This window comes from Lytechinus variegatus, chromosome 11 (assembly GCF_018143015.1).
Source record: "Lytechinus variegatus isolate NC3 chromosome 11, Lvar_3.0, whole genome shotgun sequence".
Classification (NCBI taxonomy): Eukaryota; Metazoa; Echinodermata; class Echinoidea; order Temnopleuroida; family Toxopneustidae; genus Lytechinus; species Lytechinus variegatus.
The window spans coordinates 1,914,710-2,037,950 of NC_054750.1; the positions used below are offsets into that span (position 1 = coordinate 1,914,710).

The window sequence follows — 123,241 nt, forward strand, 5'->3', positions numbered from 1 at the left end:
GTAGCATATTTGTTTTCATTAAAGGCTTTCATTCACAAGCTAAGCTGATTCCAAAACGATTCTACTTACGACACGCTGGCAGTCAAGTATGACTAATGCAACGTTTTTCTAAGGAATTCGCCCTCATAATTACGTGTTAATATTAAGTATTAATTCCACAAATAAATTCTACGTCTTGTATGAGTGATCTTATGTTACTTTTTACATTCTTTGTAATAATATAAATTGTGTGATTGGATGATATTCGTAGAGACAATGAGAAAATGTAAGCTTATTTTTATTACAAGCATTTTCTTTCATAATTTTTTGCACAGCAAACAAAAAGCCATTCCAAGTTCGCCTTGCCGATGGTTCAAACGAAGCTGAAGGCAGAGTAGAGGTACTGCATGACGGATCCTGGGGGACCATATGTGATGATGATTGGGATTTTAGAGACGGTAGGGTGGTGTGTAGGATGCTTGGGTTTGATGGAGCCTTGGAGGCACCGAGATCTGCAAGGTTTGGTCAAGGATCTGGTCACGTTCTGCTGAAGTATGTCCACTGTGAAGGAACCGAAGACAACCTAGCAGACTGTGGACGTACAAGGATTGGACGTTACTCATGCAGCCATTCGAGGGATGCAGGAGCCGTATGTTACTCAGGGGGTAGGTTTTGTCGCAATGTTGTTCAACTCTTTCCACGTTTCATTTCTCAATATCTATCTTAATTATTATCCCGTGGATAATAATCCTAATCGATGTATTGGCTCAATTGGTAGAGTGTCCGTCTTACAACCGAGAGTTCGGGAGTTCAAACCCCGGCCCCGTCAGACAAAAATACGTAAATCTGCAGATGGGAGTTGCTGCTACCTTGTTAGGAGTTCAACATTTAAGGGATAGAGCCCCGTCGATCTTGCGCTGCACACGGCTCCCGGGTCAACGATCAATTGGGCAAAATAAACATTCGGAATAATTTTCTTCTCAAATTTCTATTTCGAGCAATGAAATATGGATTTTCTTTTTTCCTATTCCCTTTCTGAAATATTTACCACTATGGACCTATAGATACACATTAGCGTTTGTGTTTGGTATGTGCGTTTGATTGGATCTCCACTTCAATGCTCTATATTTTGTAGCATAATTTCCTTCATTCCTTTTATTCAGTTAAGTTATATTCATTTTATCCACCTTGCCGGTAAGATATCTATTTTGATTATAGCTTTTCATTCACAAGCTAATCTGATTCCAAAACCATACATGTACTTACGATATACCTGTACCAGCAGTCAAGTATGATTAATGCTAGGGGTGGGCAAATAAAACCTTTTTTGGGAAATTCAATTTCAAACGAGTGGATTCTGTTGCCATTTTGGCTGCTGAACACAAATCTAATAAGTATTTTTGTTTTAGAATACGTCTGATATTGGTTCCGAGCGATTTTTCAAAATGGCCGCCGAATTCCTCAAAAATCAGTGTTTTCACTTGTAAATCCTTAAATATCTGTACAAAAAAGGGTTGCAACATATCTTACTATATGTTTTCATGGTCACTGAGCACAAAAATACATGAATCAGACAAGTTGGGTCATTCAAAATGACGTTTTGGGGTGAAAATCAGCATTTTTTGGTCATTTTTGGGTAAAAATTGTCCTCAAATCACATTTTTTGTACATAAATCCTTAATTATTCATTCATCTGTAACTTGTTGCATGTCTAGCTCTATGTTTTCATGGTCACTAAGCACAAAAATGCATGAATCAGATAAGTTGGGTCATTCAAAATGATGTTTTTAGGTGAAAACAGCCTATTTGGGCCATTTTTGGTATGAATTGCCCTCAAATCACAATTTTTTGACATAAAACAGTAACTATTCATTTATCTGTAGTTTGTTACATATCTAAATATATGTTTTCATGGCCACTGAAGCCAACAATCAATAAATTAAATCTGTTCCAACATTTGTAAAGTTTTTTGGGGGGTGAAAACAGCTTTTTTTATCATGTGGTGATAAATGATCACAAATCACTCTTTGCATTCATAAAAAAACAATATTCATGCATCTGTACCTATACTATAGTATGAATTGATATTTTTGTTTATGCTATTTATTTGAAAAATAGATGATTCATATATGATGATATAATTTCATTGTCTTTCTAGAGAAAAATCCCAAAAATTGTCAGGCAAGGGGGGGTATACATGTATGTCGCTTTGAAATATTTTTGGTGTACGATGTAACGTAATAGAACAAGTAGTCGAACTACATGTATGGCTCCTATATTGCATGTTTTCATGATCAGCACTAGTTAAAGAAAATGAAATTTAAAGCAGGAGGCTATATGAATTACTTGTTAGTTATCAATGTTTTCCTTTGAGGATTTATATATTTCTGTTTTAGATTTGGGGTAATGCTTGGCTTGGTGAAATTTTTGCCAGATATCACCTTGACTTTAGTCAGAATTATAGATGTACTTATTGCATCTGTTACCGATATGCAGTATTGGGTGCAGTGATTTACAAGACCATCTCAACACAAGTAAAACTGGAACATAATTTTTGACTAATACGATTGCCTACAAGTACTCTGTGTCAAAGTTTGGGAAAACAAAAATATTTTGACAAATGAAAATTGTTTACACGAAACTGTAGAGTCTGAGCACAGAGTGTACTAATGTGTGTACATGTACGTGTATAATGAATTAATATATGAACTTTTTCATTCAGCAGCAGAGCATCCATTTTTTGGTACTCTTAGTGCATTTCTTATCAAAACTTTCAATTTCTCCACAGAACATTTTTCCATCTTGTGTGTCATCTGATCCTTTCACACACCTATTTGACGAATTTCTGGAGTTACTGTGAGACAAAGATAGCCAACTTAATTCTGAAGCCATTTTCACTGAGATTTGCTAACATATCTAAGTTGTTAAGAGTCAGTGGGCCATTATAGTCTTTACATCTTTCTAAGATTGTTAGAGTTTTACAAGCTTTCTTCTTCTTTAACTCCTCATTCTTATGCAGTGCAAATTTCTGTGCAGATACAACAGTTGCATTAAAGTGTGCTTCGAGCTTCTATACTGTGTTCACCTCTTCAGAACAGCGAGCCCACTTCCACCTTTCTTTCCTTTCTTCTATACTCTTACTTTCAAATTCAGGGTGTACCAGAAGACCACCAGATGCCAGCAGATTTTTTTTTTTTCTGGACAGAGTCTGGACAGAAGAACTTCCATCAGTAACTTTGAATCTGTGCACTAGCTTTGAAAATTCAGTTTCACATTCTAAGTTGGTAAAAGGAGCTTAAATCATGCCATCAACATCCGATAAAGTAATCGGTCCTGGACATCTGGCTCTTCACTGTACTAATAACTTCTTCAATCACATCAGCATCTATAGCCTATCTCTTCCCGATCCTGTTTCTTTTCTCTTTGTCCACCATAATTTTGTCTTACCCGTTTAGGTTTTCCTCAAGGAATCACCTGGCACGTTCTATCCCCAGCATTTTGCTCACCCATCTTGTTGATGCCCAGCAGTTCTTTCATCAGGAAGATGTTAAGATAACCTGTCATTGTGTAAATTTCTCAACAGCATGTGAACCACTCATTCTGAATGAATGTAGCCACTGCAAGAACAAGTTTGTAGTTGTTGGTGTCCACATCTGCATTGAAGAAAGCTTGGATGAATTCTCGTCATGATAGGTACTCCTTAGCAAGTTCTGCAATTCTACCGAATTTATTGGCTACAAATCCTTTGAATCCTTGGCACTGAATATTGTTATTTTCCATCCAAGAGGGACACTTATTGCTGATTATGGCTAGGAGACAATAACTTGGAGATTGCGATTAACCCTAGTATGGATTGAAAATCCTGGAGATACAAATATCCCCTCAACTGCTGATACCTCCAGTAACTGGTGGATGCAAATCTTCTGTTCTGTTATGTTTCTGCACATCTATTGCATGATCTATATGCAAAATTATATGAGCGCAGCATTTTAGGATTTTAGTAAGGTCTACTCCAAGAGCCTGAAGAAGGACTTCTGTCAGCAGCTCGATCTGTCATCCAGAAGTCTATTTCTGATTTCAATTCATCAGCTGTGGAGTTGGCAAGAATGGCTATTAAGCACTTGAGCCTGAACCCATAAGCTTTGATTAGCCCCATCTTGACCACTATGCATCAAATTTCCCACATAACCTGTGGTCAGGGATGTCCTTTTACCTGAATGTCCAGTTATGGTGATGTGGTCTGCTTTCATGTTATTCATGTCAACTGTATGCCTACATTTGTATGTATTTTCAACATTGATTCATTAAAGCAGCTGGTCTGCAGATTATTAAATCTTTGATTTTGTTTTGTTTTGTTCATAACTACATGTATGATAATGATTTTTACTAAACATATGAAATTCACTATTTGCATTTATTTTTGCTTACAATGTTGACCTTACCATTTATCACCATGCCTGTACCTCAATAAGTATGCATATATTTCAACTCAGTACCCTAAAAAATAAAGAGACACGTCGCACACCCCTTTTATGATGTTTAATGTACAAATCTGGCCAAAAGGCCATTTCCCGCCATTTTTAAAAAAATGGCGGGAAAACAACTTAATCTCACCCAGCTTATGCATCTAATGTCCTATATGTATGTGCAGATATTTGAACTCACCACCCTCAAACACATAAGACATATCACACAGCCCATTTTATGCTACTCAATGTAAAAACATGGAAAAATGCCATTTTCCCGCCATTTTTCAAGATATGGAGGGAAAATGGCAATTTTTTACCATGGCTATACATCCAATGATTTACATATTGAGAATATTGAACTCAGCACCCTCAAAAACAAAGAGAGAGACAAATACACACCCGTTATATGCCGTTATATATAAAAATAGGGCAAAAAGGGCAATTTTCCAGCCATTTTTCAAAAAAATGGCTGGAACCAATATCAAACCTCATTGGAGGTCAAAATGGTTGGCGGATTTGTGTTCAGCAGCAAAAATGGCAATAGAATTCACCCGTTTGAAAATTTTTTTGGTCATTTGCCCACCCCTATTAATGCACCGCTTTTCTCAGGAATTCGCCCTCATAATTACGCGTTAGTATTAAGTATTAATTGCATAAATATTTCTACATGTACGTCTTCTATGGGTGATCTTATGTCCTTTTTGACATGTGCTTTGGAGTAATATAAATTGTGTGATTTGATTATATGCTTAGAAACAATCGAAAAATGTGGGCTTATTCTTAATACATGCAGTTTCATATTTTCTCGCGCAGCAAACCCAAACCCATTCGAAGTTCGCCTTGCCGGTGGTTCAAACGGAGATGAAGGCAGAGTAGAGATCATGCATGACGGATCCTGGGGAACCATATGTGATCATGACTGGGATTTTAGAGACGCCAGGGTGGTTTGTTCGATGCTTGGGTTTGATGGAGCCTTGAAGGCACCGATATCTGCAAGGTTTGGCCAAGGTTCCGGTCGCGTTCTTCTAACGTTTGACAACTGTGAAGGAACTGAAGACAACCTAGCCGACTGTGTTCATGCAGGGATTGGACATTACTCATGCAGCCATTCGAGGGATGCAGGAGCCGTTTGTTACTCAGGAGGTAGGTTTTGTCGCACTCTTCATACCGAACTGAGAAATTCAATTGTACTCGCAAATTACGTAAATTTTAAACGAGCATTCCTTAAAAATAAAATTAATGTTTGGATTTGAACATCTCAGAATCTCAATGATTTTCACTTCCGGTTGCTTTTATCTGTTCACCCAATTCTACACTATAATTTATTGCAACAGACCCATTCAGCATTCGCCTAATAAACGGCACCAACGATTCGGAAAGCAGAGTGAAGGTACTTTTCAAAGGAGGAATGGGAACTATATGTGATGACAAATGGGATATACGAGATGCAAGAGTCGTTTGCAACATGCTTGGATTTGATGGTGCTTTAGCCGCACCAGGTAGAGCTACCTTTGGGGCTGGAAACGGCGAAATCCTGCTTGATGACGTTGATTGCAAAGGGATGGAGGATACCCTTGCTGGCTGTTTCCATCGAGGACTTGGAGTCAACAACTGCAACCATGGTAGTGATGCTGGTGTTGTTTGCTTTACAAGAGGTAGTTATTTTCAATCAATCACAATTCCCTTGAAGCATCAATCAAGTTTTATAATGGTTGCTTCGATGAGTTGTGTACTTTTTCGAACTTCCAGTAAGCTTGCTAACATATTTTGATTATTCAAAAGTACTTTTTCGGAGACAGGCATTGGAGTTGAAACGAATCCTTTTCTCTATATAAGAATTCGAATGTGTACGAGCAGAAACAGTTTTCACATCCTGAGCAGTGACCCACATTATAGGCGAAAAGCTAAACTCTGGCAAACAAACATTATTCTTCGACAAACAGAAAAGGCTCTTAATAATCTCGAGACGTAAAAACGTCTTATTAAAAAAGACAATTACATGCTTCAAAGAATTTAGAGAATGATTCTACACTTTGTTGTGGGCATTAGCAATAATAACCAGAAATTACTGATACGTCCTAAGATTAAAAGCATTAACCCTAAAAAGACTGAGGGGGGGCTGATTCAGCCCCCCCTCGACATTTTTCGCGATAAATCCGCCGCGCAAAATTTTTGACCGTGTCGCTCACTGACTTTTTACTTTCAAGTCTCGCGCAACTTTTGAGACCAAAATTGTGACCCCCGGGTACGCGGTTCGGAAATTACGCAACATTTCGTAAGTGCATGCACACCCAAAATTACTCAAAAACGTGAATTTGTGTACAAATCCAATGCAAATAGTGTTTTTAACCAAAATTCATAAATGTATCATTATTTTTCCTTTTACTGCTTAAAATCAATTAATTTTATCTTTTTTATGGTCCAAATAAAGTCCCTGACAATTTCCATTGAAAAAACAATAAACAAAAAGTCGAAAAACAAAGAAAATAAAATACAACCAATTTAATACCAATCTCCAAATTGGTCTGACAACCAGCATGACCAGATGCTTCGGATTACGGCTTTGTACTTACTTTATTTTTATTTTTTAGTTCGACCTGCAGATGGAGCCGGTGAACATGAAGGAAGGGTAGAGATTTTCCATGAATGGTCTTGGGGAACTGTTTGCGATGATTTATGGGATCTGGACTGTTGTGTGTAATTTACATCATAAAATCATTTGATAGGATATGAATTGGATATTAATCGGTTGAGAGTCCGTTTAAACAGAATCGATTATTTACCTTAATCTCAATCCCTGGCCAAAAAGCATATATCGTGGATCTTTACATACGCATGGTTGTGCGAGGGTGGGTGTGCGAATGTTTGAACAAAATATGTAAGGAGTCAGCATTTTCTAATTTTCATCTTCATTATCTCATATATATCTTCATAGGTTTTACTACGTACTCAGACACAACTACCTCTGATGAAATGTATTCCACAAACACACCGTGGTTAAAGACGTCCACGCCTATTGGAAACGACACTACAGATCTACCCGGAAGTCAGAGCACCGTTAACAGCACACCTAGCCATCTGTTATACACAGTCATGACAGTGACTTATAAAGGTCAAAATTTCACAATTAAATCAAGTCCAGCTCCCATACTTAGCTTTCACATGATAATAGTCGTCGGAATTTGCACGCTATTCATAACCATATTAGTGATCTTATCAATCGTGCTCTGTATTTATAGATTAAAAAAGAGAATGGCAGCTAGGAATTCAGACAATATTTATATGGATTTTGCAGATCTGTCGTCATTGAACGCCCTATCTACCAGTACGCCTTATCAAGACTTACACGCCCCACCCCGGTTACCCGATAGACAAAAGTCTGGTGTGATTCGTCACGAGTATGAATCACAGATAATCATGGATCTCCCTGGTAATGCCGAAGACTTTAATAAACTTCAATATATCGGGAAAGGGGATATTCATGAATACACCGACATGAAAACCATTCACCAAACATACCAACGAAACGAAGACAAGGACATGGACGGGTATTGCATACCAGACACAGAAATGCCTTCGACTGATGAAAAAGCGATTGAAGATTGTGGCAAAACTGAAATGCTAAAAATGTCTGATGACAATGTTGGAATCGAATTTTCGCCCAAAGGAAAAAATGAAAACATGACACATGATTATATGGATATGAAAACGGTTTACCAAAAACCGAAATCCGGAGAGGGTCTTGATCTCGATGGCTACCTCCTCCCAGACGCAACAAATTCACCGAATCATGGCAATACTGTAGAATATGAAACAACACTTTTAAATTAAATAACTTAAACATTAATTTCCTCTGTAATAATGAAAAAAAATCCATTCACACAAAACCTAACACGACTGTAAACGCAAGTACATGGACATGACGTTTGTTTTCAAAGACGCTGTTATAGAAGACAAGATAGGTCCGAATAATATCTTCTTTAAGGTGTCAAGAATTCGAGTTTTTTTTCCGAATGAAGCGACATTTTCACGGATACAATTTGACGCCGCCTCGAGATCATTTTACCCCCTGGTACACATGGTCTGAAGCCTGCAATATTATTGTGTGTCTACATTCAAGCCGGCTTCACATCGCCTATGACACGAGTCATCTGACTTTTCACTTAAACATTTTTATTATTCTTAATTCGGTTCGTTTGCTGTTACTGTTATTATCTATTTCTAGTTAAAGGTCAAGTCCACCTGAAAAGAATGTTGAATTGGATCAATAGAGAAAAATCAGACAAGCACAATGCTGAAAATTTCATCAAAATCGGATGTAAAATAAGAAAGTTATGACATTTCAAAGTTTCGCTTATTTTTAAGAAAATAGTTATATGAACGAGCCAGTTACATCCAAATGAGAGAGTCGATGATGTCACTCACTCACTATTTCTTTTGTTTTTTATTGTTTGAATTATATAATATTTTAATTTTTACGAATTTGACGATTAGGACCTCCTTGCCTGAAGCACAAAATGTCAAAATAATGGAATTCCACGTGTTCAGGGAGGAATGAAACTTCATTTCACATGACAATGACGAGAAAATATTTCATATAATAAAATACAAAAGAAATAGTGAGTGAGTGATGTCATCAGTTCCTCATTTGCATACCGACCGAGATGTGCATATAACTGTTTTGTGAAATGAAGCGACACTTTAAAATGCCATAACTTTCTTATTTTACATCCGATTTTGATGGAATTTTCAGTGTTATGCTTGTTGAATTTTTCTCCTTTTATTCAAATCAAGTTTCTGTTGGGGTGGACTTGTCCTTTAAGTGGTCATGCCGGCCTGAGTCCACTTGGGGTGTCGAGCCGGTGTCAGTCCGGCTGCTACTAAAAAGGGGTTTTACACAGAAATCGAGCTGCCTCCGAGGCCGGTTTCAGTTCACTTTCGGCCTCTGTGTATCACCACACAAACTTTACAAAATTCTTCGTTACTTCGAAACCGCATTTCAGGATGACGCGAATTTTGTTTCAAAAGTTGGGAGATATGGAAGAATTGAAAGAAAAGACATTTAAAACTATTTAATGATCTGAAAGGGACAGAGGTATATATTCTGAAAGTACTTCTGCAAGCATTGCATTGTCTTCAAATATTTGCAATACATGGTGACAAGTTAACTTATATTTTGATAATGGTAGCCTAAATAAAACCAAAAATTATTTGATATAATCGGCAAGTTTTCTCGGAAGGTGTTTAACTATTTAATGATCTGAAAGGGACAGAGGTATATTTGCGTCTGGGATTGTTTGACAGTGATAATGATGACACTTTAAAATTTATTGAGTGCAGTTGAAATAAAAATCTAGACACACGGAAACGTTCTTTATTTAATTTCATATATTTTATAGGTATCGTTGCGTAATATGTACTCATTTCAAATTTATCGCGAAAATGTCATCGGGACTAAATAATCCCTGCGATACAAAGTGTTCATCCTCATTCTCTTAATGAATTTATTATAGCAGAACCTAACTAATGTAATAACTTGTGCACTAAATTGTTATTGTAATATAGTCTGATGAAACCATGAGTTATAAAATGAATAATAAATCACCCTGGTCCAAAAACAAAATTTCTTCCTATAATATGAAACTGAGAGCGACGTCGAATTCCCATTATAACGATTCCTTGAATTTAAAAGACTTCGCACGTGTATACGTAGGCATGTATGCATATGTCCGTAATATTTGGAAGTTATTCAACCCTATTCTTGTCTCTGGCTCTCTTTTTACACACACCACCCCCCCCCCCACACACACACACACACACACACATATATATATATATATACATATACATGCATACATATATATTCTGAAAGTACTTCTGCAAGCATTGCATTGTCTTCAAATATTTGCAATACATGGTGACAAGTTAACTTATATTTTGATAATGGTAGCCTAAATAAAACCAAAAATTATTTGATATAATCGGCAAGTTTTCTCGGAAGGTGTTTAACTATTTAATGATCTGAAAGGGACAGAGGTATATTTGCGTCTGGGATTGTTTGACAGTGATAATGATGACACTTTAATTTTATTGAGTGCAGTTGAAATAAAAATCTAGACACACGGAAACGTTCTTTATTTAATTTCATATGGTTTATACGTATCAGATTCATCATGTACCTCTCCTCGCGGGTTTGAATTCCATTGAATGTGCCTGATCTGCATGTAATCCAAGTTAAGACAAAGTAAATGATATGTATCAATGCAATGCGAACGTAAGAAGTATAAAAGTTACCACAATGTGGATTGTTACATCAATGTCAAAATTATTTACGGAATGTTATTATTATATTGAATGTCTCAGAAAGATCATCACTTAGTCTTAGGAAGAAAATAAAAGAGAGGAGGGTAATACGAGAATTTGGAATAAATAACGCTTTGGTGGTAACTCATAGGAATTGGATGAAAATAAATGACACTAAGGGGCATAGGCGGCGGAGCAGAGGATTATCTTTTGTGTTTGGGGGGACGCAACAATAGCCGTCCCCCCGAAACACAAAAGATAATCTTCTGCTCCGCCTCCAATGCTAAGGGGGCGCTGCAGGAAAATATTTGCGATAAATTACAAATATTCTGTTGCAACTTTACAACTGATAGATCAATGTTAGCTGCAGCAAATCAGATTAAACTTTTTTGTTTCAAGGAGCAAATTAGCAATTAATCACTAATTTGCAATTAACTGCAGAACATGTGATTGATTTAGGGACCAAAAATTGACTTGCAATTGATCGCAAGTTTCTTGCAACACCCCGTTAGTGTTTTCCAGTCAACCAATATCAATAAAGAATCAGGGTGAGTGGTGTGTGTACGGGCATGTGTGCACGCGTGTGTATGCAGAAAACTAGCATGTGAGTGTGTATGCATTAAGCCAGTTTGGCCCCTTTGAGAAGGAAATACCTTTCCAAAAGCCCAACGCAGAGGGAGACTCACAAGACCCCCCAACCCAGCACAATCTTCCCCAGTTGGAGTGTCTCGCTGACATGTACAGGCCGCACAGAAACGTTGTTAGCGCTAACAGAGCACTAACAGCGCCGTTAGCGAGGTTTCGGCCGCACAGAAGCATAATGTTTCAACGTTACATGTATCTATGTTAAACATGTCGATGGTCATGATGATCTTTGGAACAGTGGTCATATTCATTTGCCACTTTGGGGACTATTAAAGACAAATAAGCATGATTTCATATTTTACAAATTATTGAGAATGGACGAGATGAAAGTTGAATTACTCGCTTCCTTACTTTACATTATTTTAGACATTGATTTAGATAACTTTAAAAAAAAATTATGCAATATTGTTTAATAATTTTGTCATTCAATTCCATTTTCAATGAATGTGGCTTTTATTACTACACTTACTATCTGTCTACGTCCCGTTTCCCTACACCTCCTCCATAGACTGAATTCTTTCTTTCACTCTGCACGACGAACCTACATCCAACTTTAATTCTTAAATTTGCCGTCAATAGCGCATTTTGCAAGGAAGTTATGTTGAAATAGTTATAATTCAGTAATTAACATCGCGGTACAATTTCATTACAAAATAAGAATCAACGTAGTGAAATCCGTTTAATGTGAATAAAGTATTGACCCTATAGGAAAAAGGTCCCATCAATCCATACATACATCACTCCGCACAAATGATATTATTTTGCCTAACTCATGGCTCAAAGTCTCTAACAAAACTTGCGTCTTACCATGCTTACGGCGGCTTTCCGCTGTGCGGTCATTCTGTTAATGGTTTCAGTGGCTGATTTGTTAGTTACTTGTTAGCGTTAACAACACTACCACTACACTCTATATGCCAAGGATTTAAAGTAAACTCTGATCGGCCGTGAATACTGACTAGCAGAATTGGAATTTATATTGAATCTGTAGGTTTAAATTTTAAATTTCAAAAGATTTAAATTCAAATCCACAAGGTTTGAATCTTAATCTAATATTCGGCTGGTCACTATTCACAGCCGAACTGGATTCATTTTAAATCCTTGACACCTAGCGTGTAACAGCGTTTCTGTGCGACCGCTACAGGGCTTTGTCGGTGTGTGTTGTGCGAGAGAGCATCGACGTGGGTTTTGTGTGTTGTTGAGGGTGCATTCGTGGTGCGCTTTGTTCAGTGAGAGTGTCAGACTCGTAATGGGTCAATGTGAAGGCGTGCGGATGTGACTGAGGGTATCTATGTGTAGATGACTGAATATGAGTGGTGGAGAGAGTGAGAGTGTGTGTGCATATGGGGATATCAGTATAGTGGTGAGTATAAGAAATGTATGTTTCTACAAGTCGCAATGGCATGATGGTAAATGCGTGGGTGAATGTGTGTGAGTGGGGAATGGGTATGAGTGTGAGAGTGTGTGTGTAAACAGGTGGAATAATGGTCGAGTCTTGAGTGAAAGATGTACGTGTTTCTGTGTGTGGCACTGACATGTGGCACTGATAAATATAAGGATATAAGGATGTGTGGGTTAACGTATGAGGGTGCCTATCTGTAGACACAGGATTGTGTGTGAGGGTGAGAATATGTGCGTGTATGTACATGTATGTGAGGGTATAGAGGGCGTAGCCCTTATAAAAAAAATTTAATGGTATACCATTGACTACCATTCATCATACACCATTGATATACCATTGGAATACCATTCGCACAGCACCCACCATACACCAATGGTATACCATTCAAGCCTCAATGGTATACCATTCAAACTAATTTAAATAATTGGGACGTTACTATTACCATATTCATGAGCACCATTTACCATTCATATACCATTGATCAAACACCATTCACCATTGATCTACCATATGGCCACTATAGACAGGTTTACCATTGACCACCATTCACCATTCAGCCACCATTCACTGGCCTACCATTTACCATTCAGCCACCATTCACTGGACACCATTGGCCTACCAATTGCCTTACACCATTCACCATACACCATTCGCCTACCATTGACCATACACCATACACCATTCATGTACCATTCACCATCCGCGTACCATTCATCGTACACCATTCACTGTACACCATTCGCGTATCATTCACCGTACACCATTCGCGTATCATTCAACGTACACCATTCGTGAACCATTCATCGCTCACCATTCAACTACCATTTGTCGTACACCGTTCACCATTGATTGACCATTCACTTTACACCATTCTACCATACACTGTACACCATTGACCTACCATTTACAGTACACCATTGGCCTACCATACACCATTGAACTACTATTCACCGTTCACCGTAGGCTTACCATACACCATACACCATTGGCTTACCATACACTGTACACCATTGACCTACCATTTACCATACAATACTGTCATACCATACACTCTATACTATTAGTCAACCATTCAAATAACACCATTGGTCATACACTATAGTCCACAAGTGTACATTCAATGGTAGACCAATGGTAGACAGTAGAACAAAGATGTGCAATGTATAGTAAGCCATAAAGTACAGTGAATGGTAGACCAATGGTGAACAGCATATCTCTGGGGTTAATGGTAGGCTTAATAATGGAATAAGTATACACATGAAAAAATGAAAGCAGTTATTTCAAGAACGTCATTAAAATGTTTTTACTATAAGAAGTTTAAGTACAGCATAAATGGCACAGAGTATTCACAAGTATAGACTTTATAATTAAAGCACATAAGTTATTAATATATATGACTTAGCTACTCGTTGATATCTCTGTCAATCTTGTTATGAAAAAAATAAACATGTATCAAGACAGATCGAGTTTGATTGAAAAACACAACAAATGAAGACTAACATTTCCAAGAATAAACCTGTTCTCTCTTATTGCTTTTTACATGGATTGAGTACTTGGCAAAACCACTGTTCTGCATACAAACCTGATACTTGATGTTAAATCTGTTGTGTGTAATTGCTTTCAACAAGATTAATAAACATTTTTTACTAATAAGTTCAAGTAAAAAAGAGTATTGACAGGTATGGCATGCATGCATAAAAGCACCATATTATGAATACATGTGACTATGCGACACTACAAGAGATCAATGATTGCACTTCACATAGATATTATGTTAATCTTCCTATAAACAAATTTACATGTAAGACAGAATTTGGACAACAAACTAATGAACACCAAATTTCGAAGATTAAACTCAAAATGTGCGATAGCCTTCACATGGCCAAATGAATAAAGGGTACCACACCTAGAAGAAATGAAATATCCCCAAAAGGGGGCAAAATAGTACCCCCAATTGTTCTCTTTTTTTCTTTTCACCTAAAAAGATATATCAATGGCGTGTTTCTACAAAGAATTGTTAAAAAGTATTACCCGCCTAAGTATCCAGAATCCTGGATAAGTTTCCTGTAGAAACAGACGCGATGCGGTTAATTGATAAATTGCATCGCGCAAAATACGGTTTCTCATAACCATCTTTGAGAGGTGGTTATTGCCATGTTAATCCGTTTAACTTTTCTGTAAAACATGGGGCAAAATAGCATGCATGTCTGGCTTAAGTGCTTGAACCCAGAAGTGCGATCTCACAGTATACATATATTCTGGCCTGTTTAATCTCGCTAGCTGATCGCGAAACACGTATACCTGCTACAATGAGTGAGATCTACCATGAATTTTGAAAATTTTCCTAACGAGACATACCGAAATGCAATGTTGATGTTATAGGTTGAATTTTCCGATTTCTGCCGTATTTGCGATGCGAAATGCAAGTTAATCAGATTATTCGGTCTGTAGAAACAGGTTGGTTTAAGAGCGATAAGAATATTCGAGTCCGGAAAAGATAAACTGTTTTTAATGATTTACTGTAGAAACACGCCAAAAGTTTATCATAAATACAATAAAGATACATTAAGAAATAAATAATATATCACACATAGAAAGAAAATATAATAAAAATAGGGAAAGAAAATTATTCAATTTGGAACACTAAAAAACAGAAAAAATAGAGACCTCTTTTTGCAAAATATATAGAAAATAATATATACAAGATACCCACTTATTTCTTTTCTGTCTATTTTTGCTGTGCTGAATCAGATGAATAACTCAACTATGTGTGAGAAATAATATGATTATTGTCTTACACAGAATCAGTAGTCAATTGTAATTTTTTACAACCTAGCTTGGACAAAATTTGAATTCATATAATACAAAAAATATATAAATTGTGATTTTGTATATTCATGAGGACTTGAAGAGAACAGTTTTACCAAAAAATAACAACTTTAATTCGTCATAACTTCGTTAATCCTCAACAAATTTTGATGAAATTTTCAGTGCTTTTTGTTTGTCTGATGTACACTTTGAATTATATCACATAACTTTCAGTCTCGAGTACCTCTAACCCTTCAATCAAATGGGTTGGACGACCGGTTACATTTTACACATAAAATAGTTATAAGGAGAATGAAGGGGACCATAGAAAGAAAGCATAGAAAAGAGATTTTGGTAGGGAGAGAATGAAGCATCATGCTGAAAATTTCGTTAGCATCTAATAATAACAAAGTTATTGAATTTGAAATTTTAACAATATTTTGGTAAAAAATTAACCTAATGTACACATCGTCAGGAATATTTGCTAGGCTTATTGTATGAAATGAAATCATAATTATTTCATATTTTCATACATGTGTGTATGATATGTCCCAAGTATCATATCATTATTTCCAGCAATGCATATCTTCACATTAAAGGTCAAGTCCACCACAGAAAAGGTTGTTTTGAATCAACAGAGAAAAATCAGGCAAGCATCATGCAAAATATTTCATCAAAATCGGATGCAAAATAAGAAAGTTATGACATTTTGAAATTTCGCTTATATTTCACAAAATAGTTATATGCACAATTTACCCACATGCATATGAGAGAATCGATGATGTCCCTCACTTTTTGTTTTGTTTTTCATTGTTTGAATTCTACAATATTTCAATTTTTACAGATTTGACAATAAGGACCAACTGGGCTGAACCAAATAATGTTAAGCAATTGTAACTCCACATGTTCAGTGAGAAATAAAACTTTATTTAATAGGTCAATGGGGAGAAAATTATATTTCATATTTAAAAAAACAAAAGAAAAGTGAATGAGTGATGTCATCAGTTCCCACATTTGCATACCGACCAGGATGTGCATATAACTATTATAAAGTGAAATTGAGTGAAACTTAAAAATGTCATACCTTTCTTATTTTTCATCCGATTTTTATGTCTGATTTTTCTCATTTTAATCAAATCAAATTTTTGTTAGGGTGGACATGTCTTTGAAATAAATTTTCACTCCATTTTTTATAGTTCTCGGAGGACAAAGTGTAAATAAGCATGACTTCTTGTAATAAAATACAAAAGAACAAGTGGGGATATGACATCAGCTTGGGTACGTCGTGGTCGTGTGGTTCTGACTCTCACCTTACAAACAGAGGGTCATGAATTTGAGTCCTAGCCATGGTGTGTTTTCCTTCAGCCCGAAATTTATCCACACTGTGCTGCACTAGACCCAGGTGAAGTGAATGGGTACCCGGCAGGATTAATTCCTTGAAGCTGTAATAAGAAATATTGGATGAAAACAATGCAAAGGACAGTATATTAGCTAAGGGTTCAAAACATCAATGCTTGTCGTGTGTGTGAGCTTTCTTTAGAAGTTCATAAATTTTTTTAAATATCGAGAAATTTGCAGTATACACTACCATTCAATTGAATGGTACCAATTAACAAATATCAACAAAACATTTTGTAAAATATGATAAATAAATTTATGTTTAACCATAGATGGGAAGAAAATAACCTATTATCTAATGGGAGGCCCAATGATGACAAATACCACAACAAATGAATACCTGAGGACAAAGTGTCCACCCCTCCCCCTCAGCCAACATACTGATTTTTTTTTTCAGCTATGCCACTGCAGGAATACAATCTGTTTTATATCATGAAACTTTGCCATTTTTTCTACTGAAGAAAATTCCTATAACATACCTTTCATAAACTCCATTTTTTTCTTGTACACGGCACGTTTTCTGTGTTCAACACCCGTCGTGTCATTCCCATATAAGGCTGGACCATCTACCTTATCATCCAGTGTATCCGTCGTCCAAACTTTGAAAATGAAATGCAGATACAAACAAAAATAGAATACTAATATAGTAAAAAAAAAGAGAATGATCTTAGAACTTTAATTTTAGAGATATTTTTCATGGATCTCTGATTACCAGCCCAGAATTCAGGAAAACAATAAGGAAATGTGATATTGTCCAGCTTAGTTCAAACAAGGCTGTATTATAACTGTGCATGCTTTATACTAGTAATAGCTTTGTCATCTGAAATCAAATTTCCAGAGCAGCAATTTTCAAAAGGAGGGTAATCGATGACATAAATTCAATTTCCCTGGTATTGACAATCGCAGAAGCGGATCCAAGTGGGCACATTTGACCTGGGGTCCGTTGTATATTTAGAGTTGCAATAAATCGCAAATCTGAATATCATACGCAACTTGATTCTCAACCAATCAACAGCACGCATTTGGGACTTGCAATTGATTTTTTGACCTGCGTTTAAACGCAACTCTTTCTGCAATGGACCCCTGTGCCCCCACCTTGAGAGCAAGATAAAAATGTGGCAAATATTTATATTGAAAATATTGTCTCATACAAGAGTGAAGATCTCTTTTTTGGTTTGCTTGTTATTTAAAATTTCCTTGGGAAAATCTGCCCCACTACCCCCTTTGAGAAATCATGGATCCGTTCATGGACAATCATATGCCAGTGGATGAATTCCAGACATTGTTTTAGGCAAGTTTTGATCAGTAAATAAAAACAGATAAACTGTGATCACAGGACAAACTTAAAAAAAGGATGAAATTTACTTTAAAAATTGATATGCCTAGCCCCATGAAAAGATCTAATAATACCCTCCTGCATTAATGCTTCACAAGTTTCACACCAGCCAACTTCGAGCAAAACTCCCTACCAGAAATTGTCTTATTTGTCTACACACATTTTGAGGTCAATACACAATATGCCCACCACTTTTCAAAATATTGCGGATCGCTTGGATTTGCCGTCATGTTGATATGGACCGAAGTTATGCGACCAAAAGATTCGCATGCGGCATGCTGGCTGTTTGTTCGTCACATGTTAGCATGATTTGTTTGCTAACTTCAGTCCCAATAAACAGTACAGCGAATCCAAGCAATCCGCGAAGTGATTTCTACGGATTAGATCAACGTGTCGAGATCGAAGACTAAATACAGCCGTTCCCAATATTTTGAAAAGCGGTGGTATTAACATCGAAATGTGACTGAATGACCTGTCATGACATTTGGGAACAAATTTTGGTGATGAGGTATGCTGGTAATCGGCCGGTGCAAAACTGCATTAGCGCCACTTTTCTCTGCATAATTATTGCAGCCTCTGTAGAAAAATTGAATAGGAATCATTTGTCACTCTGTCCAGTGACTCCAGTCACAGTTCCACACACAAAGTGCACATTTCACCATATGTGCCATGAGTCATGTGAGTGGTGTGTACAGTGTAACTTTATACTATAGGGGCTGCGTAGTCTTTATCATTTTTCAAACTTTAGGACCCCTACCATGTTTCACCTCCATTTTATCTCATTTACCAACATCTATCAACAACAACAAATTATAGGCCTAATTCCAAAACAATATTTGTTGGCAAGTTTTCAATTTCAGTGAATTAACGTTGTGCAGTGTTTCACAATTAACGCTTTGACAGTCTTGACATTAGCATTAACAAATCATTCATTCATGAATTCAACGTATTCAGAGATGTTTTTGTAAAACATTGACAATAAACATCAGGCAATACGAGCGAATTACTAATCTATTCAATGCTCGCCGAGCTAAACTCAGCCAACACAAAGCATAAGCACTCCCTATCGTCATAGCCACGTCCCGGCCAGTAGAGCAGCGGCCAGCGCCAACGGGGCAATGGCGGTGGCAGTGCAGTGGTCGTGGCAGTACACCGAGTCGACCGACATCTAACATTTTGAGACAATTTGAGAAATAAATCAAAGAAAATTGTTATAGAACTTACTGTTTAGCCTTCTACAAATGATTTTGAAGTCGCTGTCCGAATCTGACCCGTGTTCCTTTAGTTTTTGATGAATTATCGACGGACTTATCAACAGCAAAACGGCGGTCCCGGTAGATGCAGTTTTCTTTTTCAAATCTTGCAATTGGCGGTTAGACGTGCGCGCGCGCGCGCGTGCGTGCGATAGAGCTAGCTAGCAAGCGGCCAAGCGGCCCTGCTTGCCAACGTATACGGGGGGGGGTGAATTAAAACCAAATCAGGGGTGTCTTCTTTTTCCTCTCAATTGGTTCTGAGTGCCACTGTTTTCCTTGGATCTTTGAATCTATGAAAAAAGTTTTCGATCCCTTCACTTTTTTTCCTGTTCTCTCTCTTATGTTCTTTTTTATTTTCGTTGTCTTTTTTTCTTTTCTGTTAATCTTTCTTTTCTTCATTGCCCCTTTTTCTTTTCTTGTTTTTTCCCCTTAATATATATTTTTTTACTCACTCTTCCCTTTTAATTTGCTTTTGTAATGATTGAAATTGAGATTTCATTCAGTAGATTTCTTTTCTGTTACATTGTACTATATGGCGGCAGGGAATTTTGATAGGGGTGCAGGGAGCAAGACCACACCCACAAAAAAAAGTGAGTCACCTTGACTCACTTTGGCGAGTCACCAGTTTGTCCGTATAGCGAAACACTTTTACGAATATGTGAGTCACCATGACTCATTAAAGATGAGTCTGATCATAGAAGACTCATTTTTAATGCATCATAGTGACTCATCTTTGCCTTGCAGACTCATTTGTAATGAGTCATGGTGACTCACATAATCTAAAGACTCACTTCAAATGAGTCACCTGACTCATTTAAAGTGAGTCATTAAGACGCAGACTCATTTTTAATGAGTCGTGGTGACTCATATAATCGCAAGACTCACTTTAAATGAGTCACATTGACTCGTTTGAAGTGAGTCAGTAAGACTCAGACTCGTTTGGAATGAGTCACGGTGACTCATGTGATCCTTCTAGTGTGTCGTTATACGGACAAACCAGTGACTCATCAATGATGAGTCAGGGTGACTCACCTAGGCAATAAGTGAGTCACATGACTCAGATGGTTTTACTTAAATGAGTCATTACTTCTGTTCGTAGATCAAGCCTCTTGACTCACTTCATGTATGAAGAAGTGAGTCAAGGCGACTTAACTGAAAATGAGTCAAATACATATGTGATAATTAAACCAAAAGAAAAGGGTGTAAAATGATGCCAACATACAATATATTGTATGTTGTCATCATAGGGGCTTTTCCAAAAATGATTAATAACATTTTCCAAGTAAACATGATCATCAGCAAAATTGAATGGATCAGGAAGTCTCATTGCATGCTTTAGATGTGCCGATTATGATGGACCTACAACCAACAGATCAATAGCCTAATGCTAACTTAACAGACACATCACAATCAGTTAAAGCAAAAGAACTAGAATGTATAAATGCATTGTACATGCCATCTGATTTATTTCCTCTCAACAATAAATCTCCGGAGTCACCATCAATATTACCAAAACAAAAGTGACCATTATGCATCCGTGATGTAACCACAACAGACAGAAATGTGTTTCATGGGATAAATGTTTAAGAGTTTACTTGAAAAATAATTATGGTTGCTGTGCATTTCTTTCTATAATAAAATCTATTCTCAAGCATAGAATCCAGTCACCAAACATGTAAATAAGTGCACTGCTACCTCTCATCAAATAAAAAATAAAACTATCAAGAGAGAGTGATAGATTTTATAACTGATTGGCAACATGGTTTAACCGACTAAACAAAGATAAAGCTGTCACAAAACGTCAATTTTTCAAACTTAAGCATACGTACAAACACAATTTAAATTTAAGAATCCCCATGCATGACACGGGAATTCCCCAAATGTCAATTTTTGCTGTAGGAAAACCCACAAAAATATTTTACTACTAATAGTACAAAAGACAATTTCAAAATGTGCAATTTGGATTCTCAATTAATTTTTAAAGCACTTCGCAGAATCCCCCATTCTTAATACCATTTCTCTCACTGTGAAGCCCTGGTATTTTCCGCAAAATCTGCCTCCTATAGCAGCTGTATCTTCAAGCAGATACTGACCTTTTCTATTTAAATATATTTGTGCAATTTTTTTTAAAGGCAATGATAATTGTGGTGATTGGGCTATTAAGCAATACCTTTGACATGCTTGGAAGTGTGCAGATTGGCTTAAAATTAATGGCAGTGCTTTGTCAAATTTATAAAATTAGTTTCAAATCAGTTGCATGTGCTTACCATCTCAATAAATGTAAACATTGAGAATTGTTTCCATCATGTACTGATGTTGGAAGCCATAATCTTGAAAAGTGCCTTTGTATAATTCTTGGAATTAAATACTAAGTTGCTTGAAACTTACAAACTAACTAAAATTCCGTAGAGAACCTTTAAAATGTTGTAATTCTTCAAATTTGTGGTGTTAAACTTATTTACATGTACAGTAACAAAATGTGTACAAAAATCAAAAAGTAGAATATTAATAGCTTAGTCTTCAATTCCCCCCCCCAAAAAAAAAAAAAATTGTTGACCATCTGATCTGTAAAAATTTTGGGTCCAAATATCTTTTCTTTTTTGTGTGTGCAAAATCCTATTTTATCTGTGACAAAAATTTCATTAAGCATTTATACGTAATTCTTGGGATATGAAAAGATTTCCAATTCAAGGGCCACTGAAATTGTACTGAAGCAAAGCGAAATAATGCACATACTTGATGTCTAAATTCACGGTCAACCTGTCGTATCTATTTCAATCTATTTTGCACATAAAAGACAGATACAACACCTAAGGTGATTGCACGTAGAGAAAGTGTGATCAGCTGAGTTGCAGTAGCATCACCCAAGTAATTAATTTCTATTAAACTGAAGAACTACTGGCATCAGCATTTCGGACAGCATTTAAGTCATACAGGCTTCTTACGACCTTGGATGAGGGTTGAGATGTGGAATCTATGTTCATCAGAATCTTCTGAATGAATGTGAGGGTGTTACCCATCTTGGGGGGTGTATGATCAGTTGAATACATAATGGGCCGACATAAGCAGAGAGACTGCTGACATGAGGTAGGTGGTTTTCTCGCAGATGACTTCATTCTCTGCTGTAATATAGGATGATTGCAGAATTTCCGTGAATTTTTCATGATCACTGCTCAGAGTCAGACCTGCACTGTCGGGCTTACTTTTGTAGATGATTTTGGCGATTGGTCCGTTTTTTATCCTAAAAAAGGGAAACATAAGTGAGAAATGCTGATTAGTTTATTTCTGGTAATGTACACAAGGCAAATTGGTTGATCCTAGTGAAAATGATAATTTCAAGGTTATGCTAATACATATACTGCTAACTGTACTGTAGTCCAAGATGTACTAGTATGATATTAAATGAAACACCATAGTATTTACTTTGATACTTTACAAATTGTAGCCTAAAGAACCGCAAGACTTACAAAATTGTAACTGTAATAAAGAATTTCTTAGCCATGGTTGAGTAAGTGTTCACTATGAATTATCATCCAAGCTCTATCAAATTACATGGATGGAAATGAATAATAAATTGGACTCAGAGTTGAGAAATGTACTACTTTCTTGGAAACACCAAAACATCAAGTTGAACAGTTTGTATAGCCATCAAATCATTTAGATACAAGTGGAACGCCTCTGGCAGTCTCGCCTGCATTACTCAGTTCAATATAGCAGCAGTGCTGACTTTGATGGTCAAAGTTCATTAAAGGACAAGTCCACCCCAACAAAAACACTGACATGGCAACACACCTGGCTCATGACATACTCCATTGAAAGTGCTTTTGTTGTTTTTTGGAAGCCCCCAGTTATGGCCGCCACAAGTTACAGTGAGGTGAAGTCGAATTCACCTATACTTTTCTTAAGCCACTTTAAAAATTTCTAAGTGCCTTTTAAATCTGAAGTACTATTATTGCAACTTTCAATTAGAATAATATTAGCAATGAATTAATATTTTTTTTTTTTGGGGGGGGGTGAAAATTAAGATATAGGACCTACTCTTCACTTTAAACCCCTATGAATTAAACCCTGGTGTGATATTGGTTTATAGGCTTCAGGAGGATGTTCTCAATTTATGAATCAACTCTGGAGATAATTTGAGATTCAATAAATCAATTATCACGAAAATTATACTGATGTGTAATCTTCTTTACATTGATGCTAAACAAAAGTTAGCAATCAAAATACTTAATCAAATGGGCAAAATCTAATCCCTTATTCTCATAAGTAGAATTCTATGGTAGGCAATGTTCTTTTCTTAATCTTTCGAAGGTTAGGATCTCACTGTGATAGTGAGTAATACATCATTTCAAAACTTATTAGAATTTCCTGTGTTAAAAGAGAGATTAAATCCAATATCTATTTCTTCTGACTTTTTAAGAGTTTTGTGGTGCCAGGTCTCATATTGCCTGTCAGTTGAGCTATCTAAATGGACATGCCTGCGACAGCTTCACTCACTCAAAATTCTGCTGATATTTGTATAAACCTTAAATGAATTTTAAGCATCAAACTTACCTGGCTATGCTGACAAAGCAATGCCTTCTCTCCAAAAATAGTAGGAATCAACAGAAGTGCTCCACATGATTTGATCACTGCAAAGAAAAAAAAATGAAGACTAAACTCAAGCAATGTAACTCGAACTCCAGAATATCAGTATTTTTGTGGTTGTCCATTCAGAAATATTAAAAATATACAGTATACAATATACATTTTGACCAACTGGCCTGGGTCATCCTTCTTTAACCATTTGAATTGCACATCAGGTAAAAAATAGAAGAGTACACTTTGGAGCCATGTAATTATTGTCTTTCTCTCTCTTGAAATTAAAATGGGGTATATGGATTTGGGGCTGGTAAAACTTGGGGGGGGGGGGGCAAGTACAGTAACTCTAACCATTTTCAAAGTTTTCCTCCCAAGAATAAAATTATTGCAAACCCACTCCTTATCAAACATCTCAATAACATACTTTTCCTGGTGTCTTCATTTTCTGCTGCTGCAGCCAAGATCAGGTTTTTGAGCTCCAAACCTTGCTTGGGAGTCTTGCATATCTCTAGTAATGGATCAGCATATTCAAATGTCCTGCTTCCAACTTCTGCTTAGTTGGGTCCTCTGACAGTCTCTCAAACTCTTTCAACATCAAATGAAAAGAATAAAGAGGGAATTTAAACAGGGCAGTCTTATGTTTCTCTGCGTGAAAAAAAGAAAAAGAATAGGTGTGTAAAAAATGGCTCAATCAAGAATAATTTTGAAGACTATGTGCAAATCTCTACACTCTTGATAAAATGACCCAACTGACTCCAGTCTTTCTTTGTCTCCACGAGTTGGAATCACTTTCATTCTATATATACAATAATCAATGTATTGAATTCATATGGAAATTTATTGGTGAACAATTACATACAGTTCTTGAAATGGGCCTATCACTTAACCCATTCACAAAGATAAGTTTTTGCATATGAGATGCTCAGTGAAATTGTCCCTTACTTGTCAGCAAGAACAAAAATTCTATTAATTAAGAACGAAGAGTAAATATTTTGCTCTTGTAAATTTTAGTACTTTGCAAATTTTGATCTCCTTTAACTATCATAATTTTAAGCCTGTACACGCTACTTACTGCATTGAGTGTGAAATGGTAGGACCTTTAGATTCTTCTCGATCAACAGACATGATATGATTGAGATCAGATAAAGATTAAAATTTCAAACTTTCTAAATATTATGTTTTCACACAATTTCTTGATTATTTCAAAGATGGATACTAATAAACTAGGTTAAAATACAGAATGTGATTGCATGATCCTAGAAATGTGAACATACCCATTTCTATAAAACTTATAGCTCCAATTCTAGTTAACCCTAACTAGGCCGGGGTTTTTTTTTTGGCTGTTCTGTGGCCGGGGGGGGGCGGGGTTGATTCAACCCCCGGCCTGTTTAGGGTTAAGCATGGACTTGCTTATTGCAAGAATAGACCCTTGTTACACGTAAATCTAATGATAGATTCTTGAAGTTTCTTGATCTGTATTAACGCTGATTTGAACTTACCTCATCTTCATGGAAAAGGTAAGGGTACATATCCTTCAAGTAGGATTCAGTCCAGTTGCTGTTGATGATACCCTTGCGCCTATGGGCATAAGTTAGTAGATTGTCTATCATCAAGCTGTCCTGTCTTGTTTTTCTGGATTCATTCTGAAGCATCTTGATGTGAGCATTGATCGTTTCTTCATCCTCACTTTCTGGGGATGCAGGAAGGTACTTTCTTTATGCCATACATGTGTTTGCCTGCAGCTTTGTCTGGTTTGGGTGTAGTCCCCTTTCTTTGCTTCCATTTGTCCTAATGGATTATCACGTTCATGACATTTCCTGCAATTCCTGAATCTGTTGCGTAGTGACTTCTTCCAGTAGCCCTGTAAAAAAATAATAAAATTATAAAAAACAAATAAAATGAGCAAAAAAGAAAAAAAATGAATTGGAAATATTCTTAATGTTATTTTGATGGGATATTAAATGTGACATATGCTTCAGATAGTGACTGCATTTCCAAGTTAATACAAACAAACACCACATCCATTCAAGATGGGGGCTCACATCTCAACATTATCTAATAAAAATATTCATCTTAATTATTGTTGGAAAGGGGCACTTATCAAATTAAAAACAACTCAGTAGACCAGGAATAGGTCCTACAGTACACCTCTACATTTTTCTGTGAGAAGGAAATGCATGTAGTCCAGACTCACCCAAGGGTTCATTACATGCCTGCCTGTGGGGAATCTAGGACTATATGGAATGCCAATGCTGTACACAGCACACAATTTAAAAAAATCATTAAAATATCACTTTTGTGACCATAATACTAATTTCTGTACAGTTGCAATTCATTTTTCATTAGTAGCTTGGGGGTAATTTTCGTATTCACCAGAGCACTTGAAAACTTAAATTTTGGGCATATTTTTGTGTACGCCCTCTATTAGTGGAAAAATAAAGGCAAGACAATTGTAGTTTTTCAATCTCTATTTTTAATTAAGAAAAATTAATTTAAAGAATCAAATTTAATTAAGAGACAAGTTACATGTATGTGATAAATAGCTGTAATGGAACCTAACATTGTCAAAAAATTAATCATTAGTCCCAAAGAAAAGGAGAAAATAGGCCAAACATTGCCAACCTTATTTCACCACACAGGGGGCAGTAACACTAACAGAGAACAAGGTTATATCATAACCTTGTTCATAGAATGAGTGGTCTAGATTTGATCTACCTGACAAAAAAAAACATAGGGATCGATATGTGAGAGTCATTTTGAACTCAGATTATATCGATAGGCAAGTGACAAATAATAGTAAGTGCCAGACCTATCATCCAATAAGAGCAAGAATTGAAAAATACAGGAACTTGTTCTTCTCAGTACCGGTACCATCATCAATCATATGGAACCACCTGATTTACATTGAATAAACTCGCCATCGACAAACTCATTCAAGAATGCCATCGAAAAGACCTTCTAATCATCCCTTCGCCCTCCCTCAAGCTCACCCGATCTCAGGCTCATCCGATGCGTTCATGCCCAGGAGGGCCCTGCATCGTACACATCCAGATCCAGATTATAGGCCTAACTGTTAGATGTGGTAATCTGTTTCGTAGGATGTAGGGTCAGGTGTCCGGACATTTTATATTTTTGAAGCCTTCTTTTTTGTCTTTTGATTAGCTTACCCTAAAAATATGAATTCAATAGTTGTAATCATCTTCTATTTTGTAATTCTCTATAATATTTCCTACATTTTGTACTAAAAATTGATGAAACTTCGCCTGTAAATTTCTTTGACTTGCTAAAGTCCTGACACCCAACCTGTCCGAACACACAACAATACATATCTACACTCAATTAAACAGACGCGCAGCGGAGCTACACTACAGCCCTACAAGTACAGCCATATAGCACACACACATACACGCATCCGTCTGGTGCACGAAATCCCGCACGTAATCCTCTCAAAGTTCCACAAATCATCACCTAAATTGAGAATCAATTATTCTTGTCCACCAAATTTCCTCTCATTCTCTTCAGCAAATTAATTTCTCAGCGGCCTACAGGTGAAATGAACAAAATTATTCTAAAAACTGCAGGATTAAAACGATTTTACTCACAGTATTCTCTTGATCCAATTCAGCAATGGCGACGTCAAACGGGAATGTTCGCGCGATGGTTGACGTCATAGCGTGCAAGTAGCGCATGCGCGCACGGCTTTATTCTTGACTCATTTTTTTTTTGTAAATGAGTCAATCGCCGATCTTGACTCATTTTTTACAACTATGTGAGTCAGTCGGAGCATTCTGCAAGTGAGTCATTTCGTTATTGACTCACTTGTTAATTACAGATGAGTCAACTAAGACTCATTTAATTTTGTTAGTGAGTCAAGTTTCGCCTGACTCACAAATATTATACATAAATGAGTCACATGACTCACTTTTATCTGTGGGTGCATGTGGATAAATCATTTCAATCAAGTAATGACCGGCCTATAGAATATCTCTCCTCTTTATAAACGCTGTCCACAAGTGGGAAAGAATAATTAGGGCCTAAAAAAATAGAATTAGAATTTTGAAAATATCATTTGTAAAAAAAAAAGAGAGAAATAATTCATGATTGGAAGCAGCTATAATAGCGTACAAATGGGTTCAGAGGGGGCTTTTGACGTTGCAGACAGACCAAATCTGGGTTTGCGGATGGGAATTTGATAGAGATTGGGGGACCAAGACAACCAACAATGAATTCATTTTGAGCAAAATATGGGGCATTGCAAGAAACTTGCAATCGAAGCAATCGAACGCAAATCAATTTCAGACTCCAAAATCATGAGAGTCATACTTTTCATTGCAAACTTGCAACTGATCCATAAAAAAATCCAAATTGTTGTGTTCTAGATAAACTTAATGTTTATCATCACCTGTAAATTTGCATCTGATCGAATTTTGGGATTGATTGCATATATCTTTTTGGAACAATATATAGTTCTTTTTATAAAAAGCTGCCATAAACAAGCAAAATGATTATAAAAATAGAATAAAAATCAAAACCCTTATCAAAAAAGATTTCATTGACCGATTGATTTTATTTTTGCACCCATTGCATCAGATTTAAATTTAGAAGGTAATATGTACAATTGTAAAATATAACAAATTTATAATATTGTATTATAACCACTGGATCAATACTTTTTAAACACATATAGACCTTTTACTTAATAAGGAAAAAGACAATTTAAAAGAATGCAAGAGACCATGTTTACAATCATGAGCAATTACACTTGATTTGGGGAAGCTACTCGCATAAAAGTCACAGCTCAAATATTTAATTAACTCTAAATACCTTTTAATCTTTGATATATTTTCTTCTTTAATCTTCGGAATTATGTTAATGGGTAATGCAATTTGGCATACCATTCACCATTAACACAAATGGCATTCATTAGGCAAACACCACTAAGCCACTATGGCTTTACAATTATCCAACATGATTATATATACCACTAGGCACATACTACTAAGACACCATATTGGGTATATGGTATACCATTGATACCAATCATACCATTATAGAGGCACATACTACTGAGACACCATTGAATACCACTGAGACACCATTGTATACCACTGAGACACCATTGGGTATATGGTATACCATTCATCATACCAGTCATACTATTATAGAGACACATACTACTGAGACACCATTGAATACCACTGAGACACCATTGTATACCACTGAGACACCATTGGTGTATGGTATACCATTCATGATACTAGTCATACCATTAGAGGCATATACTACTGAGACACAATTGAATACCACTGAGACACCATTGTATACCACTGAGACACCATATTGGGTATATGGTATACCATTGATACCAATCATACCATTATAGAGGCACATACTACTGAGACACCATTGAATACCACTGAGACACCATTGGGTATATGGTATACCATTCATCATACCAGTCATACTATTATAGAGACACATACTACTGAGACACCATTGAATACCACTGAGACACCATTGTATACCACTGAGACACCATTGGTGTATGGTATACCATTGATCATACCAATCATACCATTACAGGCACATACTACTGAGACACCATTGAATACCACTCAGACACCATTGTATACCACTGAGACACCATTGTATACCACTGAGACACCATTGGATGTATGGTATACTATTCATCATACCAATCATACCATTACAAGCACATACCACTGAGACACCATTGAATACCACTGAGACACCATTGGGGTAATGGTATACCATTCATCATACCAATCATATCATTAGTCACATACCACTGAGACACCATTGGGTATATGGTATACCATTTACCATTAAATAAACTACCAATTACCATTAAGAACTTACCATTGAAACACCACTTAAATACCATTCGCGTACCATTTACCATTCAGATCACCATTCAACTACCATTCGGCACCATTCAAATACCATTGGCGATTTTTATAAGGGAGGATATGGGGTTTGTGGGAGAACAGATGAGGGTGTATATGCATGGAAGAGGGAATTTGTGCGTGAAAATGAAAAAAAAAGTGTGTCATGTATGTAGGCCTATCTGGCTGATATGCCGGCTGTAGCCGAGTGATCTAGGGCTCCTGATTAGACACATGAAAGTCCAGGGTTCGATCCCCGAGCACGGCACTTATACCAAAGAGGAAGGAATTAAGCAGCAGTGTTATTTCTCCTACATGCAGAGAAATGTAAATGCTACATTTTCTTGGCAACTATGTGTTCACTTGTTTTAGTGTCTTTGTGTGTGTGTGTGTGTGTGCAAGAGAAAGCAAGAGAGAGAGAGAAAAGAAATCGGGTAGTGAGAAACAGAGCAGTGTATGTTTGGCTTCAGGTTTGTATGCATGTACTTAGATGCAGAAATAGAAAATTGAGAGAAAGTTGAACAAAAACTTTACAAAAAGATTGACAAGAGCCAATATCTTTTGACATTTTTATCCCTAAATGACCTTTCCCCCAATCATCTTTATAAACGCCCACATGTGGTATTAATCAAGGATCTTATGTTCCAAGTCTGAGCACGATTGGTGCAGAATGAAGAAGTGATAGCGAGTTGAGCAAAAGCCTTTTTGTAAAAAGGCTTAACGAAAACATTTTTTTGTAACAGACTAACGTGCGAACAGGACAGGTGGCTACTTTATCTTCGCCGAACTTCATTCAGCGAGAGAAAGACACGTGAGTATAAAGGAAGTAAATCTTTCGCTCAATTTCATCGTGTTGGCGGTATCCATATTTCATTTTTTTTTTAAAAATGGGGACAAGGGATTCCTAAAAAAATATCTTTGCATAACATAGCGAATTATTTGGAAAGTAAATACATATAAGCTTCACCGTTAGAATATTTATCCTTAAAAAAACAGAATTCCAGCAGCAAAGTCTGGAGAACAGCTGTAAACTTATAGACAACTATATTGTGTAGAATTACAGATAAACTGGTATTATAGGGTACGTTATAAGACACATTTATTGTAATATTATCTTCCCCTTTTTTGAAATAACTCGCTTCTTCAAAACCGCAGAAAATTTCCTGGACAGCGTTTGAGAGAATAATTATGTATTTTGGGCGTAATATTTTTCCGCGGTAATCAATCAATAACCTTCAACCCATCTGTAATAATATCTCATCAATCGGGTAATTGAATGTAAGATCGCTGATGAGCTGAAGGAAGGGTGAAGGTCTTGTACGATGGCTCATGGGTTACCGTTTGTGGTTTTTACCATTGGAATCTACTCGAATTCTGCAGAATGCTCAGCTTCAATGGGCCCTGGATGCGCTTCGATCTACTTTTATAGCTATGGTCAGCATGATATCTGATGATATTCTCACTGTCAACTGCCTTGGAACAGAGGAGAGCCTGGTACATTGTCCTGATATTTGGGTTCAATCTTCTTGTAGACATGAATGGGATGCAAATGCCATATGTTTTTCAGGAGGTATGACAATCTAATCTAAAGGTCAAAGATTGTGTACGTTGCATACTACATATATCACCATGATCACAATGGAGAAAAACACAGTTGCGATTCAGAAATCTTTAAATCATCTACAAGTTGTAACGTTATAAATAATATAAATATGTAACAAATTTTATTTATTTCATGGACTATAATTCATTGGAAAAAAATCACAGGCCTTCACCAGAAATTCCTTGTAGGCCTATTAAAAAATATACATCATTATTTTGTTTCGATCTTCTATCACGGTACTGAGCTAATTGCAAGCCTGAGCAAAATATGCAGAGTGCCAGAAATAAAAGACTTTGTTTTTTATATTGAAAAAAGTGCATTATCGAAAATGTCAATGATATGATGGTTTAGCAGTGTTTATAACTGAAAGGGCTACCCTATAAAAACAAAACGACAAATACCGATGCTGAAGGGAGAGTAGAGGTCTTGTATGATGGATCCTGGGGTACTATCTGTGATGATGGCTGGGATCTACGAGACGCCAGGGTGGTTTGTAGGATGCTGGGGTTTGATGGAGCCTTGGAGGCCCCGGGATCTGCACGATTCGGTCGGGGCTCTGGTCGCATTCTTCTAACCTTGGTCGGATGTGATGGAACAGAAGACAACCTAGCAGACTGTTCTCATCGAGGGATTGAAGATTGGTATTATTGCGGTCATGAAAGAGATGCAGGTGTCGTTTGCTACTCAGGAGGTAATTTCCCACAAAAATCAGAACAAAGTCTGATATCTAAGAAAAAGTACCTATAAATATTATTTCCGGTGTTTATTTGAACGATTCGAGTTGGTTTTCATGCATTGTTATAATTTGAGGGATCCATAGTAGGGCTAAGCTTACTTAGCAAATATAGTGAATGGGAGTGAGGACGATCTCTCTTTCATGCCTAAAATTAGTTCAAAGCGCACAACCGTGCCTCAAAAAGGCTATAAATTTTATTTATTCAACGTTCCGGCAAATTTATAGAAAAAAAACTCAGGCAAAAGTCTTTATATTGCCTATCCATGAAATACATTATATCCATGCACTACAATCGGAAAAAAGACGAAAATGGTTTTCCATAGCTTTACAAACATAATAATTCCAATACCATGATCACAATCGGGAATTCTTATGCATACTAGGGTATTTTATATCGACATGTTTTCTGTTACATTTTTGGTAGGTAATACAGTGTGTGTCGTTTTAAAAAAATGGTGTGAAATAAAAAAAATGAGATTTGTTTTGATTTTTATTTACTGAAGGGCACCCGAATCCATTTCAAGTCCGTCTGATTGATGGAGCAAACGATGCTGAAGGCAGAGTAGAGGTATTACATGACGGATCCTGGGGTACTATCTGTGATAACAACTGGGATCTGAGAGACGCCAGGGTGGTTTGCAGGATGCTTGGGCTTGATGGAGCCTTGGAGGCACCGGGATCTGCTAGGTTTGGCCAAGGATCTGGTCGCGTTCTTCTAACGTTTGTCAACTGTGAAGGAACTGAAGACAATCTAGCAGACTGTGCTCATCCAGGGACTGGACGTTACTCTTACTCATGTAGCCAAGCAGAGGATGCAGGAGCCATTTGTTATTCAGGAGGTGGGTTATATAGTGATAGATTTGTTAGCGATTTAAGCTTCTGAGTACATCTTTGATTCACCCATGTAGCAATTTGAGGGATGCAGGAGCTGTAGGTTCGTCAACAAGTACGATGTTCACCCCATCTCTCTCTCTCTCTCTCTCTCTCTCTCTCTCTTGCGATGTCTCTTTAAATGTCTATCCCTCAGCGCTTTAGTGCCAACAAACACGTTTCGGGCGGGTTGGCAGTCAACCTGCCCGAAACGTCGAGTCTCTGTACTGATTCTACTCATCATCTCTACTCGCCGACTCAAGCCAGCATCTTCTCATCCATCCTTCTACTCAAGCTGTTTCAACTCATCAATCTCTTCTGGTTTACAATCCTTTTCAGGACTACATTCAAGAAAGATTACTCTACTCTCAAAATTCTACTTTCTTACCTATCCAATTCTTTTTTCTTCTTCTATCCACTATTTCTATATTACTCCACATGGTGTACCGTAAACCACACCAGCGAGATTCAAGTGGATTCTAGCCCCTCTTAAAGAAACACCGATTTTAGATATGTTACACTGGAATCAAGGGAGCCGGAAGCGGGGGGTGGGCAAAATATCGTTTTGCCCCCCCCCCCCCCTATGTGCCCCCTTAAAGTAGAAAAATTATATTATTTAAGGACAAAAGTAAACGATGAAGGCACTTTTCTGCCTAAGAATTGTCATTTCCATTGTCAAAAAAATCGCCCCTGACGAGGCAATTACACATTATAGTAAGCCTTGCGTCTTTTGACGAATATGTCCCTCTGTGAAACATACCTTTGATAAGCCCCTTTTCCATCTTATTACAGTGTGATAACGTTTAACCTTTTAAAGACTAAAACCTAATGACAGTGGTTCACCAATGGTGTGTCGGCTTGAGATGCATTGTTACCATAGCAACTGTCGGATAAAACAGGACTTTGCGGATAAAACGTCCGACAAGTCATTTTATGAAATGCTCCCCGGACCCGATATCACCAACGCGAGTGAAGGCTAGTTACTCGAGCAACATATGGAATATGAAAATAGCTGTAAAACCGAAAAGTTTAAAGAGTTATAGAGGCTGGAGTAGTTGCTTATTGGATAAATGAGAAGATGCTAGCTTGAGTCGGCGAATGGAGTGCAGAGCAGGAGTACTCATCTATCAACTAATCAAGCCTCAAGTCTTCAACCTTTTCTGGTTTACGGTCTTTATCAGGACTACGCTCATTTGAACAAAAAATTACTCGACTATCAACTGTCCACTTCCTTCTATCAGTTTCGCTTCTTCCTCTATCCACTTTTTCGAAAACTCCACATGGTGTACCGTCAACCACATCCGCTATTGGAATGTAATTGTTTTTCTTCTAAATAATGTTACATAATGTACATTATGAACTGCCGTAGTTTGTTAATTCATGGTTATTTACAAATTAATATTTCCTGGAATTTGATATTCATCATTTTCTAGTTATGGTCACATTTCCCCCAGAAAATATGTAAAGAAAAAAGAAGATTTTGAAGGGGTCATCCAAAAGTGCTTCCCAGCCAAACAAAACATGCCAAAGGGAAACACATAAATCGAGTAATGTTTTTAATTTTCAGAAAAGTTTAAAATTAATAATTAAGCAGGTCATAATTCTTTTTCCTCCAGTTACAAAATATGAAACGTTTTGCCTATGCATGGACAATCAGGGACCGACTATCTCCAATGCTGAGGTCAGAAATGATTTGCATAAAATGGGGATTTAAGTGCTTATCGACGTCTGCCACGTCAGAACAGTATGACATTTTGAATTTGAAAAGACATTCATTAGAATGTATGTTGTTTCTGTTGTTACGCTTCTTATGCTTAATACACTCCTTGAAACTTTTGATAATTGTGCTCTCTCGCGTCGTCCGTGTACGTAACTGTACATAAATAAATATTTATGAAAGGATAATGCATGAAAAATGTAATTTCTGGTATTTTTAGTCAATATAAGCGTATTACGTAATTTAATTGATCAGACACAAAAACCACATTTTGCGCGTAGATTTTATAGGTTCTCATAAACTCTGAGTATAGTCTTTCGTAGTGAATTCTATGTTTAATTCTCAAGAAATTTATTTTTGAATTCTCTTAGAAACGCAACTTTTCTACTCCATTTTTACACAAAGTCCTTACGGTGGGTCCAACCCCCTCTCCCGCTTCGGTATCTCACGCTGTCAAATATATTGTACCCCCTTCGGGATTTTGCCCCCCCCAAAAAAAAAAAAAAAAAAAAAACAAATAAAAGTGTTCCGGCGCGCCTGACTGAAATTTATATATTTTAGCATGTATTTTTTACATGTATTGATTCAGTTTTCTGAACTTTCCTGATATTATAGACAATAAAAATACTATAAAGGCCTAGAGTATTTGATCATTTGAATTGCACTATTTTCAAAAAAAAGTTTATCAGTTTCTACCGTTGTACTGACAATGTGGCTGGTCCAACTGCCTACCAAACAAGTACATGTATAACAAAACGTGTAATCAAAAGCAAAATAAAGTGAATAGAATACGAAGACTTTTTTCTCACGCTTTTAGTTTTCATGTTAAGTCCAAGAAAAATATAAAAGTTCTACGATGAGAAAAAAAATGAAAACAAATAATACAATCACCGATGACAACTAAATAGCAATAATAGTTAATAATTAATAGTTTTACATGTATGACGGCAGGAAAGGTACATAAACTTATGAAAATAGCCAATCATTTCTCTGTACAGAAACAGTGACATATACAAATTGGAATATTGTGGGTTTTTCTCTGTTTTAAAGTGACTCTCATTAACACATAAAACAGGACCTTCTGAGGTGAAAGTGGTAAATTACACGTTCGTGAAGGGGGGGGGGGCATTTTTCTTTCGTAAAAAGAGCACTTTTCAGCGCTTCAAAAAGTGGGGGCACTGTGCCCCCGGCCCCCAGGATCACAGCCCCTGATTTTCCTGGAATTTCCAAGGACTTTGTCACCATTATCACGAAATGCTTTTTCATAAACTTTGTATGATATTAGGGGGAAGGCTTTCGAGTAGTTCAGGAGCTACCACACATACATGCCTCAATTTGTATAACTTAGAATGGTTGCTTAAACTGGCGCATATCACATTATGTCATAACATCCCTATGCGCTTCCAAAGAACTTGGATATTATTACGCTGGCTTTAGCCCCGCAGTCCTTTACAGCGCGGTGGCATTTCAAGGAATGAATTCCTGCCAGGTACCCATTCATCTCACCTGGGTAGAGTGCAGCAGAATGTGGATGAATTTCTTGCTGAAGGGGATAACGCCATGGCTGGGATTCGAACCCACGACACTCTGTTTCAAAGTCAGAAGATTAATCCACTGGGCCACTACGCTCCACTTCCTATTACATATGGAGTACCTCAGGGTAGCATATTTGGCCCTCTTTTTCTCATCACTTACTTTCAGCGAAGTTAAAAGTGGAGGGGGGCATAAGGAAAAGGGGCAATTTTTCTTTCGAAAAGTGCATTATCTTAAAATAAAAAAAGACAATTATACAGTAGCGAACTGGGCACAAAATTTTAAGGGGGCTAGATATGTCGCATCACGTAAAATTTATGAGAAGTTGCGAACGAGAGAGCAAACTTTTTTGACACTTTTATAATGAAAATCTAATTTTGTGATACATTTGGATTGCTGTTAGAATTTTTGTCCTTCAAAAGCAGTAACATATATAAATGGGAATATTGTTTTCTTGTTTCAAACGGGGCACTTAAACACATAAACTAGTCCTTCTCAGGTGAAAGGAGCATAGAGCACTTGTGTGAGGGGCACTTAGGTAAAGAAGGTCACTAATACAAGAAAGGGCACCTATAAGAAGGCAAAGGGGCACTTGATTACGGCATGAAACGGGCCCTTCTTAGGTGAAAGGGGCACAGAACACGTTCGTAAGTGGCAGTTGTATTGGTTAAAAGGGGCAATGATTCGAGAAAAGCGATTACTTACTAGAAGGCAAGGGGGTACTTTACCTTTCCAGGTAAAAGGGGCACTTAACACGTTCGTGAGGGGGCATTTTTTGTAGAAATTGACACTGATATACGAGAAATGGCAATTGGAAACACCTAAAACGGGTCCTCCTCATGTGAACATGGTGAAAGGGGCACATTATACGTTCGCGAGGGGGCATTTTTCTTCCATAAAAAGGGCACTTGTAAGGGCTTAAAAAGTGGGAGGGGGGCACTGTGCTCCCAGGGCTGCCATGTTCCTTTTTCACTTTCATTTTTATTTGCACAACCCTCCCCTCCCCCCCCCTTCATTTGCCTCCCTTTTCTCCTTACTACATGCATAATATCATAATTACTATTATTTTTATACTTTTTAAACTTATTATCAATATTGTTGTAGTTATTGTTGTAATTATTATTCAAATAACTTTTTATCAATATTATAGTTTTACAATTGATTTTTCGCTTTATTTTGATATTTTGTAGAAAACTTCTTGCTTGTCTTCTGTACGGCTCTATTATTGTACAGTATATAGTTTTGTTAATCAGGTATTGAAATTTAGTTATAGGGGCTTCCCTTTCTTAAAAGCTTTTTTTTTGCCTTGGCAAGTTTTGTTCCATATACTTTTTATAGCCAAAACAAATGCACCTCACTTTTGTTCCTGTTTAATTTAGTAGACGATGCAATGCATACTCATCACGAAATTTCTGCCATCTTTTTTCAGCCTTCTGTTGTCCTGCCATTTTACAACTGCATAAAACACTAGAAAACAAATTAAAAATTAAATTTATGATGAAAAGGAAAAAAATAAAAATTATTGAACATAAAAATTATTCTAAGTTCATTGACCCTAAATGACATTTGACCTTGATCATGTGACCTGAAAGGCACACAAGATGCTCAGTGATACTTGGTTACCCTTATGTCCAAGTTTCATGAACTAGGTCCACAATACTTCCTAAGTTATGACAATAAAAAAATATTGAACATATTATAAGTTCATTGACCCTACATGACCTTTGACCTTGATCATGTGACCTGAAACGCACGCAGGATGATCAGTGATACTTGGTTACCTTTATGTCCAAGTTTCATGAACTAGGTCTATGTACCTCCTAAGTTATGAATATGACATTTCAAAAACTATATTTGGCTTGGTTAATGAGATTTCAGGCAAGACAAAAAGGGAAGAATAACTCTTCAATTAAATAAAAAGGTGTTGAACGATCTAAAAAAAAATTGTGTACATAAAATCAACTGATGGGGGTCGGACTGCGAGCGCAGGTACAGACCCCACTTTTGAACCATTCATTCATTTCATCTTTCTGAAACAAACTTCAAACTAAAGACAAAGTAGAACTACAGTCTAAATAGATCAAATGAAAGAGAACCTCGCTCCAATCCAAATATCATTATAAAATCTTTTGTACCCGCTATGAGAGGGATATATTTTCATGTTGAAATACGTTTTCGCATTTCAGACTGTTCGCTAGATCGCCAATGCCATGCCATGATGGTAGACTTGGCCACTTCACCATAAATCACGAATCACGACGCCACAGTTGCGGCCAACACAAGGCCTATCGAGCCGCTCGCACTGGCGATGGCCACGCGTGCTTTCAATGACTGCGCGTGATTTAACTTAGTGACAGAGCCAAAACGAAAAACACATTTCAAAGACTCAACATACGAAAAAAATATACGTGTAAGGGTCCAAACATAAATCATCACACAAATAAAAAGAAAGTAACAATGACGAACCTTTTGGGGATTTCCAGCTGTAATCACGGTTTACAATCAAGTCTTAGCTGCACTTGGATGTAGGCGCTAGACTGGTACCATTTCTTAATGAACTACATCAACGTCATGATTGTGTCATTTATGAAAGAAATGATACCAGTCTCCGAGCCGTATATACACGGACAAATACATGTAAGCCATCGGGGCTGCGCTGGCGGGAAATCCATCAATACCTGCACATTCAGGGGATACTGTTGTGCGAGAGAAACGCATCGCGGTGGCGAGAAATATCTCTCAGCCCGCCAACTCGCTGGATCCTCGCGATAAATACGCCAAATAACCGCGATTTCGGGTGGATTTGGCTTATGCCGAAATCTCTCCTTCAAAAATTGAAAAAAAACGGGACATTCCGATTTAGGGGGGTCTAAAATTTCGAAAAATCGTATTTTTCCGATTTAATCGGGACAGTTGACAGGTATGTTGTTGGTGGACCTACTGATGCCGAAGGGAGAGTAGAGGTTTTGTATGATGGATCCTGGGTACTATCTGTGATGAATACTGGGATCTTAGAGACGCCAGGGTGGTTTGTAGGCTGCTGGGGGTTTGATGGAGCCTTGGAGGCACCGAGCACTGCAAGGTTTGGTCAGGGATCTGGCCGAATCCTTTTAACCAGGGTCGAATGTTATGGGACAGAAAACAACCTAGCAGACTGTTTTCATCTAGGAATCGGAAATTGGAGTTACTGCGGCCATGAAAGGGATGCAGGTGCCGTTTGTTACTCAGGAGGTATGTTACCACAAACAACTCAGAACGAAATCTGATATCTCCTCAATAAGTTAATTATTTCTATTGCGTTTTTTATTATTATCTAGGTGATTATATTTTCTAAATGGAAGGGTGCTCTGTTACGGTACTGCAAAAAATAAACAATTAAACAAATTAGATTTAGATTTCCTCTTTTCTTATTACAGGAAATATAACAATCAAAAACTAATAAAACATAAATAAATATATATTGGTCTTACATGTACATCTCTTGAAGTACTAGAGGTAAAATTCCAAAGTGATGAGACTATATCCCAGTAATAATCCAAATATCCAGTAATAATCCAAAGTAAAATCCAGATAAAATCCCAGTTGGCTGGCAAAAAATTCCTTAAAGTTCACAATGATGGCGATGATAAAACACTGTCACTGTAACGAGTTGAAATGTCCGTGAAGATGATGTTGATGACGATATAACAGTAAATTTCAGCAATCCATGGGTTGAAAATCGTTCATTAAACAGGTTGATGACCTCGATGAGAACTGAGAATTTCCTCTCTCAAAATAACTGCAAACAGTTCATTGATGGCGTGCAAATAATTCCATAGAAGATAAATGTTATATTCCAGTTGGAACTGAACTTTGCTCTGACATAAAGTTTTGCGAGAAATTCTGAGTTCTGATCTGATATGATGTCCTTGCTTATATACCAATTATTCACTATAATTCTAGAGGACTCTAGTATTGACCATTCCGGAAGCTTCTGATGTTGTCTTTAAAAAGAACATTCTCCTTCTTTCAGGAGCAGTCCAATTCCAGAAGACTCTTGAATGACCTAAGTGAAATAAACAATGTCAACAAAATAGCTAAGCCTATTGTTCTTTTCCACTGCCAAGGAAGCTCTATTATCTGCCTTAAAAAAAAAAAATTCCTGAGCCTATTGTGTAGCCTTCTGTATCGTGTATCTTTGCAAATTGCAGAAATAACAAAATTTACTTTATCTCATTAAATATAGTGCCTAATAAAGCTTTACTGCCAGGACATTCTGGAATATTCTTAAAGAGAAGATAACTTATGAATGTAATTACTGTTACAATTCTCCTTGTATATAACAGCTCTGAAGTTCATTTTCAGTAACTCTAGTAAATAGGAGTGAATTAGGCGATCTATGCATGTACCTATTATAGACATATGAAGTTCACAACGATTTCCCTTGAAAAGGATCTGATTTTGTTTCAACATGCGAGGTTTCAGGTCGAATGAAACTACAAAATTATAGAACCAATGCACTAGGGTTTATACATGAACTATATAAGCAAATGGCGCCTCACAGGCGGCATCACGCAAGTTTGAGCTCTCAATTACGAGGAGAATATTACTTTAGTTAAAGGACAATTTTCATCTCTAATAGTATCAACCATCTTGTTGCACTATATAGCAACTCCTGAAGACGTTTTGGAGCACTTTTGGTATGTTTCCATCCAGTTTCAATGTGATTTATACTTTGCACATATTCTGTAAACCTGCCTACATTGACGCTATACAGTAGCCATTACATCGGGGGCATTGACCATTGCGGGCTGTTTACTCAACCTTGACATCCAGTCTCACAAATGGTAATGAAGCAGCCCGGTGAAGCAGACAATTGATTGATTGGAATTTCTCCACCTGAATAGCATGCCTGATGGTGCAATCCACCCATTATGCCCATACTCGCCTTCTTCTTGGGTAGCTTGCTGTTAATACAGCAGCTACATGAAGTCAAGCACACTTGCACAGCCAGTGTTACATTGCACAACTACAAGGCTCATATTCCTTCTCCGAATGGAAAGAACTTTTATCATCTCAAGTATTTACATCCAGTGTTACATTGCACAACTACAAGGCTCATATTCCTTCTCCGAATGGAAAGAACTTTTATCATCTCAAGTATTTACGGACCAGTATACATTACTACAGCAACTGTGAATCAACATTTAACATTGAACTCCTCAAATGCGGTGATATACACCCTAACCCTGGGTCGACAAACCAAAACCAAAGTCAACCCAACAATCATCCTTTATTCAAATATTTAATTCAAGATTTATATAACATACGTCAGAGAAATAGCTACAAGACTGTTCCGCCAACGACATGGAAAGTGATAAAAGACCTAGGGATCACACCAAAACCACTACGCAAGCGAGGAAAGCGAGCTGGTTCTAGGAAGCATCGTAAATCTTGTCCCAGACCACACCAGGGGCAAGGCATTCCTGTACTTATCCGACCACGCCTTTTACCTTCAAAACGCAAACCTCGCCCAGCATGTTTTACTATAACTACAATTACACCGACGCAACACGACAACTCTACTCATCATCAGAGCCGCCGTGGCTATGACGTCCCAACCCTACTACTACTCAAAGCCAGATCACTGAGGAATAAGATCGACGAATTGTCAGCAATCATCCAGGAATATAAGGTGGACATAGCAACGATTAAGGAAACATGGTTTAGCCCAGAAGAACCCCTTGACATGCTCTCAATACCGGAGTTTTGCTTATATTCAAAACCTAGGGAAGATCGATTAGGGGGAGGAGTCGCGGTCTACGCGAAACATCTTCAAGCGAGGATAATCGATGTACCTACACCTAAAGGAGTTAAAGCTTTATGGATCTACATGAGACCCCGAAGACTTCCAAGGGAAACTAGCGGACTGATACTCTGCGTGATTTACTTCCTTCCAAGAAACCCCAACAAGCAGCAGTATGTTGATCACATTCTCTCCACCCTGGACAGTCTTTTGCTTCGTTATCCAGAATCTGGGATCTCAGTAGTAGGTGATTTCAATGATTTAGATATTAATTTCTTACTTGAAAATGACAAATTTAAACAAATTGTTACTCAACCAACCCGAGAGGGCAATATTCTTGATATGATTGTAACTACTATAGACCAATTGTACCAAGAAACCAAAATATTAGCCCCTATTGGCATGGGCGATCATAATTGTATCCTTTGGATACCCAAAGAAGTCTCATCGTATTAATCGAGTTTAAAAAAAGAATTGTTCGCCCGATTCCTGACAGTGGCAAAAGAGCTTTTGGTACTTGGTTAACTAAGTTTACTTGGGAAGAAATGTATAGAGAAGATGATGCATCTTTGAAGCGTCAAATGTTATTGGATACAATGATGACTCACTTAGATATTCACATTCCGACAAAAGAGATTCGAATGCATTGTAGAGATAAGCCTTGGATCAATACGGAAGTCAAAGATGTTATACATCAAAGACAGCAAGCTTTCAGTAACAACTCCCAAAGTCTGTGGCGTTACTTAAGAAACAAAGTCATACGCTTAATAAGACAAAGGAAAGTTGCATATTATAATACCAGAGTTAGAAATTTGAAAACTAGTAATCCAGCAGCATGGTACAAACAGATTCGGATTCTAACAAATACTCACAAAAAAACATAGCCCAATCCATATTCCGAATATAGACCCAAATGATTATAATCATGATAAAAACGTTGCTAATTATATTAACCAGCATTTCTTAAACGTGGCAAGTGATCTACAAAGTTTAAATAGAAATGAATTACCTGTTTACTTACCATCCCAGAAAACCTGCCCTATTGTACAACCTTACGAAGTATATAAACAATTGAAAAATTTGAACCAACAAAAATCTGGTATTAGTGATGACTTACCAGTCAGAATCATTCGTGAGTTTGCCTTGGAATTGTGTTCGCCACTAACTGAACAATTCCTTTTACCAGTCTGTTGTACCATGTCAGTGGAAACGCTCCGAGATTATACCCATTCCTAAATGTTTACCCCCGTAACAGTGCAGAACTTAAGACCAATAGCATTGACTAGCTATTTTGAAAAAATAGCAGAATCGTTCATATGTAAATGGTTAATACAAGATATATCCGATCATATTGATGTTAACCAATTTGGAAACCGAAAAGGCCTATCAACAAATCATTACCTAGTTCGATTGCTTCACCAATTGTATGAAAATGCTGAAAAATCCCAATCTATATCAACTCTCATATTTACAGACTTCTCAAAAGCTTTCGACAGAATTGATCACAATATCCTTGCAAAAAAATTACTTAACCTCGAAGTTAGACCATGTCTTATTTCTTGGATTTTGGACTTCCTCGAAAATCGACGAGTCAAATGCCTTGGTCAGTTTTCAGATTGGTCAGCATCACATGCAGGTGTAGCTCAAGGTACAAAACTTGGGCCTATTCTTTCTAATAATGATAAATGATGCATGTATAAAATCTCAAGTTCCATATTTTAAATATGTTGATGACCTCACACTAGTTGAAAGTCGCAAACAATTTCAACCATCCAAATTACCAAACGTGCTCTCTGAATTCGACCAGTGGTCCGTTAGCAATAATATGACACTTAATCCATCTAAATGTCAGTGCATGCATATAATTTTCTCTAGAAATATTGTTGATCAAAATCGTATTTTTATTGGAAACGAATGCTTGAGAACAGTGCAAAAAGCTAAAATACTAGTTATAATTGTTCAGTCTGACTTGAAATGGGAAAGTCATATATCAGACCTTTTATGTCGTAGTAATAAAAAACTCTATATGCTTCGTTGTCTCAAAACGTATAAATTACCACTTTGCGATTTAATAACAGTATATAAGGGTTATATTAGACCAATTTTGGATTATGGAGTACCAGTTTTTAACGGAAACCTAACACAAAACCAAGTTTCCTGTTTAGAACGTATTCAGTCAAGAGCATGCAAAATCATGCTCGGTGAAAAATACACTAATTATACCGATGCTTTAGAAGTGTGTTCTTTACAATCTTTATCTGAAAGACGAAAACAATTGCGTATGAACTTTGCTGTATCCCTTGCCAACAGCCCACTTTGTAACCATTGGCTACCTATGAACAACGATGTTGATTACTCATTGAGGAAAAGACTTAGATATCGTCAGTTTCATTGTAAAACCAAACGTTTCCTAAGCAGCCCATTACCTTACTTTATAAATTTATTAAACACTAACTTGAAATAATTTTGTGTTGTTCCTTGATATAGCTAGTCACCCGGTTGATATACATAGGTTTACAAACATCTACTGTGCAAGTTGTGTTTTGCTAATATATCGCACCTAATACTAATTTGTTATTATTATTAGCTCACAAGCTTCAGATGAAAATTTTACAATTTTTAGAACTTTTTAAACTCAAACACAATTGAATAGGTTTACAGGTTTTTATTAGTCATGATTTTAATGCATGTATTTCACATTGTAACAACTAAAGGGAAACAATGTTTGTTTTTTATGCCAATATTTTACTCATTTTTATTAAGATTTCTGATGTGGTGGAAGATATGTTATTTTACAGACTGCATCATTCTTCAAATTTTAAGTAAGCGTACTCAGGATTGAGCAGGACGGTTTCTTGGGACGGGCGACCACTCACCCCCCCCCCTTGGTTCTTCCTTTTTTATCTGTATGCTTAATGAGTGCAAGGTGCGAGGGGTGACTGCTGGGTTGGTGGGTGCAGTTGTTTGACCTAACGTGCTTATGGTTGTTGGATGAATGAGGAGTGTGGTATGAATGTGATTTTTTTTGTTTTTGTTTTGTAAAAGATTGTTTGTCGGCCCTATTAATGTATAGGTCCAGTGAGGTTAGCTGACCCTAAGTTCCGCCTGAGCGATGGATTTGAATAACCAATTCCATTGCCCAGGTTGAATGGTGTTGTTGAGGGATTGGCATTCCCTGGCTGGAGCTGTGCATTGAACTTGACTGCTCGCTCGTCCCCAGAGACCCACCTGTCTTTAGTTCTTTTGTTACTTGCTTAAATCTATGTTTTTATTGTTTGAATTTGAGTGGCGATGTTTGTCAATAAGCATTCTTCCACCACCACAACCTTTCAGTCTTCTATTTGTTCTTTTGTTAAGTTGCATTATATTTTCTTAATCATTTCAAGTTTTGATGTTTTTAAATCAGCTATTTATACATGTATATACCTGTAAATTGTACACAATTCAGCCTTTTGACTGCAACGTGCAATGATTTTGAATAAAACCTTTTCAATTCAATTCAACTATCATATACCAACTATATCCCCCCCCCCAAAAAAAAATAATAATAATAATAATAAATAAAATAAAATAAAGACAAAATAAAAGAATGAATAAATGAAAGGAAAAAAAACAAATAAATTGATACATAAACAATGAATGAACTAAATATCCCTTTGTTAATCAATTACTTAGAGCATCCAAACCCATTCAAAGTTCGTCTGGTCGGTGGATCTAACGATGCTGAAGGGAGAGTAGAGGTACTACATGACGGATCCTGGGGTACTATCTGCGATGATGAATGGGATCTACGAGACGCCAGGGTGGTTTGTAGGATGCTGGAGTTTGGTGGAGCCTTGGGTGCACCGGGATCTGCTAGGTTTGGGCAAGGATCTGGCATGATTCTCCTTGATGAACTCAGTTGCATTGGCACAGAGGACAACATAGCAGAATGTCCGCATCAAGGGATCGGAGACCATGACTGTACGCACGATGAAGATGCTGGCGCCATTTGTTACACAGGAGGTAGTTGAGAAACTAAATGCATAATCATTACTGGGTTTTTTTTTATTATAACTGCATCTTGTTGAAAAGTTCCCAAATGGTAATATCATTGTTGGTCTACAGTTGGTATTTGGGAAATTGACTATTTTATCTAATTTTAAGTATTTTGCATGTACATGAAGGATTTTCGAGAAAAGATTACGTACGTTCCATAGAACGCATGCGTAGTGGTTGGGAACACTCCCTATTATCAATGTCTTTGTACCAAACTTTGAATGATTCAAAACTGTTTTTTGTCAATTTTATTCTTAGTTATTATAGTTGGCTTCCTTGGCGACCTTTGTGATTAGCTGCAGTAGAAATGCTAAAGTCATTTGTGTACGCTTTGATGGTAAGATTTAAATGCAAGAAGCATATACATGTACTCAAATCTTCACAAATCGGGCTTTATTGCTGATTTATTGATATCTTTACATTCCTGATACTCAATTCTTTTTCATTTAAACATCATCATGTATGCCTAAATAATAATATGTTTTAATCGTTTTCATAATCTATAAATTTGTACCAAGTGAATTGTGTTGTTAAACTAATTACCGGGTTTGAGAAATTATAGTGAAAGTATTTTCATCCGAGTTTGGTTTGGCAATAAGTATTTTAGTAACATTGCCGGACCAACCGAGGATAAATATTTCTACTACACTTTCGAAACAAACGCCCGGTATATTTTGTTTTATATCCCTTCCATAATTATCAAAGTTTGAACGAAAACTATTGGTTATCTTGTCGTAATTTGCCCATCTCCATGATCTGGAAAAAAATCTAGATCAGCTTAGCTCTAATTTAAGCAAAATGGGCTTATCATTCTAAGGTAGCCGGTTCCTTAACAGACTCCGCGCGGCTACAGTCGCGACGTCGCGCCGGTTCCCAAGCATCACTCATTGTGGATTGGTGTTGAGCTCCGCGACGGCTGTACTAGTGAGATCGATCTTCTAATAATTCCCATACCGGTTGTGAAGGTTGTGAACAAACCTTGCTTAACTAAAATAAAGCAGCCCGAATCATCCAATGATCGAATAATGGTCATCATTAATTTTATTTTCAGCATACAAATTCATTATAAACAATTGACATTTATCTATCGGAGAGTTTGTGATTCAGCTGGCATAGCATGATTAACTGTTGATTGCGATGCTATAGCTGCATCACCGGACCCCTGATAAAGCGTCTGCGCCGTTGCATCACTAGACTTGGTGATGGTGATTGTGTGGTTCTCAGTCGGACGCAAAATAGTAAATATATATATATATATATATTTTACTCTGACGTCATTTTTCTTGCGATATCATGATTAGTCACGTGAAGTGAAAGGCTCTCGACCAATCTAATAGTAAGCCATATAATATATTTGTAATACTTTTAGTCATTGGTGTTTTTGTCATTACGGTGTGACTTAAAGAAATTATATTTGATTGAATTTTTAATTTACTTAAGAGTACCCGAATCCATTACAAGTTCGCCTGACTGGCGGGTCTACCAATGTTGAAGGCAGAGTAGAAGTCATGCATGATGGATCCTGGGGTACTGTTTGTGGTATCAACTGGGATCTCAGAGACGCCAGGGTTGTTTGTAGGATGATGGGGTATGATGGTGCCTTGGAAGCTCCGAGATCTGCTCAGTTCGGTCAGGGATCTGGTGGCGTTCTGCTTATTTATGTCAACTGTGAAGGAACTGAAGACAGCTTGGCAGACTGTGCTCACGCAGGGATTGGTCGTCATTACTCATGTAGCCATTCGAGGGATGCAGGAGCTGTTTGTTACTCAGGAAGTACGTTGTCCCCCCCCCACACACACACACACTAACACACTCACGCACCAATCTCCATCCATCCTTGGAAACAGTGATAACAGACCGTTCTTATAAAGTGTAGGAGGGGCGAACCAATGTAAATTGACAATTTTCTTACAATCTTTTTTAATGTTTAATGTTCCGGCGCCACTTTTTAAAGATTCATTCCTGCTTAATATTGTTCTATGGCTTTTAACCAATCCAAAGGAAAACAGAGATTTTAGACATTCATCGACATAAGTGAAGTATCCACCGAACAATCAGATAAACAATAAATCAATAAACAGAATAAGAACACTAAAACACGATAACTTTATCTCCTTTTCTAGGCGTTTGTTTTAATGTAACAGCATTATACTCTTCATTCAATTTCAAAATGCATGCATAAGTGTATAGCTCATTTGAAGCAGTGTATATCTTTCAAATGCCATCTGTAAATACTCGCGACCTATAATATTATAACTACAATATTATTAATATGAATCACCTGCCATGAACTTGCACTTAAATAGTTTTTAGAACAATATTAGTAATAGATGATGAGAAGAAAGGTATTCGGGTAAATTTTGAATGATGATGCAGGGGCGGATTCAACTGCAATATTACTATAAAGACTATAATTAAAACATAAATTAATCATCTTTTTTTTTAATAGAAAAACAAATCTGATACAAGTCCTCAGTTGTGCACGGTGCCGAACCTCGTACATTATTGTGTCTATCCTCTCCTCTATTTTCTCTTTCTCTCCTGTCCTTATCCGCCTTCCTATACCACTTATTTATTTACGGCATCAATCACATTTTTTGCGCATTATATTCTTTCCAGGTCATTTCATATATTTTTTCTCTTTTTATACACAATCATCATAACTTGATAACTTCGTATTTATTTTGTGAGTATTATTTATCATTTATTTTTTTCTCTCATTTGATTACATATATCTGTATTTGTACTTTGTTATTGGTTGTGTTATCTATTTTTTGAGGGGCCCACATTGTACAAGCATTGCTTTTTAGTGGGTCCCTCCATTTCCATCTTAATTTAATTTCTATTGAAAAATAGTATACTTACTTAAAACCTCCAATGTGTTGCCCAAATTGTGTGTTTTTTCACAACATGTGTATTATTATTTTTCTTTCTTTGCAACGGATACAAATACTTATGTTTATATATGGTATACAACTTGTTTTTGTTTGATGGAAGTGAAATAAATAAAATTGAAATTGAAATTGAACTTTCGCCGATGGGGGGATTACCCCTTTTTTTCCCCGATCCGCCGCTCGAAGTTTACTTTATTGTTTCTTTGAAGAAAGTAGTCCTAACTGTCGCTTCGAAGCTTTATTCTCACAAAACATAAATAAATAGTAATCTCATGTAAGCTTTAATTGAAGAGTACGAGCGCGATCTAATTCTTTAAGGGAAAATTCATGTATTTTCTCCTGAAAATTGAATATCCTGTGCAATGATTGTGATCGTGAAGTACATGTAACTAAATAATTACTGCAAGTGCGAATGGCGAGCTGAAATCTTTAATATACGTTCTGGCCTGATGGAAAACAGACCTTGAGGATTGTTGGTAGTTACCTATGAAAACTAAATATATATTTCAACAATCAAATAATGCAGCGCGAAGCGAAACTGAAAATTGTTGACATTTTGACCTAAAAAAACGACATTCTGAGCACTTTTTGTAATTATAAACAGGATAGGCATTTAACTAAACAAAAAAGAGAGGGCGATTCAAAAGAATAATGATCTTCCATGCACATTTCACTCTGAAAACATACATGAAAGTGGGTTTGACTTTAAGGTAACTTGAAGTGATGTTTATAATTAATCATTTTGTCATTGAAATTAATCACTGAATAGAGAGAGGGAGAGAATAGGTGTGTGTGTGCCACGCTCCGGAGGTCCGAGGTCCTTTACCAGGAGGTGGGATGTCTTTAAAAACCTAATTCGTCAACGACAGGACCAACCTCTATTTAAACTACATTATGAAATTTCTTAATGATTCCAATATCATAATGGTAAAAATTAAATATTCAATAAATATTCTTAGAACGACTTACAATATACATCAGTGAGAGGGATGTATGTATGAAGATAAAAGATCTTTTAGCCCATATGGACACTGAGGAACATTATCAAGAATTGTCAAAATATTGTATTCAGAAGAGTGGGCAGCTAAGGTGTATATCATCTTTTAAAGGAAATGTAACATTAACAATAGATTCCAGCCATTAGGAGATCAGTGCAAAGAAGATGGCAGAAAATGGCTTGGCTCTGACAGAACTGAAAAAAAAACACCAGAAAAGACATTCAAAGTGCACGACGCTATCTGAATAATTACATAGAATAAGTAGTTTGAGAATCGGTAGTAAAACTCGCAGTAAAATCTGCTGCAACCTAAGTCTGGTGATAAATTAGGCACATGATGAAGATCTCATGTTCACCTCATCAGAATTGAAACAATAACAAACACAAATATATTCTTGCAGGTCTGTGGCTGAAGCAGATGCAGGCTAAACGAAGAAGTCTCCTTCTTGCTACTGACTCAACATGCCCAAATGAGAGTGAAATGCAACTTGATAAAAGTGAAGACGATGTTGATAGCAAATTCCATATTATGTGTCATTGCTCCAAGAACTTATTTAACTCTTTATCTTTCTTGATTATTGATTGCATATACCGTGTGTCTCAAAAAAACGTAACACTTCATATGTAATTTTATGAAGAAATGTCGATATGTATGGAAAGCTAAAGGACCAACCTTTCATATGAAATGAAAAAATTGAAAAAAAATAATGCTTCGATGAACAGGGTTCACTTAAGTTAGAGGTATGAAAATGGGCCTGCGCAGGATTTTTCCTTCCAATTTCGGACAGGTATATAGCATACAAAACAAAGTTGATACGAGATATTCATGATCGATGGATTAAGAGTTAAAAGGATGTTTTGAATACCAGTCCTTTCTCTCTGTCATTTATCAATCCCCAAACACCACCCATGCCACACACACACACCAACTACCACTCCCATCTTAATGTATCATTGATCTGGTAGATGTGAACAGGATGAAGGAAGAATTGGAAAATGTTTAATTGAAATATTCAAAATTATAATCGACATGCAACCCACTCTCCTCCCCCACAACCTTTTCCCATCCCATCACCTACCCTTTGCCTTTTCTTTATCTGTTTTCTTCCGTCATCAATCACATTTTATTCAGGTTTTATGAATGACCCAAACATGTAATAGCTATCACCCATGAGATTGATGTCCTTCGTCAGGACAGAGCCACAGTCAGGAGAGCTGTTCTGGACATGCTGAAACGGGCAAGATCGTGTATCGAGAGAGAAGGTGGACATGTCGATCATTAATGTGAAACACTTTTATCTTTACCGGTACCCTTACTCAATCGGTACTTTGAAAGCCGTGATATTTAGTCAAGAAGAAAAGATAGCCATGTGGACTATGAACTGATTACTTTTGTCAGATCTTTCATTTTAAGATGAACAAAGCAGTTGTAAATAAGAAAAAAATAAAAGAAACATGAACATCTTAAAAAAAAGATTTAACTTGTTTTTGTCATGTCTGCCCTAATGTGTGTGTGTGGGGGTGGGTGTGCGCGCGCGCATGTATGTGTGTGTACGTGTGTGTGTGTGTGTGTGTGTGTGTGTGTGTGTGTGTCTGTGTGCGTGTGATAATTGGTTTGAGCAATTGCTTGATGGAATTAATGTTTCAGTGATTTATCGATTGATTTCATTGATCAAAATGAGTGACTGGTTAATAATTTGATTATTAATGGAAAAAAATGATCCACCAAACTTTCAGAAGAAAAGTGATAAAAATGCAAGGAGTAGGTGAGATGATATGAAGAAGGTTGTATGTGTGTGTGTGTGGGAGGGGGAGGACAGTGGGTTGCATAATGTTAATTATGATTTGGAATATTTCAATTTAGCCAATTCCCATTCATCCTTAATCCCGTTCACATCTACCAGATCAATGATACAATAAGATGGGAGTGGAAGTGTGTGTGCGTGTGTGTGTGGGGGGGGGTGGGCGGTGGTGTTTCGGGATTGATAAATAACAGAGAAAAGGGAATGGTATTCAAAATATCCTGTTGATCCATCGATCATGAATATCTCATATCGACCTTATTTTGTACCTGTCCAAAATTGGAAGGAAAAATATTGACATTTTTTCATAAAATAATATATGCTCAATTTGGCAACCATTTCAAAAGTTTTTTTTTAAACACACAGTATTGCAATTAAATAAGGAATAAGATTAAAGTTCAACTTTTTTCAGGAGTTCCTTTTGTTTGGAAAAAGTTTAATATGGTCATTTACACCCTAAAACCAGCTCCTGTGTCTCTCAGTCATGTGAGTTCCTGATGGACCTGGGAAGCGTGCTTCAGGAACCACTAAAATCCATAAGCAGCACTCCACGTATTCTGACAGATGCGTAAAAAAATTTAAACAAATGTAACCAAAATGCTTTTATGCATTGAAATGGATTATGCTTTTGATCTCCATTTTGTAGTGAAAATTTTTTTTCTTTGTTTTGTTTTGTTTATTTGTCTTTTTTCAAATTTACATCACCACCCCAAGTCAAAATAGCGTTCCTAAGGCCCTGTACCTCCTCTAATTGTTCATCTACTTGTTTATTGGCTTGTTTATTCGCCATTATTCATGCGTTTATTTAATTACTCATATGTTCATGCATTCTTATAATTTTATATCATTATTTATTCATATTATCATTTTTATTATTGTTTTAATTATTGATATTATTATTATTTTATTATTATTATTATTATCATTGTTGTTCTTATTATTGTCATTATCACTATTATGGTTATAAGCATTATTGCTATAACTACTCTTTCTTTGGGAGTGTAGTCCCTTCACCCTCTCGCTATCAATAATGATTTTAGTGTAATTCCTCGCAAGACACTGGAAAGAAATATAAAGATTGACATAAATTGTATTTCGATCATTACTCCTATGACTTCATGGTGTCATAATTTAGTTGCATTGAGACGTGTGCCCCTAGAATTTATAGGGCCTATTATTTCTGCAAAGTAAATAATGCTGAGCACACAGCCGGAAAGCTGATACCAAAGACATGACCCAATGCCACACAATATTCTAACGCATTGCAAATATAATTTTCCATAAAATTAGTATAAAATTTATTCATTGACTGTTGCTTATTCTCATTTCTGAACTATTTTTCGGCCTTGTTCGGCCTCGTTTTGGCCCCCGATTCGTCGGAAGTAATCGTAGGAAACGGCCAAAGTCCAAGGCCAAGGACGGCTAATATAATGGGCATCGAGGCCAACCTTGACCTTGAGGACGGCCTCGAGCAACACAACATTGCACCAATGGATTGCCACTGGATTAATTATCATACAACATATTTATAACAATTTATTCTTCTTCGAGTGGTGCAAGACAATCTGTGATTTGTGTTTATCATCCAACTGCATGGGACTCTCCATTTATCGCTGAAATTATATTTTCCAGCATTTCTTGAGGACATTTGCTTGGTTAATAAGTTGCTTTGCAACTTCTTTTGTGGTTTCACTGCAAGTAATTATCCCACATTTTGCCATCAGGTACAGGGTCCCCCTTTTCATTTTTTTTCTTGAAAGGAGTACTTTTTATGCAGCTGCTGACAAAAGAGCAAAAGATCCCCACGAATTTGAAATTTGAAAAAAATTAATCAAGTTTTGGTACACATTTATAAAAAAAAAAAAAAGCTGAAAAGAACTGGGCCATTTTTGTTGTACAGCTATGAATATTGTCTTTTTTTTTCATTTCCAAATGGCTTAATCCCTTTACAAAAATAGAAGCTTCCCAGCCTTTGTTTAGATTTCTACAACGGGGACATGTGAAACCTTACACCCGATAATTTTCATTTAAATGAAAAAAAAATTATTTGAATTGACCATTTAAACTATTCAAGGTCTTGCAGGTAACACAAAAGGACCAATTTTAGGGGGTGAGGTAACCATAAATGGACTAATCAGAAAATTTTAACATCATTTTCGTAGTACATGCCCTCTATGTACTTAAGCCTCTGAATATGAAAGAAATCCGCCGACCCCATCTTCCAACTTTGTTAAAATCTGCCTGATTCTCTCATACAGTAGCTGTTAAATTTCGATTCAGATTTCCAGGATTTTCGTGATTTCGATTCCCCCCCAAAAAAATACATGGAGAGCATATCTTTAATATGTTATGATACTTTGAATACCTTTTTTGCAAGATCCCTTGCATGTGAAACACATATGATACAATGTACAATAAAATAGGAAAAAAATTAAGAAAAAAAAGTACGATTATTTTTCTCATGGATTTGGTTTTACTTAAATAGAACCAAGTATATTTTAATGAGTTTATAGCCATACTGCACACTGGCAATATGCCTATGGGTGGTGTATTTGTGGTGTTGGAGTGGACCAAGAGCTAGCTAACCCTTGAATTTAAAATAATAATTTTTTTTGCTGATGTCCAGATTAAAGGAACCATATCCATGTATAATACGCTCTTTTAAGGGATATACGTTGTGTTATTTGATATAATGAGAGACAACCAGGAAATTAAGGCTGTTCTCGTTTAATTACAACCAGTATCTTCCGTGTTTTCCCACAGCATATCCAGACCCATTACAAGCTCGCCTTGTCGATGGGACTAACGATGCTGAAGGCAGAGTAGAGGTTATGCATAACGGATCCTGGGGTTCTATCTGTGATGTCTGGTGGGACCTCAGAGACGCCAGGGTGGTTTGTAGAAAGCTTGGGTTTGATGGAGCTTTAGAGGCACCAAGATCTGCGAGGTTTGGTCAAGGTTCCGGTCACGTTCTGCTGGATTATGTCAACTGTGAAGGAACAGAAGACAACCTAGCAGACTGTGCTCATCCAGGGATTGAACGTTACTCATGTAGCCATTCAAGAGATGCAGGAGTCATTTGCTTTTCTGGAGGTAAGTTACTTGTATTGGTCGATTTAACGATTTAATCTTCTGAATACATTTTTCATTCAATTAATTTGCAATAGGCTCACATAAAATGTTTCCTAAGAAAGATTACAATGTTCTTCAACTTTTTCTTCGTTTCAAATGTTATCTTAAACGTACCTCCTTTGGTAAAATAAAGCTGTAAGGTTTTCATTATGTTCATATAATTTCGATATGAATTATTACCCGCGTGTTATCTTAGCCGCTGTATTGGCTCAGTTGGTAAGGCGTCTGTCTTACAACCGAAAGTTCGGGAGTTCAAAACCAGGCCCAGTCAGACAAAAATACGTTAAAAAAATGTTGTTGGAAGTTGTTGCTACCCTGTTAGAAGTTCAATATTTATAATAGTGCTGCGTGCGTTATTTTCTATAGCCAGCACCCCCGGAATTATGGTATATGTGGCAATATGAATAAATGAAAGCAAAATAAAACACATTTTGGAGTGAAACTCTTTTTTGTTTTCCTTGTCATATTTGTATGGACACAAATTCAAAATTACCGTCATATTTTGGTAAAACTGTTTTGTTTGTCAGATTTACATCCGCATCCTCGGTTTAAACAAATGGAGGGCCTCTGGCAGTCTCACCTGCATCACGCGATTCAATATAGCAGCAGTGCTAACTTTTAAAATTACTATAAAAAGAAATTATTCACACAAAACACCATACATATAATGATACAATACTACGTTCATTAACAATAAATTATCTTTGACCTTAATCATACGACCTAAGACTTGTCAGTGATACATGATTACCTCTATATCCACATTTCATGAACGATATCTACAAGCTTTGAAAGTTATGACAGCAATTTAATAATTACCTCCAAAATCGCCAAGGTTCAATGACCTAAAATAACTATTGACTTTGGTCATGTCACCTGAAACTCAGACAGGATATTCAGTAATACTTGATTAACCTGTCCAAGTTTCATGAACTAGGTCTATATACTTTCTAAGTTATGATGTCATTTCAACAACTTAATCTTTGGTGAAGATTTGGTGTTGAAGCCGCCACCATCACCGTCGGAAAAGCGGCGCCTATAGTCTCACTCTGCTAGGCAGTTGAGACAAAAACGTTCCCAGGGATCTGATTCTTTTGTAACTTATTTTGCTGACATTTATCTCCTAGTGCGCCTGTCTATTCCTTTACATCTTATCAACCTAACAATTCATTAAGCACAACAGAACCATTCCAAGTTCGCCTTACAAATGGAACAGGCTCGGAAGGCAGAGTTGAAGTTTCGTATAAGACATCGTGGGGAACTGTATGTGATGATAATTGGGATCTCCGAGATGCAAGAGTCGTTTGTAACATACTTGGATTTGATGGAGCTTTAGCCGCACCTGGTAGTGCTACCTTTGGGGCTGGAAGTGGGGAAATATTGTTTGATGACGTTGACTGCAAAGGCACGGAGGATACCCTTGCTGACTGCTTCCATCGAGGACTTGGGGTCAACAAGTGCAACCACGGCAGAGATGCTGGTGCTGTCTGCTTTAGAGGAGGTATGATTATACAAAATACTATTCAGAAAAATTCAGGACATGGATTGTTGACAAAATGGTGACATCCGCAGTACATACTACATACATGTACATGTAGCAAGTCATGTATGTTACTCCAAAGCAAAATATTGAAATCAGTGTGCTTACACCGAGAAAGGGGGGGCATACTCATGATTCTATGTTCTTCAGACGTTGATTAACTCCTGCTATCAAAGTCCAGAACTGATAACATATACATTTATTTTTCTTACACTTGCAGCGCCATTTCTAGTTCAGCTGGTAAATGGTTCTAACGACTTTGAAGGACGAGTAGAGGTCATGTATGAAGGTTCCTGGGGAACCATCTGTGATAATGGGTGGGATCTGAGAGATGCCAGAGTCGTGTGTAAAATGCTAAAGTTTGATGGAGCGTTAGCCGCACCAGGCTCTGCAACATTTGGCCGAGGCTCAGGAGACATACTTCTTGATGATGTTTCCTGTGAGAGTACACATGACAACCTGGCAGACTGTTATCATCGAGGAATTGGTGTTTCAAATTGTCAACACGAAGGAGATTCTGGAGTTATTTGTTTCAAAGGAGGTACAAGAGTCCTTTAGATTCTACCATCATATTCATATTCCATATCAAGAGTTGTCATCCAGAAATTTCATTAGGATTTCGTTGTATCCATTCCTATGAGTCAAGTTTATAAAATTGTACGCTATTAACCATGTGCTTGAAAATTAGAAGACCCACAAAAAATAAAATCGTAAGTAAAAATATCCTTCCCATGAGTTGACAACGCCAGTGGAAGGTCGAAAGGGATGCTCGATATAGTTCACATGAAATATTTTTATTTAATGGCTCCTTCTGGAAAAAATAATCCGCTTGTGTCAATACACAATGCCTAATTTGAGTGTTTCCCACTCAAATTTTACAGATCCATTCACAGTTCGTCTTAGGAATGGATCAAACGCGTCGGAGGGGAGGGTAGAGATTATGTATGACGGATCCTGGGGAACCATTTGTGGCAGTAGCTGGGACCTCATCGACGCCAGAGTTGTATGCAGAATGCTAGGCTTTGATGGAGCTTTGGCAGCACCCGTTTCTGGAGAGTTTGGCCGAAGTGAAGGCGACATTTTCCTTTCTGATGTCCAGTGTGACGGGACAGAAAACAGCCTAGCAGATTGCAATCACGCAGGAATAGGGGTCAACAATTGCGACTACGCCATTGATTCGGGTGCTATCTGTTTCTCAGGAGGTATATTTCTCTCAACCATGTACATTTTACTGAAAACCTAATAGTCAGGGGCCTTAGCAAAATTTTGGGGACAGGATTTACAAAAGCGCCATTTTTTGCATGTGGGTCCCTGGTATCAAAAGCATTAATTCTAGATAGGGTGCCCCGAAATCGGTGAAGGGCACCCTATTTTAAAATGCTAATTTATGCAAATTTTATGCAAAAAACTCATAATTCACCATATCTCACTAAAAATAATTTTCAAATGCTCAATTTGTGTGTATTTGTGTCTTCTTTTGCTAAACATTCAACTGCAGGTCGATTTTTATGAAATTGGTGAGTATGAATCAATTTTTAAAGTTAATTTATGCAAATTATATGCAAATCGAATGTAAAAACACATGTATTATCATATATCGACATATAGAATTGTCACTGTGTGACTGGTACCAAAAGCATTAATTCTTGATAGGATGCCTCGATATCAATGACTGGAATCCTTTTTCATAGGGCTAATTTATGCAAAATTATGCAAAATCACACTATTCACCGTGAATTACTGTATATGTATAGTACAGACCGAAACTTTTCTATAGAAGCCTATTTCTTTTTCTTTTTTACGGGGGGGGGGGTATTTGGGATTTATTTTGACGGGGCATCAAATCTAGATTAATTTCTGTACAATTCCTGAATAAGAATCAACTGTCAATGTTAATTAATGCAAATTCTTGCAAAATTTATGCAAATATGTGTATAACTCATCAACTATCCTATTTTTAAGTTTTAACCCTATCTAGGCCGGGGTATTTTGGGAGTTCCTACGGCCGGGGGGGCCTCCCAGCCCCCCCCCCCCTAAGATCTCGGCCGTCGACCGCGCGATCGCGCCGAAAATTGGCACGCGGGTTGTCTGGGACATAATCTACAAGATTGTATAGTAATTTATTTCATGCGAATCGCTATTAAGTGATTATGCTAATTTATGCGTAATTAGTATGCGAAATCATACTTTTTCCTCTAACTCCCTAAATTAAGCTCCAAATGTACTAATTTTGGTATAGAAATTCTTTGTGGTGTCCTTAGCAAGAATACATGAAAAAAGATTGTGATATCAAATCATTTTCTTATGTATTATATTGTTTTTTGCAATTTCTTATGTATTTCTATGTTTTTTGACCTTTTGTTTTTCATTGTTTTTTCAATGAAATTTGTTGGGGACTCTTCTGTGATCATAAAAATCATAACATGAATAAATTTAGACTAGCAGAACTAAAAATAATCATACATTTATGAAGTTTGGTTGAAAACACAATTTGCATTGACTTTGTACACGAAATCATGTTTTTGAGCAATTTTCGGTCTGACATGCACTTACAAAATGTTGCGTAATTTCGAAACACATACCCGGGTGGCGCAAAATTGGTCTCAAAAGTTGCGCAAGACTTGAAAGTAAAAACTCAGCGAGCGGCGCGGTCAGAAAATTTCGCTCTGTATCTTTATCATTCTGTAACATTATCACGGTACGTGACGGTGACGGTACGTGTCCTGGAACATGTCTGGATATAATGTTTTCTTAGGAAATCTTGGAAAATCTAGTGTTTGTTAAGAGAGTATGTGCCCTTGGGAAGGCTAGTGGAATGACACCTCAACATCATGAAAGACTCAAGGAGGAGATTTTGAACTCTCATTTGGCTAATAAACACTGTGAGTATACGGGACATACCTACGCATATATACTACGTACTACTATATACTTCGTAGGCCCATAGGCCTGTACGCCGCATCAGACCGGCATTGAACCTTTCAACGCTGCTATTCCGAATCACCGAAGCGGACCGCGTTAACCCAGGTACTTGCAATACACGCTAATAAGCAAGATGAATCCTGATGATGACGAAACTAATGATGGCCCGTTTCAGACTCCACCTGACACACAATCTGAATTACTGTCTCAAGATGGAGACCGAAATACTCAGTATTACTGCAAAAAGTGTAAATCACCAGGTGATACTAAAACTATGACCAGATGCAGTACCAAAAGTGCAAAGCTTATTTCCACTTTGCTTGCACGGGGATGCCCGCTCACATGCTTACCTATATTAGGCGTGTGAATGGGGCCAAATATATCTGTGATGAATGTGAAATTGCTGATGCAGATATTATCCGCGAATTATGTGAGCAAAATGAACCTAATCGGAACAATGAGAAACATGAACAGGATGTAAACGATATCAATCAACTAAAAGGAGCCATAGAAAATATGGAAAAGGAAGTAATCAAATGTATTAGAGATATCAAACTCCAAACACAAAATGAAGGTAGATGTACCTGTGCTGATGAAAATGAACTAAAAACGACGATGGACAAACAGCGGGATGAAATAATCTCTCTGAAAGAATGTATTAAGCAACTAAAATCAGAGATTAATATTCGTGTGAACGAATATGAGCTATTGCTCAAAGAACAAAGACTAGTCGTCAAAAGCAAAGAACAAGAACTGAATATGCATAAAAGATACAATGAAAATGAGGAAAAGAAATCAAACAAGCTCCAAAGTGAGTTGGATCAAACAGTTGAGCAACTCAAGATGGCGAAGAAAGAAATCGACAAAGTAAATGAAGAAAAGATCAATATCAAACGACAATGGCAAGCCAGTGAAAGTGATGGTGAATGGAGGGAACAAAAAAGATACACTCATACTAGAGGAAGGAAAGAAGGAAGAGATGATAGAAAATGGAGTGAATATAGAGGAAATTATCCCAGAGGAGAGGGACAATGGAGAGAACGTAAGAGATTCATTTGTGATAGACGAGAAGAAGGAAGAAGCCCTACAGGAGGAGGATTAGAACATAAAAGATACAGCCTATACAGCGATGTTGCTGCCCCATATCGTGACGCTGACCGACCGAGGAATGGTCAACCTCGACATGCTCGAGAGATATCACCACAGAGGAATGCACGAGAAGGAAATGAGCGAACGACTGAGGGGATGAACGCAATACATGAGGAAAGAAACGATCACGAGTGTGATATGAGTAGAGATAAACATAACATGTATGATGGAAGCAGAGGCCAAATGAATGACAAAACCGAAAAGAAAATGAGAAAAGTTGTTATAGTTGGAAATTCACAGATAAGTGGGATTGATCCTGATAAGTTTTCCCAAAATGTTAAGTTACATAAAGTAATTAAATACACAATGGATGATGTTGAGTCTTGGTTGAAATCTAGTGAGGCAAAGCAATCTCTAAGCGATGCAGAAACCGTGATAATCCACGAATTAACGAATGACGTTAAACGGTCTAGTGCACTAGATTGTGCTTGTAAAATGAACAATCTCATTGGTCTGATCAAAGTGTCCTTCAAATCAATTAAGATAGTTATATCTCTCGGCACGCCCCGAGATGATAACCAATTGTATCAGCAGCGTGTGGACATGGCCAATAGTATGATGATGGCTGATGCATTATATGACAGAAGAGTTAAAATTGTTCATCACAGAAACCTGCTCTACCGTGGAACAATTAACACTAATCTGTATAGTGATGATCGTTATCACCTTAGCAAGAATGGAACTAGAGTTTTAGCAGGAAATCTCCGATGGGCAATTGAAAGGAGCTCTTCACGAAATAAACGATAGACTTCTTGTTTAAGGTCTATCTGAGGACCGAGAAACGTGAATACACCTTATGACTGAAAGAAAAAATATTCAAATTTGTTATTGGAATGTAAATGGGATACATAAGAGATGGGACGGGGTTAAATCTTCCTCAAAATTGGAAGAAGAGGATTTTGTCAACGTTTTTAATTCATATGATATTGTTTGTCTGGCAGAAATAAAAATAGGGCCGAAGGAAAATATGTCTTTACAAGGATATGTCAATAAAGTAATATGCAGGAAGAAACATAAAAATGCTAAAGCTGACTCAGGGGGCTTGGCCCTGTACATCAAAGAATCTATTAAGCACCAGGTTGCAATTATCAATAATACCTCAAGCGAATTTTGTTGGATAAAGATAGGTAATAGTATCCACGACTCATTTGAGGAGCAGTATATCTGTTTTGTTTACTTAAGCCCAGAAAACTCCACCTTTTCGTCAAAAGTAGATTTAATCGATGCAATCATGAAAGATATCGCAACTTATAAGAACCGAGGTAAATGTATGATAATGGGTGATCTAAATGCTCATACTAATACCTTACCTGACAGCATTGAATACGATTCAGAACGTGATGGTAGGGTATTACCAGTGCCTTTCACGCTCGATTGTTCAGAGGCCTATGCAAGGGTAAATCAAGACACAAGGCCCGTGAACAAAAGAGGCAAAGATGTGATTGAACTTTGTAAAGCATGTGATCTAAGAATAGTAAATGGACGTAAACTTGGAGATTTGACTGGGAAATTTACTTGCTATGAGGCGAATGCCAGAATTCCCAGTGTATTAGATTATGCTCTTGTTGAAAATGGTGCTTTGGATGATATATCATACTTCTATGTTGATGATCTCAATATATTTTCTGATCATTGCCCAATTGTCTTATCTTTAATGTCATCCACACTTGAACTTCAAAGACCGTGTGAAATAGAAAAACAAGCTTTGAACCCCCATCCTAAAGCTTATATATGGGAATCGCATGTATGTGATGCAGCCTTTGCTAAAACGCTACAAACACCTGAGATATTGACCATAATAAAAGAAATAAAGGAAAAGGTATATTGTACAAATGACATTGATATTGAAAACGCAGTCAATGATGTAACAAACTGTATCTTAACTATCGCAGATAAAGCGAAAATAAGAGTCAAAATACCTCGGGTAAAAAACATAAAGAAAAAGAACAAAAAGAAAATATTTAAAGCTGGTGAATGCCTTGCTCTTCGGCGTCGCGTAAAACTATTGTGTAGACAAGTGTGTAAAAATCCATTTGATAGAGGCCTCAGGCAGCAATATTACACCATGAAAAGGCTAAAAGAAATTGTACGTAATAAGAGAAATCATATAATTGACAAACTAGACAATCTCCAAAGTGAGAACCCTAAACTTTATTGGGACCTGATTAACGACCTAGAAAAACTGCACTCTGATAGAAAAAGTCCAGTTAATAACATACAACCAAAGCGATGGTTCGAGTATTTTAAAGAACTCATGAATCACAAACCCCTACTTTCGAAAGATCAAAATGAAATTAAGAATCATGTAAATAACCCAAAACTGCATGACACGTTTTCATCTCTTGATTTTAAGATCACTCCCAATGAAGTGTTAGAGTGTATTCAAACTTTGAAGAGAAAGAAAGCCCCAGGAAATGATGCTATTTTGAACGAAATGTTGAAAGCTGGAAAATTTGTGTTGTCACCAGTTTTGTCAAAGGTATTTAATTTAATCCTTATCAGTGGTCATTTTCCCGATAATTGGTCAGGAAGCCTCTTAAAGCCTCTTTACAAAAGTGGCTCAGTTTGCGATCCCTCAAATTATCGAGGAATATCCCTCTCAAGTTGTCTTGGAAAAGTTTTCTGCTCAGTTCTAAACCGTCGCTTGGTATCATTTCTAGAAGAATATAAATTCAATACAGCCAATCAAATTGCTTTTAGATCAGGTTATAGAACGTCAGACCACATGTTCGTTCTAAAAACTATTCTTGATAAATATATAAGATGTAAAATAGATGATAACTATAATAAATTATATGTATGCTTTGTAGACTTAAGAAAGGCTTTTGACAACGTTTGGAGAGATGGCCTCTGGTACAAACTACTAGAACATGGTATTGGTGGCAATTCCTTAAGAGTCATCCGTGACATGTATTCAAAATGTAAAGTATCGATCAAATTAGACGAAGGTGTTACCCCATATTTTTATACTAATGTTGGAGTAAAACAGGGTTGCGTAATTAGTCCAACTTTATTTAATTTATTTCTTAATGACATAACTAATATATTTGATACATCAGTAAGCCATCCAGTAACACTTTTTGATAAAGAACTAAATTGTATAATGTATGCTGATGATCTCGTTATTGTGTCGAAATCCCCTAAAGGTATGCAACACTGTTTAGATAAATTCACCACATACTGTAAATCCTGGATGCTAAACATAAATGTATCTAAGACTAAGATTATGGTGTGCTCAAAATCAGGGAGATCAAACGAACAGGTTTCATTTGAAATTAATGGAGAAACACTATGCACTGTTAAGGAAATGAAATATCTTGGTATTGTTTTCGCAAATAATGGATCACTTAAAGTGGCCGCAAGGGATTTAGCTGATAAAGCGAGAAGAGCATTGTTCAAATTGTACAAATCTTTTGGTTCCTATACTCCTAGCACTAAAACCTTGTTGCATCTTTTCGATGCAACGATACAGCCGATATTACTTTATGGATCTGAAATATGGGGTACAAATGTTATAGACATGGAAAAAAATCTACAATTAATTGATGGGAAAACAGGGCTATATTTTAAACATGAATCTGAAAAGGTGCACATTCAATTTTGTAAATATATTCTTGGGGTAAACCGCAAATGCAGTAACTTAGCAGCGACAGCTGAAATTGGTAGATATCCAAAAGTCATCCAAATTGCAATAAATATACTTAAATATTGGATTCGAATACGTAATATGGACGAAGATAGTTTGGTTTACAAAGCTTTTGTAGAAAATGTAAGTCTATTGAATAACGGAAACAACCGCTGGCTTAAGACAATTCAGGATATTTTTAACATATTAGATATTTGTCGGAAAAATGACACCCCCATACTCGATCCAGAAAATATACCAATTTCCCAAAAAGAATTTATTACAATATGCAAAACATCCTTGGAACGGAGATTTGATGAACAGTTTAAATTAGATTTATTTAACGACAGGGACAGTAGGGAAGGAAATAAACTAAGAACTTTTAGGCAATTCAAACTCAATATAAGGCAAGAAAATTATTTATGTTCAATACACAATGTCAATTTGAGAAAAAATATAACCAAGCTCCGACTGAGCGCTCATAATCTACCAATAGAAACAGGGAGGTACAAAAGACCTGAGAAGATACCATCTAACCTGAGATTTTGTGAGGATTGTAATTTGAATTTGGTGGGGATGAGTTTCACATTATAATGAAATGTAACAAATATAATGATTTGCGCAAAGATTTTTTTGAAAAGATAAGTACCCTTAATATTAGGTTTTCTGAAATGGAGTACCAGGAAAAATTTATTTACATTATGAAATTGGAAACTGATGCATTAATTAAATTATTTTGTTCTTTTGTCCAAAACATAATTAATATTAGGGGGGAATTCTGAGTACTAAAAATATCAACCGGCAAACACTTTGAATTTATACAATCGCAATATTCTTACACAATAAGTTTACATGTGATGATGCCATTCTTCTCACTCTTCCTCTCTCCCGTCCTCTCTATTTTCGAACTTCTTTCCTCTTTATTTCCCTCTCCTCTCCCACTTTCCTTGTGTTTTCCTTGTCCTCTCTTGGACATCAGCTTTTTTTTTCTTTTTTACTCATTGTTAAAATGAGTACCCGAATAATGCCTATGTTTATAGTGTATATTTTTATATATAAGTTGCTTTGTTATATTTTGTTTTGATTTTGTTTTTGTTTGACAAAAAATACTATTTTGTCTTTGTTTATCTGTTTATGTATATATTTTCTTGTTTTGAACAAAATGTTGGCAATTGCCGGTGACGTTCTGTAATAAATTCAATTCAATTCATATCAATTCATCCAAAATGTGGCTCGAAAAAATGTTTCTTGGCCACATTCTGGAGTATTTTGGAGGATATTCGGCTGGTTTTAAAATTTTCAAGACAAGCAGAATCTCTCTAAGAATGTTTCCGTTGGGAGGGAGAACAGAATAGTCCCGGATCCTTCCGAATCGATTCCGGGAGCTCCCCGAATCCGAAATGAATAAGTACCGAATCCAGGCCATTTTGGGCAGAATTGATCTGAATTTGTTCGGGAGAATTTGGTTTTGTGTAACCCTTTGCTTAAAGCTAAGGTTAGAACGGAACCGAATCAGCTGCGAATCCATCCATATACGCGTACATGTATTCTGGTGGTTTCAGGAATATTCTGTTTTGCCTTCGTAAATGCAAGAAAATTCGGGAACATTCGCTGAAAAATTCAGCTCATTTTGAAATGTTCAAAATCAGCCGAATACCCTCCAGAATATTCCCGAATGTGACCACAGGAAATTCCATTCGGGCCACATCCGGGATGTATTTTAATGGAATTCGGTTGGATTTTGGGGTATTTTGTGAACATGGTGAAGATTAAGACCTATTCGTATCAGTAGAAGAGTAATTAAATGTCCGACTCTTGCCCCCCCCCCCTCCCATATCGTACGAATACAAAGAATAATATAGACGAGTGAGACGAATTGGCCAGAAATTAGAAAAATGGCATCCAAAAAGCTGCCGAATCGGTAAATTATAGATCTTTTCGAAAGAATCTGGCACATTTTCGGGAAATTCTGTGGCTGTACTCTGCAAATTCCTGCATAATCGTTCGATTCGGGTCGTTATTCAGGTCGTCATTTGGCGATAATCGGAGGATTCGGGCTAAATTCGACTCGATTCTGGCCGCTCTGGCTCGATTTTTGCCACTGTTCTGGTTGGCATACGGCTTTATGCTTTATGTAATATATGATTAGTCAATGGAATACAGCTTCATACATAAATATTTGCTAATTTACATAAATTAGCATATTTTGCATGAAGACGGGATTTTCAATAGCACGTTTGATAGGGAAAATTAAATCTATGGATCTGACAGAGATTTTCTTTAAGTTTGGTTTCTTTTTATTCCTTTTACTAATTTTTATTATTCATGCATAAATTAACTGCTAATTTACATAAATTAACACATTTTTGCATAAAGACATGATTTTCAATATCATGTTTGACAAGGAAATTTAAAGCTATTGACCTAAAAGAGACTTTCTTAAATTTTGGTATCTTTTTATTTACTTTTATTAATTAATTCCTATTGGCATATGGCTTCATGCATAAATTACTGCTAATCCTTACTATAATTTGGCTAATCTTGTGTCCTTCCGTTTGTTTGAAGCAGCTTTTCTCCGTGGTTTTCCACTCAATCGAGCTGGAATTTTTTCTAAACATGGTTAAATTGTTCACAGATTGTCATGAGGGGGGTTGTTTGTGGTATTTTGGTCGCATTATTTAAATTTTTTTTTAATTCGTAACTTTTTGGCATTCCTTTTCGCAGCCCTGAGTATAGCTTCGAAGTATTCCCAGTCCCTTTTACCTCTCTCGGGTCAGCGAAATACAAAGCACGGTATACGGTACGTACTTACACTCATGCGCTGGCTGCATGTATATATGCATGTGTAGCGCTGCTGAAACGTAAACAACATACCGTAATCGGCCGATGTCCTCAGTGGTTACCGTACAAAATGTGGGCAGTTGTCACAAAGAGGTTATCCCTATTCTGACTTGGCTTTTTGGAAACAAGTGTTGACTGGGGGGTTGCTGGGGTGAGGGTCTACATCTAATGTTTCTGCCCAGTTTCATTAACACATCCTTTGTATTTAATCCTATATTTTAACAGATTGGGCTACCTGCTACTCAACGCTCCAAAACTGTGCCAGTGCTCTGTTGTACACAGTTGAACAGTGCATGGTTAGTATTTTGACGTAAAATGTAATATTTATATTGAATGATTGATGCCGCAGTAAATCTAAATTCCAACATATGATGAAGTTGTTTGGTTGAGTCAGATAATCAACTCAGTGCTAAGTTCCAAAACCCAAAATTAAAATTGTCTTAAATAGATTTGCTATTAACCCTTTTATTTAAAGGCAAATTTGATCAGATTTTCTTCTGCAAATTGGCAACACTGGCATTTTTTTTGCTACACATATTTTGTTTGACATGTATTCTACAAAACTCTGTTGTACATATGTAGATGTTTATTAAAAATGTAGATATGAATAATACAGTGTAAAATGGTTTATCGCTTCAACAGCCAATACCGTGTATAACAGACATACGGGACCTTATGCATTATGCCATCTCAAATATTATGATCTTTTCATCTGTATACTGTTGTAGCATATCTTGCCTTTAATTAACATGATATTTTTATGAAAAAAGACATAATCTAACATACACGTATCAATATTGTTATTTATTTGAATGAAATTATAATCAGTGAAGATGCCCATATAACTTTTAAAAGACACAATAATTCCATACTACATTTACAGTGTACTTTCTAAGATTTTTATCAATTATTTCAATGCATAACTATTTGATCCACCAGTAAAAAAAGATATCTAAAACCTCTAAAAAAAATTAAAATGCCCATGTAAGCCATACAAATCTTATCTTTTTATCACAATTAACATCTAAAACCTTTTCTCTCTCTCTCTATCTCGCTCTTTTGTATTCTTTAATTTCTCTATCTCTCTCTTCATCTCTCTCTCTCTGATTTTCCCAATGTCTCTCTCATTTTCCCCACTATCTCTCTCTCTCATTCATTTTCCCCGTGTGGGTCTCTTTCATTTTCCCCTCTGTCTCTCTGTCATTCATTTTCCCCTCTGTCTCTCATTTTTCCCATTCTCTGTCTCTCATTTTCCTCACTGTCTGTCTGACTCATTTTTCCCACCACTGTTTCTGTCTCACTCATTTTATCACCCCCCCCCCCCCCCTTTCTCTCACGCTCAATTCTTTTCGACATCCTGCCATACTTATATATGATTGAGCAACCTTTAATTTAAAAATTACAAACAACTGCAGTCTAATGTGCATTGTAAGGTACATGTGCAATGTACTTACATATTCATTTCCGACCCAATACATGTAATCATAACATTTCTATATCACAATAATTGCCTCTTGACTGCTTACTGAATACACCGTGTTCTAATACATTTTTCCATTTTATAGTTAGATTTGGATTTCACTCTGTAATGATTATTGAAGTTCTTCCTCCAGTTCAACCCAAGATGCTTAACTTAATTGAACCTCCTATCTATATTGAAAGAGAAGTCTGCTATAAATCAGTTGTCTAAATATATTTCATCAATAAACTGCTCGGCTTTCAGTGTAAATAGGCAGTCTAGCTGTACATACAAGAATGTCACCCCCTCCCCTCCCCCACACACTTTGATAAAGAAAAATGACTCCTACCCCCTGTGCTGCCACGGGTAATTGCTGCTAGCTTACATAAATTAGCATATTTTTGCATGAAGATGCAATTTTCAACACCATGTCCTGTGGGAAAAATTAAAGCTATTGACCTGATAGAGACTTTCCTAAAGTTTGGTATCTTTTTTAAAAAACTTTTATTAATTAATTCCTAATGGCATATGGCTTCATGCATAAATTACTGCTAATTTGCATAAATTAGCATATTTTTGCATGAAGATGCAATTTTCAACACCATGTTCTGTGGGAAAAATGAAGCTATTGACCTAATAGTGACATAGGGAAAGTTTGGTGCTTTTGTAAACTCTGTCCCCAAAACTTCAAATTTAAGGCCTAAGGCCCCTGACTATAATATGGAGGTAGTTTTTATTTTACGAAAATGAGACTACGCGGGTATAATCAGTCTCTCTGTCCTACACGGTCATGACGAGTTGGTATCAACTACATAATACACCAACTACAAATATAAACTAAACATGAAGTGGACAAGGTAATGATCAGGGCTAGATGAATCGTAGGTTCATGCACCATTGTTATATATACTTTGAATGGGAGTAAATACACAGGGAAAGTGAATACTCTAATGTAAAATTACTCTGATAAGACTATTTCTCTTCCCACATTTTATTGAATACGTTATTATTTGGTTTTTCTACATCACGTTTATAGTGCGTCTAGTTGGAGGAACTAATAACGCTGAAGGCAGAGTGGAAATTTTACATGATGGCTCCTGGGGAACTGTGTGTGATGATTCTTGGGATCTCAAGGACGCGGAGGTCGTTTGCAGAATGTTAGGATTTGTTGGGGCTTTGAAAGCTCCAGTTGGTGCTCATTTTGGTAAAGGATCTGGGGACATCTTTCTCGATGAAGTGCAGTGCAATGGAACTGAAATCGATCTTGAACATTGTGATCATGACGGTATTGGTGTCCACAACTGTGCCCACAACGAAGATGCAAGCGTTGAATGTATCCAACCAGGTAATTGTTGTGAATTATATTTAGTACATGCAATCCTGTAGAGATCTTTTTTTTTTTAGTTTTCAAACGTTAACTTTTTGGATACAGAAATGTTGTTTCTTACATGTGTGTTTTCATGACATAAGCGATGAGTAGAGTTAATTTTTAAAAAAATTGAAAGGCATTTTTTAAATCATTTGACCATTTTTTTTTCGCTATTACAGATACCGCAAATAAAATTGCAATCGTTTACGGGTTATGTATCACATTTCCGAGCTTCTTCGTAGTGATAACTCTTACATATTGTTTACGGACGGTCAGGACCAAAAGGGCAGGTCGCTATTTAGAAAATGAAATTTACTTGGATCTTCAAGACATAGGAATAAATAAGGGAACAATGGCACCATCTACTTATCAGGATCTCAATGCACCACCAAACCTTCCAGAGCGACCTCTAACGACGTTTCGTCAAAGTACAACGCGATCGTCTGGCCAGCGGTTTCATAACCACGATGAGCGGATTCTGACAGAAAAGGACAGAGAGCATGGCAGCCACGATTATACAGAAATGGGAACCACTAACAAGACTGTTTCCGCGGACAAGGACGAACATAGCTATGCTTACAACATTCATTTAGAAAACAGTGCTAAAGATAACGGACCACAAGACCACATAACGTCAATGACCAGCACAAGAAGGCAAGAAGACGCACGTGAGCGGATAAGTCATGGGCAGTCAAACGGTCAAAATAAAGCACAGGGGTATAAGGTCATGAACACTGTGTACAAAAAGATTGATGTAGGAAAAGATGAGGATATTGACGGATATCTTCTTCCAAGTAAAACTAACGAAACGGCGAAATCTCCGATTCGAGCTGAGCACGCAAAAGCAACCATGCCCGCAGATAACGACAAGATATCGGTATCATCACGAACAGATTACTCCGAAGATGAAAACGCACGGCTGCAAAAAGAAGTACAAAATACAGAACTTAGTGCACATGAATTTTTAGATGTGACCACATTTGGCCAAGGAATATCGAAGGAAAATAAAATAGACAGTGACGGCTATCTTCTGCCGGTCGCTTCTGGTGTCAGTCATGAAATGAACGACTAAAAATTTTATTCCAATTTAATTTATGAAGTTTATAAATTTATAGAGGTCCTCTAACTCCTTTTCTTCGTGGTTAGGAAAATAGAAATAGGAAAGAGAGTAGGGAAATGTGAATTTCTTAAACATCAGTTTCTACTTAATGCTTTCAAAACAAAAGCTTCTTTTATGCCAGATATTAACTTATGAATGAGTAAAAACAATTTTAAATTGATAGAGTGAATTGACGTCCAGATGAGAACACAAATGAATGGCATAAGATTCAACTTTATTGTTAAGTTGATGAAAATAAAAACGATGTATTTGTTATTATTTCAAAACATCCACATAGACTTCAAAAAGTCAGATATGATTATAAATCATGGAAATTTCGATTACATTATTATTTTGATTCCTAATGCTAAAAAAGGTTCGTTGATCAACAAGACTAAAAAATGAATTATTCCTAAGGAATAAGGAGCATAATGGCAAGTTGTCATGCATAAGGGTAACACGAAGTCTTATCACCTTTTTTTTGCAAAAATAATAATTTCAATGAATATCCATTAAATACAGTGTTTTTTATGGCGGGATCAAAAGCTGTTGAAAAAAAAATTATTCACAACAAAGTTGGACTTCTGTCATATTCATTGACATTCGTAAAATAATGGATGCAAAAAAAAAATTATGCAAAGTAGTCAAAGTATTAACTGGTTGTTTTGGACCTAATTAAATTTTAATTACTTTGGGTGGTGTCCCTATGTTTACAATGCAACGTTCACTTTGATTACAAGACTCCTAACACCCTATTCCAACGTTAAAGGCCAAGTCCACCCAAGAAAACTGTTGATTGGAAATGATAGAAAAACTCAAACAAGCTTAACGCTGGAAAATTTCATCAAACGCGGATGTAAAATAAGAAAGCTATGACATTTTTAAGTTTCGCTTCTTTTTCAAAAAACAGTAATAAAAAAATATGCACAACTAAGTGATCTGCAAATGAGAGACTCGATGATGTTCCTCACTCACTATTCCTTTTGTTTTTTGTCGGTAGAGAGCGGTGTTGGCTCAGTCGGTAACGCGTCTGCCCGTCGAACCAAAGGTCGTGGGTTCGAGTCCACCCCGGGCGGATGACTGAAGCCAGTGCGTTGTGTGTAAACGTCTCTCCCATGTTTCATAGATGCAGGCTTTGTTACGATGGAAAATACTCCGTCCCTCGGATAGGAAGTTAAATGGAGGCCCCGTGTAGAGGAGAGTCACCACCTTTGCACGTTTAGAACCCACTGCACTATTCGTATAAGAGTAGGGGGTAACCCCGGTGCAGTGGTCCACCTGCATGCCCCCCCCCCCCCCCCAATCAGTTATATCGGGAGGAGAGACCTGCGGGTCATAGTGACTCAGTTTGCTTTTCGCCTCCCAGGTACAGGTGACGCCAAACAAATAGTAATAATAATAATTATTGTTTAAATTAACCAATATTCATTTTTTACAGATATGACAAGGACCAACTTTACTAAATCAGAAACTGTTAAAATAATGGTCGTTTAATATGTCAAGGGAGGAATACAATTTGTTTCACATAACAATGAGAAAATAAGAATTTTTCATAGAAATTTCTCAAAATAAAATACAAAAGAAATAGTGAGTGGGTTACGTCATTAGTCTGCTCATTTGCATACCGACCAGAATGTGTTTTGCAAAATTAACTAAATTAATATTTTCATTATTACGCTTCAAAAGCAGCTTGTTGGATCTTTTTCTTTTTATTCAAATCAACTTTTTATTGATGTGACCTTGTCATTTAAATGTCAAGCACTCATCAGAAAAAAATGTTGATTTTAATCTATAAAGAAAAATCAAACAAGTATAATGCTGAAACTTTCATCAAACTCGGATGTAAGATAAGAAAGTTGTGACATTTTAAAGTTTCACTTTTCACAAAAAAGGTTTATGCACAACAGAGTGATACGCAAGTGAGAAAGTCGATAAAGTCCCTCACTATTTATTTTATTTTTTTATTGTTTGAATAAGACAGTATTCCAATTTTAACAGATTTTACAGTTATGAACAACTTGACTGAGACAGAAATGTTAAAACAATGGTAATTCACATGTTCAGGGAGAAATAAACCTAGTTTCACATGACAATGAGAAGTAAAATAAATTTCACACAAGAAAAAAGTAAATCCCACGTTAAACATCTATAATTTTCAAACCACAGGGAGTTTTTAATATATTTTTTTGCATTCTGAGCGTGTAGGTAATTTTATAAGCTACCCTTTCAGTGAATGTTACGGATGTATTTTATGTAATTCTTCAGTGAGCAACGCAAGAAGGCAAAATTGTCACTTTTTAAAAGTCACAAGCCAAATATCATGACTATCATGACGATTTCCATATTCTCATCACGAAAAATCGTCAGAAGGCTTCTAAAAACTGCTTTCTAAAAGACGATACAACTTTTTTTATAAATTTCAAGGTTGAATAAACACAAGTAATAATTTGCTATAATTTTTTACACGTATATGTTGATAAAATGATCGAATATGATGACATTTACTTTTGGGAAGAGTATCTTCAACAATTCCGAACTTTTTAACACTTTCACGGTTGAGCGAGCACACTTGAAAACTTAGGAATGGATACTCTTTATATCACATAATGCATTATTTTCCTCACGATTTCTAAGGATCTGTTGAATTTGCAATGAGTGGTGGAACCAGAATTTGAAAATGGGGAGGAGACTAAGAAATTGGGGAGGCGGACCAAGAAATTGGGGAGGGGAACCACTAACATTTTCCAATTTTAACATGTTTTTTTTTTAGTTATAGCAGATACTACCATAAACCCTAAGATGAAATACGAAAGAAATAATGAATGGATGATGTAATCAATCTCCCATTTGCATACCGACCAGTATATACATATAACTATTTTGAGCCATTTTTAATAGATGACAAGGATACGACCGCGAACATTTATTGAAATTTAGCATCTCCATCTCACATGATTGACAGTATTTTCTTTGATTGAATTTAATGTCTTATATTTTCAACTTTCAAATTTTTACGTTTACAATCATCATACAGTTGACATATCATTTCTTAGTAACATACTATTAAATTTGAAGTACATATAAAGATGAACAATTATTTCACAATAAACAATTAACAAAGCAAAATATAAATTGAAAGGGGGTGCCAGAGCCTGTACAACGTAGGTCAGTTGTGAGAGTATTTCAACACATATCTGATTAATTGTAAAGTAATAACATATGGCGCTGGAACTATGATAAAATAATATTTTTGTCTACAGGATATACATACATAATGGTTTCTCTGACAATAAATCGAACGAGTTCTAATTACAAGAAATAGATTTTTTAATGTATTCTGTCTTTGGGAAGGGAACTGCATGATACTACTTACTTTTAAAACTTTCTTAGTGTTTTTTTTTTATCTAGGTAGTAATTTACTTGACTTGGAGAAAAGTAAATTACACATAGTGTGCTTACAGGAGAAGAAAACTTAAACATTTACAAAAGTCAGAAATTTGTGTGTTTGGTACGTCGTGTGAGTGGAGTGCATCCGAGGGTTTGGGGGTGAAGACAAAGAGAATGAACTTGTGAGGATGTACATTTGTCCAGTTTGGTACCGATGAGAGGCAAGCTACCTTTTTTTCCAGAGTCCAACATAGAAGGAAATCACAAGACTCCTAAGCCCAGCACCTATCCCCCACCCCCTCGTGAGTATTAATCATGCCGGTCAATGTGAGGGTATGTGTGTGTGGACCAATGAAGGCGTGAGTGGGAGTGGCTATGTGTGGACACAGTTGCAAGTGTACTATGCTCTGTGTTAAGTGAGTGTGAGGGCGTGTAGTAAAGGTGTGAGGGTATCCGTGAGTGCATGATTATGTGAGGGAGTGAGAATGAGCGTGTGTGTGTGCATATGGCGCCGTATAGTGAGTATGTAGAACATGTGTGTGTTTCTATGAGTGGCAATATAATAATAGTAAATGTTAGGGTGTATTTGTGGATGCGGGGGTAGGCCTATGTGTGAGTGAGGACTCTGGGAGTTAGGGTGTTTAAATAGTTCGGGATATTGGCCGAGTGGTGTTTCTGTGTGTACAACTATGTTGGTAAACATGAAGAGTGTGTGGATGAATATATGTGTCTACACGTGAAGGACTGTGGGTCCTGTTGAGAATGTGCGCTTACAAGTGAAGGTTAGGGTGCAGTTGTTAGTACAAGATGCGTGTTTCTGTGAATTGGGACCTTTCGCAATCCTCACGGACGCTAGTATTAGGGTCCCCTAACACAAAAGTTAACGCTTAATCATACACTTGAGTTTTAAGATTGATTGTGAATTAAAGTCAATAGAATCAAACGTAGAAAACTGCTCTACGATCAATGCTAAGCTTTGTATTACAGGGGGGTTACAGGCTCTACAAATCTGCTTTTCGTGTGCAAAATCCCTTTCCGCGACACCCGCACCATACATGCATGTATATTACGACTGATGGCTGGAGATATTCGAAATGCAGGACCTAAAATAGATTATTACATGGATAAGAAAGTGGTTTTTCAAACAAATCGAGAACATATTGAGTGAGGAAAAACTTACTGAATGAAGGCTTAGATATTGATCATTAAAGTCCATCGAATCGATATTACATTTAAAGTAGATTATTGGTGGATCACTGGCATTTGATTTTATGGATCAGATCAACCTCTCCAGCCGAACATTTCGCATGCGTTGATATGTACACATCATATGCGATACCTTTGAACTCGTTTCCTTTTGTTTCTTTTGTTTCTTTGTTTCTTTTGTTTACTCCTTATACACAAACGATATGCCTCTCGCACACGATGTGAGGGGCATTATGTTTTACATTCCCCAGAAATGGGGATTAGATTCAAATTCCGGGGGGACCACTTCCATTGATGAGTGGATACCAGGCACGACCATGGGGTTTCGAAAAGTACCCTAAACAGGGAAGAAATTCTTTTCCAGATTATGAAAATGCATCTCTTAGGAAGTATTTGGCTTGTGAAACCCTACAAGCATTGGATATATATCCCTTTTTCAGCATTTTAAACATCGTTTTGACACCCTTATAACGTTACATAGGCCTATATACGTAACGTACCTGCCCACTCTGTCCCCTTTTACGGGTGGTCGCTCCTGGTATCCACTAATCAATGGAAGTGGGCCCCCCGGGCGGCCTCTCGAGCTCTAGGAGGACTCAAATGTGGCTTTGGAAAGTCGTCCTCAATCGGATAAATCGCTGTTACCACAGTAGCAACCATAATTTTGCACACGAAATGCATATTGAATGTTTCCGTCGCAGATGCAAAACGAAAAACAATCTCATGTCACACAATTTGCATTGCAGGACTGAGTTTTACGACCATGATGACGGGCCCAAAAAGTCCCTTCCAAAGTCAACTACCGTTGTAAATAAGCGTCCGCGTCCTCAAACGAAAGGTCGGGATTGTCATAATAACACGTCCGCGAGGATGTGTGGGTTAACGAGTGAGGGTGCCTCTGTGTGGATAAAGGAATGTGCGTACGCGTGAGAGTGGGCAAGTGCATGCTTGGGGGAGAGTGCATTGGAGAATGTAAGAACTGCGGGTTTGTGAGATAGCAAATGAGGGTGTATATTTGTGAATGAGGGACTTTTTGTGTTTAAATATGAAACAAGATTGTCGATAGCCCTGTGAAAATTTTTTGTTCCCCGACCACGGAACTTATGCCCGTAAGCAGGGAATGAAAAAAGTGCTCTTTAATTCTACATTAATTTGAATTGAAGCGGTTCACGCATTCTTGGCAATTATTTGGGCACTACTTTAAAAAGTTTAGTGTGCGTGCCCGCGTGGGTACGTGTGTGCAAGAAATAGAGAGGGGTGGAGGAGAGAGGAAACGAGAGCGGGGGTATTTTCAGGATTTTGGGCCTATAAAATTTGTATCAAATCAACCCATTAGACATTGCCCAAATTTTGATCATTGTACATCCCCACGGATTTTTCAATTTATCATGCACTCCCTGTTGTAATTTGGAGTGTATGCTTGACATCGCACTTTTTTGGTAAAGTCTATTCATGAAAGCTGTCCAAACTTCTCGCACATTTAAAAAAAAGGAGCTAGAAATGTCATTGAAGGTGATTAAAACCCCACCCTATGCCTTTTCAATGGCGACACACTTTTCCAACACACTTTTAAGATTAATCTTGCATGTCTTTACCCAAGATGACTGTTTGCTCCAAAATTCAAAAGAAATAACCCAAATAGCATGTTGTTACCATGGCAACACGCATTTGAAAACGGGTATTGCATTTTTTTTCTACCAATGTTGGTGCCAACTTTCATCAAGTTTTTGATCCACAATGAGTATTTGGGGGGGCCATAATATGCGGTTACCATGGCAACACAATTTCTAACAAAATTGAAAAATGTGTCTTGCACTCCTTAACTCCAGAGCTATTTGTGAGCCAAGATTCATGTAAATTGGTTGAAAACTGATGTTATTTGAACCGCAAGGTTTTTAGCTAATTTTGCCACATATGTTGCCACCATGGAAACAAGATTTCCGACACAGGCAGAAAATATGTCTTGCACATTTTTACCTGAAGACCAATGTGTCAGCTAAATTTCATGGGAATTGGTTGAAAACTGATGGAGCTCAAACCGCGAGATTCTTACCTATTTTTCGCCATATAATATGTTATAACAATGGCGACATGATTTCTGATAAATTTAAAAAACTTGTCTCGCACATGTTTACCCCCAAACCAATGTGTGTTCCAAATATGAGGATTGGTTGACAGTTGAGGAAGTAGTTCGAAGCGGAAGATTTGCAACGTACCGACCAACCGTACGCTGATTATTATTTACCCCCTTTTTTGGTGGGGGTATAATCACCAGGGTATTAAAATCCAATTAGAAAAAAACAAAAGATTTAACCTCCCAAATTGACGGCAAGATCGTTGATTAAAATTATATTGACGAAAATTTATGTATCGCCATCTGAAGACTGTATGGCGAGTGCGTGTTGTGCAAAAAATTCTGAAAAAATATAACACTATTTCGCGCACAATATTTATGTAGAGATTTAAACAGAAATCAAAGCTAAAATGGTGAAATATTTATATCAGATGGACAGCGACGTGACAGAATCGGTAAGTACACACTTTACTGATATTTCTTATGAAACCTGCTTGAAAATTTGTGATTTCCTGTTTGTTGTTGAGAAGTTCGAATTTTTCTTGCAATAAGTTCATCAAGCATTTCATGAAAAAAAATTCTCTTATTTTTCCCCTGATGAAATCGCAAATCTCATAATTATTTCTTCTCGTTTTTTTTTTAGTTTATCACTTGTTTTCTATGATGTTGGATTTAAATATTTGAAGTATAAAACACACAAAAAAAATCTTGAACTTTTGAACTATGGGTCAATCAATATTCCCTGACTTCCCCCTGATTTGAAGCATTGTCTATGAAAATTCCCTGAATGGAATAAAGAGGATGTGCTAGTACACCTATTATATTCTACATTGATAAGAATAAAGGTATGTATGACAACAAATTTGTAAAGGGATATCAAAGACTTTTATACCGACAGAAATATAGGCGCGCCTCGTCAATGGCTCCAACAATGCTGAATGAAGATAGGTCATATATCATATACGGTAGATCATAGATGGTCGTTTGTAGTGGTGTCTTGTTTAGTCTCAATGATGCTAGGATAGTATGCAGAATGCTCGGTTACGACGGGGCCTTGGAGGCGGGAAGATTAGCAAGGTCTAGTCATGGATCTGGTAGTATTCTCTTTGTCGACTGTTCTGGATCAGAAGAAAGCCTCGTAGGCTGTTACGATGTATCTGATGCAACAACTTATTGTGAACACAAATGGGACGCAGGTGCCATCTGCTACTCAGGAGGTAAAACAGTGATCTTACAATGGGCAAACCTTTGTACTTGTACGAGACATACAATGAAATTCGAAAAAAATTACAATGATTTATTTTTCCATAGCTATACCTACATACATATAATAATTCCCATTACCATGATCACGATCGAGAAATCATACACATGAGAAGGGCAATATCAATAAATTTATGTCAACATTGATTACATAATATTTTGTAAAGTGTGCGGTATGTCCATTTGCATTTCATGACTCCGGTGGTGTTCATGTTATTTTAGGCTCGCATAGCTTATCTTACAATGTAGCTAAAGGTCAATAAGTACAAAGCTATTATAGTATAATTAATTTATAATTATTTTGACTAGATAAGTAAAAACGATATCTGACACCGACCAAAAGTAACTCATAAATATCTATATTCTGTTGATTTTTAGTGTAATGTTCCGGTATTTATTTGTACATTTCAATTTCGGTTTAGTTCGCCGCTTATAACTCGCTTTTTTCTGCAACTAGAATGACTAGGGGAAATATGTGTGTAGGCGATCTATAAATATACATATATGCATAAAGATGCACACATACATAAATTATCTCAAAGCTTAAAGGCTGACCTTTAAACAGACTATGGATTTGTCTTTAAAAATTCAGGTTTCGATTCTAATGTATAATTACGCAAAATCTAATGGAGAATATCCTTAAGTGCACATCTATAAAAAAATCTTATAAAACTACATCCAGAATCAAATAGTTAAATTGAATAAATAAATATATATATAAACAGAAGACAACCTGGTAGACTGCTCATGCAGGGATTGGACGATACCCATGTATACATTCAAAATTATGCAGGAGTCATGTGTTGCTGAGGAGGTACGTTGCCCCAACACACACTCACCCACTCTCTATCCATCTTTTGAAACATTTTTATCAGAATTTCATTATTAATAAAGCTTTCTTGTAGGATTGGCGAACCACTGGGTGTTAATAATGGTTTACCCTATTCTTTTTAACCGAACGTTCCGACGCCATTGCGTTAAGATTTTTAATCTTATTGTATCATCAAAAAAATCGTACCAATAAATGCAAGGGGCTTCTGACCCCTTTAAATGTAAATACAGATTTTCAGTAAAAAAAATCGGTATTTTTAAGATTTTACCTAGTACTAAATCTTGAATTTCGAGGCTCATCCTACTTGATCATTTTGAATGATATACCCTTTTTCTAGAAGCATTCATCAGTAAACACCCTTGTTCTGAGATTATGTAAAATTGCGAAAAGTTCACGCGCCTGCTAAACATATTGGGCACAAGGAACAAAGATGAAACATAACGCTATAATGCGAAGACCTTTCCCTTTCTTACAGCTTCTTGTTTTTAAACCAAGATCCTTATACTTTTCACTCACTAACAAGATAATGCATGTTATGCTCCTTTCAAGCAATGTATATTTTTAATGGCACACTGTATATATGCGATGTGAATATAATGTATATTTGGTCATGTATATGGAATTGATAAGAACCACCTACTACAGTAGCGGACCGTGACCCGGAGGAGACAAATCATTGGGGGGACACTGCATTGTCTGTGAACAATGCTGTGCCCCCCCATGCTTTGTCTCCTCCGGGTCACGGTCCGCCACTGCCCTACTATCAACCTGCACTTTATTTCTTTATAGAACAATGAAACATACCCAGGTATATTTTGAACGCTGATGATCTGTACTTTTGAAATATATAATTTTCTATGAATTAGTAGCATCATCACAGAAAATCAAGATATTTCGTGTGACTTTTTACATGCAACCGACTTTATCTTTACGTACAGCAAATCCAAACACATTCCAAGTTCGTCTTGTTGGTGGATCTAATCATGCTGAAGGCAGAGTAGAGGTCATGCATAACGGATCCTGGGGAACTATCTGTGATGACTGGTGGGATCTACGAGATGTTACGGTGGTTTGCAAGATGCTGGGGTTTGATGGAGCTTTGGAAGCACCGAGGTCTGCAAGGTTTGGTCAAGGATCTGGTCATATTTTGCTTAACTATGTGAACTGTGAAGGAACTGAAGACAACCTAGCAGACTGTGCTCATCCAGGGATCGGACGGTACTCTTGTAGCCATTTAAGGGATGCAGGAGCCATTTGTCTCCCACGAGGTACGATGTTCATCCCCCCCCCTTATCTGTTTCTAGCCCCTCCAAATGGAGAATATCGACTTTAAATACTTAAACATCGAATTCATACGTTAGAATATTGGTTCAGCGTTTCGGGACTTTCATGATATCAATGGCAATTTTAAAAAATAAATATACTTTGAAGGCATATATATCTTAATCTTATGAGCGTTAGAATATTACCTTGTTTGAAAAATGTTTTGGAAATTTTTGGTTAGTTCAATTAACTGTAAAACCCATAGGACACTATGTGCAATGAAAAAGTAAATGAAGAGAATTAATTCATTAAAATACGATACCTTCTTTCTCATGGTTTTGTTTTACTAGAACCAAATATATTGTAAAGAACTTATGGCCACATTGTACACATAGGAAGCAATGTGCAATGAAAAGTAAATGAAGAGAATTAATTCAGTAAAATACGATAACTTCTTTCTCATGGTTTAATGTTACGAGAAATAATTATACTGTAATGAACTTATGGCCACACTGTACACAGGCAATATGGCTATGAACATGATGAATGGTATGTATTTGGAGTTGGAGTAAACCACGTGCCAGCGTACCTTTACTAAATAAAAAAAATAAAAACAATTAATATAAATTGTTTGGTGATGTCTAGATCAAAGGAATCGTATCCAAGTATTATGTTCTTTAAATTGTGAAATTTGATATTCTTAGAGACAATCAGGATTTTTTTTTGTTCTTTTCTTTGCTGTTTCGCACAAAAATACCAGACCCATTCCAAGTTCGCCTTTCTGGTGGATTAAACGATGCTGAAGGGATAGTAGAGGTACTACATGACGGATCCTGGGGAACTATCTGCGATTATGAATGGGATCTACGAGACGCCAGGGTGGTTTGTAGGATGCTTGGGTTTGATGGAGCCTTGGAAGCCCTGAGATCTGCAAGGTTCGGCCAGGGTTCTGGTCCTATTCATCTCCTTTTTGTCGAGTGTGATGGAACAGAAGACAACCTAGCCGACTGTTCTCAAGTTGGGATTGGTCGTTTCTCATGTAGCCAGTCAAGGAATGCGGGAGCCATTTGTTTTTCTAGAGGTGGGTTAGTGATCGATTTTGTATACAACTTGGGTTTCTGGGTATAATTTACCCCGTTAAAATGATTTGTTTGCGATATACACAGACAAAATATTTTTCCTAAAAACTGCAAAGTTGCACAAGCCTTTCTAGGTTTCAATTTTTATATAAAATTAACCTAATTGAAAAGTGAAGCTGTATTATTTCAATATGTTTACTTACGTTTTATCTTAATCAGATTCTTTTCTCAAATATTTTGCCTCTATGGGCCAACTCATATGGGTTTTTGTTCGGTGTGTGCGTTTGAGTGATATTTATCTCTACTTCAATGTGTTTTTACCGCTTAGTTTCTTTATCCTTTGCATTCCATTAAGTTATAAGCTTTTCCTCCGCCTTACCACGAGTATATCTATTTTGAACACAATAATATGCACCAAGAGACGAGCTAAGCTATTGATAGGTTTTTGATAAGTAATTTCTGATTAATGTGGTCCTTGCAGTTTTACATCGAATGTATTTATTGTATGATATTTTGTCATTTCCTATTTTTTCTCATTTTCGCCAACCATTCATAATATTTTTTTTCCTACTTTTCAGTTTCTAATGGTAGTTCTGAATTCGAGACTAACCTATCAAATAAAGTTCATGGCGATCATTTCCTGTGGCTCGTAATATGCATTCTTGTCCTGAGTTCCATGGGTTTAGCAGCCTTTCTATCTTGCCTATATCAAAGGCGGACGAAACTTAGAGCGAGGAGTTCTGATACTATTACATACATGGATTTGATGCATTCTAGAACCGTGGGCCATCAGGACTTGAACTCAACCTATCAAGATTTGAGTTCTCCGCCGAACTTACCACAACATTCGTCGGCCGATGTGTCAGTATTTTGTAAATCACAGATAGCCTCAACAGAAGGTGAAGATACGACCAACGTCAGCCATGAATACACGGATCTAAATACCATTTTGGAAAAACAAACAATTTCTAAAGATTCAGAGAGAAAAGTTTATATGGAGACAAGGAAAAAATCAGGAGAAGCGTATTATGAAAATCGAATAAGTGTAGAAAGAAAAACAGATAATAGTACACAGGATGCGGTTAAACAATATATGGACATGAGGCCAATCGCAGATACTCCAGACACAGGGTTTGACGATTATCTTCTAGCAACCCCTGCAAGCATGTCTAAGTCATGTGTGCACTTATCAGAAGGAACACATATCTCTGATGTGGCAAGGAATGGCAACGGCACTGTTCAGTATAAAGGTAATAAGTACATGGACATGAATATTGTGTATCAAACGCCAGCATCTGGTTCAGACTTAGATGTTGATGGTTACCTTCTCCACGATATAACGTCAGCGAGCACTGATCATGATATTGATAAACATCTTCTTCGAAGCCTTACATCTGCCCAAAATAAAGTGATTTTGAATAACAACGCAGTATCAACAGGTTTTGCAACAGCAGAAGTGAAGTAGATGTTAAAGAAGTATCGCAATCCAGCGGACAAAATCATATAAATGGGGATCATGATTACATGGATCTCTGACAATCTGACTTACGGGAAATGAACGTTCTTCAGATGAAGCTCCCAACTACCTGGCTTCTACTTACTCCATGCAAATATCAACAAAAAAACGAAGCCCTATACTGATATACTTTTCAGGAGGGAATTATTAATAAATGCATGGACGATTGATATCCACACAGTTGCACATACCACCCCTCACGCCATATTAACTGTGAACTCAAAGAAACTAACGGACAAGGGGAATCTACCTGTAAAGACGTAAGACATAACTTTTTACAAAGAGGAACATGAATGGTTGAGCTAAACGAATACATAACCATCGGAGCTATATCCGTACGATGACAAAGACTGATCATTGATAAGTGATGGTACATGTAAATTTATTGCACTTGCGACTGTAAAAACACAATATTGATTTCAAGATTTACGACGAATATAAAATCGCATTAAATCTACATTAAATCTATATTAAATATTTTGAAACTAAGACGAGGGTCACGATTAGAGCAACACAGTCGGCACGAATTCATTTTGAATACAGCTTCGTCGATTTCTACTCCGAAATCCACTCGAAGAATTGATTCTAAAAGTGTTACCATTCGAAAGTCATCAGCATACCGTTTATAACTGCTGACACCTCCCATATTGGCAAAAATATCAATTGACGTAATGTCGACGACCTGTTGTATTTAATTGTGTGATTTATATTTTCCTGACTAGTAACATTACTAGTTTACAATGCATTTTTCAGGCGTTCTTATACATTTACTCATGATATTTAGGAGAGATATAAATAACCAACTTTTTGGTCGAAACAAGCTTACCTCACCTATACTATGAAGCTGAAATGGCAAAGAACATTATAATTTGATGAAAACGAAGGAAAGCTTTAGAATTTATTTGTACCAAATAATGGCATAATACAATGCCGGTATAACTGTTTTGTCGGAAGTAAACAAAATCATGTCATAGACACATTTGCATTTCTTGCATTCTCACATATAACTTAAAGCATATCGTGCACCATTATGTAGAACACAACTGATGTATATAATAATGGTTAAAAAATACTATTTGGACTAAAAACAGTTGTACGTTACCAGTAGACAAAAATATATATATTATTTGGCCAAATGAGTAAATATGTTTAATAGACATTCTTTATATTGTGAGAATTAAAGCAAAAAAAGTAATGATAATATCTCCGTAGCTGTTAATAACGATCTCAGCGCTACACATGATTTGCCAATAGGCTCTCTCTAAATCTTGATAAAACAAATTGTATGTTATTTAGTAACTCTCTTACAAGTTTACCTGACAATATTTTATTGAATGATGTCCAGATCAGTATGGTAAAATCAACTAAGTTCTTGGGACTTTTTATTGATGACAAAATGACCTGGAAAATTCATACAAACCACATTTGCTCAATTTTATCTAGAAATACTGGTATAATGTATAAACTTAAATCAATGTTTCCACTCAATATTATGCAAATGTTATATTCCACTTTATTACTTCCGTATTTAAACTATAGTATTCTTGCCTGGGGAAATTCTAGTAAGCCTCAACTTGATAAAATTTTGGTTATTCAAAAGAGAGCAATTCGTATAATCTCCAATGCCAATATACGGGCTGATACAGGTCCTCTCTTTTTAGAAAAGGGTGTTTTAAGAGTTTCTGATATTTTCTTTCTGCAGTTGGGTTCTTTTATGTTTCAACTGAATAATAATGACTTGCCTCCGGCACTTAATTATATGTTCATAAAAAACAACCAGTTGCATGACTATCCAACACGCCAAGCATTTTCATTTCATCTTCCAAAAACCAGAACAAAATTTGCCCACAATACTATTATTTATTCAGGTCCCAAATATTGGAATTCACTCAATATCGATATAAAAAGATCTGTTAGCTTAACTGCATTTAAAAGAAAATTGAAAACGTCTCTTTTGAGAAAAGATTACTCCTCGTAGAACCCAACTGTAAGCTTTAAATACACAATATATATTTATCAATTTGTACTCAATTGCGTATTACTTTTAAAACGGTCAGAAAGTGGATTGAGCACCTGGTAGCCAGGGAAACTCTTTAAAACCACATACCTCTTCTAAGTTTTGCTTCGGTCCTTTGATACTTTTTCTCTCCTAGCAACTATCAAGTTTTTTTTTCTTTTCCTCGTCTGCCAGGTGCTCTATCCCCTCACTATGTCCGTATGTTTACCATTGTAATGAATTACACGTATTCATATTTACAGCTGCAGATACCCTTACAAAGGACCCGTCTACTATTTCACTGGCATACGATCAATTCTGTCAAAATATTTTACGTCATGCTTAAACGACGCAATCATGAACAGCAATATAATAGACGGGTCTTCTTTCCTTCTTTCTTTCTTGTCTTGTTTTGTCCTCCTTGTCTTGTCTAGTAACCTGTGTGCCCCTGTTCTTTGTAACGTTCTCTGTTTTCGTCCTTGTCCAGTTTCTGTAACTTTCTCCGAGCTCAGCTCTATTTTTTCTATAATTATTTGTAGCTATCAATGATTACACATAAATTATTTGTTAAGGGCCTATCCACAACAAGCTTTTGCTTTACTTTAGGTCCATCCACTTAGAATCTGCTTTTATATTGTAATTATGCATACTATTTCGGAATGAGTTGTGTGTTTTTCTTTGTATTTTTATTGATTTGTGGAAAATAAATGAAATGAAATGAAATGAAAGTTACCTATATACTCTAGCTAAAAGATATTTACATCATCTTATATTAAGCCTTTTTTATTTATTATTGCCCCCACAGGGTGGATAATGACGTTATTAGGTGCAATTATGAGTTTATAATGCATTTCCAGCTGTTCTTATACATTTAGTCCTACTTAATATGAGAAATATAAATAACTGTCCTCTTGGTATAACGATTTTTCATTCTATACTATGAAACTGAAATGGCAATAAACATTGTTGTCGAAGTCATCCGTTATGAAAGTATAATACAAAGGCTTTTCAATCTTAATTTGAAGACGATAGAGGCAAGCTTTGAAATTTATTTTTGACAAAAATTGACATAATACAATGTTGGTAAAAACCGATGTATTGTCTGAAGGAAACGAAACCAGATTGGACACTTTCGCACTTTTTGACTCTGTTAAAAAAAATGAAAACATATTATGCACCATTATGCAGAACACGATTGATGTATATTATCGTTGTAAAAATACTCTTTGGACTAAAATGTAGCGACCGAACTAATTTCTTTAAATTAACAGTTTGATTTGTCACTTTTTGATCATAATACGACCGTTTCGGGTGTGGTGAAATTACGTGACAAACCGCGATACTACATTACTTTTTGGTCACGTGGGTCTGGTATGATTCCACCGAGAAAAATAGTCCTTCCTTTTTTTTCTGTCATAATCTTATATTGTTATACTGTCGTCGAAAACATATCAAACAATTCAAATATACACTCATTATTAAGTTTTGTATTCACAAGTATAGTATATTTCGATGTAGTACAATATGACGTCATAAATTATAATGCGGAGCTATATCAGGCAAGTCTTTGTAGCTGGGTAGCAACCTTATCCCGAGAAAATTAAACGAAGTCGTCAAGACTCCTCGTAGTTTTTGAAAGCGGGAAGGCATACCGTTTCATATTCGGATGTGTGTTTGTAATTAATTTTTCATCAGGTATTTTAAATAAATTAATCAGATATTTCACTTTGCTTGCAATTATAGCATAGGTCTTTTTTTATTGAAAATATCTTGTCTTTAGGGTAAATGTTTAATAGTTGGCTAGAGCAGTGTTAAAAATACACCGCTTTTCCTTTTTAAGGTATTATCTTTTTGCATCTAAATTATAACTTTGACATGTTGATTATATATATTGCAAAAACAAACTGCTTAGTATTTCAAGCGGCTCAATTTATTTTAAATGATAGTATTTAATCATATTGCATTTATTGAATGTTATGTCGTATTTACTAAACGATCGAAAGAACGTGTATAAACGTAGTCTTTTCTTATATTTGTATACCATTTAGTTTATAAATGTACAGCTAGTCTGCAGTGTATCTCATTTCTTTTCGATAATTGATTATTTTTTCTCTTTTTTTGGAAGTAATAAATTCTAATATTGTGTGATACATGGTACATGTACATGATTATAATCTATTTTTTTTACCATAGCCGCTGAGGCCGTTCTTTTCTGGCTGCTGGCCATAGGCACAGCCGAGCAGGTGATGCACATGTAACTTTTTCCTTGGAAATTAATAAACTAGGGGGAGTTATTGTAGTGATTTATTACCTGAAAATATTATAGTCCTAGTCAAATACAATTTCATATAGATTTTTATGACATTATGAAAGTGCATTTCTTGCACAGAATTCTGAGTATTAATAATGATGGAAATTGATATTGATTTGTATTATCTTATAATCACAATGTTTTCTTTGATCTTCTGTAAGATGCAGGGGTTTCGGTTTCTGTTTATTGTCAAGAATAAACGGTATATGCACAACTTTGTTACCGCCTGATCTGCGCCCTCTGTTGTTCTTTTCTTTCCCCCTTGGTGTGAATAAATGAGTGTGGTATAACTGGCTCTCCACCCAAAAAAAATAAAATATATCGATTGTAGGCGATATGTATATATATATATATGTGTGTATATATATATATATGTATGTATACATGAATATATATTGTGTATGTATGGGTGTCTGTATGCATATGCTAGACAATCATTTCTCTTAAGCAGTATTTGAAGGAAAAATTAGATAGTATTTGGCAATATGAATAAATATGTTTGATACCCTGTCTTTACCATGTAAGAATTAATAGAAAAGAATTAATAAAAATGCATACATAACTTTTACATGTATATGCCATATTCTCCCTATGATGTAACTAAAAAAACATTTACGTTTCCTTCGATTAAAACTTTTCTTAATTATTACCTTCATATGTTAGGTGATAATGCAATTATGAGTTTACAGCACATTTTTTAGGTGTTCTTGTACATTAAGTAATATACTGGTTTATAGGAGACACATAAATAACTGTCCTCTTGGTATAAACGATTTTTTAAATTATATACTATGAAAGTGAAATGGCAATAAACATTGTTGTCGAGGTCATCCGTTATGAAAGTATATTACAAAGACTTTCAATTTTAATTTGATGACGATGAATGGTAAACTTTCGAATTCATTTTTAACAAAAATTGACAAAATACAATGTTGGTAAAAACCGATGTATTGTCTGAAGGAAACGAAACCAAGTTGGACAGTTTCGCGCTTTTTACTGTGGTAAATAAATGAAAATATATTATGCACCATAACTCAGAACACAATTGATGTATATTATAGTGGTAAAACGTTGCTATTTGGGCTTAAAAAAAAACAAGTGCACACCTTATAATGCATATAGCATTTCCATTTATTTGAAAATAGGATATAAAAGAGCATTGTTGATTAAAAGCCACGGTACCTCCACTTTTTTTAAGGATGTTTTATTATATTCTCTCAAATCAAAATACACAATCACATTCTATAAACAATTTGTACAAACTATTTGAAACATAATTATAAATTATGTTTCAAATTATGTTTCCACTAAAATAACATAATCGATGGTATGGTACGTTACCAGAAGAGGATATATATACGTAACAATATTTACCTATCCATGCTAGAAAACCATTTTTGCTAAACAGTATTTGAACAAAACATAGATAGTATTTGGAAATATTAGTATATATGTTGTTAGCCTTTCTTCACTTGGTGAAAATTAAATGAAAATAATGATAATGAAAAATGCATTCATAGCTCTTAATACGCCATATTCTCAAGGTTTCAAATAGCATTTTTCTATGACACTAATCTGTCATATTCCTCTCGCAAAAAGATATTTATACCATCTTGAATTAAATGTTTTGCAACGATAAAATTACAGTTTAATTTAGCGAGAGCACAGAACTTGCGGTTTTTCTCTATGAATTCTGTCATCAGGGGCCTGAGAGCAACTTTTGAAGAGAGGGGTGCTGGTTTGAGGAAAAATGACAAAAAAAAGGATTTCGTTTAAAAACGATTTTTTTTTTTTTTTTTTGGTCATACAAAAAATCGAAGGAAGAAACAGAAAATGGTTTTCGTTTCAACTTTATTTTCTTCCTTCCCAGAACTAAAGTTATTTTTTAACGCAACCACCAGTCAAGACATTACCAACATGTCAACAAAATAACGGGAGTAATTCCTGGGTCCAATCTTACAAAGAGTTAAGACTGATCCGATCAACCTCAACTATGGGAAGCCAGCAACGCTTACATTTAAAATGCATGTTTATTCAATAAGTTTTCGAGATGATGAAGCATACTCATACATTCATTGTCGTCTTGATAATTCAGTGTGTTCCTCTTTGTTTACAAAGAACATTGTGCAAATTTGTTTGTGGAAAGATTATGGCAACGTTGGCTTTCCATACTAGTTGAGGTTGATTGGGGAGGGGTGCTTCAACCCCAGTATCCCCGCTTCCTGGGGCCATGTCTCGGATCCGAGTCGGATCTGCTTCATATTGAGCCAGGTGCAGTAAATGGGCGAGTCAGGGGGCCTCAGCCCCCCCCCTCCCAATATATATATATATATATATATATATATATATATATATATATATATATATATACAGTATATATATACATATATATATGTGATAAAATAAAATTATGATTAAAAAATAAGAATAAAAGATAAATAATTAACTAAAAGAAATGAGTGAAAATATTTTTTTTTTAAATTACAACTGATATTACAAAAAAAAAGCTCAATAAGGTGGGTGATAGTAAACACATATTACAGTGACTAAATTGTATGAGCAAATTATGCATTATTCCATGATAGGAAACATAATTGAAAGAGATTGATGACGAGAGAGACGAATTTGGAATAAGAAGATTGAAGTAGACGTGGTAGACAGAGAGCAAGAGAGGGGGAGAGAATGGTAAGAGTGACAGTGAAAAGAGCCCCAAAAGACCTTTAATGAACATCAACATTTATTAACATGATATATACTACGTAAATCACCTTCCTATATGAGAAAAAAATATTATATATATTGCAGTGGCCTTTCATGATCAGACTTTTGTACCTCGGTTGGCGATTATAATGAATACATTTGCCGGCATAAGGAAATCCCGTAATGCATAATTGCATCAATGGTGCCTGTATTTTGAAACAAATCTTGACTAAATGATTTAAGAAAGTAAAGATCTACCTGGTACGGGTATCTTGCCAAGCCTCTTGAAAAACGTTGTCCCAACGCAGCTGGCTGTATCACATTTATGAAACGATCTTGGATATAATACACCATGAAGACAGTCTACATACAGAAGGAGTGGCAGTACCGAGAGAGCTTTAGTGTGTTTTAAGGATGGCAATCTCGTGATGACCGTTTGTAAAGCTTGATGTCACTGGACATGTCTTATCCTTTTTACACCTTATGTCCAATATAATTTGATCCCATCACTTTAAGAAGTACGTGGTGCTATTTCTCTGTTTATAGAGTGTATTGAGCTGACAGGCGTCTTATCTCATTTGACAAGTATAGCACTGAAAAGGCGTTGAAGCGGTGTCAACTCACACCATAGTGGTATATACGGTGTCCTGCAAGGATGAGTAACTTCCAAAGTTATGTTGGCATTCAACAAATACATCCAACATGTTGACTGACCAAAAATAACCTTTGACCTTGACCCTGTGACATGAAACCCAGGCAGGATGTTTAGTAATACTTCGTCACCCTTATGTTCAAGTTTCATGAATTAGGTTTATATACTTTCTAAGAAATGACTACATTTAAAAAAAATAACTTTAGGTTAAAATTTCGATTCCCGCCAGAATGGAATTTCAGTTCAATGATTCTAAATCACGTTTGACCTTGGTCACGTGATCTGGAACTTAATTCAATTAAATTTAATTATTTTCTCTTTCAATCCTTTTACATTTACAATGATAGTTTAATATACATATTTACAAGATATAACATTTAAGTCAGTTCTATGATACAATAATACTATGAAATCAAAAGAGGAGACCAACTAAAAAGCAGAGCTTTGTAGGGTGAAGGCCCCCTTTCATAAGTATATTTTATGAATAAAAAATAACCAAAACAAAAAAAATAAAATACAAAATGAATTAATTAATCAATTAATAAAAAAGAAAGGATGTTTAGGAATTCTTGAGCACTTTTTGGCCAAGTTTCATTAACTAAGTCAATATACTTTCTAAGATATAATGAGATTTCAAAAACTTAAACTTCGGTTAAGATTTCAATGTTGACGACGTCACCGCCGCCGTCGAAAAAGCGGCGCCTGCGTTCAGTGACATCCACAGGTATCCGTAGGTACGTAACTATAAACTAAATGGTCCTCTAATAATCAACAGGGTGGGGACCGCATAAATGCACATCGACAAAATAAAGAAATAATATTCGCGAATGTTCAACGATTGTTTAATGGCTCCAACAGCGGCGAAGGAAGAGTGGATGTCTTGTACTGTGGATCGTGGATGACCGTTTGTGGGCAGTCGTGGGATCTACGGGCTGCAAGGGTTGTATGTAGAATGCTCGGATTCGAAGGGGCCTTGGATGCGCCAAAAACTGCTAGGTATGGTCAAGGATCTGGTGATACGCTTTTTGCCCGTTGCTGGGGAACAGAGGAGAGCCTGGGAGACTGTTTTTACATTGGGATCCATTCTCTTTGTGGACATAAATGGGATGCATCCGCTGTGTGTTATTCAGGAGGTAAGAAGTCGACGTTTATTTTTTATTCAATTTGTTGGAACGTAAGAGATGTCCCCATCCCGTATACATTTTAACGAAGTTGTCCCAACTACAACGGAGACGGTAGATATGCGGTCGATTTTCAAAACACGAGATGCTACCATAGACACAGCGAAATTGCCGATATTGCACTTAGGTCTGAGCCTTAACTGTGATAAAACAGTGAGCATGTTATTTGAATCTCGCACAATGATAGGTAAATGTAATAGGTTGAACTTGAATAAAAAGTAAAGCAAGTACAATCAACAAAATATCTTGGTATATTATTAGATTCCAGTTTAAAGTTGAATCTGCATATCATGTAAATCACGTTCATCCGATATTTTAAAGATTGTACTGACCACCCTCTTATTTTTCTAAAGATTTGATATTATGGTTATTTAGGAGAAAACCCATACAAGCATATTCTGCTTTTGTTATTCCCCTAAATGTACTTGTATATTTTCTTTGTATTTTTGTTGTCTTTCTGTATTCATCTTTTAATGGATGTATTGTATTTGTACTTGCACCTGTAGTTTTTTACCAGTACTGGAAAATAAATAAATTAAAATCGAATTGAAAAATGCAGTAATACCCAAGAAATAAAAACAATAACAAATTTTGTTTTGTGGTGCCCAAATCCAAGAGACCGTAGACATCTTTTGAATGCTGATCTGATGTTCTTTTAAAGTGAAATAAGTTTAGTATCATCACATAAGATATGAAAAATTTGGCAGCTATTCTCCTTGTATAAGCAGTATTTTCGTATTTTCACACAGCAAATCCATACCAATTACAAGTTCGCCTTACCGGTGGATCTGACGATGCTGAAGGCAGAGTAGAAGTACTGCATGACGGATCCTGGGGAACTGTATGTGATGTGTGGTGGGATCTTAGAGACGCTAGGGTGGTTTGCATGATGCTTGGGTTTGATGGAGCCCTTGAGGCACCGGGATCTGCGAGGTTTGGCCAAGGTTCCGGTCGAGTTCTGCTGATGTACGTCAACTGTGAAGGAACCGAAAACAACCTAGCAGACTGTGCACATGCTGGGATTGCACATTACTCATGTATGCATTCGAGGGATGCAGGAGCCGTATGTTACTCAGGAGGTAGATCTTTACTTGCGATCTTTTTTTAACTATTGAAATTGTACTCGCAAAATAGCTAATCGCGAGCATTCCTGTAATGCCTTTATTGTTGAGATATAAATATATCAGCATATCACTGAATTTCACTATCTGTTTCTCTTATCTGTTCACCCAATTCTACATTTTATTCAAATTGCAATAGAACCATTCAGCATTCAACTAATCAATGGCGCCAACGACTTGGAGGGCAGGGTGAAGATTCTGTACAAAGGAAGAATGGGAAGTATATGTGATGATGACTGGGATATTCGAGATGCAAGAGTGGTTTGTAATATGCTTGGATTTGACGGGGCATTAGCCGCACCAGGAGAAGCTATCTTTGGGGCCGGAAGTGGCGAAATCTTGTTTGACGACGTTAACTGCAAAGGGACGGAGGAAACCCTTGCTGACTGCTTCCATCGAGGACTTGGAGTCAACACCTGCAACCATGGCAGTAATGCTGGTGTTGTTTGCTTTACAAGAGGTAATTATTTCCAATCAATCATAATTCCCTCGAAGCATCGATAAAGTTTAAAAATGGTTGCTTCGATGAGTTGTGTAGAATCCCTAATGTCAAGTAAGCTTGGTATTTTTTTTTATTTTGAGGTATTATTTTTGTATACATACACTACAGATTTGAAACAAATATTCTTCAATATATTAAGATTCGAGTATGTAAGCGTGGGTACAGCTTACAATTCCTGAGCAGTTACCAACATGATACCCGAAAAGCTATACACTGTTATAAAATTCATTTGTCGAAAAAATAGAGATAAAAGGGTCTTCTGTAGAGTCTCGAGACATATAAACTTGAACAGTCCTAAATAAAGAAATGCAAAATGATTGTACATTTTTTGTGTAAAATCTTTCTGTTTTGATAATGTAGATTATCTTTAATAGCCAAACCGGATGGAGAAATGGCCAAACAGGATGGTACGAGAATGACCACAGAACCAAGGAATGATTTCAAGGTGTGACACCACTTGACAATGAAATAAAACAAAATGTCTATGTTTGTCATTATTGTCTATTAATGTCGTAGGCCTAAGATTGAAAGGTGAGAGTCAAGTCAGAGCTAAAATATGCATTATGCATTATGTATGCATTAAAATACCCAGTCACATGTATTGTTTTCACTTTAGATCAGTCATCTCCCTTCCAATTAAGGCTGACCGGTGGAGGAAGTAATGTTGAAGGCACAGTAAACGTTATGCATAATGGATCCTGGGGAACTGTATGCGACTTAAATTGGGATCTGCGTGACGCCCTGGTGGTTTGTAGGATGCTAGGGTTTGATGGAGCCTTGGGGGCACCAGGAGCTGCTAGGTTTGGTCAAGGATTTGGGAGAGTTCTTCTTAACTGGGTCGAATGTGATGGATCAGAAGACAATCTTGCGGACTGCTCGCAACCAGGAGTTGGGGATTATACTTACTGTGGTCATGATAAAGATGCAGGAGTCGTGTGTTTCATTGAGGGTATGTTTTAATTTTTACCTTGAAAACTTTCGCCCCATAATCAAAAGAACCAGAGATTATTTGAAATACGGAAATGTCCTTGCTTTCTATTTATGGCTAAATGTACATCTTTACAAAGGATACAAATATTTGGCAAAATAAAGACCTAAAATACATTTTTAGTAGTAGTCTAAACTTGAAAACCAACAGAACTACCACTTACCAATTTCCAAAATGGTCTAATAACTGGATGCGTCAGATTACTATTTCGCTTCTTTTTTTTAGTTCGACTTGCAGATGGAGCAAGTGAAAATGAAGGAAGGGTAGAGATTCTCCATGAAGGGTCCTGGGGAACTGTATGTGATGATTTATGGGATCTGGATGATGCTACCGTTGTGTGCAGACACTTAGGATTTGAGGGAGCTCTGGCTGCGTTACCCCAGGCTCACTTTGGTGAGGGTTCTGGTGATATCTTTTTGGATGGTGTTCAGTGCAATGGATCAGAAGTCAACCTGAAAGACTGTAATCACAGCGGAATGGGTATACATGATTGTGCACATAAAGAGGATGCCAGCGTCATATGCAAAAATACAGGTAACTTTTAATGAAATTGTGTCAATGCTCTCCCCAGAACACACCCACACACACACTCGCACACGCACACAACCACTATCTATTTATTCGTCCCATGATTGATCGTGGGGGCGTTGTGGTCTAGTGGTCATGACTATCGTCTTTTAATCTGAGGGAAGTGGGTTCGATTCCCAGCCATGGCGTATTTTCCTTCAGCAAAAAATTACCCACTTTGTGCTGCACTCAACCCAGGTGAAGTGAATAGGTACCCGGTAGGAAGAAATCCCTCGAATGATCGAGCGCCCGATCAAGGTAGCCGTGCTAAAGCCGGGGTAATAACATAATCATGTTAAGCAGGGTCCGCTGGGAGAACAGTTGGTGGAACTGAAGTGGCTACTCTCGGTAAAATATAACGTTATTATTAGTAGTAGTATCATTGTTGTTATTATGATTACAACTATTATGAAGTTTGTATTTACTATCAAAATTCACTTCATGTGATATCATGTTGCAGGCCACAGGGATTTGTCTCTCTTTTGGAATTTCCTTACTTGTCGATCTCTTGATAAATGATCATTCCTTATATTTTACCTTAAATTTTACAGATACGTCATCACGATATCTTTTTCCAAGGGAAGTCTAGATTCTGAAAATTTAACTCGTATAATGGAGTTACATCGTAAAAGCATTTAATAGGAGATAAATGAACTGGATAATAATTCGGTTCAGAAACCTCTTCAATGGAATCGATTGTGTACCTTCTTTTTAATCCGTGAGCAAAATGTAAAAGAAATCGTTTAGAATTTCAATTTGTTGCTTTTTTATTGACCTCAGTAATAATATTATTATTACACATCATTTATTATGCTCCATCTATCTAGTAAACTATTCCGAGGAGCAGAGGTTTAGAAAAATAAATAAAAGTAGTCAGCACACAATGAAGAACACTTGGTTTAGATATCTTCACTGGGGGAAATAATGAACCTTTAAGTACAAAAATGTATATATAATGCATTAGAGTGTGGGTGTGTGTGCGTGAGTGTAGAAATAATGTAAGGCATTAGCTACATCTAATTTGCATTTGAATTTTTTCATATATCTTTATAGGCTTTACGACATACTCAGACGCTAGTACATCTGATGAAATGCATTCAACAAACACATTATACTTAAAGTCTTCTACGCTTATTGGAAACGAAACTACACATACTACTGGAAATGAGAGCACCGATTACAGCACACCTCGCCGCCCGTTACACATTAATGATGCTCAAAACTTGGAAACAAATTCAGGGGCAACTTTCGTACTTAGCCTTCACATGATAATAGTCATCGGAATCTGCACGCTAATCATTAGTATATTTGTAATCTTATCAATCGTGTACTGTTTTTATAGATTTTATAAGAGAATGGCTGCTAAGAATTCGGAAGATATTTATATGGACGTCACAAATCTATCATCACTTAACGCCCTATCTACCAGTTCGACTTATCAAGACATACACACCCCACCTGAATTACCGGATGGGCAAAAGACTGATGTGATTCGGCACGAGTATGAATCACAAATAACCATGGATCTCGCTGGTAATGCCGACAACTTAAAAACTTTTCAAAATATCGGCGAGGGAGATATTCATGAATACACGGACATGAAAACCATTCGTCAAAAACACCCACGAAACGAGTACAGAGACACCGATGGCTATTGCAGAACAAACACAGAAATGCCTTCGAGAGATGTAAAATCAATTATTGAGGGTTGTAGTAAAAGTGAAACGCTGAAAATGTCCGATGACAATGTTGGAATCGAACATTTACCCGGAGGAAAATATGAAAACATGGCACATGGTTATATGGAAATGAAAACGGTTTACCAAAAACCGAAATCCAGAGAGGATCTCGATCTCAATGGTTACCTTCTCCCAGACGCAAGAAATTCACCGAATCATGGCAATGCTGTAGAATATGAAACAACTCTTCTTGATTAAATAACTCGAACATTAATTTCCCTGTAATAATGAAAAGATCCTATTCAGACAAAACCCAAACAGTGTAAACGCAAGTATATGGAAATAACGCCTGTTTTCCAATATTCTGTTACAGAAAACAACACAGATCCGAATACCTTCGTTTGGCAATGTTTGGGTGACTATTCCGCAGTGGGGACAGAGCAGAAGGTGATAAACTGTCGAATGAATAAGTTCTGATTTAACTATGGAGAGCCGATTGGGGCACAAATCCCTAACAGTATACATCAAATTCATTAACTCATATCACACCCAAATTGTCTGGGAATGAAAACTGAAGTATTTTTAAAGCATATTTCATCATTATGAAAGCAAAAGGAAACAAAATAGTAAACATTAGAAATATACAATATAAACAGAATGTTAGAATTTTTCGCTCCCCATAATTTTAGCACAGACTTAGACCATGGTCTAAATTAAACCAGACTTCAGAATACGGGCCATTGACTTAAAATGTTCACCGACAACATCTCAGATTTTGACATTTAAGTGACACATTGAATGATGTATAATACTACTGTATCGTGTATTTAAATCTGGAAATAGGCTGGAAAGCACATATTTCTTTTCTGATGCTCTACATTGGGTTTTTTTTGTTAAAATTCGTGTATAGAATTTCAAACAGTAGGCAAGAATAAAAGTTATTTATGGCCTTTTTCGTCAAACACATGAGCTAAAGGATTTTTTTACATATGTTATCAACTTTATATACTCCGGGCAGTTTTGAAATTGGATATATGCCCCCCCCCCCTTCCCCCTCTCTCTCTCTCTCTCTCTCTCTCTGTCCCTCATATCTCGGCCGTTAATTACCACTTTTCACCACTTGCGTCACCCATGACGCATTTCTCAATGCTTGACAGTAAGTTGTACCGAAATCATTTAAGTTAATTTCTAATGAACTATTTGATTAATTATACCTATCGATGTTTAATTTTCGGTCAAACTTTTTAAAAAACATAATAGATGAAAATCCATATTTTGTTGTTCGAAAAAAAATCCGAAAAAGAAATCCTACGGAAATTGATTTTTCCTTACGGTTGTAAGGCAGACGCTTTTTAAAATGAGCCAACACACCGATTATAATGATCCAAAGCAAAATTTTGGTCTCGACACTTTGTTAGGATATCGCCATTGCAGATATGCCCTCCTCCCCCTCTTTCCCTCTCTGTCTCTCCCTCAGATCTCGGCCGTTGATTACGTGATCGCTAGGAAATTTTACCACTTGCGTCACCAAAGACCTATTACCCAAAGCTTGATAGTAAGTTGTACCGAAATCATTAAAGTTAATTTCTAATAATTAACTATTTAACTAATTATACTTATTAATGTATAATTTTGGGCTAAGCTTTTTTAAAAAGACCTCTTGAATTTCCGACCTCTCGGTTGTGAGGCAGACACTCTTTCAACTGAGTCAACACACCGATTATAAAGCTCCATAGCTAAACTTGCAGCAACAACACTACAATGTCGGGCGAGCCCAGAGTAACAAATTTAATTGAATGTAATATTTTATCATCTGCCTTCACAATCAATGGCAGAACTTGAACACTCTAAAATATGTTAATATTCTGGGGGCTCACTAACTTTGTAGCAGCACTGTATATATATATATATATATATATATATATATATATATATATATATATATATATATATATATATATAACATACATATATATACTTTACTAAATATGTTTTACCTGTCTGATGTGATGACTGTGCAAATTTTAGACGGGATCGTTAAAAATGACAATTCCAGAATCTGTGTTATTCATTACCATTTTTGTGCAGAGTTGTACATTACATGCACCATATTTCACTTATCTACACATCCAGTTATTTGGTTACATAAATTACACATCATTTCCATTTTATCTCTCCTCCTCCTGCTATGTATATTCCGTCCTCATTCGTTTGATCTTTACCTGACACTTTTATTGAAGACTGTCCACTAATATGTGTGCATCTTGATCTGCGCATATTTTATCCTACGTGCTTTGATGGATGAACAGGTGATTTATAAGCTACAGGTATCAGCTGATTTTCCCCTAGATCTGCATTCCAACGGCAGATTCAATATATTATTTTATTCAGCTAATTAGCTGAAGATAATCAATGGATCCATTCGTTTAGATACCGCTACAATTTCAGAATACTCCACTCTACATTGTTACAAAGTATGACGAATATTACCTCGAGTTTGAATAAATGGTTGAGTAGCTTAGAATTTTTTTCTTACATAGATACAAAGCATTAGGCGCGTTATTTTTTTCATATCTTTTGTTTCAAAAAGCACATTTGCTCCAACAGTAGTGCTAATAGTTTAAAAACAAGATCACGAATCTCTATTTTTTACACGTTTTTGGTATACCTTCCACTTTGCATTAGTATTAGTAATATGTTTAGTTTATAAGAGTACAATAACTTTGTATGCGATTACAAGTATAGCATAAAAGTTACTCCAGATGTGTTTTATATGAATTCAAATCATGTTACAGTATTGTCTGTTTCATGAAAAAAGTGACTTAGTAGTGTAAAGTAAATTTTAAAACTTACATTTCATTTTTTAATGCCATCTATTCTTATTTAATGTTTTATTTATGTTCTGTTACCACGTATGATGTATATTATGTATTTTTCTCATTTTTTTTCGAAAGAAAAAAGTTCAAGTTCGAAATCCGGTTCTTAGAGGATTCCACTTGGAAATATTGAGATCGTTATCAATCAGTAAACATCACGGAAATTGAGGAGTACACGTTACTTTGATACTTCTTTTTGGTAAAAGTTAAGTACTGTCACTGATTAATGTTAGGGATGACTATTGAGATGTTGATTATTGTATTGATAGTATACTATCATGTAAATGTTTATTACCATCGCAAAGCAAAATGGCAAGGGGTAAACAGGAAGAAACTGATAATAACAATCACTCCTAGAAACACTTCAGTGCGACAGAATATGAACACCTTGTTGCGTTGTGAAAATGCGTTCTCATTGTCTCCTTTTCATTTGGGGATTGATATTATTGAAATGCAGAATAAAGTTATTTTTCACGGGTTTTTCTGCTTGAATCGTTTTTATAATAGTTTGCGTGAATAAATGTTTTCTACACCCAATTGTTCGTGGAGTTTGGTATTCTGTTTTAGGTCTGGAGAGGGGGTGGGGTCTGGGCGCGAACACTGCCCAATTCTGTGGCGCGCGTTTATGATCCATTCCAAGTTTCGGAAATTAGAAGTTGATGAAAAATATCCGTGATTCGAGCCTGGGGTCTCTTAGCACAAAGAGTATCAATCAAATTCAAGTTGACTGTCAACCAATATGCGCACAAGGGACTTGCGTATGATTTTTCTTTTGACTGCGATTTTCTTCTTTCAGTGGGCCCCATGTCCTTCGGACGGTGATGGTAAATGTCAGTTCCATGGATAGATAATTCTCTTTGATTGATGTACATCTCTATATACTCAATCACACACAGTACTTTATAAATGCTACAAGATAGCTAGATCTTAGTTTGTTTTAACTCCTTCAATAATGTATTTTGCTCGATGATGATGCTAATCATTAGAATAAAAATTTTAGTAATATTAATGATAATAATGACAACGATAACAACAATAGTAATGCAATTCATGATGTGCTAGTATCAACTCCACGAAGAGCGAAATATGTTCGATGTTTTTATTTTTCTGACGTTTGGAAAGTAGAATATTTTTATATTATCTAATTTATAATCAATTTGTAAATTACAATTGTTTTGTAAACATAACATTAGAACACCATAGCATAAAATTATATGTATATTGGAGAAACTGCATGTTGGGGAAATTTCCCCCAACATACAAAGTGTATTGAAACATGTGAAATAACAAAAACATTAGACAACACAAATAGGGGATACAAACCATCTCAAATATAATGATCTATGTATGGAGTTAGCGGAATAGACAGAGGTAAAACTGATACACTTCTCGCATGATGTTCAGAGTATTCGAATGCTTTAATGTAGGAGACAGGGGTTTGCTTTTTTTGTTGGATAGCATTGCGGAGGTGGAATAGAGTGACACCGAATTCACTGTGGGCATGTCCATGCTGAAATCATTCCCCTTTTAGGATATTTTTTTCTTGGAAGGGGTTCCGGTACAACTGTGGCTGAAACTTATTTTCTAGAGCAACTCAAAGACATAGTTCGACTAATGCAGTTTCAATGGGTGGCCCAAATGGCGCATATTGCTTTGTTATAGGCAAGCCCAATCCAAAACAAATTGCGCCATACAAGTAACCCATTGAAATCGGGTTGGACGCAACTCTTTCTATTAATGGCTCTGTTTTCTTCTGGTAGAGAGCGCCATCTCTTGCATGAACTTCCTGGATGATCTTCAAAATAATGATTAATTCCATAATACGAGCTATTTTAAATGCAATTTTATTTCAAAATCCACAAACGTACATAGAAAGATATTTGTCTCTTTAGAAAAGTGGATTCCTTTGCATTGTAATATTAACGGCGATTATGAGATCGTTGATAGGGCTGCCAGAAAAGGCGTTCTGTTTTGGGAGTTTTTTTTTTGACATTGTATGATAAGGGAACTTGTATTCTCAAGCTTGATGTATTATAACGATATCTGGCAAGCAGATTGTAATGTTTAATAAAATGGTTTGTTTTGAATGCAATTCATTAGCGTCGTGGCCAAGTGGAATTGTCTTCAGCAAGAAATTTATCCACATTGTGCTGCACTCGATCCAGGTGAGGTGAATGGGTACCGGACGGTAGGATTTATTCCTTGACCGCTTTAGCGCCTATTGATATGGCGGCACAGCTACGGCCGGGGTTATAATGAAACGAAGTATCAAAGCGCAGTTGAGTAATTCCACATAGTAACTGCGCTGTATAAATTGACTTATTATTGTTATCATTATTATTATTATTATTATTATGGAAAAGGCTTCTGTGTGAAAGGGGAATCATCATTCAAACTGCAAATAAAGCTATGCATGTTTCATAACTTGCAGCACTCGTCAGGCCTCTGTATAAGGCATGCAAAATTATCGAAACTAATAAATATTATTTTACTCTGTTTCAATACGCATTATCGAATGAGATCGAATATCCCGAACCTCAAGCAATCGTCATCTAACATGAATTCACTGAAAGGTATTATTTAACTTTGTGAGCAGCCGATTTAAAAAATTCTCAAACCAAGATGAAACATGTGTACAAGTGCATGTATTAGAACTAATAAACCCTGAAAACAACCATTATTGAGAATGAAAAGCTAAAACTAAGGGGCAAACCCAGATTTTGTAAATAGGCATCTTATAGACACCTAAATAGTACACATAAGTGTATGGGATGAAATTAAGATGGTGTTTCCGGTCACTTTATATTTCAATTTTTGAAGCACTAAATAATCATTTTCGAACGCAATTTTTTCTGGGCTTCATTTTTGGAACATATCACAGACACAGGTGACAAGTGTGACCTTCTAGCTCAGATTTTTTAAAAGTCAAACCAATGTTAACATATCACTTTAATTATTGCCAATAGTTTGACGTTACATAGGCCTTCCATAGTGACTGGCTCGTATAATCTTGATAGAATGGAGAGCGCCATCATATTCAACTACTACTAAAGTATTAATAATGCATGCAATCCTATCAACACTTCCATCATAACTATCAACCCCCCCCCCCCCCAGCGTGTCCGTTCCCGTCACTATTGCATGTTATCACTACATGTTTATGTGTATCCTAAAACCTTTATGGGGTGGATTATCCGTTCAGTTCATGTATTTTCCATTAAAAACTCAATCAAAATAAATACATACTAAAATTCATTAATGAAAATTTGAAGGACCACAAGAAAAGCATAGCTTGCGAATTTATCTTATGATTTCAGAGGATAGTTACCATAGTAAAGATTCTTGTCAGCCAATCAAAATTAGGAAAAGTTTTCAGAACAGGGGAACGTTTCATGAAATGACAAGTCGGACGTTTTACCCCCACAAGCCTCAGTTTATCCGACAGTTACCATAGTTAGGGACTGGTGCTTCTCAATCAGAATCAAGCAAAGGTGTCGGATCTGACCACTTGTCGAACGAAGATGATGATGAAACACTTCCCTGATGTCCAATCAAAATAAATATACACTGCAACATCTCTGGTGTTGATTCATTGCGATCCAAATATCAAAGAAATTGTGATAGCATTTGACATTCCAACTAATAATGTTTTACGGATTAGAGTTCAGAATAGATGTAGGACTAGTTAGTTTAGTTTAGTTTCTTTCATTCTTTGCAGATCTTTAAGTTATATGCTTTTCATCCGCCGTGCCACTAAAACATATATTCTGATGACAGAAATATGCCGAAAGACACGAGCTAAGTTGTTGATAGGTTATTAATAAGTAATTGCTGATTAAGGAAGTCCTTCCAGTTTTACATATAATGCATTATTTGATATCTTGTAATTTCTAATGTTTTGCCAACCATTCATATTTTTCCCCCGACTTTTCAGTTTTTAATGGTACCTCTGAATTCGAAGTTCGTGGCAATTTTCGCATGTGACTCGTAATATGCATTACTGTCTCGATTTCCATGACTTTAGCAGCCTTCATCAGTGGCGTAGCTAGGATTTTTTTCCTGGGGGGTACTGGGGGTCCTTGCTGTTTCAGGGGGGCACCATTTTTTCCGGTGTGTGTGTATGTGACACATGGGCGGATCCGACTTTAATCAATAGGGGACGGGTCCCGAAACTATCTTCACCTATATTTTCCCCGATCAGTCACTTCTTAGTTTTCTTCTGATAAAACAACATAAACATTAAATAATCTCATAAGCCTTGTAAAAAAAGTGCGAGCGCGAAGCGCGAGCGATTTTTTTTTTTTTTACTTTGATGTGTTTCGTCCTGAAAAATTAATATTCTGGGCAATGTTACGTGTGATCTTGAACAAGATTCGTATGTAACTAGATGGCTACTGCGAACGCCAAGCGCGAGCAGAAAGTTTTACTAACTGTTCTAGCATTATCGAAAAGGGACCTGTTAAGGACTGCTTACAGTTACCCAAGGAGACGGTATATATTTCAATAATGCGAGCCCGAAGCGCGAGCAATTTTTTTTTTGACATTTCGACCTAAAAAAAATGGTCATTCTAAGCACTTTTTGTATTAATAAATGGGATATGTATGTAAATAAACAATTGATGCGAGCGCAAAGACCTTAAAGCGGGACACTCTATTCATATTTTGTAAATCATAAATAGGATATAGTTAATCGGGTATCATTAATAATGCAATCGTGAAGCGTGAGCAGACAATTATTGATATACTGATGTGAAACTGGATAATCTAAGTACATTTTAAATAAAGAACATGCAGGCTATCGCGCATGTTTTAGATTTAGACGTAGAATCTGGGCATTCTGAAAACATTTGTTTATTATAACATTATGGAATACACGTAGACAATAGGAACGTGGCAAATCAAACAATGTGACCACGCAGCGTGAGCTTCGAAATGCTGATATGTAGACTATGAAACGGACATTTTACAGCTACAGCACTTAAATTTGTTAATGAAAAAAATAATGAAAGCTCGATGTCCGAGCCAAAATATGTTTTGTATATTGACTTCAAAACTTGCTCCATATCAGCCTGTTATGCAAGATATGAATCTCATCGAACAGGCAATTCTGGCGCGAAGCTCAAGCAAAATTTTTATATAGTAACACGAAAGATTTGTGTTTTTATTTTGCAATATTTTCCTTTTCTTTTTCGTCTTTCTTCTTCTTTTCCTTTTTTCTATCTCCCTTTTTCCTTTTATTTTTGCTCTGCCATTTTTTTTCAGGGGGGCACCTGGGGGGAACACCAAATCTCAGGAGGGGGGACACGTGCCACCCAGCCCCCCCCCCCCCCCCGTAGCTACGCTACTGGCCTTCATACTTTGCCTAGTTCAAAGGCGGAAGAATAGAGCGAAAAGGAGTTCTCATAATAAGTACAAGAATGGATTTGATGCGTTCAAGAGCTGTGGAAGTTCAGGATTTGAACTCAACTTATCAAGATTTGAATCCTACACCGAAATTACCAGAACGCTCGGCAGCCGGCATGGTAGGGCCGTTGTGGAAAGCATTTTTTGAAACTGACAATGCCACCCTGTATAAATAAAACTACAAATAAATAAATGCTTCAAAACATAAACTATAACTTTATACAAAGTGGGGGAAGAGAGGAAAGAAACCATTTGAATGTGAAATATCATTATCTCTCAGCTTAAGCACATTTTTAAGGTTAACTCGAGGGTCAAGACCATCGGAAAACTGTCAACACGAAATCCCTTAGAGGTCAGTTGAGTCGATTTCTACCGCGCGTGAACGACTCAGAAAATACTTTCGAAGGAACGACCAAAAGGGTCTTCAATCGAAAGTTATCAATCTGTATACAAAAGGAATCAAAGTACCAAAACAGGTTTGGTGAGTTCTCAGAATGCTTTTAGCTGTGTTCTTGATGTATAACAGTTTGATGTCTTTGGACTTGTATGTATTCTGATTTTTTACAGCTTAGACCCAATATAATTTGATCACACCGTAGTCATAGGGCTTGTGTTCTGTTGTACACCTCATACCTAATGTAATGTTATTATACCGTTTCAACACATATGTGGTATTACCTAAATAGAACTGATATGACTGACGTACTCTCTCATTGGACAATCTGACTGACGTCTGTTACGATCTTATAAGCGAATCGTATGGTGGCCCTGAAGGGACATCGCATATAGACCAAATCGCGAATATTCACGACGAAATTGGCGACGAAATTCACGACATCGTGAATTTCGTCGCCAATTTCGTCGCGAATTTCGTCGTGAATTTGAAATTCACGACAAAATTGGCGACGAAATTCGCGACATCGTGAATTTCGTCGCCAATTTCGTCGCGAATTATTCACGACGAAATTCACGACGTCGTGAATTTCGTCGCCAATTTCGTCGTGAATTTGTTTTGCTTGCCTGGGCGGTATGCGGCCGGGTTGAAACCAACTCGCCTGCTGCTAATTCGTCCACTCACAACAGGGTCTACATTCATTTAGTATAATGTCTGTCACTTTTCGCTATTAAGTATATATCGATCTCTATGCTTTTCGCCTAACAACCATGGTGCAATAAACATATGGTCCAGTCATCACTTCGTCTCATCACCAGTTCGTCTTTGACCATTTCGTCTCATAACTAGTTGGTCTAATATAGTTTTATTTTCCTTAATTTCGCCCAATTATCACTTGGCATATTACTAACCTTGGCATTAGACCACTTGAAAATAAACCATTTAAAAGACAGAACGATGTCCACTGCTATCCATATGCATAGGCAGATCCAGGGGGGACGAGGCCCCCCCCCCCATTGGCGGAGCAAAAAAGGAAAAAAACGAAAAAAAGAGGGAATAGAGAAAAGGGAAAGATAGAGACGAGTGAATAAAATAAGATGAGGGAAGACATGGAAATAAAAAGAATCTTTCATGTCACTATATGATTGTTTAGTTATATAGCTATCCTGTTTACGATTACAAAAATTGATTAAAAATTTCCATTCTTTATGTAGAAATGTCAAAAGTTTTTAGCTCGCCCTTCGCGCTCACATCAATTGTTTATTATATACCTATTCTGTATAAGTTAAAGTCCTTAGAATTCTAATTTTTTAGGTAAAAATGTAAAAAAAATCCAGCTCGCGCATCGCGCTCACATTATTTGATTTTTAAAATATATAACGTCTTCGTGACTAACTGCATGCAGGTACCTTCAATTTCCACCAGTTCATTTCTGCTAGCGCTTCGCGTTCGTAATAATTAATTATTTGCATGCACATCTTTTTTAGGAAAACAAACATTGCAAAGAATGTTAAAATTTTAGGAAAATATACATAAGATTTCAAACGCGTATCGCGCTCACATTATATAAATAAGGATTATGATATTATATTTTTATGTTGATTTGTAAGAATAAAGCTAAGAAGACTCCCTCTTCACAGAAACCAAAAATCATCTTCGAGCGGCCGATCGGGGAAAATATGACTGAAAAATGATACCGCCCCCCCCCCCCCTATATGGTGGCTGTTTTGCATTCATTACTATACTATAACCATAGAGCTATTAACAGAATAGCTCCATGCTATAACACTGTAGCACACTATTCACACGTACATGACTGCTCTCGCTGCTGGTCAAGGAACATATGAAACATGTGGTACCATGCAGGGTCCAGGGTATTATATAACTCTCTACACGGTGGTGAGGGGTAACCATGGGAACAGATTATAGGGATTAGGAACAGATTATAGGGTAGGGGATGGAATGTGCTAACCCAGGGAAAAGTCTGCTACTGGGAAATTGCATGGAGGCCTATATACAAACACAATAGGCTGGATCCGCCCCTGGAACACCTATAGGCAATGCGAGCGCGAGCGAAAATTTGATAGTGACATGAAAGATTCTTTTTATTTCCATGTCTTTCCCTCATCTTATTTTTTTCACTCGTCTTCCTCTTCTAGCTTTTTTCTCCTCTCTTTTAATTCCCTCTTTTTTTCTTTATTTCTTAATTCCTTCCCTTTTTCATGTTTTATTGCTCCGCCAATATAGGGGTCGGGGGGGGGGGGAGGTGGGCCCCTCGGCCCACCAGGATCCGCCTATGCATATGGATAGCAGTGGACATCGTTCTGTCGTTTCAATCTTTCAATTGGTCTAATGCCAACTCGTATCATTTGGTCTACCATCAGTTCGTCCACGTCCACATGGTCTAACTGCCATTTCGTCTAATAACCAAGTATGTCCAATTGCCATTATATTCCACGTGCCATTTGGTCTAATTGAAGTAAGTGTTAATTGGGCGAAATTAAGGAAAATAAAATTGATATTAGACCAACTAGTTATGAGACGAAATGGTCAAAGACGAACTGGTGATAAGACGAAGTGATGACTGGACCAAATGGTTATTGGACCATGGTTGTTAGGCGAAAAGTTAATGGACAGACTTGCATTATACTAAATGAATGTAGACCCTGTTGTGAGTGGACGAATTAGCAGCAGGCGAGTTGGTTTCAACCCGGCCGCATACCGCCCAGGCAAGCAAAACAAATTCACGACGAAATTGGCGACGAAATTCACGACGTCGTGAATTTCGTCGTGAATAATTCGCGACGAAATTGGCGACGAAATTCACGATGTCGCGAATTTCGTCGCCAATTTCGTCGTGAATTTCAAATTCACGACGAAATTCGCGACGAAATTGGCGACGAAATTCACGATGTCGTGAATTTCGTCGCCAATTTCGTCGTGAATATTCACGATTTGGTCTATATGCGATGTCCCTTCAGGGCCACCATAGAATCGTGCTTATCGTGTAACTCGCCGGGTAAGTTCGCGTAAAAAGTGTTCTATTGCGAATGTAATGTACGCGCGCACACTGAATGGGGAGTTTATGCGAGAAAATCACTTCTCTTCTCATTGGACAAGTATCGCATTTTTAAAATCATTGCGGTTTTATACAGGGGTATACGAAGTCCTGCGAGGATCAATGTGTCCACTGCTGTTTACGATTTCCTAAAAGTCAGTAGACATTACTATACATGTATAGATTATCATGTTTATGCAGATGACATCTGTTTTTTGCAGAGATTTGTTTCATCTTTGCCGGATTCTACTTAGTGTGAAAAGCCCTGTTTAGTGGACGCCAAACAAGACGTCCATTAATGAATGACATCGAATAAACTAAAATTAAACCAAGATAAAAAGGCGCTCGTTGTATTGCTTTAATAGTCAAGTGTCCTCTGTTAAATGACTTACACTTACCTCAGTCTCCTTAGCAGGGGCCGCGGAACCGGGGGAGGGGCTGGGGGCTTCAGGCCCCCCCCCCCAGTTTTTTTTCCCCAAAACCGTGTACAGAAACGTAAAAATGACCATAGGATTGTGATTTTTGGCATGGTTAGCCCCCCCCCCTTAAAAACCGTTCCGCGGCCCCTGTGCTGAATGACTTTACATAAATTACACTAACCTTAGATGATACTACAGAGCTGAAGCCGTTACCAGATGTTGGAACCCTAGGTACTCCTAAAAATTTCATGCTTCTGAATTTCCATGTTCCAAATGTCAGGAATTATTCTCAAATACGTAATCTATGCCAAATTGAGAAATATCTTGATGAGAGAGCTGCTAAGTTTGCTGTTCGTCTCTAGCTCTGTCACACGTGTGATTATTGTTGCAATCTTCTTTATAAAACTACAGCTGTTAAAGAACATCCATTGTCATCTATGCTCCAGCATCATCCTGTGTGTATTATTGTGTCTTGTCAGTTTCAGAACACACCTTACTTGACGCTCGTCAAGGCTCCCTGTACAACATAGACAATAATTTAAGACTGCTTCAATTGTTCCAAATATACTCGATGATTTATCCCCTTCATACAATTCCGACCTCATTCACGTAAAAACAGTCCGTTTGTAATCTAAGATCAAATGCCAATACCAGCACAATAATCCATATCCCAACACGTCGAACCAACATTGGCAATCAAGCGTTTTTTAATGGCTATTGATTAAAACCGGAACAATTGGCGCAATATAAATGCTGTGGATCATCATCATCAACAATCTACCCAATCATACAATTGTTGAATTAATTCAAAGTATGATTTAAGAACGCAGCTTTTCTGTTTACTGCTTTTTATCGGTGGCCCATTGTTTGTCTTTAATAAGTTTAATTTACTGCGTTTTAATTACTTTCTTTTTATTTCTTTGTATTGCGTTTTTGGATCTTTTTAGGGGCGCTTAAGAAATGTTACAATCATTATTATATCTGTTGTTTTTAGTCCCTTCTTATCTGATCCTCAAATGTTTTATGGGGTTGTGATTTTTATTAGCGTGAAAAAAAAATTCAAAAAGGCTTTGTCATTCTCCCCCTTAGATTTGGTGAGAAATTTCTTTTTTTTTAAATCATGCAGATACACGTCTATAATATCATTTTCTCGATTATTGATCACTCTGATCTTCCCAATCTAGAAATCCAAAGTTTGAACAGGGAGTTGGTTTGAAATTCAAATAAGGTATGGGATTTTTTTAGATGAAGCAGTAATTTTTTCGGGGGCTTCGTGGTCTAGTGCTTAAGAATCTTCTTTCGATCTGAGGGGCTTGAGTTCGATTCGCAGCCATGACGTGTTTTCCTTCAGCAAGAAATTTACCCTCATTGTGTTACAGTCGACCCAGGTGAGGTAAATGGGTAACGGCAGGAAGTAAGTCCTCAAATAGCGGTGCGTACCGGAATCGGTAGACTAGCTTAGCCGGGATAATATAGGAGCGCCTTGAGCACCAGGCTGAAAATATTTGCATCTCAATAAATAGAGTATAATTCACAGCGCAAAATGCTGAAAATTTTATCAAATTCGGATAACATATAATAAAGACAATTAAATTTCATAGAAAAAGTTATTGGCATGTCTTCATCATTAGGTTGGCTGATGATGTCATATTATACCCCCAATTTTTTTTGGCATTTTATTACATGATGTTAGGTGTTTTCAAAGCAAATGGATCGACAACTGATCAAATGCATTGTTTATTGCTGAATTTCATCATAATAGAGACACATCATTGACACATTTATGAAAAAACGAAACAATTATGATTTCATGTAATAAAATAATAAGGAATCTTCAAATAACATCAATCATCTTGTTAAGGACGTGATTGACAAACTTAATAACTCAGGAGGGCTTTTAAATCGACGTGATTTGTTTCATATATGTTCTGCAGTTTTGATTACTGTTAAATATCACCATTAAGGGTTCTTATTTCCTCAAGCCATTGCCCGCGAGAGTTTAATAATTTTACAATTAAAAAGAATAATTAGATGCATTGTCCTTGGGCAAGGCAGATTTGGAGCAAAAGAATACACCTTATCAGCCAAAAAACATGGGCTCAATCACACAGTGCTCTGCGTCCACCGTTGTGTCCAAAAACGTCAATTTCATGAGGATCCCTTCCCATCACAAGTTTGTATCATTTATCTACGGACGGAAAGAAAATGCGGACGATACGTATAGATACGTCTAGATGCAGATTCTTGCGTCCACTTGTAGATTACGAATCGACACGTTATTATTCTTTCGATTTTCGTAATATTCAAAATACTTTTGAGCACTTGCGGAGAGTTGCGGATATTTACGGACATTTTTGGAAGGTTGCAGATAGCAACGGGTTGTTGTGAATAATTATGAACATGGTACAAACGGCATATCCCCTGCCCAAACAGTGCATATGACAGAATAACTTTATACCTCTAAAGTAATGACGTTTCAAACGTAAGATTTTAATAACATTCTGAACTAAAAACAAGGTAGACATTTCCAATTCAAATTTAAAAGATGCCTAACATTCAATCCCATACCGATAGATATTTAAATTAACGTTGAGGAGAAAGAAACTAAAATATGCATTCAAAATATACGCAGATTGTTGGATTGGAAAATAATGTATAGACAAGCCAATATATGATTCGCCAAACAGGTTTTAACACCAAAACTTTCATAAGAATATTCGCTAAAAGTACATTTCTTATTTCTTGTCAATAAATAATTGATATATCTTGAACATAAAAACTAATTATATCATTCAAGAAAACAATAATAACAAAAAATATTGGTTTCCTATCAATAAAAAAGCAATAAACAAGGAAACTTCTTTGAAACTCCTTGGAGATAAGATTCACAATAAACTTACTTGGAAAGAATATAAATGACATATATGAAATATTATATACTGTTGGTTTTATGAGTATGAGTGGACTTGAAATTCATCTCGTCGCCATATATTCGCACTAATCTATGAAAGACAATGATCTTGTCTTATCTAACATATTGTATATACAGTGCGTCCCAGAAAAACGAAACCGAGATTTAGCGATCATTTATCATAACTTAATCATAAATAAAATAGACAAATGACCTACCAATCTAAAGCTTAGAATCCCCTCTTTCATCTGATATTACTTAGATTATTTCTTATTCACGCATGAGTGAGCAAAAACAATTTGAAGAAAGGATACCAAAAACTCATTTGGCGGGGGTATCTGGGTTTCAAAAAGAAAACCACATTTTTGAAAATTTCAATATCTGCTCTTTAATTTGGTACCTAAATTACAGAAAATGGTCAAGAAATAACAAAGTTCTGGTCATTTGAAATAAGGCTTTAATTTCAATAATTTCATAAAATGAAGAGGTTCTCCAGGCTGGCTTTCTAACTCACTCGACACTCCGTTTTGTTGACGATCAGCCATGCATTAACTCTTTTGTTCACCATGCGAAAGCTTATGTGGGAAACCGGTGAAAACACGTTTATCTCATGAAATTATGGAAATACAAGCCTTATTTCAAATGACCAGAACTTTTTTATTTCTTGACCAAATTCAGTAATTGAGGTACCAAATTAAAGAGCAGATATTGAACTTTTGAGAAATGAGGTTTTCCTTTTGAAACCCAGATACCCCCCGCAAAATGAGTTTTTGGTATCCTTTCTTCAAATTGTTTTTGCTCACTCATGCGTGAATAAGAAATAACCTAAGTAATATTAGATGAAAGAGGAGATTCTAAGCTTTAAATTGGTAGGTCATTTGTATATTCTATTTATGATTAAGTTATGATAAATGATCGCTAAATCTCGGTTTCGTTTATTCTGGGACGCACTGTACATATAACGCATATATGAAGGACATCAAGGTCTGGTCTGCGAAGAACAGACTCCATCTCAACGAAGCCAACTGGTACATCTTTCTTCGCAATTTAGAGCTACGGAGCCTCTGCCAGACTTCAATATGGAAGAGGGCATACTTAAGCTGTCTGACTTTGTCAAAGACCTTGGTGTCACTTTAGACAAGCACCTTACCCTCCAGCCACATATCAGGAACATCTGCAAATCAGCATCATGGGGTTTATTTAGGATTGGTAAGGTCAGGCGACTACTCGACCAAGCCTCTACTGAAAAACCCATTCATGCCTTCGTTTCATCCCATCTAGACTACTGCAATTCCCTCTTTGCCGGCCTCCGAATTTCTTTCATCTCTCTCCTCCAGCGAATCCTCAACACTGCAGCGAGAATGGTAACCTTGAGCAAGAAACACGAACACATCACCCCTATTCTCCGATCACTTCATTGGCTTCCAGGGAGGGGCCACTTCCATTGACGAGTGGATACCATGCGTGACCACGGGATCTTGAAAATCACCCTAAACACGTATTTTCCATGTTTTCCATGTTCTGAAAATGCACCCCTTGGCGTGTGAAACCCTACCCTTAACAAGTATTGGAAACAAATGCTATTGGCAAGTATTCCCAGAATTGAGCCCCTAAACAAGTACAGCGATGTATTTTCCATATTCTGAAAATGCACCCCTTAACAAGTATTGGAAACAAAACTATACTCTTGGCAAGTATTTCCTGAAATGAACCCCTAAACAAGTAAAGCGATATTTTATTGTTATGTCACGGGTCCGTCGGTCATCGGTTTTAACTTTACACACCATTATTTTTGGGGCGAATAGGACATCCTTTATAAAACATTTTGATTTTGTTTTATCATCCCTGCATATTTGACCCTAAACACGAATATTTTTCCGAGCGAAATAGATACCCTTTTTTCAATATTTTTGTGTTTTTGACACCCTTTTCACGTTACGTACGTAACGTGCCCTATCATGAAAAAGACATCCTTTTTACGTGTTTTTTGGGTCGCGCATGGTATCCACTCGTCAATGTAAGTGGCCCCCGGATTGGCTTCCGGTTCAGTCTCGCATAACGTTCAAAATTCTACTCATTGTATACAAAATTACCCATAATATGTCACCCAAATATCTCCAAGACCTTATTTCCCTTCGTTCTTCCTCTTCTGTCAGATCCTTACGTTCATCATCTTCCAATAATTTAATTCATGGCCCTCGCACTAAGACCCGATATGGTGATCGTGCATTTTCTGTAATTGCTCCCACCCTCTGGAATAAACTCCCAATTCATATCCAAAATGCTCCCTCCGTAGAAATTTTCAAATCTTCACTTAAAACTAGACTTTTCTCATAACTTTTTTTTTCGATTGACTGTATATTATTATCATCTGCCAACCTGCGAGCTTTGAAACATCCGTATAAAGCGCCCCACAAATGTTATTATTATTATTATTACAAAATGGGTGTATTTCGTGTTTAGAAAGTTATCATTGATTGCGTTGTAATGCTTTTGTCGTAGCTGGCAATACCCCACGTAGACTTAATGAAAAGTGGTGGAAAATGTAAGTTTCGCTGCATGCTTTGTACAGAGTTTGTGAAATAATTATTTCCTGAAGAGTTGTAGCTGATTTACTGGTTTATCACTATCTTTAGTAAAAGAAACGCCTTAATTTGATACACTGTATGTCATTCCTGCAAAATAAGTGAGGTAGCAACTCAGAAAGCACAGCTTGTGATGAGTGCACCGTGACATAAACATAGTGTATATATATATATATAGTAAATACATAGTACATGGGAAAAAACTTATCTAAACAGAGTACAATACAAAACAAGGGGGAAAATTGGGGGGACAGGGCAACGATACTAGTATGTCATTTGACACAGAAAATAAATCGTCAAACCAACAATCATCCCACAACTACATCTATAAAGCAAACCACAAAATTTAGGGACCAGACATAAGTCCTAAAGTTTTGTATTAAAGTTATTCTCTCAATAGAATGAGTTTGTACCCATCCATTCTATTCAACAGCTACTACAAAAGGCACAATGAGGTTATCATGGTATATTATCAGTTGGTTTCTACTTGTAAAACGACGTCGGATAATTTTGGTGTAATAGTAATATTGTGTAATCACAATTTGGGCTAAGTTGTACATGGTCGAATACCTACTGATCTAATGGCCAATATGTCAAATTAATATTAAAAAGGAATAACAATTAGCAATGAAAATGGATACAATGCAAAAAAGTTGTTTTAAGGGATTATACATTCTACTTTGTCGTTCGAAAATTCGCAAATACCAGCTACGTGACATTTCGCTTATCGTTCCATCCCTCTTACGAATACCTGGATCACTCTTTTAAAAAATGCAATGTTGAGTGGAATGAGTGACATTTTCACAAAGTTATATCCAACCTTGCATAAAGTAAACAATTTTACCGGGTAAATGCAACATCTAGAAAATGTTGACACCCTTCCGACCTTCTAATTGTTGATCACATACTTTCCTTTTTAGAGTGATGATATTGGTATGATCAAACTCTCATTATTTCATTAAAACAAATTGTGAATTTACAAACGATATATAGAGGACTTTGCTAAAGTCTCTTAGATCAAGACACAAAATTATAATAACGCTGGGGATGCCATGTGTAAGATAATAAGAAAGAATTATGACGCTTCATTTGTTTAACTTACCCCCCCCCCCCCTCACACACACACACGCCCAAGTTTACCTTCCCCCCAAAAAAAAATAATAATAATAATAATAAATGAATAAAAATAATTAAATATATAAAAATAAATAAATAAATACATAAAATAAATAAATAAATAATGAATAAATATATATTATATATATATATATACATGTATATAATAATAATAAAAAATACTGAAAATTTAAATAAAATGACCAAGTTTTATCCACAGTCACTTTCAATTTTGTATTTTAATACATGGAGTCTCATATTTCCTCTAAAATGCCCAACATGGTTTTCATTGGATCATCTTTTTTAATATCCTTGTTATGCGGTAAGAAACATACTAATAAACGTGATATTTTTTTACAGAGGGCCTACGATTATCATGTAAACTCATGTTTATTATAATTATTGTGATGTGTTACAGATCTTCTTTATCATTAATTGTGGACATGAATGGGATGCAAATGCCATATTTTTCAGGCGGTACACGTCAACCTTATTATAAGGTCAAAGATTCTGCAGGTTGCATGCTGTCACCATAATCACAATCATTTGCATTAAAATTATCAGTAGTTTTTGAAATAATATAAACCATTTAATTCATTTTCAATTTGATAAATTTACATCTGCAATTATTTACTTTATGTTTTAGAGTGTAATTTTCTGGAAAAAAATAAACATGCCTTATAATCAGAAATCCTGTGGCGTATCAAATACATTTATACATCGACAATTCCTTAAACACCAATCACTGTACCAAGCTTATTGCATGCCTTAGCCTCGTGCAAAGTAAAATAAACAACAGAGTAAACTGTATATGATTAGGCGTTTTGTTAATGTGCATTATCGAAAATGCCCATGAAATATTGACAAATCTTGTTCTATTCCCAGATCCCTTTAAAGTTGTGGATTTTATGATGCTGAAAGTAGAGTAGAGGTCTTGTACAATGGATCATGGGAAATTGTGATTGATGGCTGGTGGGATCTTGGAGACGCTTAGGTGGTTTGTACAATGCTGGGGTTGGATGGAGCCTTAGACATGTTAGAAGATCTGAGATCTGCTAGGTTTGATCAGGGTTCCGGGCGAATCCTCCTAACTGAGGTTACATGTTCTGGAACATAAGGCAACATTTTAGACTGTATTCATCGAGGGATTGGTGACTGGAGTAACTGCAGTCATGAAAAGGATGCAGGTGTCGTCTGTTACTCAGGAGGTGTGTTTCCACAAACAACTCAGGACAAAGTTCGACAACTGATGATATTTATATTGCTTTGATTATTTTTAGGATGTCCTCGTGGTGTTATTATTTAAATGGAAGAGTGTTCTTAGGTTCGCTTTCTCAGCAACTCCAGTAAATAGGAGTAAAAGTGATTTGTAAATGTACATGCATGTATGCATGCAGATAAGACATGCATCTTAAAGTGATTGGTTAACATTGGTTCGACTTTAAAAAATCTGAGCTAGAAGGTCACACTTGTCACCTGTATCTGTGATATGTTTCAAAAATGAAGCCCAGAAAAAATTGCGTTCAAAAACAATTATTTAGTGCTTCAAAAATTGAAATATAAAGTGACCGGAAACACCATCTTAATTTCATCTCATACACTTATGTGTACCATTTAGGTGTCTATAAGACGCCTATTTACAAAATCGGGGTTTGCCTCGTAGTTTCAGCTTTTCATTCTCAATAATGGTTGTTTTCAGGGTTTATTAGTTCTTATTCATGCACTTGTACACATGTTTCATCTTGGTTTGAGAATTTTTTAAATCGGCTGCTCACAAAGTTAAACAATATCTTTGAAGCTCATAATTTGTCGTTGAAAGGGCTCTGAATTTGTTTTAAACGATGCAAGGTTTCTGGCCAAATAAATAAACAAAACATATATATTTTTTTGGGGGGAGGAGGGTACAATATCTTAAATACGGAGTATCAAAGTTAGCCCCCCCCCAAAAAAAAAAAAAGATAATAATAACAATGATGAAACAAAATAATAATGATAGGAATGATGTTAATATTTTTATTGATGATAAATGAATTGATAAATCAATTAATTAATGAATAGTGAATAAAAATGAAATCAAATAAATTAACAACTATATCAATCAAACAAATATCCCTTTGTTCATCAATTACTTAGAGCACCTGAACCCATTCCCAGTCCGTCTAGTAGGTTGTTCAAACAATGCTGAAGGCAGAGTAGAGGTACTACATGATGGATCCTGGGGTACTATCTGCGATGATGAATGGGATCTACGAGACGCCAGGGTGGTTTGTAGGATGCTGGGGTTTGATGGAGCCTTGAATGCACCGAGGTTTGCTAGTTTGGTCAGGGATCTGGAAAAATTCTCCTCGACGACCTCGTCTGTATTGGTTCAGAAAACAATCTAGCAGAAAGTCCACACCGTGGGACTGGAGTTCATAACTGTGGACACGCCGAAGATGCAGGCGCCATTTGTTTCCAAGGAAGTACGTTACATCATTGAAAGGGTTATTTAAGGCCACCTCTTCATCATAGAATTTTATTGTCGCAAGGAAACATCTCACCGTTTTGCTATCTAACGGTGGGATAATACCCAAAATAAGTATGTTTCTTGTATTGTAATCAATTTTGGTAGCAAAGTTCTTTTATCATGTAGATATAAAAAATATTGTTCGAGTTTAAAACATTGCATGGATCGTCACACTTTTCCTTTATTACAGGTTACAAAGATTATAGAATCTATTCTGTCTAGGAATACCTTCATAACGACCCTTGACGCAAGGCAATTAATGACTGCCACATTTTCATTAAAAGGCTCTATGTTATGGGCGTCTTTGAAAATCCTGTAAATTACACATTGGTTATTTTTAAAAAATGTCGCTGTGCCAGTCTTGAAAAGCTATATCATTTTGGCGTAACTCTATAGCAGGGTTTAGCCATTTAGGATTTATTTCTTCCTGTCATGCCTGTTGTGCCCAAATATTTCCCAACCCACAGGTGTCTAAAATATTTTAATTTTGGTGATCCATTTCGAATGAAAGGGTTTATTTATATCATTATGTAAATTGTTAACTAATTTATACAACATATGAGAAAATTTTGTTTGTTTCCCCAGTTAATATTCTACACCAGAAGCTTATCATTCTGCTTACTACCAGTTTTGACAGCTTATAGCGTCCAGTTTCACCATACAATATCATTATTACACAATACAACTCGCTGTAGATTTGTGAACTCTCAAAATATTCCGTATTTTTTTTTATATATAAAATACCTCTATATGCACCAAGTTCTCAAATCCCCATACCTCGCTGCCATACAAACCGATCAGGACTACCAATTTATCAAACAAGCAATATCAACTGGCAAACTTAGTCTCTTGACCTCTTTTAGTATGCTAAACATCGCGCTTTTTGCCTGGCTTACTTGTTTTGAGATTACTTTTTTAAAGTTGCCATTGTAATTGAAACTTACACCAAGGTACACGTAATCATCAACAATATCTAAAACATTTTCTCCAAACTTAAAGGTGGGTTTGTTTCTAATTTTACACCTAGAGAAGACAGCCACTTTAGTTTTGCTTGTATTGACAGTAAGATACTATAAGACTCAATAGCTACGTAAAGCATCTAGGAATTTTTGGAGTTCAGGCGGGCTCTCTGCCATTACAATGGTATCGTCAGCATAAAGTAATAAATACAATCTCAAAAAAAAATTCTCTACATCATCATTACTTAAACACAGCCTAATATTATCAGCCAAAAAACTGAAACCCTTGTAACTGCGGCTCAAATAAAAATTCAAAATCATTCAGGTATATTGCAAATAGAAGTGGGGATAGATTGTCTCCTTGGCGCACACTAATAATACAATTAAACAACTCTGACCTTTCGTTCTTAAATTTGACAAGACACTTTGCGTTATAATAGAGATTATATTACACTCTTATCATTTTCCCATTTATATTATTAGATATAAGCTTAGACCACAGAGATGCTCTGTCGATGAGATCAAAACTGGGTCGAATGCGATGGATCAGAAGAAAATCTAGCAGACTGCAAGTATCCAGGAGTTGGAGATTATAGTTACTATGGTCATAACAAAGATGCAGGAGTCGTTTGCTTCGTTGAGGTATGTTTAAATCTCTTTGTCTCCAGAAAGTTTTGCCCCAACAACCAAAGGAATCACAGATTATTTACTTATTTAGTTGATAAACCCTTGCTGCCTATATTAGGATAAAGATGTAAACCAACAGACGGAAATTTGAAAGCTGGGAAAATGCAAGACTTCTAATTCTTCAAATTTTTAACATACCCGTCTCTAATATGCTTTTCACACTGTACTTTTTGTCCTAAATGGGTGGGGCTACGGGGGGGGTCTTAGCCCCACCAATTTCCCGGGTTAAGCTTAGCCCACGTCGTTTTCACACTACGTTTTAGCAAAGTGGGCTAGCACGGTAAATATTACGGTACTATCTGGCCCTGTGAAAAGAATATAACTTGAAAAAGTAATGCTTTTCACACTGCATTTCCTTAACCCCATACTATCCTTAACCCCGGACTATCCTTAACCCCATACTGTCTTTTTTTTCAATTCACACTGTCTTTCTTAACCCCATACTATCTGCTCAACCGTGGTTAATGCCTTAACCCCGGACTATCCCTCAGCTCATGAATATTGATGATTTTACCATACAGAGCGTGATTAACGTGCAATTCGACTTCCGTGATTGGCTGATGCTTAGCACCACAATTCCTTAGCCCTGTTTCGTTTTCACACTGCATCTCTTAGCACCGCAATTGTGGTGCTAGCACCACAATAAGCCGGCTAACCCTCCTTTTTGCAGGGCCAGATAGTACCGCACTATTTACCGTGCTAGCCCACTTTGCTAAAACGTAGTGTGAAAACGATGTGGGCTAAGCTTAACCCATGGAAGTTGGTGGGGCTAAGACCCCCCTTAGCCCCACCAATTTAGGACAAATATATGCTTTTCACATTGCATTTCCTTAACCCCATACTATCCTTAACCCCATAATATTTTTATTCCGATTCACACAGTCTTTCTTAACCCCATTCTATCTGCTCAACCGTCGTTAATCCCTTAAGCCCGGACTATCCCTCAGCTCATGAATATTGATGAATTTACCATACAGAGCGTGATTAACGTGCAATTTGACTACTGTGATTGGCTGATGCTTAGCCCCACTTTCCTTAGCCCTGTTACGTTTTCACACTGCATCTCTTAGCACCGCATTTGTGGTGCTAGCACCACAATAAGCCGGCTAACTCTGTTTTTTGCAGGGCCAGATAGTACCGTACTATTTACCGTGCTAGCCCACTTTGCTAAAACGTAGTGTGAAAACAAAGTGGGCTAAACGTAACCCCGGGAAATCGGTGGGGCTAAGACCCCCCCCCCCCCCCCTCTTAGCCCCACCAATTTAGGACAAAATTGCAGTGTGAAAAGCATAAAAGTGCAATGTGAAAAGCATATTTTCTATATAAAAATGTATACCGGTACTAAAAGGGTAATACTGGGAAAAAATAAAGACCTCTAATGATCTTTCTTTTGGGGGGCATAGTCTAAATTTGAAATCAACAGAAAAAAATACCACTTACCAATCTCCAAAAGTGATCTGATAAGTGGATACTTTAGATTACTGTTTCACACTAATGGTTTTTTTTTCAGTTCGACTTGCAGATGGAGTCCGTGAAAATGACTGAAGGGTAGAGATTTTCCATGAAGGGTATTTGCACGCTATTCATAAGTCTATTTGTGATTTTATCAATCGTGTACTGCATTTATGAATTAAAGAAGAGGATGGGTGCAGGGAATTCAGACAACGATATTTATACGGATGTCACAAATATACCATCATTTAACGCCCTATCTACCATATCGACTTATCAAGACTTAAACGCCCCACCTCGGTTACCCGATAGAAAAAAACTGGTGTGATTCGTCATTATGAATCACGAATAATAAAGAATCTCGTTAGCAGTCACGATGCCGACGACTCAAATGAGATTCAAAACGTCGGGAAAGGAGACGTATCCACGACCAATGTTATTTGTCACGATTATGAATCACGAATAATAAAGAATCTCTTTAGCAATCACGATGCCGACGAATCAAATGAAGTTCAAAACGTAGGGAAATGAGTCGTACCCAAAACTGATCTTATTCGTCACGAGTATGAATCACGAATAAAAAAGAATTTCGGTACTAATGTCTGGGAAAGGGGACGCAAATGAATGCACGGATATGAAAACTTTTCAGCAACCAAACAAAGACAAAGACATACTATAGAAACTACATACCAGGCACTGAAATGCCATCGATATAATCTATGTAAAATCAACCGAGAGTTGAAATTACTGATGACAATGTTGGAATCGATTTTTTCTTCAAAAAGGAAAAAACGACAACATGGCGCATGACTGTATGGATATGAAAACGGTCTAACATAAACCTACATGTAAACCCGTAGAGGATCGCGATCTCTTGAATAATGACGATGTTGTAACATATAAAATAACGCGTGTTCTTAAATAAATAACAAGAACGAGAATTGCCTCTGAAATAATGAAAGGAAGATTCATTTCTGATAAACACAGCTGAGGGGAATACAAGTACATGGAAATCGAATTTGTTTTCAAAAAAAATTATATAAGACTTGGTTACACCGGAAACGAATAAACTGCAAATACATCCGAAAACACGCATTCGGGTGGTTTCGGGAGTAGTTTGTTCTCCATCCGCGAATGCGAGAAAATTACGAAGGGATTTAGTAACATTCGCGGAGGAATTTGGTTCGTTTCGAAATGTTCAAAACCCGACGAATATCCTCTGTGTGGAATGTGGCCACACCAAATTTCATTCAGGTCACATTTGGGATGTATTCGGTTGGATTAGGAGAGGCATTCTTGGTAGATTCGGACCTACTCGTGGATGTAATTGTCCGACATCGGCTCATTCCGTCATATTCGTTTAGATTCTG

General features: G+C 36.6%; 7 protein-coding genes and 1 long non-coding RNA gene across 9 annotated transcripts; 7 read left to right on the top strand and 1 right to left on the bottom strand.

The window, feature by feature from the left end:
* Nucleotides 1–21,032: 21,032 nt before the first annotated feature.
* On the bottom strand, nucleotides 21,033–28,091 carry LOC121423968. Of its 2 annotated transcripts, none has more exons than XR_005971325.1 (5): nucleotides 27,774–28,091; nucleotides 25,671–26,032; nucleotides 24,596–24,756; nucleotides 24,145–24,221; nucleotides 21,033–22,831 (listed from the first exon to the last, which is right to left on the bottom strand). It is a non-coding gene; the product is annotated as an uncharacterized LOC121423968 (long non-coding RNA). The 2 variants fall into 2 exon arrangements; XR_005971326.1 differs by lacking the exon at nucleotides 27,774–28,091 and adding an exon at nucleotides 27,162–27,360.
* Nucleotides 28,092–31,561: 3,470 nt separating this feature from the next.
* Nucleotides 31,562–57,664, top strand: LOC121424562 (deleted in malignant brain tumors 1 protein-like). Its single transcript, XM_041620291.1, has 8 exons — nucleotides 31,562–32,371; nucleotides 32,920–33,255; nucleotides 45,997–46,326; nucleotides 47,821–48,132; nucleotides 54,825–55,149; nucleotides 55,447–55,451; nucleotides 56,368–56,685; nucleotides 56,945–57,664. Exons 1-8 carry the CDS (start codon nucleotides 32,179–32,181, stop codon nucleotides 57,280–57,282), a joined length of 2,157 nt encoding a protein of 718 aa, XP_041476225.1. The 5' UTR covers nucleotides 31,562–32,178; the 3' UTR covers nucleotides 57,283–57,664.
* Nucleotides 57,665–59,950: 2,286 nt separating this feature from the next.
* Nucleotides 59,951–62,458, top strand: LOC121424294. The gene has a single exon (XM_041619923.1). It carries the CDS (start codon nucleotides 59,977–59,979, stop codon nucleotides 61,540–61,542), a length of 1,566 nt encoding a protein of 521 aa, XP_041475857.1. The 5' UTR covers nucleotides 59,951–59,976; the 3' UTR covers nucleotides 61,543–62,458.
* Nucleotides 62,459–69,797: 7,339 nt separating this feature from the next.
* On the top strand, nucleotides 69,798–71,161 carry LOC121424151. Its single transcript, XM_041619761.1, has 2 exons — nucleotides 69,798–70,065; nucleotides 70,269–71,161. Exons 1-2 carry the CDS (start codon nucleotides 69,876–69,878, stop codon nucleotides 71,159–71,161), a joined length of 1,083 nt encoding a protein of 360 aa, XP_041475695.1. The 5' UTR covers nucleotides 69,798–69,875.
* A 7,670-nt stretch (nucleotides 71,162–78,831) lies between these two features.
* On the top strand, nucleotides 78,832–81,785 carry LOC121424152 (deleted in malignant brain tumors 1 protein-like). The gene is made up of 3 exons (XM_041619763.1): nucleotides 78,832–79,072; nucleotides 80,889–81,218; nucleotides 81,736–81,785. Exons 1-3 carry the CDS (start codon nucleotides 78,832–78,834, stop codon nucleotides 81,783–81,785), a joined length of 621 nt encoding a protein of 206 aa, XP_041475697.1.
* Nucleotides 81,640–83,757, top strand: LOC121424153. Its single transcript, XM_041619764.1, has 2 exons — nucleotides 81,640–82,294; nucleotides 82,871–83,757. Exons 1-2 carry the CDS (start codon nucleotides 82,105–82,107, stop codon nucleotides 83,755–83,757), a joined length of 1,077 nt encoding a protein of 358 aa, XP_041475698.1. The 5' UTR covers nucleotides 81,640–82,104.
* Nucleotides 83,758–92,221: 8,464 nt separating this feature from the next.
* On the top strand, nucleotides 92,222–93,788 carry LOC121424154 (deleted in malignant brain tumors 1 protein-like; the record flags this gene model as incomplete). The annotated part of the gene is made up of 2 exons (XM_041619765.1): nucleotides 92,222–92,600; nucleotides 93,398–93,788. Coding segments are annotated over 2 exons (738 nt in total), but the record flags the coding sequence as incomplete, so codon positions are not given.
* A 194-nt stretch (nucleotides 93,789–93,982) lies between these two features.
* Nucleotides 93,983–95,287, top strand: LOC121424421 (deleted in malignant brain tumors 1 protein-like). The gene is made up of 2 exons (XM_041620106.1): nucleotides 93,983–94,229; nucleotides 94,888–95,287. Exons 1-2 carry the CDS (start codon nucleotides 93,983–93,985, stop codon nucleotides 95,229–95,231), a joined length of 591 nt encoding a protein of 196 aa, XP_041476040.1. The 3' UTR covers nucleotides 95,232–95,287.
* The last annotated feature ends 27,954 nt before the right edge of the window (nucleotides 95,288–123,241 follow it).

Coding starts and splice junctions, on each gene's coding strand:
- LOC121424152 (XM_041619763.1), top strand. CDS start 78,832: ATGGTCGTTTGTAGTGGTGTCTTGTTTAGTCTCAATGATGCTAGGATA. Junction 79,073..80,888: donor TGCCATCTGCTACTCAGGAG/GTAAAACAGTGA, acceptor CTTTACGTACAG/CAAATCCAAACACATTCCAA. Junction 81,219..81,735: donor AGCCATTTGTCTCCCACGAG/GTACGATGTTCA, acceptor CACTGTACACAG/GCAATATGGCTATGAACATG.
- LOC121424294 (XM_041619923.1), top strand. CDS start 59,977: ATGCCCGCTCACATGCTTACCTATATTAGGCGTGTGAATGGGGCCAAA.
- LOC121424153 (XM_041619764.1), top strand. CDS start 82,105: ATGCTTGGGTTTGATGGAGCCTTGGAAGCCCTGAGATCTGCAAGGTTC. Junction 82,295..82,870: donor AGCCATTTGTTTTTCTAGAG/GTGGGTTAGTGA, acceptor CCTACTTTTCAG/TTTCTAATGGTAGTTCTGAA.
- LOC121424562 (XM_041620291.1), top strand. CDS start 32,179: ATGCTGGGGTTTGATGGAGCCTTGGAGGCCCCGGGATCTGCACGATTC. Junction 32,372..32,919: donor TGTCGTTTGCTACTCAGGAG/GTAATTTCCCAC, acceptor TATTTACTGAAG/GGCACCCGAATCCATTTCAA. Junction 48,133..54,824: donor AGCTGTTTGTTACTCAGGAA/GTACGTTGTCCC, acceptor CAGCATATCCAG/ACCCATTACAAGCTCGCCTT.
- LOC121424151 (XM_041619761.1), top strand. CDS start 69,876: ATGTTAGGATTTGTTGGGGCTTTGAAAGCTCCAGTTGGTGCTCATTTT. Junction 70,066..70,268: donor CGTTGAATGTATCCAACCAG/GTAATTGTTGTG, acceptor TCGCTATTACAG/ATACCGCAAATAAAATTGCA.
- LOC121424421 (XM_041620106.1), top strand. CDS start 93,983: ATGGGAAGTATATGTGATGATGACTGGGATATTCGAGATGCAAGAGTG. Junction 94,230..94,887: donor TGTTGTTTGCTTTACAAGAG/GTAATTATTTCC, acceptor TTTTCACTTTAG/ATCAGTCATCTCCCTTCCAA.